General features: G+C 32.4%; 3 protein-coding genes across 3 annotated transcripts; 2 read left to right on the forward strand and 1 right to left on the reverse strand.

Moving 5' to 3' along the window:
* Window positions 1-24,178: 24,178 nt before the first annotated feature.
* LOC143078421 (putative G-protein coupled receptor 139) lies at window positions 24,179-41,258 on the forward strand. Its single transcript, XM_076253292.1, has 2 exons — window positions 24,179-24,258; window positions 39,947-41,258. The coding sequence occupies exons 1-2, from the start codon at window positions 24,200-24,202 to the stop codon at window positions 41,154-41,156; spliced, it is 1,269 nt and encodes a 422-aa protein (XP_076109407.1). The 5' UTR covers window positions 24,179-24,199; the 3' UTR covers window positions 41,157-41,258.
* An 18,832-nt stretch (window positions 41,259-60,090) lies between these two features.
* Window positions 60,091-71,418, forward strand: LOC143078422 (uncharacterized). Its single transcript, XM_076253293.1, has 8 exons — window positions 60,091-60,213; window positions 62,413-62,490; window positions 63,128-63,253; window positions 63,854-63,985; window positions 65,012-65,119; window positions 69,952-70,083; window positions 70,391-70,537; window positions 71,345-71,418. The coding sequence occupies exons 1-8, from the start codon at window positions 60,105-60,107 to the stop codon at window positions 71,374-71,376; spliced, it is 864 nt and encodes a 287-aa protein (XP_076109408.1). The 5' UTR covers window positions 60,091-60,104; the 3' UTR covers window positions 71,377-71,418.
* A 3,533-nt stretch (window positions 71,419-74,951) lies between these two features.
* Window positions 74,952-119,131, reverse strand: LOC143080743 (uncharacterized). Its single transcript, XM_076256744.1, has 24 exons — window positions 118,981-119,131; window positions 103,099-103,530; window positions 101,750-101,884; window positions 99,392-99,505; window positions 98,489-98,605; window positions 97,311-97,418; window positions 96,445-96,732; window positions 95,816-96,034; window positions 94,854-94,997; window positions 91,859-91,975; window positions 90,977-91,117; window positions 90,476-90,595; window positions 88,508-88,624; window positions 87,648-87,776; window positions 84,834-84,953; window positions 83,744-83,863; window positions 82,835-82,960; window positions 80,834-80,959; window positions 79,972-80,094; window positions 79,206-79,340; window positions 78,706-78,849; window positions 77,652-77,771; window positions 76,146-76,277; window positions 74,952-75,182 (listed from the first exon to the last, which is right to left on the reverse strand). The coding sequence occupies exons 2-24, from the start codon at window positions 103,499-103,501 to the stop codon at window positions 75,037-75,039; spliced, it is 3,444 nt and encodes a 1,147-aa protein (XP_076112859.1). The 5' UTR covers window positions 103,502-103,530; window positions 118,981-119,131; the 3' UTR covers window positions 74,952-75,036.
* Between the last annotated feature and the right edge of the window lie 25,048 nt (window positions 119,132-144,179).

The raw sequence follows: 144,179 nt of genomic DNA on the forward strand, positions 1-144,179 counted from the left end.
CGAAAGATGTAAACTTCCGGTGAAATCATATATTGGGTCGTTGTTTCTGAGGCAGAAGTTTTCGGCGTTTGTTATTACCAGCACTCTTTTTATTCTTTTCATTGATTTTAGTGGTGTTTACCTTTTTTTCCACATAATATGTATATCTTCTTTAAAACAGTTACTTCGTTATTGCCAGAAATCCGGGATTTGTATCCAGCATCTAGAATTTAGTTTCTAGTTTACCGGCTATTTTTATCTATCGATTTTTTGGTGAGTTTATTTCCTACGAACTGCGACTTTAAAGCGTAAATATCGCAAACCGTTTATATATTTATGACAAAACCTTTGAGGAAATTTTTTAAATACATACATGTATACTCAATGCTGGATGATATTTAGATTGTGAATAAAAGTATTTCGAACAAATTCGATTTTATGCCAATTTCGTTACATAGGTAATCTATAATTCAGCACTATCTATAATAATAAATGGTACACAAAAAAGAAAGGAAACTCGCGTTATGCGAATATTAATTCACATATTGACTGTTCGTCGTTTTCGGGGTGTTTTTGCCGCGATACTGTCAATTGATTTTGGCTGATGATTTTTAAATACCACTATTATATCTTAGGCCTTTGTTGTAGGTCACTAAATTTATAAAATGTATAGTGCTACGTCGACTTTTAACATAATATTGCTTGTGTGTTCCCTTAAATGAGTTACAATTATTTCAATGAAATGCAAGGTATTTTTTGCATATCAAATTATTCATTGAATTTAATTTACAAGATTGTGAAAACGAAAGACAAATTTTAAATATCTAATTACAGTTGTTGACCGCTTTAATAATTATATCTTAACAAAAAGGATTTTGTTTAATGATATAATAATAATAAGCAGCGTGATTTCACCAGAGTAAACGGATACATGTCTGCAGAACAGCATTCAACAAAATTTCTGTAGGGATAAGCAACATGAAACATTATCCAAAATATAAAAGATTTATTTCGATATTTCAGATAAATCATTTTATTGTTTTTCACAGTGTGGAAAAAATACATTGAGGAACAGATGGTATACCTACTTTTAGCTCACCTGTCCCAAAGGGCCAAGTGAGCTTTTCTCATCACTTGGCGTCCGTCGTCCGTCGTCGTCTGTTAACTTTTACAAAAATCTTCTCCTGTGAAACTACTGGGCCAAATTTAACCAAACTTGGCCAGAATCATCATTGGGGTATCTAGTTAAAAAATGTGTCCGGTGACCCGGCCAGCCAATCAAGATGGCCGCCATGGCTAAAATAGAACATATTGGGTAAAATATAGATTTTGGCTTATAACTCTGAAACCAAAGCATTTAGAGCAAATCTGACTGGATAAAATTGTTTATCAGGTCAAGATCTAGCTGCCCTGAAATTTTCAGATGAATCAGAGAAATTGTTGTCGGGTTGCTGCCCCTAAATTGGTAATGTTAAGGAAATTTTGCCGTTTTTTGGTTATTATCTTGAATATTATTATAGATATAAACTGTAAACAGCAATAATGTTCAGCAAAGTAAGATCGATAAATAAGTCAGCAAAACCAAAATGGTCAGTTGACCCCTGAAGGAGTTATTGCCCTTTATAGTCAATTTTTAACATTTTTTTTAAATGTTTGTAACCTTCTACAAAAATCTTCTTCTCTGAAGCTACTAGGACAAATTTAACCAAAATTGTCCACAATCATCATAAGGGTATTTTGTTTAAAAAAATGTGTCCAATGACCTGGCCCATGAACCAAGATGGCTGACATGGCTAAAACTAGTACATAGGATAAACTGCAGTTTTTGGCTCATATCTCTGAAACCAAAGCATTTAGAGAAAATCTGCTGTGCACAAAATTGTTCATAAGGTCGAGATCTATCTGCCCTGAAATTTTCAGACCAATCGGGCAATTTTTTATTGGGCTGTTGCCACTGAATTGGTAATTTTAAGAAATTTTTGCAGCTTTTGGTTATTATCTTGAATATTATAATAGATAGAGATAAACTATTAGGTGCAATAATATACTCAAAGTAAGAGCTACAAATAAGTCAACTTGACCAAAGTGGTCAATTGAAACCCTTAATGAGTTATTGTCCTTTATAGTTAATTTTTTACAATTTTCATAAATTTTGTAAATAAACTCATCATAGATACCAGGACTTAATTGTGTATATACGCCAGACGCGCGTTTCGTTTACAAAAGACTCATCAATGACGCTCGAATCCAAAAAAGTTAAAAAGTCTAAATGAAGTATTTTCAATTTTGCAAAATTTTTTCCAGTGTCACTTCTGGGCTGGTTTCATTATAGATACAGATAATTGTAAGCAGCAAGATTGTTCAATAAAGTAAGATCAACAAACACATCACCAACATCAAAACACAATTTTGTCATGAATCCATCTGTGTCCTTTGTTTTAATATGCACGTAGACCAAGGTGAGCTACACAGTCTCTTTAGAGCCTCTAGTTAATTTCTATTTCTGTAGTTTATAACAATATTAAACTATCGTAACAGTGAATGTGTGGCAATGCCAAATGTGTGTGTATTTTATTTTTTTTTTTTATTACATGTTGTTTTTTGAACGCTTTTATAAACAAAAGTCATATGAAACACTTATTATATTGTAGCACTTAACAATTCAAGTACATTTTTTTGGATGAACTGACATTAAAAAAAAATTATTAAAACACAGAACTTACCTTACTTCATTTGTTATGCTTAATTATGAAACTACAACACTTCGATACACATCAGGCTAATAAACAGTGTATCAAATCATTAAACTAACTAATTTTGTCTCGTAATGCGTTTGGTTTATCTTAAGAACTGACTTCACCTATTTACAATGTAGATTATATGTATGAGTCGAAATACATTCTTTTTACCTTAGTATACGTAAGAAAATTAGTATCACTTTCGTCAAAAGTACAAGATTTAATAGCATTAAGTACCAAAGACGCGAATGACCATTATGTCAACAGGGATTATCGAAAATTAAAATTTTCCTTGATATATAGACTAATTGTGTCTTGAAGTTTCATAACTTTCAATCAAAACATTTTGCATTTCCGTATATCGATCATTAATCCAACAGCACCTGCATATGGAGTATTTTTATCGATCTCTCGTTAACTGATGAATATGATTCTCGTTTTGATACCTTCTGACTAATTTTTGTTTCAAACTGTGATAAAGGCATAACAAACATACTGATATTGAAGATATAGAGATATAACAAGTGCACTTTTTTTGGTATGATCATAAGAAGGATTTTATTTTTTATCTTTGTCAATAAACTAAAAAGTTTCTGCCATTGGAAAAGATCACTTAAAAAGTGGTTGGTAACACCCTTTTGAATTGTGGATTTTTCGTTCTATATTTTGAGCTATATTTTATATTTATTTGAGTGTCACTGATGAGTCGTGTAAACACGAAATCTTTTTTCTAATTAAGGAATATTTAATGTGATATTTTTTTCTGTCTATGAAGAAATAACATAAAAAAATGTGGTGCACACTGAATAACCCACGTAGCAGGTTATTTTGAAGAGTGCACCACTTTTTATGTTATTTCGAATAGACAGAAAAAATATTACAGTTAGTTCTAATAACTTAATTCTAAATTCCATTCTAAACCCGAGTAATCCATAAAAAGACGTTGATTACGTCACGGTCACGTGTTTTAATTATGTTTATGAGCTGATAACATAACAACATTAGCCAATCGAAAGGCGCGTTACATCCAAAATGAAATTATTGGACATTATTTTATAATTTTAACGTTTTCTTTTTAAGAAATGTTTTAAGTTTATAAAACGACCCATTTTAAAACGCAATATTAAGAAAAGTACGGAACTCCAAGGCAAATTTTAAAGGATACCCGTAAACACTGACAAAATCAAACAACTCATTCAGTAAACGAAATAAGTTGGGGGAGGACTGTCATATCCCTGACTTGGTACATACATTAACCGAAGTAAATTGTTGATTAAACTTTGTTTAAAGCTAGCTCAACCACCCATTTATGTGTCACTTGTTTATAGTTCCGTTATATTAACAAAACTAGACAAGCAACCCGAACAGAAATTTTGAACGCAAAATCATAAAAAGATTTCTTTTACGTAAAGTCAATATTCAAAACATTCAAACCCGTCTATGTTAAGAATATATAGAATCTACCACTCATTGTCATGCGATTTTACAAGATCTTTCTTTCAAACGCGATGATTGCCGAGGGTTTTAACGCAGCTGTCGAAGGTGGAATAAAGTCTTTTTTTAGCTTTTATATCGTTATGATAACAGAATGTGTCTCCCTAATGCATATTTTGTTTTCCTTTCAAGATATGGTTACTATTTTGGTTCTTTTCAGATATATCGGTTTTCCAATGTGTAAGTTAGGTTAATAGTTTAGCCTTAAGCATTACTAAAGAGACATTACAAGTCGAAATGTGCATTTACTATAGTATAATTGGTTCGGTTATATGTTTTCAATAACAAATATTGTATTATGGAGACTCGAGATTACTCTCCGGGTAATATACACATGTTACAATCCACCTTGTAGAAATTTACGTAAGGTCTTGGTATCAACTACAGACAATCACTTTGACGGATAAGATAAAAGGCTCGTCTCAAACATGAGTTTTCGTGAAACTTATTTCGTAAGGTATTTTTTTTTTTTTATAAAATAAAACCATTTTCCATGAACGGAGCGAAATATTGCTTCATCTACATCTTTAACAACTATGGCTACAGGCGTGTTATGATAACTAATTCAGTTAGAATAGATACTGTTATGATGGTTTGAGGATTTAGAATACGTTACATCCTTTCACAAACCCCACTGACTTCAATTAATTTTAATGATGGGACATACATGAAATATGTTAGGAGTGTTATATCGTATTCCTCCTTTTAAGCTGCACAATTTAAGCCAATGGCTGTGGATGTCTTAGCTAGCTTCTTGTGGTAGCTGTCACGTATTGAGCCAACTCCTCAAATTAATCACCGTTTTATATTTTCTTATTCAAACTAGCAGTTATCCTGTTTGTAGCAATGGATGGACTTTTTAATGTGTGTTCATAGTTTACAATATATAGTCTACAAAGGCAAAGGGTTCAGTGTTTACGATGGTAAAACTGCTGTAAAGACAATCTTTAAACACCACATCACAGTCTAAAATTGATCACTAAAAATTCATTAAATCTTCGTATTAACTAAGCTTTTATGCTAAAGAAAGATACCCAATTTGTTGTTATTTGACTGAAACAAGGCATGTAAAGAAATCATTGATCAGTCTTATAAGATATCAAGCTATATAGGAGGAACAAATAGTTTTCAAAGGTACCAGGATTATAGTTTATTACGCCAGACGCGCGTTTCGTCTTCATAAGACTCATCAGTGACGCTCAGATCAAAATAGTTATAAAGATAAACAAATTCAAAATTGAAGAGCATTGAGGACCCAAAATTCGATAAAAGTTGTGCCAAATACTGACAGCTAAGGTAATCTATTCCTGGGATAAGAAAATCCTTAGTTTTTTTCGAAACAATCAATGGTTTTTAAACAGAAAATTTATAAAAATGATCATATAATTTATATTCTAATGCAATTTGTATGTTACAATTTTTTTCATTGGCCAAAAGTAGCCGTCAAATCCACAGTTGACCAGGCGTAACTAAAGAGGAACAACCATTTTGAAATGATTAAATCAACAAATGTTCGATTAATACTATATAATCGAAAATAAAACAACGCCTACCTCGAATTCGCCGTTTTAATGTTATTTAACTGAATTTGAAGCGTACAGGTAACGTAATAACTTCCAGTTTGTAAGTTTTCATTTGTATGACGTCGCGTTTACCCATGACGTCTTTGCGCCAAAATCATTCATGAAGTTTCGCGGAATTTTTTTTATTTGTCAAATTTAGACATTTTTCCAAGTTTTATCGTATTATTTCTTTTTGAAATGCATTAGAATCGGAATAACAGTACTGTAGTTGAAGAGTTGCCACCGTCAATTTTGATTTGACGGTCGCAAATCTCCGTTTTACTGTCTCCGCTACGCGTCGCCAGTAAAACTGCATTTGCGACCGTCAATTCTACAATTGACGGTGGCAACTTTCAACTACAGTACTGTTCCTTAATTCATGTCAACACCGAAATGCTGACTACTGGGCTGGTGATACCCTCGGAGACGAAACGTCCACCAAGGTACAAGGATTATAATTTGATATCATACAAAGACTGAGTATGGTTTTTAAAGATCGAACATATTTGAAACATCTGTGGCACTAGTACTTTTTAAAGATTTTTGTATCCGGTCTCATTCTGTTCTTATTCCATGGAATTTACTCAATGTCTTATGTAAAAATTGATTTAACATTGGTTTACTAATGTTGTTCCAACGAGTGACTAATTGAGAATTTATTGCGTCCGTAAATCTTCCTAATAGATTACTGCAATTTACTGTTACGAAATCCGAGTAAAATAGCTTTGATATAAGTATAATATTTCAGGAGCAGATACTCTGAAGAAATATCACATTAATAAGAAGATTATAATCTCTTAGCATATGATGATGGCAGGCTGCATCAATAGTTATCAAAGGTACCAGGATTATAATTTAGTACGCCAGACGCGCATTTCGTCTACATAACACTCATCAGTGACGCTCATATCAAAATATTTATAACGCCAAACAAAAACAAAGTTGAAGAGCATTGAGGGTCCAAAATTCCAAAACGTTGTGCCAAATACGGCTAAGGCTAAGGCATTTCTTTATAAGTTGCTAAATAAAGGATTAGTAAACAACTATACGATTCTTTTCTATCCATTGTTTATTAAGTATTTTCTGTGATCTGATGTTTTAAAAACATGGTGACATTGAAAACAATAATTTAGAGGTTAAAATAGATTTATATTAAACAAAATGGTTATATTTGAATCTCTGAATAAATCACCTTAAATAAGAAAAAGAAGCTAAAAACTTTCATCATCTCTTCCCTCTGAACTCTTTCTCGTCTGAAAGGTCGTCTCTGCTTATTCATTAAACAGTTTCAATAGAAATGATAAACACAAGCATCTGAATGTCATTGTAGGTTGTGCTTCCAATAGACAAATTCGAATAAAACAAATCAGCGTAGTGAAATAAATGAATATGTTTAAAAAAAAAAGGAATGAATATACTGGTCAACATATTATGTGTGTTGTATTTCATAAGGCTGTATGTATTAAAATTGTATTTATATAAACCTTATTGTGCATCTAAACGTTATTACAGAGTGGACGAACGGGTGTCTAAGCGCATATATAACAACTCATCAAAAAGGCATAGTGTCTTGGCCATCTATAACGTTTCCTAGTGTCAATATATTTTTCTACAAATTAGATCATCGCTTCTTTTTAAACTCCTTTATTTGTTTCATTCTTGAACGAACCATCCTGCTAATGTCATGATTAGTAAGCAACAGTTAACAATTAATTAATCAATCAGTTTTATAGGTTGGCTAGACAACGATGTAAGATATAATGTTTCTACTTGTCAAAGCTCTTATTACAAAAGAATTCCACTTCAGTCCTTTATTAATGACAATTTATTTTAGTTTAAGTCATAAATCATATTAATAGGCCTTTGTTTACTCTTCTTACGTAATACATTAAGAGATGTTAAAACCAAGTTTTCCCCTACGTTAAAGCAAATGTTAGCTTAACTTATAAAGAGACAAATGTCAATAATATTGGTAAAATATTTTTAGAAATATAAAATAATTCACTTGAGTACAACTTAACTAAACAACATTAAACAAAAACACTACCCACTGACACCTACATACAATCGAATATTTACGTAGCATCATAAAGTTGTATTAATAAGATGTCTTGCATCGCCTGAAACATATATCACCGACGTACAAATAATCAAACTTTATAGACAAATATCATACACATATCTTACAAAACTTATTCTTGAGCGAGATACTATTCTAGGTCAAAGCAATGATAGTGAGATTTTATAACAAAATATGAAATAACAAGTGAAGAACGAAAGGTGATACACATGTTGGTCTACAGAACGGTTTGTATATTCTGATCTGCATTCTACAAACGTTATGTAAATAAACAATTTGAACGTCATACACAATGAAGACATTGTTTAATATTATGCCCAATTTGCTGTTTATATGTTGAATTTTACTTATTCTATAAAATTGAGAACGAACTGTTGAATGTGTCAAAGAGACAACAACCCAACCAAAGAGCAGCAACCACCCGAAAGCCACAAATGGGACTTTAACACAGCGCCCCTGGAGTGGCTTTAGCTGACCCCTAAAAATAAATGTATACAAGTTCAGTAATAATGAACTTCATACTAAATTACGAATCATTCCAATGAGATACAATTTAAAATCATACAAGACTAATAAAGACCAGAGGTGCCTGACTAAGAACAGTTGCAAACATGCGGCGGGGTTATCTAAACCGTATTGCGAAAAAAAATGATTAGAGATTTCGGAATACTACTTCACTCGGCTTTTTCAATCCTCGAATGTTTACCTTTTTTATAACTTTGTTGGATGTATTCTAGATCTGTAGGCTCGAAGAAATAAAACTATATTCAAAAACATCCAGCAAATCTCGTTTCAGGTATATATCGATTGGTTTTCTTTTCTTACTATTTACGGGTGTGACTGAGTAAGCACCTCACGTAACCCCTCTACACTCACAGCTAACGATACCGCCTAGCAGTTATGATGTGCTATATCTTAAACCATATTTTTAAAATTGATTCTGAAGAAGAACGATAAACTATGTTTTATGACAGAGGCGATGACTTTTTGCCAGTATAAACAACCAGCCTGAGGCGATAACTAAATATTGGACCAATGCTATGGCGTTTATATATCTTTTAAATATTAGAAAAGACAGAGCTTGTTTTGGTTAAGTAAGCTACTGTACTTGATTTACTTGATGGACGGAAACTCAAAAATCTATTTCCCAAAAGTTATATAGATGAACTACTGAAAATGTCCTTTGTCAAGTTCTTCGACTTAGTTAATTGCCATGAATTTGTTTACTGTGATCGCGTTTCAGTTAAAAGTTCAGTAATGACATTCAAATCCCAACTTAGTTCCCATATGTCCAATAATATCAATCTACAATATTATTTGGTTTTTTTTTTCAGTTCCTTGCAAGTAAATTAATTACAATGTTTTGTAGCTGAAGTTTGAAATGAAAATGACACTCGAATGACAATCTTAATCATATTTGTTGAGATGGTTTGATTGTTATTTCAGCAGAAAGTTGGTGCTCCAATTGGTATTAAAAGTGCACTTATCCTTGCTATCTTGTGTTTGTACTTATTTGAAAAAAAAATTATGCAGAAACTTCTCAAAGAAAAAAATATTTGCAAAGTGCTTGCATGACAATTCTGTTTATATATCGTTGATGTTCTGTCACTGAATAACGCTCATTTCAGTGAGTTCTTACACCTCAGATATCAGATTGAGCTGCAAGTACAAGATACTACCGAAAGTTTGATTCGCATATTGGTCTTTTTCTCGATGTTTATACGGATGGCCGTCTTCACACTAAAATCGATGACCTACTTGAAGATTACAACTGTCAACTTCCCATGTTTGAGCGTAACAAAATCTCTTAACATCGTATGGTGTTTAGTTATTGCATAAAATACGTTTTCCATGTGCATGTTCATATTATATGAACTTCACCCGGTTTAGCTCCTTCTGAGTTTCTCTAATTTGTGTTTGTTACCTTGCTGTATCTGTTCTTGTTTGATTGTCGAGATATCAACATCTGTTCATTACTACGCTTGTCTTTATTTATATGTATACAATCAAAGTAATGTTTAATGAAATGAAAATTTGAATTGATTTAAATGTCATTATTCCAGGTACAAATTCCCATTTCCAGTTGTAGATCGGACCAAATAGATAATAGAGGGAAATATTTTTAGATTTAAAGGGCACTAGCTACGAGATATATAAAAAATCTAAAGTTTGATTTTTTTTTTTGTTCAATCAATAATGAAAGTGAAATAGTGAAATAACAATTCCCTTTTTTCAGCCAAAAAGGTTCAATTTTGTCAAATTACGCTAAGAAACATTGATAATTAGTTATTCACTTGCAAGTGAATAAGTCCATCTCTTTAAATCCGTATTCATGTGAACTTCAACTAACCCCTCGCTAGAGATTGACAACGCATGCATTGTACGTGTACTGGTTATTTAAAGAAAAAGAATGTCAACAATGAAAGCGAAACAACGGCCAAATCATTTGATTACTAATTTGATGCACATAAAATCATTCTTATACGATTAAAAGCAATGAGAAACATCTATCTTTAATCTATAAAATAAAATCAAACAGACCTGTAAAAATCCAATTGCACATGTTGGTTTAATCTATTCATATCTTTATTTATGTTTACATCGCTTATATGATCATTTGAGGTCAAATCGATAGTTAATCAGATGGCGTCTGGACTAAAATACACACGAAACGAACCTATATATTATCTACCCCATGCTCTGTAAACTGTTTATTTTAGACTTTTGATAGTTTGGATAAATGTTTTACATTGTTATAAATCAAATATGAGAATTTGAGTCAAATCGGTGACCATGAATTTGACAGCTAGTGCCCCTTTAAAATAAGATGATTATACCAAGTGCGTTGAAAGGAAAAAATAACAGTCTAGTTGAAGATAATATATATCTTTTTACTTTATAATTTAGTGTAAATCAAGCAATTAAATGAATTGTAAAATTGAGAATGGAAATGGGGAATGTGCCTAAGAGACAACAACCCGACCATAGAAAAAAAAAACAACAGCAGAAGGTCACCAACAGGTCTTCAATGTAGCGAGAAATTCCCGCACCCGGAGGCGTTATAAGAAAAGCATGGTCAGTTATTTGCCTTTATACATGCAGACATAAAAATAATTCATCAAAGATACAAGAATTTTAATTTTTACTCCAGACATACGTGTAGTCTAATGCAAGACTCATCACTGCAGCTCGAATGAATATAAACGAAAAACGTTGTACGTATTTGATAATATATTTTTTTGCAATTTTAACTTTTTTGGTCTCTAATGTCACTGATGAGTCTTTTGTAGACAAAACGTGCGTCTGGAGTAAATACAAAATTTCAATCCTGGTATCTTTAAGGACATAACTCTTTTAAACATATAAAAACGGTGGATCGTACACCATTTTAGAATTTATCTGAGATATTGCTGATATTAACCTATCGTATAAGTTTTATAAATAAAACATCTGGCAAGAATTCTACCCATGAGAGTGCCAAAAAGCCCCTTTCTGTTTGAGAACTCTTTTAAACAGAAGGCGACGGTCCATCATTTTCAATCTTGTCCAAGATATTGCTGATATTAATATATAATATAAGTTTCAATAAATATCTGCCAAGACGTGTGTACCTGTGATAGCGTTAAAGAAGCCATTTTCCATAACTTTCATATTTCAAAGGGACATAACTCTTTGAAAAAGTTAATCGCCCACCATTTTAATACTTGTCCGAAATATTGCTGATATGAACCTGAATTATCAGTCCCCCTTTTTTTTACTTTCGGACTTTTATATCTGGGCGTCACTGGTAAGTCTTGTTTGGACGAGGCACGTTTTTGACGTAATGAATTTTAAACCTGATGCCTTTTGTTATCTATTATTCATGTGTTTCTCTGCCTAATACGTTCTGCTATTTATTTGTATTGTAGTCCTGTATTATTATGTTGTCATTTTAATGTTATATTTAACAATGCCATCAAAGTGCGAGGTTTGGCATGCAACAACACCAGGTTCAACCCACCATTTTTTCTTTAAAAATGTCCTATACCAAGTCAGAAAAATTGCCATTGTTTTATCATAGTTCGTTTCTGTGTGTGTAACATTTTTACGTTGTGTTTCCGTTGTGTCGTTTGTTTTTCTCCTATTTTTGAGTGTGAATTCACTTTACTATAAGACGTGTCACGGTACTTTTCTATCCCAAATTCATGTATTTGGTTTTGATGTTATATTGGTTATTCTCATCGGATTTGGTCTAATGCTTAGTCCGTTGCTGTGTGTGTTACATTTTAATAGTGTGTCGTTGTTCTCCTCTAATAATTAATGTTTTTCCCTCAGTTTTAGTTTGTTACCCCGATTTTGTTTTTGTCCATAGATTTATGAGTTTTGAACAGCGGTATACTACTGTTGTCTTTATTCATAAAATCTGACAAGAGTTATGCCCATGAGAGCGCTTACAAGACAGCACGGACGGACGGACACACAAACGGCAGTCAGATATTTCAATTTCCCCCAGAACGCGTTACGCGGGGACAAAAAGTTAAAAAGGAAAATCAAGAGTGAAGTTGCCGATAATTTGCAGATCAATGAAAGTAACTCAAAAATACCATTTATTGCAGATTAATCTTAACCAGGAATCGATACAAATTATATATAAACTTGATTTGCGTCAACTTTGTCTCGATGGCCATGCCTTGAGCTCAGTGTTTTGCATCACTAATTGGCCTTTTTAATGAAGTCTTTTAAAGAAAAAAGGAACCAATGTATCATATTGTATATACATTAGATCACCTGCTACCAAGGTATTGCATAGCTAATACCATCTATCTATTTGTCTTTGTTTATTAAAATGTTTGCATTTCAATGAGTATAACTCATACAATAGTGTATGCATTTCAATGAGTATAACACAGACAATAGTGTATGCATTCTAATAAGTATAACTCATGCAATAGTGTATGCATTTTAATGAGTATAAATAAAATGTCACCATACTCAAAATCCTTCATTACTGTTTACTGTTTAGAGTAGTAATGCAACTATATTTCTACCTTTATTTTTTGGTTTCTACTGAGATCTGAAAAAAACTTACCTTTACCTGTGTTTCGCTTACCTTATTGTATATATATATTAAATTAATCATGATAGTATTACACAATTATGATCTTTGAAATTACTTCTGGTTTTCTGTTTGATATTTTTCATGATCATTGTCTTTTCAAAAGAATGATATTTCCTTGAATATTCCAGGAAATTATTTTCAATTCTTTATACATTTTTGTTTTTAATTTTTTTTACCAGTTTAGCCTAAATTCAAATAAAGTATTATTATTTCATAGCATTTGTAAACATTAAGTTTATTCTAATAACTATAAAATAGTTTAACTACCCAGGTAGTATTTACAGCAGAGGAAAAAATATCATAGCAAAATATTTTCCTCCGGATAAAAAAATATCAAGAACTACTGTGACATTCTTTCCACCGGTTCAAATTTCACCTGGATACATTTTTGCTTTACATATACATTCAAATTAGTATAACACAGACAATAGTGTATGCATTTTAATGAGTATAGCTCATACAATAGTGTATGCACTGTAATGATTATAACACATACATTAGTGTATGCATTTCAACAATCACTCAAACGAATTAGTTTTTATGCATTTGTCCATAAACATCCATTTAAAGTCAATGTAAATTCTTAAGTTTGATAATTCACTTTTTTTGCAGTTGAACGTGGGCTCTTTATGAAAACCACACACCAATTCAAATGTTATCATTTACTTCGTATTCACTGTCAGCGTTTTCTTTCTTAGACATCTATCTATTAACTTTTCTTAAAAGTTTCAATTGTTGTCGTTCTATTAGGAAGAACATTTTCTTTTATTGTTTTTTTACAGAGAATATATTTAACTGAAAACATAATAAGTGTAAGTATGTATATAAAAAAAAAGGAATAAAAAAGAAATATTTTTTTCGATTTTCATTTCCGTTTGTTGAACGAACTATAGTTGTCAATGGGATAAATTCAATTGAAATTATCAATTTTAACCTGAAACAATCATACCCACATTTATTAAAACTATTATATATGATTAGAATATTACAATTTTGATTATACATTAAGTAGAAAATCATTATGTCAGTGCTTGTCACTTAGCTACTAGAATAATCATTTAAATAACACATTTTAATTGAATTTTTCTGTGGTACATGAAAACCGTCCTTACCCGATTGGGACATTAATTACAGCATAACTATTTGAGAATAAGTACAATCAACGGGTTCTTATCAGTTTTGTCTTAATTGGCATACAATGCAACTGATATAACCTATAATATTGATAAATTCACAGGTTTTTTTTCTTTGTTATGCTGTATAATTTCTTTGCAGTGATAATTTTTCACACAGTGGTTTAAAAAGAATTCAATAAATTAACTTTTGTGTAATGAACAGGGATTGTAATTATAATCATGTATTCATGTTATTTAATTAAAGGATCTTATTTCCCATTAAAATGGAATGGATTATATGATGATGTTGATTTAGCGGACACATTTTTTTTATCATATTGAGTATTAATGAGGTATGATATGCATCGCTCTTTTTCTTTCAAAAGTGGCAATGACACCATGATAACTTTACGGGGGAAATATTTAGTCCATTTCTATATTCCATATGTGTATGCCCACGTATAATTATAATTTATTCAACTTATTAACAGAATCAAACAAATAACATACAAGAGATTGTATAATGATAAATATAGAATTATAGTTTGAAATCTTGATGTACCTGTATACTTAACATACTTTTAGAGTCAAAGTTATCACGAAATTTATGACGTCATATCCTTTAATATTACCCTGTGAAGTATTTTTGATGATGTTTAACGCCGATAAAAAGTGTTCCCCAAAATAGTTCTAACTTTATTTCCCTTGTTCTTATTTACTTATTTTTTTTATTTGTAAGGATGCAATACATTTTTCGACCACGGTAATACATGTTATTAATTTAGTATAAAGTAAAATCATAAAAATACTGAACTCAGAGGAAAATCAAATCGGAAAGTCCCTAACACATGGCAAAATCAAATGACAAAACATATCAAAACCGAATGGAAAACATATATATTTCTTACTTCGATATGGTTCTGAACGACGGTTGTAAATTCTGGGAAAAAAAATTAAAAGACACAACATTGGTTTATTAATTATAACAGCTGACAAAATGATAAATACTTTACCTTGACCTTATTGTGAAATGAATAGGAGTTAAACAAATGAACTACGTACAGAACAGTCTGTGTAACTATAATTTGACATCATGAATATGACGAAATTGACAGGTAAACTTAGTATTATTGCCAACATTAAGGGCGTTCTTTTCAAGTTATGAAAAAACAAGGAGTTTATAGCATTTTCAAATATGACTGTAAAACTATGTGTAGTTCAATTATTAAAAGAAGAGTAGTTATTACTGTGGAACATTTTCTCATGAAACTACATGGATAAAACCAGAGGATTCCAAAAATCTGGCATAACTTTAAAAAACAACAATAACAAAAAAGACGACGATCAAAACATCCCAAAATGTGAGTCACGCCTAAAACTTAGAGATATAAGTATCTTTATTAATTGCAAATTGTAGCAAAATGAATTATGTAGTAAAGCATCGGCTCATAACAAATATTCACGACAAGATCTTACGAGTGTATTGTTACCTTTTTTATGCTTTTAAACATCTCCAAAATTGTAAAGCAATATATTGAAATAGCGATACCGACATACGAATGTTCTGTTAGACATTTGAGTGGTATAATATATGATTGACATGTAACTTTGATTAAAGGTGACCGTATCTTATTAGCAATTTCGGTTTGTATTTAAAAAAATTCTTACTTGCAATATTGTGTAACAATGTACACTTTATTAATTTCGTGCTTCCAAAACCCTTTTCTGGATTGACATTTATCGTGTCTCGAATTTAAAAGTTAAATATTGTTTCAAGAAAGTTTATTTCAGCCCGATTTGTACGTTCTATCGTATATATATCAAATTTTGCATTGCTTAACCGATGCACTTTAGTCTGTAAATCATCATAAGGAACTTTTGTAAGTTAGACTTCCGTATATTTTTTTTTATGCAAACAATCATTACTTGGCTGCATATAAAAAGCACATGGAAATAACTAAAATTTTTGATTTCCCCTGTCTACACTTTATAAGTTCATTACAAACAGAATTTTTGAAAATCACAAACTCGCACTTTACCTCAGTAGATACTTACGGGGTAGTAGTGTTTACGTCATACATACTATACATATAAAAACACTAGACACAAAAACTTCACAAACATGAGTATAAAGAACGGTGTAATCAGACCTCATCCAGGTGGTCAACTTAACATCTTTCTAGAATTCCTAGTACAGTTCTGTTTCTAGAAGAAAAACCTTCAAAATATTGTAAACAGTCATAAACCAAATGTAGATTTTTTTCAAATTCTAAAGATTTACTTTAAAATCTGCAATCAGTACATTACAATGTCGGCTTTATATCTATTTTTATATTTTTCTTCTCTCTATTCTCTATTTATTAGCTAAATGAAAATATTAACTGTTTATAAAAACTTGGGAATATTAGTATAATAATATTATATTACATTATCGGGTGACTCTTATTTTGAAGACTCATTCAATCAACAGAATAATTCAAGCTACTGATATACCGTACACGATCATCAACGAGCTAGACATTGTTGATCGACTACATAGAGTTGGGTGGATTGATATTTCAAAAACCAAGTATGTCTTTCGATTGGTGTTAATTGTGCATCACTGCTGGCCGATTCGTTTAAATTTAAATGTAGCAGAAATATACAGATCTAACATTGTTGGGTTGATGTTTAGACGAGTTGTATATATATTATATATTACTACAAACTGATTGAACTAGTTTTTATTTCCACACATGATCTACATGTATTGTAGTCGTCGTTAACTGTTGTAAGTTTTCAAAGATTGACATATCTCTGTATTAGGAAAGTGTTTTGTATGTACAGTTACCATCGCAATAACTCTTTTGAATCATCCGTATATGTCCTACATGTGTCCTCATTTATCCATTTGTTAGTCATGTTTCCGAGTTGACCTACTCTGTAGAATATATTTAATTTTGTGTTTTCATTAGTTTGGTGTGTTTCAGCTTTTGATTTTGTCATTTGATAAGAAATTTTCAGTTTTGAAATTTTCTTTGGGTTTTTTGTTTGTTTGTTTTGTTATTTTTATGTTTTCGTCGTAAGAATGTCTATTTTAGAGGGGAAAAAACAATAAGTCAAACTAAATTTACCTTTCATTTTTTTCTGTACTGTGAAAATCTGGGATAAATGTGTCTTTAGCTTTGGTAAGCTCTCCGTTCCATACAGAATGAGATACACATCCGACATTTAATTTTGCGTTACATAAAATGTTGTTCACAGAATTTTGATATTGGTTAAATATACAGATATCATATAGCTGTGGATGTTAAGCAACATATTTCCTTTTTTGAAATTATTCGAAGGCTTGTCTGTTTTCTTTTATTACTCATCAATTGTTTCATCCAAGGAAGAAAAAAGTGATCATTACATTGTACTATTTATAAAATGAAATAATTGTCTACGGATAAAATAGACTTGATAAATTGATTTACATTTGTCATTTCGAGGTTTGTCTTATAGCTGACTATGCGGTATGGGCTTTGACATTGTTGAAGGCCATACGGTGACCAATAGTTGGTAATTTCTGAGTTATTTGGTCTAATGCGGAGAGTTATCTCATTGGCAATCATACCACATGTTCTTTAGGAATATTGTTAAATGATTTAAAATAACATCTTTATGTACATGTGTCGATTTTGCTAATTTACTATGGCCTATGAGGTTGTGTTAATTGTGAGTTTATTTCAATAACGATATTCTCGCGATTTTGTTCAAGATGAAACAAAAAGTGTTAATTAAACACATCCAGGGTGTTCAGTCTCTGAACTAATGGTGGTGTCCATAAAATAGTTCGTAATTTTCATCAATCTGCAACTCCTCGTCAACAAATGATATTATAAAGAAACATATGTAGTGGGCATTGGTACTTTTAGAACTTTTGCTAATTTACTATGGCCTATGAGGTTGTGTTAATTGTGAGTTTATTTCAATGACGATATTCTCGCGATTTTGTTCAAGATGAAACAAAGAGTGTTAATTAAACACATCCAGGGTGTTCAGTCTCTGAACTAATGGTGGTGTCCATACAATAGTTCGTAAGTTTCTTCAATCTGCAACTCCTCGTCAACAAAGGATATAATAAGAGAAACATTTGTAGTGGGCATTGGTACTGTTATAACTTTTGCTATTCTTTTAATCAGAATTATTTAGGCAAAACATTTCATCGACGATACCAGACTTTTAACATAGTATGACAGAGTGGCGTTTCGTCTACATAAGATTTTTTTAGTAGCCTTCGAAAAAATTGCACTAGTAAAATCAATCACAAAAAGTTGTAAAATAGCTCGGTTATAAGCCTAAGGTTACCAGAGGCGGATTTAGGGGGGGGCCAGGGGGCCCGGCCCCCCCTTTTTGGGAAAAAAATTGGTTGCTTATATAGGGAATCACTGAAGCGTGACTCGAGCGGGCCCCCTCTTAGGTCAGTCAGTGGGCCCCCACTTATGAAAATTTCTGGATCCGCCACTGGTTACAAACAGCCTGAAGAACTTATTTTATTTTTCATATTTTTAGAAGACAGATTTTAAAAAAAAGGTCGTATTATTAAAGGTTTACCCAGCACTGTAGTGTGACTAATTTGATATTTTAAATCATATAATTTTACATCCTTTCTTCTTTCATATGATTTTTTTTGGTTCAAGTTCATCAAAGATACAAGGCTTATAATTTAGTACAACAAACCAGCGTCTATTCTTTATAAGATCTATCTAAATATCTCAAGTAGATGAAAGATCAAATAAGATCAAAGTAAAAATCAGGGGGGGGGAGGACTGACAAACAAGGAGGTTCGCTATTCTGTTTAAAAATAACAAGCTTTTTAAAGACTGTTATAAATTGATAGTATATTAATAAAGAAACTAAAAAATCAGAAAAAAAATGAAGGGTCCGTGTGCTTGTTTTCGAGATATAAGCAATTGAAAATTTGGCGGGAAATAATTCTCTATAGATTTTTACATTTCTTACATCTAACATTGGCACCTTTTTTGTTTAAAACCTATGAAAAATAACAAGGAATTTATTAGATTTTGAAATATGGCTTTCTAAACTATATGTAATAAAAATATGAAAAGAAAAGTAGCGGTTAGTTGGCAATTTTTTTTAATGTCAATACATGGATAAAACCAGAGGATTCCGAAAATCTGGAAAAAAATCAAAAAATAGAGGAGCAAACATCCTTAAGTATAAAAATTTATCAAAATGTAATAATAATATGAAAATAAAACCATCAGTTGTATAGATCCGAATCGTTCTGGAATTACTTTCATCAATAATGCTCTATTGCGTCGTGATGTAGTGGTTAGTGCATCGGACTACTAAAACAAAGGTTACTAGTTTGATTCCCGTTCCGGGATAAAAATTTCAGGGACTGAATGTTCGGCCCTCCCTTGACACCATTTATGAGTATGGTCTTGAGGAAACGATGATAGTCCGTCGGAAGGGGGAGGTAAATGGCTGACCTTTGTTGAGAAAGAGCCAGATCGCTTGCACGTTAAAGACACCCTTGCAGTTTTCGAAAAAAAGAGCAGGATAATGCCGCTCTGTTCAAAAGTAATAAATCGATTGAAAGAAAACAAATCAGGGTGACGCACTAAAACCGACGGAAACACAGCAACACTAAGAGGAAAAAAACAAAACAACAGAATCACTAAAGTGCAACAAAAAAATAAATGACAATGGAACATACATAGAAACGAATTATTAGATAACAATAAAAAACAATCACGTTTTTTTATCTCTCAAAACTTTGTCTGCATTATTTAAAAATGTATGTGTGAAAATATTGAGTCCATGCAAGTTCCATAAAAATATTTACATGGAATTTATAGCTCAAAATGACAAAACTTTTACAAAAATAATGTGATGCGAAAGTCATTGTTTTTCGTTCATCTTTGTTTACATAAATGAGGCCGTTACTTTTCTCGTTTGAATTGTTTTACATTGTCTTATCGGGGCCTTTTATAGCTGACTATGCGGTATGGAATTTGCTCATTGTTGAAGACCGTACGGTGACCTATAGTTGTTAATGTCTGTGTCATTTTGGTCTTTTGTGGATAGTTGTCTCATTGGCAATCAAACCACATCTTCTTTTTTTATATATTGGTTCAAATTTCTGGAAGATGATGACAGCCGAATACAGTTTAACTTGATTAAACAATATTTTCACAATAAAACAAAACGGATTATAAAAGCCATATGCATTTTATGCCAATTAGAAACATACAATGAGAATGCCTTTCTGTATGATTTACTTTGGAGATTAATAACGTTGTTTGGTTTTTTTTTAAAATATGACCACACTACGATTTGTTGTTATGATGCATGTTGGAAAATAACAAGAACATGTGCCTAAAATAGAAAGCTTATTCGACGTGGTTTAATTGCTAAAGAGACAACTCATCACCACAGACAAAAAGACATAGATGTAAGCAACTATATGTCGACCCGAACGGTTTTTAACAATGAGAAAAAACAATACCTCATAGCGAGCTAAAAAAACAGCATCGAATTGAAATAATTAACCAATTTAAACGAAGAGTAATTTTGTAACTGCACAACACATCAACATACTATGAAAAAGTAGTTGAAAGGGCTCAACTTATCAGATTGGTGCAAAGTTCACAATCAACGACAAAAATGAAGACAAAAAGCACAGATATGAGGATAGTCGTAGCATATAAAAGTATGTATCCTAGACTAGACTATTTATCAGTGCAAAATCAACATCCAATGCATTTGAGTGAAATATGTCATTTACGACCAAAATGAATAATGTTCATATGTGTTTATCATTAAAGTAAACGGGGTTTTAGTTTAAAACGCAAACTATGGTTTACGTAATCGTTTTATAAGTCGGTTGATGGTTATCGTGTGTTGATTCCCGTGAGATTTCATAGAAAAAGGTGTTTAAATATATTTTTTTTAATAATTTTGCTTTTCCGCTAAACAAATCCCAGGAAAAAAAAAACAAACCAGAAACCCTTACTATTATTCCCCTTTCATAACACAGTTTATGCAATAAATCTATTACAAAGTGACTTGCATTTTTTATGCACCATAACAATTCATTTGTGTGATGCTTTGTGCAGTTACAGTAATATTTCTATTGTAACTCGACAATTATTTCTATATTTAATATCTAGATTTATTGGTGAGTTTTATTACGCATCATAATAAACTTATCATAGATACCAGGAATAAGTTTTATATATACGCCAGACGCGAGTTTCGTCTACAAAAGACTCATCAGTGACGCTTGAATCCAAAAAAGTTGAAAAAAGTCAAATAAAGTACGAAGTTGAAGCGCATAAAAGAGCCGTTTGATGTATTAAATACATAACACATCAGAAAAGATTATCCCGTCTTTTTGCGGTAGGTAAATACGACGTCAAATCTTTACAAAAATAATGATTGTTGCCGATATATATGTGTGATCATGCATATTGTAAGCTTAACGTTGTTCTAGTCGTTTAACCCACTGAGGGTGTCAGGATTGATGAAGTAAAAAACCGACCCCGCGGTGGTTTATACTTTAGGAGTCGGTTTCAAAAACCAACTTACGACTAACATTTCTTCTAAATAAACCGAATTGTTCATGACTTACGGCCAATCTAAATAGAAAATTACGGTGAAACCGACTCCTGGAAAACCATAAAATATGTAATATCTATAACATATTTGTATTTGTGTATGTTTGTTTATTGTCCGTTTAGTGACTGATAAGTATTTAGCCGCAGAGAATAACATATAAGCATGAATTTATATTAAATATCGTGCAGTTATACAACGTTCACTGTTTCATTCAATTCGCACGGTTAAACTTGATTTTGTGTAGAATAAGGATATGATCGTGAGATGAAGTGTTTGATACTTGCTTCAATCATTGACGTCTATTGTCACAGATATGACCTGATATTGCTTATTGTTAATTAACAGAACTACATTGTCAATAAACAATTTTGTTGTTATATTATTAATATTCGTATGGTAGATATTTTTACAATTGAATTTCTCTTAAAAGCCAGTATTATACAGAGGTACACACCTTATCAATAACATAATGTTATTTTCTAGCATTTAAAAAGTAAAATGCCGAACTCCAAGGAAAATAATAAAAAAGAAAATGGAAAGTTCATTTTTAAATGGAGAAATCAAAAGCTCAAAAACACCGAACGAATGGAAAGCAATTGTCATATTTATACTTGATACATGCATATCTTTTTAAAAAAAACGGTGAATTAAAGCCAATTTAATCGTTTTGTCGTGCTTGTTTTTCTTGAATCCTTTCGAGTCAATTATTTGTGTTATATCTATAAACTATTGTTCATTTTACTTTATCCTGGCCGTCACATGAATATTCTTGAAGCCGCGTAATATCAAAGTTGAATAATTATTAATGTAGATTTAAATTTTAATGAAATATAGAAACATTCGGAGAGCTATGCAATTTTATCATTTAAATGAAAACAAACAATATTTCATTTTATGATCAGTTAACCTCTCTAGATATTTTTAGTAATACAAAATATTTATCGTTTGAAGATAGTTTTCTAATTTCCCCTTGATACGTTATACTTTCAGAAAAACATACATAATTATACACTTCGGACGATTAAACCTTATACATTGTTGTATGTACACTATGTCTTACCTATAAATGTTGAATAATGTAGCTATCAAAAATACCCATGAAAGATGCCAGGCTTTTTATTTGGTACAGCAGATGCGCGTTTCTTATATATAACACTCGTTAATAGCGCTTAAATCGACACAATAACATAGCCAATTTAACTAGTAAAAATCATATATAATCGGAAATGCGCCCAACTAGATAGTTTCATATGATTTGTATCGCACATTTCATTCAATTCGCTTCAAAAAATGTTGAAATCTTAAAGTATAATTAGAGATTATTCAAGGCTATCACTGAAATTGTACTTGATGCTCATAAAAGTCAATTCATTTAAATGGACAGTTATCATTCTATTGTATGAATAAATAAAATAATCGGGTAGACAAAATTTCAGATTCTCATATTCAAATGAATCACTATTGATTTTAAAATACATAATTAGTGCACGAAAGGATGCTAGTTTCTTTTCAAATTCTATAACTTAGATCGTAAAACGCGGTTTTTCTATTTACAGTCACTGTATTTATTTTCATTTTAAGAATATGGATAGAACAAATGTAAAGATCAAGAAGATACAATTGATGTTGTATGTCTAGAAGGAGCTTTCTTGATTCAAAATTCAATATTGAATATGGAGGTTTTAAATTTTTAAATACTGAATATTTAAATTTAATTTCTCAGGTCAATCGCATGACAGTTCGATAAACAATATGAAATTATAAAGGCACAAAGTAAAAAGGTCAACTAGAGATTAACACATGGTTTTCTAGATGGAAAAATATCTGTACAATATTTCAAGTTATAAATTGCCGAGAGTCTCAATATACTGAAAGTGTACTTAAGATAAACAGTCGGAATTACATGTAATTTGGAACATGGTGTCCAAAGTTATATACAAATGATATACATATATAAATACTAAAACTAAAAATAAAATTATGATATTGAAATAGATGCCCTTTTTCGCCTAGATTCAGTAACCATAGATTTATCAATGACGTCAAATTAGCCATTCATGACATCTGACATAATTTTATTGACATATCGAATGTCATTAACACATGGACATAGGATGATTATGAAGAGAATGTTTAGGTATCGCTTCATGCTTTTAAACATGTAAGTACTATGCAATTTCTGAAGATAATTATTTTAAATACAGCAAAAATGTAAAATTTTACTTATATATCAATAGCAATGAAAAAATATATTTAATGATAATGATATTAATTATTACAATAATAAAGAAAAAACAAATATTTAAAAATAATATTAATAATGATAATTATGATGAAAAAGAAATTTAATTATAATATCAAAATCAATAATGGTAATAATAAATAATGATAAAACTTGTTTTATTGATGATAATTATAATATTCCATATAATAGGTTAACTTTATAATCGTTTCAGAAATCCGAAACAAACATGCAAAATGATTTGTTTTTAATTTAGGTAAAAATCCAATAACTATATTTAGATATGGCGGAATTATTTATGAAAGAGGAGGGAAGAGAGTTACAAAATAATGATTTCGACAGGTAAGACAAATTTACAACATTGAACTTACTTGCCGCAAACTAATGAGGGGTATAGTAAGCACATATTCAAAATCGTAAGTGCGTATTGCCCTTATATTTATAAAAATCAAAGGAATATTTTACCATTTGTTTTAAGATTGAATATACCCATGTCACCATCAACATGTGGATAACCAAATCTTTGGAAGTTTTATTTATATAAGTTGTAAATTGAATAGGTAACTGTTTATTTTTTTTTAGAAAGTAGCTTAATGAGAACAAAATGTAGCACACAGTGATAAGGTGCTTTAAAAAAATAATTGCATGAACTTCCTAATCGAAATTCATAATGAAAAAAAAATCGCAATTATTGTATTATTGTTCTCGAAACAAGTAATATTGGAACTTGATAAAAAACGATAAACTTACTACATCTCCGATAAATTTGAACAGAAAGATAATTGATAATGTTAACATTTAATTAGTTGTAAAGAACAGAAAAAACAACTGAATTGCTTCTATGCATGCAACGAAGAATAGTTTAATGGAAGAGATTCATTATTATTATTATTATTATTATTCAAGGATATGTTATTTGTATTATCTATTGAATTGTTAAATGATTTAAATAACAATTCATGATATACCTGGTTTTTATGTAGTACAACTTATAGTGAACTATTTTGAAAGTTATGAACACTTAACAAACTGGTTATCTGAACATATCAGTGACATTTGAGGCAATCCTTTTTAAATATAATTATGTTTTTGGCAAAACGTTTAGGAATTTTGGTCTTAAATGCTCTTCAACTTCGTGCTATATTTAGCCTTTTTATTTTTTTTGGATTCGAGCGTGACTGTGTACAACATAAGAACGAACTATAAAAATCAGTTGAAAAAGGCTTAACTCATCAGATGGACACAAATGCAAGTGGACGCGGCCCGGTACTTATACATCCCGACACAAAAAGACACAATAAACAGATCTGAGAGTACTCGCAATTATCTGACAGCTAGTTCAAAGCCACTAACAACTAATAAAAAATCATGCAACTAAGACTAAACTATCAATCCGTACACATCCAACATCCAATTGATTTAATGTAAAGACGTCATAAACAGCCAGAGAAAAACATGACCTTGTGCAATGCCAAGTTACAGGTATCGACAGATTGTAGATCCATGAATATGTATATACATATAACATACTAAGAATATTTAGTTAGCATTTAATTTACTGATAACAAAATCAATATTTATACAAAAAAAAACAATATTCAATGATCTTATTACAGTGTTGAATAGGTAACCTTTTAGAATAAGTTTATTCAAAGGAGCGATAAGTTTACATGGATCATTTCTAAATTTCCGGGCACGGTTAACAACATTTCCGTAAAAATGAGGATGTGCTATCCCGTTTGAAATAAGTTTTCTACAGGTACAACCAAACTTCAAAATCAAATCTTTATATCTATGGAAAAATTTAGAAAAGGTTTTAAGTAATTTATGGTAACGATATCCCTGGTTTAATAATTTACCTGTAATACATAGGTTGCGTTCGTTAAAATCAAAAACGTCACAACAGACACGGGCATAGCGAACAAGTTGTGAAATATAAACACCGTAAGATGGTGCGAACGGAACATCACCATCTAAAAATGGAAAATTAACAATAGGGAACAAAAAAATCGTCTCTTTTGTCGTAAATTTTAATGTGGAGTTTCCCGTTTAAAACCGAAATATCTAAATCCAGGAAAGGACAGTTATTACCAAATAAATTTGATTTATTTAAAGTAAGTTCCTTGGGGTAAATTTCCGCAGTATATTGAGAAAATTCTTGATTATTTAACGAAAAAATATCATCAAGATAACGGTAAGTGCTGTTGAATTTATCAATTAAATGCAATTTCGACGGGTCTTTACTGAGTTTAGTCATGAACTGTGATTCGTAACAGTACAAAAACAAGTCTGCTATTAAAGGGGCACAATTCGTGCCCATGGGGATACCTACAACCTGTCGATAAACTTTGTTGCCGAAACGCACATAAATATTATCAAGGAGAAAATTAATAGCTTCAATCATTTCATCACACCTCCAGTAAGTATATCTAGCATATTTACCTTTCTCATTAGAGAAGAAGGCTTAAAATGAGTTGCAGCAAATATATCTACATTCAGCTTTACCAAACGACCATTTAATTAAATAGGAAAACTTTTGTTTAATAAGATAGTGTTGAAGTGTAGTGTAAAGAGTAGAAAAATAAAAACTATTAACACAATCAAAAGGACCATCAAAAGCACGTAATTTATCTAAAACATCCAAAGAATTTTTTACACTCCAAAAATGGTTTATACCACTATGTTCATATATTTTATTACAATAGTTTATGATAAGCTCTTTAATAGTAGTTAATGAACTAGTTAAGAGCACTGAAATATTAGTTGTAGAACACTTACCAGAGGCCGAGATGAAACTATATTTAAATGTTTTTTGTGTAGTTTAGGTAGCCAATATATAGTAGGGACCTTCAAACGTTCAGAAGAAGCCTTAAGCTTTGATGTGGTTGTGATATGCTTGTTTACTATATGACTCTCTGTGGAGCGGATGGACTTGAATGTAGATGAATTTAAAATTTCATTCTTAAGAACGTCCGTGTAGTATTTACGGCATACCACCACCACATTGTTGGCTGCTTTGTTGGCCGTTACAAACACAAATCGCTTTGAAAGTATTTGAAGTTTATTTCTTATTCTGGAAAAAAGGTGTATTATGTACTCTATTATTTACTTCTAAGTTATTTTCAAAATGTGATATTCTCTTATCTAGTTATAAGCCAACATAAACTTTAAAAACTATAACCATATGCTGAGAGGAAAGGGAGTTGAGGTGTAAATCGCAAAACCCATCTGTTTTTTATAAACTTGGTCCTTTCAAGAGTTATATCACATACTTAATTAAATAAACTACATTTTAAGATAATATTTTTTGTTCACCCCAGTTATCCTCATTGCAGTAACTGAAAAATGATATTAAGGTTTATCACAAGCCAAAATTGCTTATACATGTATTTTAGTATTCATATGGCATGCACTACTCAGTTGAACCTTATGAGGTGAAACGACTGTAATATATATCAATATCTTTTTTGTGGAATCACATTCAATATTAATAAAGAATATTTTTCTAAGGAACGAAACCTATATTGTGTTTTTCATGCTGTAGGATAATTGATATTTCGTTTGTCAATGAAGAAACTTGTTAATCGGTCGAATATCATCATACCAAATATTATTGTCAAAACAGTTTTCGTTAAATGATATGATAGTACTTGAACAATGAAAAGAACGGTCACAACATAAATGGAAGCGTTCCAATTCCGCTATCTCAAGAATTATATGCGACTGTAATCCATGTCAGAGGTTTGGCTAGCTATAAAACCAGGTTTAAGCCGCTATTATCTACATAAAGCAAATGCATGTACGTTTTTTGTTCCTTCGTTTGATGTGTTTGAGCTTTTGCTTTACCATTTGATTACGGGCTTTCCGTTTTGAATTTTCCTCGTACTTCGATATTTTTGTTTTTAGCTTTTTAACAAATTTTCAAAATCTACATTCATCGATCCCAAAGACAGTGTAAAAGTTAAAAGACATTTGAACGAAGAATACGAGAGCTAGTGTGTGACATGAGAAATATGACGTCCCATTACTCTGGAATAAAACAAACGGATATTAAAAAGCAATAATAGCACATGTTTTTCAACTCTTCCAACGATTGTGTACAGTACAGTAAATATATCAATGCATTATGAAGTTCTTGTTCATGTAAATAGTACAGTTACAGTGTAATGTCTAGAAAAAAAGCTGAAATGACCTAGCAGAAAATATTCTAAATCAAAAGAAGTTTTCTTTAATCCATGTTAATTTTTTTTTTCAAGGTTGATGTTTTTTCTTGATTTGTGTATGTTAATTTGTGTTACTTCATTTTCTGATTGAATTAAGCCATTTCAATTGATATTTTATAGTGTGTCTTTCAATGTTGTGATTTTACACTAGTGTTTCAGATAAGGGCGAAGTTTTGATACCATTAAAACGTTTAAACCCGCTGCAATTGTATGCACTTGTCATAAGTCAGGAATGTGATGTTCAGTAGTGTGTCTTTCTATGTTGTGATTTTACACTAGTGTTTCAGATAAGGGTGAAGTTTTGATACCATTTAAACGTTTAAACCCGCTGCAATTTTATGCACTTGTCATAAGTCAGGAATCTGATGTTCAGTAGTTGTGGTGTGTTGATGTGGTTATAAGTATTTCTCGTTTCTCGGTTTTCATATAGATTAGACCGTTGGTTCTCCCGTTTGAATCGTTTTACACTAGTAACTCTTCGGGGCCCGTTATAGCTTGCTGTTCGGTGTGAACCAAGGCTCCGTGTTGAAGGCCGTTTCATTTAGATACATCAGCCGCAGAACATTGCTATTAAATCATTCCCATCTCTTTCAAATTATTATTAGGAAGGGGGCCCGGGATTAAAATTAAAGACACAGATACATACATAAAATCTGTACGTATAATCTAGATTCTCATATTAAATGAAAAGATATCTAAAATGATAAATGGACAAGAATTTCAACATTTTGCAGTACACTTGACAACGTCGGCACACTTTGCATAAACCTCACAAATGACAATGTATTATTGAAGAATAGGTTATCATTTCTGAATTATCTTGTTTTATCTAAACGTATATACAAACACAGATACATAAAGCAAACATATATGTTAAAACATTCAATACTAATGAATTGGAAAACAACACTAAAAAATGACGATCCAATAAAAACTAATGTTAGTGTAATTCATCATATATGCATTCTATGTTTATAGACCATAACCCCTTAACAGTACAAAAGAACACTTGAAATATTATCACTAAAAGACATTTCCGATAAGCTAAATGTTTTATATTGTGAAAAAGATGGTTTCTAGAAAAACAATAATTAGAAAAACAATTTGCAAGCATTGTATGAAAATAATAACATTAATCAATTAATAATACAAGTTGAATGCTGACTTCCTGAATATAGAAACTAAACTAATGAACATGATGCAACCCTTGACATTAATATATACTTTATAAGCCTAGAACAGTTACTAATGAGGAAAAAACTTGAGAAACATCATACATGGATAAATAATTATCTATTGACAATATGTATTACTCATCAAAGATACCAGTATACAAAAAAGAAGATGCGATATGATTCCAAAACTTGTGTTTAAGGGCATACGATACAGTTTTGATCCCGTATTTACATTGTGATAACAATTTCCATATAGAGTATTTTGTACCTGATTAAATCGAATATGTAATAAGAAATATACCTTCATGTGCTACTTTTTGAGTAAAATTAGGGCGAAATTTTGTTTATTTGCTCAAAATTCGTATTTGTGGCCGTATTTTCCCTTTCGAAAGAAAAACATAACTTTTTATGTTTTAAAAGATAAACATAAAATATTTTTGTTAAATAATTTGTAATTTCTGTACTTTTAAGTATCCTACAAATTTATAAATTTTTCAGTTGCAATTAACTAAACCCAAAATATAGGTATGAGGCACAACTACAACTACAACTAACGTAAAACCACAAAGCACCGAAATAAGAATGTTCGTAGTTTCAATAAGCTAATTCAAACCCAAAACAAAAGAAAACAAAATATAATTAAATGCTGTTCTTCAACTTTTAATTTGGTACTCCCGGCGTGCGTTTTGTCTACACGAGATACATCAGGGGAGCTTAAAAAAAAGGAGACAGAAAACAAGCTTGGCAAAATGAAAAAGACAGATATGTAAACAGCAGATTAGAAAGATAGACATTTCACATCACAAATTTCACAAAGTTGTGTGCTTCAGAAGATTCTAAGCTTCAAGTTTAAGGATGGTGGAATTTCAGTGAAGATTAATAATATAAATAAAATATCAAGATTTAAACACTTATTTGTTTTCAAAATGTAGTTATCAAGAGGCATAGGAATGGTGTAGTGTTGATTGTTTGTCATATTACTTGTAAACTTTAATTTACATATATTTTGAAATAAGAAGTTTTAGAATTACTAAGTTGCATGTTCATTTTATTGATCGGAAACTAAATATCAATGGGGATTTATATCATTAAATGTTGCTGTTAAAAAATCATTTTAAATAAAGGAATGTATCTCCCTCGTGTAAAGCTCTAATTCCTTGCCCGGCTTTGGCTATACTTTTGTACCTCTTTTAAATTATAGCTCGTCATTTTTAAATAAGCTTTTGATTTCAAATATTTTGGCCGCGAGCATTACTGAAGGGACATTGATTGTCGAAATGCGCATCTGGTGCAGAAAAAATGTGTACCTTAAACATTATTAAGAAACTGTTGAAAATTTTGATTAACGGAATGGTTTATCTGCTTTAAATCTGGACATAATTGTTACTGTAAACTTATATTAAATTTTCGTTTTTATGTCAACCGCAGAATAAAAAACGGTGAGAAAACTTACATTAAAACCTTGATAATTTGATACATGTTAAAACTATGCCTAGGTCACAATTAAACTAAATCACTATGTCCATACAAAAAAAGACAAATGGCAGCAAAAAAATACTACACATAAACTATAGACTGAGTAACACTAACCCATAAAACGGGAGATTCTTCTGAAGTGTAAACCTTTCTAGCTCACTTACTAAACCATAAAAACAACCAGTGCAAATATGCCTAATTAAAAGTGTAGATTTTCTTAACAACGCAATTCAAAGGTCGTGATGCTGATCGTTGTCTCGTACAGTTAACGTTTCGTTTTGAATAGGAGAGTTCCTGTCTTTGTTCTTGCCTATCATCAGAATTGTACCCGTATAGTGATGAACCTTGATAAACCATCCGTGGTTGAGGTTGTTGCATGTAATTCCAGCTATACTCAATCGAATCTTGAACATAAATGAAATTTTTCGGTTAAATTATTAGAAAAATGTACACAAGAATGGATTTATATCCTCATTAATTAGATGGTGTGGAAGAAAAATACAAGTTGTTTTAAAAATGAGATAAGACACCTGCATCCGAGACCGCTGCTTTTGCTTTTGATTTCAAATAATTAACTATGAATACAATCAGATAATGATGATGTAAAATAAAAGTAAGATAACAAAAATACCGAACTTCGAGGAAAATTCAAAACGGAAAGTTCATAATCAAATGGAAAAATCAAATGCATAAACACCATCAAACGATAGGAGAACAACTGTCATATGACTTGATACATGCATTACCTTATGAGTAAATGCATAGATTAGACCCGTTGGTTTTCCCGTTTGAATGGTTTTACACTTGTAGTTTTGGGGCCCTTTATAGCTTGTTGTTCGGTGTGTGAGCCAAGGCTCCGTGTTGAAGGTCGTACATTGACCTATAATGGTTTACTTTTATAAATTGTTATTTGGATAGAGAGTTGTCTCATTGGCACTCATACCATATCTTCCTATACCTTTATAAGAAAATGTTGGATTAAATCTAGTTGTATGAAAGTCTAATAAAATTCCGTTATATTGGTGACAATGTGTGAACAAAATCGTTATTGATAGTATGTAACTGTGTGTAGATTCTTGCACAAGTCTATTGTAAGCAATGTTGGATAGTCATGAATAGAAACGTGTATATATACAGCTACAATTTGAACTGTAATGACTTGCCAATTGTATTTATAATAACTTTAGAGTGTATATTAGTTTTTTTATAATTCTAATGCCAATCCCTGTTTCTGCAAAACGGAGGTTTAATGCAAATTTCACAAACCTATCACAAAATGATTTAAAGCTCGTAGTTTGCTTTATTATCTGTAGGCATTTAGTTTTTCTATAATATTTGGTTCCTTGATGCCTTTAAGTATTCTTATACTCGTTATAAACTTTTTAAGTACTAATTATAGATGTTTTAAATACAAATTTAAAGAATAATTTCCTGTGAAGAGAAACCCTTTGGCATGCAACTGATTAGAAGGTTTCGTATATTTTTCTTCAGAGTAACACAGAAGGTTCATTGACACCTCTTATATACTGATAATTATGTTGGTCTAATAAAACATCCCAAAACTTAAGTATTTCCTGAAGTTACTTTGAAAATCAACATATATTCTAAAAAAAAAACATGGCGAGGTTTGGCTAGCCACAAAATCAGGTTCAACCCACCATTTTTGTCTTATCTTAAAATGTCCTGTACCAAGTCAGTAAAACGGCAGTGGTTAACTTACAGTTCGTTTCTGTGTGTGTTGCATTGTCGTTTGTTTTGTTTTGCACTACAGTGTTTCTGTTGTTTCGTTGTTTTCCTCATATAGTTGATGTGTTTCCATCCGTTTTAGTTTGTAACAAGGATTTGTTTTCTCAAAAGACTCATCAGTTATGCTCGAATACAACAATATGAAGTACGAAGTTGAAAGGAAATTGTGACCTAAAATTTCTAAACAAAGGTTTTGTCATATACAACTAGGTGAGTCTATTTATAAAGTAAAATATTCGAAAATGTCAAAGTCTGTAATCGAGCAGTCACCCATTTTTATCAAATAAATCTCTTCTTAAATCTAACTTTTCATTAAACAAATATACAATTATACAAAGTATAAGCAGAGAGTTATAAATCAATACTAAAAAAGTATAAAATAATTAACACAGTAATTAAATTTTCTCATGAGTATCGGAACATATTTTGTACATGTACTTTTTTCGTGAGATGCAAGTTAAGTTAAGGATTTTAAATCCTTATGAATTGAAAGCATGAAGTATTCTTTTTACATTCACTACTGTTTAACATTTAGATATTATTTTAGCGTATGTGTACGCATCCCTGCTCATTGGTGCTCATATGGTGATATAAATGTAAATATATAGTGACTATAAATGAAATTGAATATTTTTACAAAAAAATCCTTTTGATTAATTACCTTTGTGCTTTCCTACCACTGTGTTTCAGATGAATGTTTATAACAGAAATATCGTTCTGTTAATTTTATTCATGCTTTTCGAAATTTTCTGAGACTTAGATTGAAACCCACAATATTACGTGATAAGCGTTTAGAAATAATCAGTTTATTCTGGGACGTTATATTCCCGGTTTATTGTCACAACGCACATTAGCACCCTGTATTAAATACAACACACACAATGAGTACATTCATGGACCTTCCCAAAGTATGGATTATATAACTGCGTTATCATTATACTTGATACATAAGCATCCACATTTTCGTAAACAATTGTTTTGTCAAAAGGCAAAAAGGTTCTAACATACTAATGATTTTTTTAATGCAACCTAGTGTTTATTTTTTTACTGAACGATCAACAAATGGAACAATATAATGTCACATGGTAGCCTATCCATAAACATAGAAACCTGTCTGTATAAATGATCGAATGTTTTCGAGAGAATCTTGTATCCGGAGATATCAAAGTGGCTCTAAGAAGCTACAATAGTTCTTATCTGTCAACCCTCTCAGGGGATTTACGTAAACATATATATATAATGCGGAGTGAAAGGGGAGGGGGGGGGGAATTTAAACCGAATATACATTTAATTTTCGTCCCAATTTTTTATGAGGTTCGTGTTGCTTAATCCTTAGTTTTCTTTATTTTGTTTGTGTACTATTGTTTGTCTTTGTTTTTTTAGCTATGGTGTTGTAAGTTTTTTTTCGACTTATGAGTATAAATATCCCTTTCGTATCTTTCGTATCTCTTTAATAAGTGTGATATTTTGGTACTTTATATAATATTTAGTTCAAACTCCCTACAGTCAGTTAATCTTGGAACGCTTTGCTTCTAATCATATTTCTAATTTAGGTGTTTCGAATATGTATTATATAAAAAAAAAACGTCGAGTACTGAAATTACGTTGTGTATTCGTCTTGGCTTATGATTTACATAACTAAAATAGTGTTGTGCTTTGCTGCCATGAAAAAATAGATTCAGGATGAAATTTCCTGACAATGTTATCTAATCTCTCTATTAGTGTACCTTGCTATGCGGTATGGTTATAATTATTGTCAAATAGCCGTACGTTGACCTATAGTTAATTATTTCTACGTCATTTTGTCTCTGTTGTTGAGTTGTCGCATTGGCAATCATACCAGATTGTCTTATTTCAATAAAGTTGATATTTATTAATAAATGTTAGATGTTAATTATATGTTGGCGTATTCCGACCTTTCCTTATGAATGAAATAACAATTATTTCTTAAAAGTACTTGTTTATTGTAAAATCTGAGGCGAAACATGTAACGATAGAATTAGCTTCATGCATTTTTTATAATGATGTTTCTAGTCGGGAAAATGCAGAATATAAGGTAATCCAAATATAGTTTGTATTATCTTTTTAATGTTGTTCGATATTTGTGTAGTTTTACCTTGTCCGTTTCCTTTTTAAGAGGACTTTTTCGGAGAGGTTGTTTCAATTAGATATTTCAATTGTTTTTATACTCAATGGCTTTGATCTTTTCAATATTTGGTGGATTCATTACAATAAGAACGTCTAATACTTGTTGATGATTAAGAGTATACTTAAAAAAAACGTACTTTTCAACTTTTATGTTAGAATTATAACATTTTTTTTCATAATTTTTATATAATTTTAAGGTTGTGTTTGTTGTCTTACCTAAGACACAAACAAAGCAAATGTTTTTCTCATTTTATATGTTATTTCATCTTATACTTTTTTTACATGTTATTTCATCTTATACTTTTTTTACATGTTATTTCATCTTATACTTTTTTCATATGTTATTTCATCTTCTACTTTTTTACATGTTATTTCATATTATACTTTTTTACCTACGACATGACACATCAGCGACAATTGTTTGATGAAGAACAAAACATGATGAACTTCAATTGTTATATGAATGGTTTTTACAATAAAACACAATACAAAGGAGAAAATATTTAAAACAAATTTAAATAATATAAACTCGTTAGTTGTGAAAATAAAAGCCGTTGTTGTGTTGCTTTGTGAATATATAACATGTTTAGATTGATTAACAGTGCCAAATGGTTATCTTAATGCAAAATCGTATGAAAATATTTGATTTTCTTTATAAATCGATAGTTCGATGACGTAAATTAAAATCATGCATATTAATGATTTAACTTAGTTTCTTGAAATGATATCGCAGATACTCTCTATCGGTATGTATTCACGAATTATTTATTGTTATGGAATCAAATATTGGGTAAGTAGCCTTTTTGTACCTACTGTTTATTCTAAGATATACCATTTGCGTGAACATTTATTTGTCAATGGTATTAAATACGCCATAATTCGGATTTCCTTTGCGCAAGTATGCATATATTGATATTTATTTACCGAAGACCTATTGTACATTATCAATTGACCGTTTATTACAATTCAATTTGTCTGAAACGGGTCATAGATACAGTAATAATATAGAAAAAAACAGGTACTATAATACATGATTTGAACTTCCGGTTTATTTGGTTGATATAGGTATCAGAGCTATTACGAGAAATGTTTAAATTTCAAAACGTTTGATGTTAAACCCTTCTTGTTAACATAAGTTTTTTTTTGTATACAATTATTACTCGTAGAACGGGTGAATATCAAGAGCAAGTATTATTTCTTAGAAGACGTATTCCTAAAATAAAACAAATTTTTGGGTTGGCAATTTTAGATGTACCGCATATAAGGACATAAATCGTGTTATAACACCAAGCTAACATTATCGAACCGATACATATTTCCGAGACCCAAATAAGACTAAATGAATATAGTATAGGATAACCATAAAACAACTGTTTAATAACACCAAAGTTTTCATCACATTATAAAGAAGAATTGTTATGTGGCTTCTGAAAAAACCGAAGAAACATTAAAATATTAAAATCAACCTTAGTTCCTATGTTTTATTTCAACACTTATGGTGAATAAGTTAGCTATATTGTCTCATTGTTAATAATACGATATCTCTCTATTTTTGAATATTTTTATTTAACAAATTGAAACTACGAAGCAGGATAAGGTAACCTTTCGGAAACACGCCATACCGATCCATTATTTAATCACAGCTGCTTAACCTAATTATATTTTATTGTCAACCTCCCGTAAATACTAACATGCCTGTATTGTTAGTTTGTCTGCTGCTATAGTGTTTGTTGACTATTTTAGAGATCCCTTCGCCATGTTTCGCTGTTGGAATTCTCAATATGTTTATTTTTCACTTTTACACAACTTTTCATGATGATTGTTTTCTAGATCCAATCTAGTTTTGACTGATATTGCTATTTTTACTTGTAAAGAAAACATAACATTGTATTGAGCATAAAGATACAATTGTTCATGGATTGTTTTTCAATTCTTCTCTATTTCTGTTTTAGCTCTGTTTTTACATATTTCACATATCGTTTGCGAATAAATTATTTTATTTTTGCTTTGCATCACGGTGCGGAGCTATTAGTTTCAGTTGACATACACGCCATTTTGAAGTGTTTACTGATCACGAATAGGGTGTAATGGTTGCTTTATGATTCGACTGAGACATGGCAACGGCTATTGGCTTAAATGAGATAAAGAATTACGGACCATTTCGTCCCTGGATAAGACATCAAATACGGAAAATTAACTATGTGTATAACAGTTCCGATCAACTGGCATTACTACACGTTCGTTTTACTATGTATAATTTTCACACTAAGATTCAATATTGAAATATCAATTATTAATACGTGTTTATTTGCGTTGTTAATCTGCAATATGCACCATTTGTTTTGCTATACAATGTTACTATACAAAAATGCATTATTTGTATTTTATAACCTCTGCCAATCAAGGCACACCTCCGGAGTAGTGTCTATTTTTAAATGTTTTACTTTTCAACAAGTAAAGCGAGCAATGTTTTTAAACCATGGATGTATAACACACTCTCTTAAAGTAAATCCAATTTATGTCAATCAATATCTAAAAATACCACATTTCCAATACTAAATCAACAACCACATGCACACATATTACCTAAATAAGGATAGAGCGAAGCAGACCTAAGCTTTTTAGAAAGCTCAAACTTCGTAGTTAATTTGATCTTTCAACACAAAAATGAGTGTTACGTAGAAAAATGAAATTGTTAGCCTGGTATCATTTATGAGCATTTACCGACACTGGGTTGATGCCCCTGACGGTGAACGTTTCGTTCTTGGGGGTACTAGCAGTCCAGTAGTCGATATTCCTGGATTTCAATGAAATAGCAATGATGCATTTTTTTTTAGTTTATTTATTATAAAATATTGAATTATCAGAAAAACATATGGGATTTTTGTTTTGTATACAATTATTACTCGTAGAAAAGGTGAATATCCAGAGCAAGTATTATTTCTTAGAAGGCGTATTCCGAAAATAAAACAAAATAATTTTGGGTTGGCAATTTTAGATGTATCGCATCAAGGGCCTAAATCGTGTTATAACACCAAACTAACAGTATCGAACCGATCTATATTTCCGAGACCCAAATAAGACTAAATGAATATAGTATAGGATAACCACAAAACAATTATTTAATAACAACAAAGTTTTGACCACATTATAAATAAGAATTGTTATGTGTCTTCTGAGTAAATCAATGAAACATACAAATAGTGAAATAAACCTTAGTTTTAAACACTTATGGTGGATAGCAATAGTTGTATCATTGTTAATAATAAGTACATATACGATATCTATTTATTTTTGTATATTCTTATATGACAATTGAAACTACTACGAATAGGATAAGGTAACCTTTCCGAAACACGCCATTACTTCATTTAAGTACAGCTGCTCAACCCCAGTATGTTTTATTGTCCGCCTCCCGTAAATACTAACATGCCTGTGTTGTCAGTTTGTGTGATGCTTTATTGTTTGTTGACTATTTTTGAGATCCCTTCCAATGTTTCGCTGTTGGAATTCTCAACATGTTTATTTTTCACTTTTAAACAACTGTTCATGATGATTATTTTCTAGATCTAATCTGGTTTTGACTGGTATTGCTATTTTAACTTGTGAAGAAACCATGATATTGTTTTGACCACATAGATACGATTGTTAATTGATTATTTTTCAATTCTTCTTTATTTCTATTTTGGCTCTGTTTTTACATATTTCACACGTCTTTTGCGAATTGCTCTTCAACTTCGTACTGTTTTGGCAATTTTAACATTTTTATTCAAGCGTCAGCTGTGAATATTTTGTTGACTTAACGCGCGTCTGGCGCATATACTAATTTCTATCCTTGTTTCTAATTAAAATATTTAAAAAAAAGCTCATTTCATTTATTTTCAAAAAGTGGTTTCAATAATAAATTGAACGTGTTATTAATCTATAAAAATATGAAACGATAATATATTATCATATAATATATATTAATATTAATAGTTATTGAAATCAAATAAAAGTATGAACTATTAATTAATTGTAATGAAAAGCTTTATCAATATGTCGAACAACTCACGTAAGGTGTAAATGCTTTCATATAATGTAAACAAAGTTTACTGAAGATTCCATTGAGTTATAAGTTTTACGTTCGCATTCCAAATATACATTTAAACAGATATCTAATTTTATAGATCTAAATATCATGAATTTAATGCTGGTGTTTGAAAAAAATATGAAACGGTAGATCTGATTTCAAAGAGCAAAAATAAATTTGTCAAAGGAGAGATGTTGAGAGGTAGTTGGTCAAATCAACTCTGGAATTGATAATAGGTGACGATTACATGTTAAGAAGCGCTTCCGCTTCCTCCATTCATGACAACTACAATTGTTACTTACCACGTTATTAGAATGCGTATAAACTTCTAAAACACCGTATTCAGTTCTACCATATATCTTGCTCGCTAAAATGTTTATACCATAATTTAGAATTAATAAAAGATATTAACATCGCAATAAATTATAAGTATTATCGTAGGTAAGTTTGTGTCAAAAAGTTGCTAAGATGGTTTCAATAATTTTGAAATACAAAAAAAAACTTTACGATGGTAAATAAAGGTTACATTTATTTAAATATATTCATGGTGGTAATTACCAATGCAGTGAATGTTGTAGAACTAGGGAAAAAAGCACAACCTTCAAATGGTTGACGTCATGTTAACAATTTGTGAAAAATAAGTCCAGATAAATGAAACAGATTAAGTTAGAAGGTACAGTGACTGTTATTTTGTGTATTATCATTTATTCAATTATGTCTAATTGGCATATTGTTCTTGCAGATTTCTTATGTTCATTTTTTTATATTTTTTTTAATTTTTAGGGGGAGGGGTTTATATTATACCAATCAACACTAACGACAGTTGTTATGACATTCTAGCTAAGATCTATATCATAAGATGGATTCGATGTACATGTTCATATGTATCATAACTCAAACTTAACTTTGTCCTTTTTTATTCCTTAGATATGGTATTCGATAGCTTACTATGCAGTATGTGTTTTGCTGACTGTTAAATGTTTAAGTTGATCTACAATTGCCTAAAACTATGTCATTTTGGTTCCTAGGTGGATACATTTGTAGTTATCTCAATTTTATTTTATACCTCATCTTATATCTATAGTGATAACAGAAACATTTATCACTCTAAATTAAAAACAAAAACAATAGAAAAACTGTGATGATTTATATAGAAATGGATTTTAATTGTTTTTATATTTATTTTTCAGACAAATGGATTCCACTTTCTATGATGACTACAATATTTCACAGATTTTATTGGAAATGCTTATGCAAAATCAAAACATATCAAATGAAGCCTTAATTGCGCATGCCCAGCTACTTTACAAACAGCTTACGTTTGAAAGGGACCTTTCATCTTACACAGAATTTAAACTTCACAAAGCAATGTTACTCTACGTGCCACCTATACTTTTGGTGTTAGGAGTGATTGGAAATGTTTTATCATTCTTTATTTTACGCCATAAAACAATGACAAGGCAGTCTACAACTTTATTTCTGGCAGTTCTTTCGATAGCAGATTCATTGGTTCTATTTATAGGACTTTTTCGGAAATGGATTGGGGAAATAACTGGCCTTGACATTCAGCATGAGTCGATGTTTTTATGCAAGACAATAACAGTATTGGGATACAGCATAAGTCACTATTCTGTTTGGTTGATTGTTGCAGTAACGATAGAACGATTTATCGTCGTGTGTAGACCTCTTCAAGCTTCTAGATATTGTAAACAAAAGAGAGCAAGAAAAGTGGTACTTGTCATGATTTTCATTTTTCTAGCTATTAATGCTCATTTGTTTTGGACTGTCGAACTAACAGAACAAAGTATGAACAGAAAAACAGTTCTCAGGTGTGATGCTGGACCAAAATTTGTTGAGTTCATTGACCGGATTTGGCCATGGATCGATTTAGTTTTATATTCATTGTTCCCTTTAGTTATATTGTTATTTTTTAACACACATATAATAAGACAGGTTGTAAGAGCGACAGCAGGAAGAGATATATTACAAAACGGCCCATTAATGAAAGTAGATGCGCGTAGGAATACAAAAGATGCAAATCTCAAACTGACAATTATGTTATTAACCATATCATTCACATTTCTTGCAACAACGGTACCAATGAATGTAGTTATGATCGCTTCAGTGGTCTGGAGAAATGAAATGGATAATCCAAAGCAATTTGCCAAATTAGTACTAATACGAACAATATCGGAATTACTGATGTATCTCAATCATTCAATCAATTTCTTTTTATATTGTGCAACAGGACAGAAGTTTAGAAACATTGTGTTAAGAATGATTTGTGGTCGATCAACATCAAATATTTCTAATTTTTCAGATCATAGTCAGCATCTATATTGTTCAAGAGCTAACAACAATTGTAATGGTCACAAGAGTGAGAATGAAACGGCTTTTTAACAAAAATATGTGATATTTCCGTGGTTCTGCGCAGGGTAACTTTAATATTTTTATTAATATTTCATTCCTTGTTATTATTGTTGTTTATTAAATTATTATTTATATTCATATTGATTTTGTTCTGTTAGTGGTCTAACAGTGTGTGGAAGCTATTATAATTATAAATTAATGTATCGGCTGCTCATCAGATAAAATATAGCACTTAAACATCAAATCATATATCAAAGCTAAACAAACAAATGGACAAAGCAAGAATATCAAATTATGGTCAATAAGACTGAATGAACAAGACCCGTCGCTTTTTTATTATCGTCTGAAGCGTGAACTAAGGAATAATGGAAGGAATGCATTAAGATGGCTATGAAGCATAACAACTACTTACATTGAATTCGCTGGTAAATTGTGATTAATAGCTGAACATGAATTACTTATAAAACAAGCCAAACTTAAATATCATACTTTGGGGTGCTTGCATTAACAAATATTTAAATTTAGCAATAAAAATTCATTACTTCTTGTGTAAAAGTCATCAAATAAAAATGATGAGTGTGGCCATCTACACAGGATGACTCAAAACTTAATGGCAAGAAAGATGTAGATCAATGACTTGGAGAGTGTCATTATGCAACAGTAGGTCAAAGTGGGCTCATAAGTCCCGCAAAAATAGACAAATAGTGAATTTAGTACGGTCTGCAACACAAAATGACAAACAATCCTACTACGTTAAAACATTTTTGATATAAAAAATTCATAAGGGGTTAATTAGCAACAATATGCAAAAGTAGAGAGTTGTCTCATTGGCACTCATACCACATCTTCCTATATCTATATATATATCAACTTGGTTAAGAGGCACTTGCAGTTTTTATTTCAATAATAATGTCATGTTTGCATTTGCATTGAAACTACAATGCAGCACATTTTTGTCAAGAAATATAGCCAAATAATTGATAAACCCAAACAAAACAAGATTCAAAATATATATCTATCATACGGTATACCAAATATAGAAGAAGTCAATATGCGAGTTTTGTACATTCAAATTGAAAAATATTACTAAGAGAAGAAACAGATGTGAATCCTTTAAAAAAAACAGATTTGGGCGACTCAAACTCAATGATTCATGTTTCTTTGAAAAATCCCTCTACAAGTCAGGAATATGTCAGTTGTTTTTTACTGTTTTGTTGTTGATAGCGATTGCTTTAGTCAGTTTTAATGGACCTATCTTTTTCTAATTTGCTTTGGAGTTCGACATTTTTGTTATTCTTTTTTAGATATAATATATACTGACAAACAGCGATGAGAACGGTACTTCATATTAGAGTTTTCGAAAATTAACAAACACACAAACACACAAACACACCTGTGATCATCAAAAGATATATAATAAAAGGACATTGTCCGACTACTATTACGTTTCCTTTCTAGTAGAACAATCTATAACAAAGATAATTTGAGAATAACCGTCACAAAATTGAAAACCAGAAACAGTCTGTACTGGTTGTTTTAAAACAGACAAAACGTTGTTACAGTAAAAGGGAAAATCAAACGGCAACAAAAACAAGTATTCTTTTGGTTTTTATTCTTTTTTAAAACTCGTATGTCTTTGCTGTTTTAAGTTTTTGCACGTACAGAAATACTTATAAAAAAGAACATGTGATGTGATTGCTAATGTAACAACTCTTCACAAGAGACCGACTGACACACAAACTAACACCTATAGGCCACCGTGCGGCCTTCATAAATGAGCAAAGCCCTCATCTCATAGTCAGATATAAAAGGCCTCGAAATGACAAAATTTATGTAAAACAATTCAAACGAGAAAACTAACGGCCTAATTTATGTACAAAAATTGAACGAAAAATAAATATTTAACACATCATCAAACAACAACCACTGAATTAGAGGTTCCTGACTTGGAACAGGCACATACATACAGAATGTTGCAGGGTTAAACATATTAGCGCCCCCCCTAACCTGGGACAGTGGTGTAACAAAACAACATAAGAACGAACTATAAAAATCAGTTGAAGGCTTTACTCATTAGATAGATACAAATATATCTAACAAAAACATAGAATGGACGTGGCTGGGTACTTATGTATCCTAACAACAAAAATAAACTAAGTACAGATCTGATAGTACTCTCAGTTACTGATAGTTAGCTCAAAGACACTAACAACTAAAAACAATCATGCATCTAAGACTAAATTACCAATCAGTACACATCCAACATCCAATGGATTTAGTGTAAACACGTCTTAAACAGTCAGCGAAAAATATGTTGACTAAAACATACAAAATTCAGTCGAATGAAGTTTACTATTACTAATGAAGATAAAAATTATCCTTTGTTGGATACGGATTGACAGGATTCATTTGACTGTGACCTAAGTTTCTGAGTCTTTTACCGTTCGAAAAATTATATTTTCAGATAATATTCAGTTTCATGTCCACAAATGATGTCACTACACAATGATAGTAAAGAAAGGTGAAGTATAAGATGACAGACACAGAAGCACAATTACATATACAAATCCATATGACTTTTTGATTAAAAAAGATCGAGATAGTATCCTAAAATTTGATATGTTTCAACATTTATTGACTATTGTGACAATTATATTGAAAGCTGCTGACAGATACAGCGTCGTTTATTAACCACACCGCTCCATAGGAAAAGTGATACTGTAACTGTACAATGGAAGGATGAAATAGCTGTATACAAATATATACAAATGATGCATTAAACATTTGTTTATACCTTTTCCATTCAAAGATAGCCTTTAAAGAAATAAGGCTGAAAGTTTTCATGTGAACCATTAGAATTAATGCCCAATAAATGTATGATGAAGTATCCTTAGAATATTTTGAAAATTGCTTCAATTCGGTATTATAGAAACCTTTTATTCGCTACATTTCTAAGTGAACCATTATAATTAATACCCAGTATCAAGTAAATCTTTATAGTTTAAATTTAATGAAGTCTTCGTGGAAGTATATGTTGTTTTCAGTTTATCTACAAAATGCTTCAATTAGGTATCATTAAAAAATTTTGTTTGTTTTTCTCCATTTGTGATTCATCTGTTATCACTTTTTTACAACACGATGACCTTGAGGTCATTCCGATGTTTTCTTGATTTTTATCAATAATTAAACATTGTTTTGTTCACCTTAATGTCTAGTTGATTGTTAACTTATTTATTCTGGTAGTTTATCTGTTAAAGATGTTAGCACCTTTAAGAACTTTTGCTATTTTTCTTAACTGAAAATAAATTAATTATGGTAAGACAACGACTGCGATTGTCACAAACCTGTAGATAGAGTGCATTTTGCTGTTCAGAAAATGTACTGAGATAGACTCAAACCTCTACCTAGTCAATAGTGGTGAAAAAAATATCTTTATACGTGCATACCAACCAGCAAATACCAGATACACACACATTTTGATCAAGAACATAGAACCTTTTTGTTTGATGGCAGCTTTACAAATTTAAACAATGTATAGTTTTTCGTCTACCCACAGTACACATGTTTTTAATGTAAATCAAGTCAGCTTTGATTGAGTAGGAAGATTAAGTGATCTTAGATGGAATACCATTGTCCTCCCTCCAGACTTCAAATAATCCATTTATTATCTCTATATGACTTATTTAACATTTGTTCACAACACTTGTAAAGTAATCTGGTTTTTTAATCATCAGAAAATTTAATCTCAAGCAACCTGGAGGAAACGATATAAATTCTGTATTAATGTATGTTCTGCTTGGCACTGTTTGAAAGTAACAATACACGAGGCAAAGCGGTTAAATCAACAAAATTTCGTTAACCTGTTACAAATGTCAGAAATTTCACCATTTATGTCTCGCCTACGAAGAAAGTTGTTTCGTTGCTGCAGGCATAAAACGGTGATAACTATCCAGTGCTGGAGACGTAAGAGATTTGAATACAGCTTTATATTTCAGAGTGTATGAGCATTATGAACATAAAGACGTATATGCACTAGTTGAACCAGCGTATTGTCGTTGAGGTTATTTTGCTCCACTTTAAATTTTCTGCATATTGCAATAAGGACTGTCGTGATTTAGTCATTTTTTCTGCCTAAAACAGCGATGTCTGTATTTTTGACTTACGATCGAGATTTTTCCCCCGATTAAATCTTCTGTGCTCCTTCTTTGTCGGTGACATATATCGGTCATTTATTTACGTAGTTACCTCATTTTCATATGTCACAGTAGTAGACCTTTCCTGAACCTGCTAATAAAGCAGGAATATAATTGTGTTGATGGCATATTTCGTGAACATATTCTAAAGGTAATTTTCCTTTTATGACAACTAATTGATGTGGCACGAATAAAGAACTAATTGTAAAACACTACTTATTATTAGTAGGATATGTAATTGCTATGGTCCATTAAGAAATATAGTAAAGCCAATTTAATTAAAAAAGCAAATGTCATATTTTATTAGAAAACATTTTTTATACCACCTTGAAAGTAGCCTTTGATCCTTTTGACGCTTGACATCAGGAGTCGAAAACTTACGACTAAGATTGATCGTAAGTATACTGATTTGTTCATGACTTAAGACCAATCTTAGTCGTAAGTTTTTTTTTGTGAAATCGATTCCAGAACCTTACTGACGCAAAGAAGAGGCTGGATAAGGATGCCGGGTGTCATAGCAGGATAGTCAGGACACTAGAAGTCAAGTTTTACACTTTAAAATAAATAAGCTCACGGTAAGTTGATTTTGATAATTAAACAATGAAATGTGATTTAAACGTTAAAAATAGAGATGTTCAGCTCGTTTAATTGAATATAAAAAAAGAAGATGTGGTATGATTGCCAATGAGACAAATATCCACAAGAGACCAAAATGACACAGAAATTAACATTTATAGATAACCGTACGGCCTTCAACAATGAGCAAAGCCCATATCGCATAGTCAGCTATAAAAGGCCCCGAAATGACATTGTAAAAAAAAATGGTTTCTTCTGTTGATATATATTTCAAATTGAACCATTTATATACACGTTGTTCTCAAATTATTCAATAAAATACTTCTTTTATGATGTCAAAATTGATCGATTTTTAGGGAAACGAAATTTACAATATGTTAAAATCTTATAAAGTCACTGACATATCTATGCCAGTTTCCCGAATGATAAACATTTCAAACATTATTGTTGTGAACATAATAACAGCGGGATATAACATGAATTTACAAATATGAATGACCGATATGTCATCCGCTAATAAGGGACACGGAATTAAAATTGCAGACCTGATATAAGAAAATATAATAGAAAGAGGCATTTAAATAACATTAGTCGAAGAGGGGCCTGATATATCGAGACCAAAAATAAAATATAGACATATCACCAATATAAAACCTATCATAAATATAATACGAAATGAACTTATCTGTTGAGATAATTGAAAATTTTCCTATTTAGCTAGCGCAAACTTGGTTGTTTCTTCTATCAAATTATGGGTAGTGGTTGCTCATTGTTGCCATGCAGTTACAGTTTTAAGTTCGGTGATGAGTTGCATCCTGTGACATCATAAACAATTAAAAGTATGACAGGAATTTAGCTTATTATTTCTTTGGTCAGATATGACTCTTATATGTGATCTCGAAACGGTATACCAAGTCTTTCTGGCGTCCATAAAACTGTCAGAAAATTGCTTAGTCTTAATTTTGTAATTTTTTTTTTCAATAATTTTGTTTGCCTATCGTTTGTTTGGCCACAGCGTTGTCAGTTCATTTCCAACCAAAGTGTATAAATATCCTTTTGCCATTCTTTTTCGAATGATAAGCTCTCCCCCTTTAAAGTAATAAAATATAACACGACTGTAATATTGAAAGCCTTAAATATGCTCTATGCTAGTGATCAAATAAATGTATGGTTAATTGTACTTTAAGCTTTGACGTTTGTCAATAACTTATCTATCAAAACCAGATATCATAATGTCATTTGTTTGCTAACCACTTGTTGCTTGTTTAGTTGGAAAACATTAAATCATTCTTAGATTCTGTATAGATGATATAGAAGATATTGATGAAATTGACACTGTGATGCCAAGTCTTCATAGAACAATGTTTGTTTTGCTTTATGCAGTATTCGATACATATTGAATGAAAACAGACACTTTTTATAGCCTGCACTTAATTTTACATAACGAATGATACGTATTTTTCATTAATTTGTGCTTTATTCGTTGAATTAAACACCGGTGAAGTAAATGGTCTTTATGGACAACGACATTTGAAAAACTCTATGAAATGCTTAATAGATTTACTGGCATTATCCTACTGTGTCTGTCAGACTGAACAATTATGTGACGACAAAGAAAAAGAGGTCAATGACCGAAATATGTCTAACATAGTCGTGACCGCCTTCGTAAATATGAAATACAAAAGAAATCGTGAACTACCATTACTAAAACTATTAACTGAGTTTAAAACAAATTACCAAAGAGTCGGTTAGAATTTCGGTTCATGGGCAAAACAATTTAACCCATAACGAATATCTTCGTCAAATATAATCTGATAGTGTCCAATAAGTTGAGAAAGATCTCCAAAAACATTGGAATCAATTGGTCTAAAGTAAATGACGCAGCAGATATGACAAGACTGCAATTTGGGTAATTTTTTCGCATCCAGATGTTTTCGTTTTTCCCATTGGTTCAACAATGTACATTGTCTCATTAGGCGAGAAAATACCCCATCAATAGGGGGAAAACTAAAGCTAAGGCACAATTAATATTTTGAAATTATGGCAAATTAAATTTTGAAAACAGTTTGGTTCACAGGCAATATCTTAAGATCCATATAATATATATATCTCTTTTGCGGATGATGCTTCTTTAGAAACAAGACGTTTATTGATTATTTTGTTCACTTCGCCAAATATCAAGAACATAGCTGACATTAATAGACTGAAATTTGAATACTATTTTTGCTTTCTAGCACATGACAATAATTTTGGGAAGGCATTTACATTTTTTTCATTGTACTCTATCTACTTTTACAAATCTATATTGATTGTACCTCAGCTTGTGTGACCATAGCACTTATATGATGTGTCCTCGGTTATGAACAGGTAATACTCTGTGCATACACTCTGAACACAGTTTATCTTCTCTTTAATACATGTATCATCTTCTTATTAACGTTTACAAGATCTGATTATTGTTAAGTCAAGGGCATATTCAAAGACAAACGAATTAAATGTTGTTGTTTTTTTTAATTCATAATAAATATTTTTATATCAAACAGTTTTTTATAGGAACTACTGTAAATATGCACTTCATCCTATTTTGTTTATTTCTATAGATATTTTTTTTTTATTGTAATGAAAATTTAAAAGCTACGACGAGGTATTTTTTTACGATCTTGACTACTAATGAGGGTCTTGCACGTTCGGTTTTGAAGCTAGTCAGAATTAATCACAAATGTTAATTTTCTTTGCAAATATTACACAATAATTGTAATTAAACAAAATTGAAACTGTTAAAAAGTTCAATAATATTCAAAGTTTAAAGACATAAATTACATTCAAATACAACTGTTACAATAATTACCATAAAATATCGAACCACAAGAACTGCTGCGGTTCTGGGGCTTTTACTGAGGAAAAGCTGTTATCGACAACTGCTTTCACAAAACGGATGTTTCAAAAGAGGAAATTCAAATATTTAAATTACGCTTTGAAGGCATCTGCGCTGAATAAATGTACATATCGCTTCATTCGTCAATCATATGCAAAATGCAAAAGACATTATACTTTATATAACGCACGCACGGAACTTACTTTTAATAAAATGAAAAGCAGACCATTCGATATGTCAATGCAAACTTCTGAAAATTTGAAAATTGATTTAGTTCTAGGTATCGTCTATCTGACCTTTGGTTCTCGTACCTAAACCATGACATAAAACTGGTAACTAGTGCATACATTTTTTACAATGATATTTTATTGGTAACAAAATCAATCCTCTTGCCCAAATACGAACTGTTTATTACTTTCATTCAACTTTGTATTGTCATTTATATTCACGTCAGTCGTTTTTTTTTAAATGCCACCAACTGTATATATATAAAAAAGATTATCTAAGAATAATCTACTTTATAAACTGTCATACAACAGGAAAAAGCTGTCTTTTAAATATCTTTCTAGTCTATATGTACTATTCCGGGCAGCTGTATCTTTCGATTATTCGTTGAAAACAACATGCTGTATAATTAAATAAGATATAATAAGATTTCTGGTGCAAATTAATATTGAACAAATTGCACTTATACAAAATATTTTCAATAACAAACTAATAAAAGTACCCTCCGGACTAAATGATCATATTATTAACAACAGTAGCTGTGCTAATTTGTCTCGTCTTTGTGAATGTAGAAATTATGTTCAAGGTTTAATAAGCACCTATTTAATAAAAAAAAAAAAAAAAAAAAAAAATCATAACGGTTTCTTCTTGCAAGTGGGAAGACATGTTTTTCATTTTATATAATTAAGTATACGTCAGTTTTATTACAATTTATAAACCAAGTATACAGCAATGAAACTGCAATACAACAACAAAAAAGAGCACTCATGAAGTTCTATTACTTTTGTTTTAAACTGAAAGACATTTACACAAATTTCCCGGTCGTTTTACAAAATGCATGTCAGTTATGGTTTGATATGACTTGAAGAGAATTTTTTTATCGTTCCTCACTCGTGTTATTTCTACGTCGTCTCGCTATTTTGAAGTAAAATGAGAAAAACAATGTTTTCTATAGCAAAGTCATGTGATAGTCACGTGTTCAATTAAATGTAAGTCATTGACCTGATAAAGGAAACTATCTTACTAGTTATCTAAACAGAGCCAGTTAAAATTTTAATTCATCATATGGTCTTTGTAAAAGAATTGTTGTTTCTTTTTTCAACGCCAATTACTTGCGTTGTAAGCCTCACTAAAGTCTTTTTACTGACAATTATGTGGTTTAATGTGACGTGAAACAATATAAATGATACGTCAATTATTTTTCGGCTTTTAGCCATCTCCTTGAATACTAAATAAAAGATTATCTAATGAAAAAGAGTTGTTTTGAAACTATTCATCTTGAAAGCAGAGAACCGTGGAACAATAATTACATAGATTGTCTGATTTTAGAATGTAAATAATATGTACAATGCAAGTATGATGATGAAGATAGGTTACTAGTCCTGTAATATTATAGTTCTAAAATATGATTTGAGATCATCACAGAATTAATGAATAAGATATATATTGATCATATAAGAATTCAAATAGAAAATGAACAGAAAAACATAATAACTTATTGTTCCGGTGGATGTATATCATTGCAAAATAAATGTTTGCAGTTACTACGATTAACGTCTGAAACGAGGTAATATGGTTGCTTGTTTGTTTGTTTACTTATATTGGAGTCTCTTGCATGCTTATCATACATCATGTATAATTCATAAAGGAGTTTCAGTTTTACGCTAATAAAAAAAACTCCATCATCTGCTCTTGGTTTTTGGACCATAATGTAATTTTATTTGTTCCCGGTTCTGATTAATTGATTTTTTATTCACGTTACGGGGTCACTATTTCGTGCATACCCCAGACCACACAAATCAATGAAATATCTAAAACGTTGTCCCTGCAAAATTGGTCGAACGGATTTCCTGATTGGCGAAAATTTCGACTGAAAAAGGATTGCGTGAATTTGCTTTGCGTGCGTGTACATATGCACCTTTCAAATAGTTGTTAAAAAGCACTTCACGTTCAAAGAGCGCGGCACTCTATCCACTGTAGGCTTTGAATTTAACATGTCTGTATCGGCAAAACTCGGTTAGGTATTAACAAATTAAACACAACAGACGCCCCTCTATAACAACCATACTATCATAAAATATATGAGAAGAAAATAACCCGTATCATGCCAACAGCTTGTTTTACAATAAATGTGCTTATTTCTGATGCAAAGACCCTATAAGTGAATCAATATTAATACCCAAATAGGCCATCTTTAATGACTTGGCAACATTATCGCAACTATACATCCTTTCTGTATAAGTCTGTTTAAATGCTTGGTTAGCTTATGAGGTCAACGCCTACATTTTTGTGCTTTGTAAAGAATATTACCATAAAAGATTGAATGTGAAATACCTGAACGTATAAGATGTCTACATGGTGATTTATATTTACGAATGATGTCCTTGTATCGATGATAAAATTTAGTAAATGTTTTTAATAGTTTGTGAAATCGAAAACCCTGGTGTATTAATGTTTCAGTATCACAGAAATTATTGTAACATATTTGGTATTAATACCGAATGGGAATTGTCTAGAGATGACTATTTCTGTGTTGTTCTTTCTAAAGAAAAGTTTCGACTGAATCTTATTTGTCTATGTCAAACTTTTAAACTAAGTTAGATAGGCAAGTATTAGATTTGATTTCATAAACGGTACCCAGTGCAATTTTAATAAACAATCTTATGACTTACATTGGTCTTAATTAAGTTATACTGAATATAATAACCTAAGAGTTTTTTTACTCATAACATGTTTTTGTGAAATAATTCGCTGATAGTTATGGTTAATGCATTTGAAGCTGTGTTGCGTAGATTAAGCCATTATTGAAATTTTGGTCGCTAATAGTTTTCCATATAATATAAATATCGAAGATCGAGTGGTTGGAGCTCAAACCTGATAGTCAGAGTAAAGGAACATGTTAAGGTGAAGATTTCAATATTTTCAGTGTTTATTTGAAGTATGAAGATTAAAAAAAAAATAGCTATCCTTGTTCTGAATGCTTTGTAATGTAACTATACTTGACATACTTATGTGATTCTACATTAATGGTATATAATTAGGGTCATGAGATATACCTTTATAAATAAATATCTGGAGTTTAAATAACGTGTGAATTAAAATTATTGAATTGTGAAAGAAATCGGCGGAAAATTTTATTAGTGAAAACTGTTATAGTGTAAAAGGACAGCTTTATGAAAAACTGTGAAAGCACAGATTTGTATCTAAAATATAATTACTTAAAATAGAGATATAGTTTTTCCGAGTCGTTATTCCTATTTCACACAAATTCATCCTTTGGTATTTACACTATGACACAACCATTTTTTTACTTTTGACTCGCTGTTGATTTAATGTTTTAATTCATTTACCATTGAAGTTTATCCATGCCATTTATAGATTTACACACCACTTTTATATCGCACAATCCTGATAGAAATAAGGCGTAATCGAGCAAGACATCAAATCATAAAGTCACTCAAAATAAATGATGAACATGGTAAACATGTTGAACATTTGTAAATATAACAAAGTTGTGTAATGCATTGTGTCTTGGTAACCCGCTGACAAGATAAAAAGGCAAATTTATCCCCAATCATTAACACGTTACATATGTTGCCATTAACAAATTATAAATTTAATCAAACGAAAGAAAAATATAATGAAGCAACTGTATTAATTGATAAAAATCGTATTACATTCACCAAAAAGCGTGCGTCAGTTCAGGTATCTAAACCTACAAGGCATTTATTGTAGAATAAACTCAGAAAAAAGGTAGAGTAAATTACTTTTATAGTTAGTGAAAGGTTTGGGTATGATTTCTTTTACAAAGACGTATGTCTGCAAGAAAATATCCTTAATTATTAAGATTTTATCAAATATTTCTACTATAACCAGATAACAGTTCTGTTTATAACTCCATAAATTACCAATGCGTTTTTGCATAGTAGGCAACAAAAGAACATACTACATTTTAAAAGTATGTTGTTTCAATAAAAACATTTTGGATTTTTGTGAGCAGCGTATGTTTTGTGATTCATGTGGCATTTTTCAACAATTTGATATTCAAACTTTACAAGTTAGAGCAACTTTGTTACAAATGTAAAACAATAAAAGTCGTAATTTGTTTCTGCAAAATGATCAAACGATTAAAGCATAAATGGACTTGACACCTTAAATATTTATCCCTAATACCTTTATTAACTATGTATATGCATTCAGGTATCGCATCTCAAATTGATTCGTTCATAGTGTGTTAATTTACGTTTTTTTATTGAGTTAAGCCTTCCAATTGATATTTTATCGTGTGTTTTTCTATGTTGTGATGTTATACTGTTGTCTTAGTAAAAGGGAGAAGGTTTGGTACCATTAAAACGTTTAATCCCGCTGCAAATGTTTGCACCTGTCTTAATTCGGGAATCTGATGTACAGTAGTTGTTGTTTGTTTATGTTATTTATAAATGTTTCTCGTTTCTCGTTTTTTGTATAGATTATACCGTTGGCCCTTTATAGCTTGTTGTTCGATGTGAGCCAAGGCTCCTTGTTGAAATCCGTACCTTGACCTATAATGGTTTACTTTTATAAATTGTTATCTGGATGGAGCGTTGTCTCATTTGCACTCATACCACATCTTCCTATACCTATTGGCAATTCAAATTTAATGGTGACTCACAAAACATTAACAAACACAGCATCAAAGACGTGCTCTAACTATACTTAAGCTTCAGAGTAAGTTTCAAATCACAAATTAATAGTATACAAATCACTAACTCTAGTGCTCTAACTATACTTAAGTTTAAAAACACAAATTAATAGTATGCAAATCACTAACTCTTGTGCTCTAACTATTACTTAAGTTTCAAAACATTTTGACAAATTTATAGTAAAATTAATACATTTCCTCTTCGATTTCTTCAAATTTACAAGGAATGGGTCAAACACATAACTTCGGAATTAAGGATTAAAAAATCATAACCTTTGATACCTAAAAAAAATGGCAAAGAAACAAAAATTGAGCAGGGGTGGATATTAAAGGATTGTGTAGTATTTTAATACATTACAAAACAAGGATTGTAAGTATGATTGCAATGCGACAACTATCTACGGAAGTACAAATAAAGTGGTTGTAAGCAATTATAGGCAACCGAACGGCATGTAATGCTATTAAGAATATCCCATACCAAGAAGTCGGATATAAAAGGCCGCGATATGAAAAAAAGGTGAAACAATTCAAACGAGAAACCTAACAACCTAATTTATAACAAAGCAATTTACGAAAAACAGATAATTATGGCTGGATTAACCATGAACAAGTTCATATTTGATAAAGCATGTCTTTTTTCGAACGTTGAACGGGTTTACTCGAAAATGCAAACAAAGCTAAAAAAAAGTGTCTATTAAGGAAAGGGAACATTGTCCCTTTGCCCAACATATTTTGTCACTTATATATATACGTTTCAAAGTGTGTTCAAATATATTTTTTCTTACACTTTTGGTGCGTTTATTTTCGAATCATTTATGAAGAAGGTATCATTGCCATAATTATATTAAATTCTATGTAATGTTGAATCATTATAAAAATACGAATTTCTATTACATTTTTTTCTTTTGTGATATACTACTGACTGGCCTACCGTGGTTACGGATGTGTGTCGCTACTTCAAGGGGGTCTATTAGGTGTCCGTGCGACTGCACTTCGAGGTACATTTTCATAAATAGGTGTATAATATTACTAAGTCTCCCTTTAAAAATGATGTACCATGATTCATAGAAAAGCAAACCGAATATATCAATATATCAAATGTAGAACTAGGGAGTCGTCTATTATAGAAACAAGCTTGATCTGTAACGACGAGACTCATCTATTTGGGTATTTTTATTCTAATCTGAGGTCAATTTTGTTTTGAAAGTTAAAGACATACTTAATCGAAATCGAAATGAAATACATATTGTTACAAACAGGACATAAAACGTAGAGTTGCTTCAAACAAACCTACTGGTAAAACAGTTACCAGCTTATTCCTTTATGATATTTTCAGAATTTATCTATTTTTTTAATAACTTGTCTTTGCAATATTTGGAATATTTTTTAATTATATATTTTATCTCAGTGGAAATAGATCTTCTTTATTAACATAAATAAATCCATTTATCTGTAATGCCGATAGTTTACAAAGGATATTAATATAGCTTCATTAACCGCGCTGAAGTACGTCCATTATTCATAGTTCATTATTCATTATTCAATAATGAATAATGAAATAGTTATTAGCTAAAATAATTTTTTTAGAAATCATCTTTTTCAGACATGTTGAACAACTTAGTGTTTGCCTTAACGATATGTCATTGTACTTCTAATTTACACTTTGAAGACCCGCAACAATTCGGTCCTCCCCTTTTAAGTCCTTTGGAAGGTAAGTTTACTTACAAATTTCATTTCATTCTCTCATTTTTAATTTTCTTTCATCAACACTCTGAAAAGAATCAGAGGGTCCGAGACCACAGTTATTTCGTAGTGCATTATTTTAAGACAGTAAATGAAAATTAAAAAAAAATTCCTGTGCTTTCTTAAAATTATTATTACAGTGTGTTTTACTACTTTTGGGACAAATTATATCAAATTTATAGAAAACTTCATCGGCTCTAACTCAAAATATGGACAATTTTATGTTAAGGGGGTCTTGAAATCTTTCGACAGCTTTCGAAATCCTAATTTTGCACGTATGTTAGCTGGACCACATCACTACTTGAAATTTATAATTCATGACCCAATTTTTTTTACAGTGAAATTTTTCTCCCCCCCACTTGCTATTTGAAGCTAAAACATGCAAAAATAAATATGGAAGAGCTATAAACAAAACTTGCAAGTAACATACTGTCCACACTAGGGACGATAACTGTGTACTTTGACCAGACGGACATTCATTAACTGACAACGTTCATTTAAAAGACATTTTCCCTTTAGGTGCATTGTATAGTGATGGAACAGGTACCCTACTTATTTTTCTATTATTTAAGTATAATTGGTTCTTTTAATCCTACTTTAAAGCTGAAAAAAATAAGAAGATATGGTATGATTGCCATTGAGACAACTATCCAACAAAGTGCAAATGAAGTCGATGTATCTTACTCACATAGGCGTTACGAGTTGTTCTCCAACTTAAATATGATTCGTTTGACTCCGCTGGACCATATGATTGCGCAATCGGGTCAACATTCAATAATAATTGTGCATGAACTTTCGATATCCTATTTATTAATAAATATATTAAAAAAAACAATATGGAAAAATTGTGCAGCAATCATAGATTTTACATCTACATATTAAAATGCTTTTGATATCTCCACATATAGTTTTAGAGATATTTGTAGGACATCAAACAAAATTAAATAAATTCCTTTGATAATTTTTTGTAGTGGGGTCTTTAATTTTGTTCAAATTGCAGATAAATAAATTAACCCATAAATGTAACTGATAAAGTATTTGCAACATTTAATATTTGGTTCCTATCGTTACATTCTCGATTTCTACAAACAGATGCTAAAGTTATGTGTTTTTACGACGACACCTTTTATGACTTGGAGGCTGAACATGATATTACACCTGATGACTGTAGCACAATTGGAAGATGCATGTTAAACGAGTTGGAATTTGGAGCCGAATGGAAACAGGTCAAAGTGGGTTGGTATTCTGATTTGCGTACATTGTTCATTTTGACGTTACGCACGATATTGCGTCTCAAATGGTAACGTCAATTTTTTACGTTTTACGGCGATTAATGACTATTGGGGTTATATTTTTATTTCGCTTGTAATTTTTGTTTTGCACATCAATATGAATACTTCTTAATGGTTGGTTGTACTGAATAGCATTAACTATTTTCCACTGAAAGTAACGTAAGCAACAAACAACAAAATATATCGTATTTTGTTAATGCATAAGTCAATAGAAATGAGAAGATAAATGCGGTATGATGAGTGCCAATGAGACAACTCTCTACAAGAGACCAATTATTGACATAAAACGTAATAAAATGCAATGTTATCCCATTTGGTCAGAAAAAGAAGAAGATATACATTTTGCTTTAATTAAAAAAAGTTTGTCGGGAATTACGTCAAGTTAAACGGGTCTTGCTTATAAAATTCACTTTACTTTCTTATAACGGAACAATTAGATTTGGAAATGAAACGATTGTCAGAAAAAAATGTTACAGCAGATTCCAACGAGTATGAAGCTACAGGTAGATTCTTTGGTTAGCTTCCTTGTTAGCTCAACCATGAAATGATTTTTACCTCAAAATTGGGAGGAGCATAGCACCAATCCATCATCTAATGAAAACACTCATATCAATGGCCTATTTATAATATGTATGTTTCATACAAACAGGTTTCCCTAAACAACTTTGCAAATTAAATTTCATTTTTTATAGTTTTTGATTGAACTAAAAAATTCCATGTATTACAATTAATTAGAAGCGGAGTTACGGTTTATGTTTTGTTCAAGGATGATGTACCCTTGTGTTGATTCAATGCTAAACAAATGGAAATTTTATAGAAAATCCACAGCATTTCCCCTTGCACTTTCATAGTTGGCAATTTAGTACTTGATATATGGAGGATTTTTTGCAAGCAGTGCTAGCAATGATTTCATTTAAACAAGTTTAGAAATTTAAATATTGGTTTAAACAAATATATATATGGACCAATTCAAGTACACCTTCTAGGGTGCGCTTGAATTTCGTGACTTCGGACGAATTTTTTTAATTTACATTAACGGTTGTCTAGGACTTTTTGTAAACAATAAACGCTAGCACATCATAGAAAATCAAGTGAGTAATCTATGCTTAAAATTTTATAACAAAAATATCTGTGGATTTTCTACAAAAATCTTGGTTTATTTGCCACAAAATCCCGTTTAACTTTTAAATGCAATAAAACTACAAATAATAATGCTTGATCGAAGTTTCCTCACTGTAAATGTACAACATGACCCATCTCTATTATTCATTATCTTTGCTGTTTTTATATTATTGCAGTTTGAAACATTCGTAATTCAAAGGCTACAGAAGGGGTCATTAACCTTATACATACACATAACTGGATTTATAAATGAACTGAGTAATTGATTGAAATAAAATTGGCAAATCAAACACACCTACAACATGCTTTTGAATTAGCTTATACTTATCAATAAATTTAAAATTTAGATTGAAAACTTATTTTTAAACTGACTTGTAAAACAAGTTTTACAATGTTTATATTCTGTCACTAGTTCTGATTGGTTCTCTGCTTAACTATTGACTCCACCCAAAGGCTTGTGTTCCTTATCTAATAATGATTTCATGGTTGAGCTAGCAAGGAAGCTAACCAAAGAATCTACATTTAGCTTCATACTCGTTGGAATCTGCTGTAATTATATTCATCTCATATGTTTACAAGCTTTGTATGATATGGAGAAGTATATAGCTACGCTTCATGCCCAATTTCACTTTTAAGATCTATAGATATGAATCTTATTGCAGAGAAATTTTAAAAAATCGCAGTTTTTCGCTTCTCAAATTTGAAAATTTGAAAAAAGATGATTTTTTATACTCTCGTAATAAACAACTTTTTCACAACTTACGAACCTAATCTAAACGAACAACCCCAGTCATCGATTTTTTTTATACTGTGTGGACTTGTTGATAGTATCTGACTATCAAAAAAATTCTATCTGAGGAAATATATACAGATGATCCACCATAAATAGCGTCCCGAATCGACAACGTTGAAAACGTATGAAAATGACAAACTTGCAAGACATTTCATTTCTATGAAAACAAAGTCGTGTTGACTACGCTAATTATCAAAAACTATGAAGCTGTTTTGTTTTGTAGAGATAAAGTACAATTACGATAAAGCACTATTTAGCATGCAACAAATCTAAATTTTCAATAAACAACGTCGCAAATGACAGTTTATTTGTAAAAAGTGGCGAAATCCGACATTGGACATCTTGCAAGACATTTCCCAGTAGCTGTTGCATTTTTATATGTGGTATGAGTGCTGCAAAAAATCGATTTTGACATGGTCTATCTATGTACTTTTGTGAACATAATTTACACAAACGAAATTTCATATAATCTTATATTTTAAAACCTATGAAATTTGATAACTTAACATTTTCCTAAATCTGACCTTAATGAACACCATTTGTTTTTGCCAAAACATAGCGTTAGTCGTTACAGGAACGCATATTCAGTAATATTGTAATACATTATATATAAAGCATGTCATTCATTCTAATTTTCGCGGATGTAACACTGTTTTGAAGAACACAAACACCCCTGCTAAAGTTATTATGCGTAAAGTCTGTTACGTCTGACACACATATTTTTGACGTTTTGTCAACCTGTTGTCCTTATTTTTACTATTGTAAAATATGATAAAACAATTTGTAGTATTTTTCGGAATCGTATTTACCTGTCTTGTCTATGGATATAAATTTTAAATAGCTTAACAGTTACGATTTTATAGAAAAGCTGTTTATTCGTGTGGACTGGTTGATTACACGGTATTGACGCAATAAAGTGCGTAACGTCTATACATTTATTTACCGTGGCTGAGTGAGATATGAAGATTTGTTCACCAAAGAAGATTCATATTTCACGAGGGCTATGCCGCGCGTAACGTCATACTACGAGGTCCCGATCTACAGAGGGGAATATGATGCTCAGAGTGGAATATGATACTCAGAGTGGAATATGAAGTTTTGTTCGACGTCACGTGTGATAGTTTCAACCAATCAAATGTTGATTTTACTATCAAAATCAACATGCAGTGGAATAAAAAATATTGTTTACCATTAGAGTTATATTCATTAATTATATACATTTTAGAACATTATATATATAACGTTTTGTCGCAATAGTCGGCAAGCTTACTTACTTAAATTGTTCTGTGCCAGGGAACATTATGAACAAAAATCAGGTATTTTGTGCGTATAAAGCTTACTTTTGAGCAATATCAAATAGCGTTAGAATAAAAAAAAAACAAGGTACAATATTGTCAATTATTATAAATATTCTTTAATACCGTTTTACATAATCATATAATAACATAATGTTCGTTTTAACAGCTTGCAAAGAACCGATGCACCCTGGGAAATGTTACAACGATAAAGATGAGTGGTTGGCTGGTTGTTCATTAAAACGTTGCATCAAACATCCAGATGGAACTTTTGAAGAAAAAACAATCGAACGTAAATAATTGGCTTATATAATTGAACTTTTTTTCACAAGTTTGTGTTCACGGTTTGTTCAATTCCAACATATTTATATTGGAAGTGTTAAATTTACACAGTTTGAAATTATAATTTACAAGTGATAACTCTCATTTGCATTCATCTCTTAAGGATAAATTTTATACGGAATCCTTGCAAATGAAAAAGATCTAAAGAAGTCTTTGATCATCATGGTATAAGTACAAGCAAAAAAAAACCTAAATAATATAATTGACATATAGGAGCAGATGACACCAAAATGGACACTATAAATTCATTTGTTTAAATTAACTCTACAATAATATAGTAGAGAACGAATTATGAAATAATATAAAATGACAACAGTTTACAAAACACATCATAAAAACAACTAAGCAACAAGAACATTATAAAACACTGGAGATGTCAATTAATCGTAATGTCTTGTTAAAAATATACCCGTTGCTGATAAAACAACAATAAAACAAACAAGTCGAGTTTGACATAAAACGTCACCTCAGTACCAGAATCAATGACATTAGACGATTGTAATTTTGAAAATATTAATTTCCCCTACCTTGGTAGCAATATACCAACTACACTTGCATATGGGATATACATTTTCAAACTCATTCAGTATTCAAGAGTTTTCATCTGCAGCTCAGACTGTGTAAAACGTCACCAGTGTCTGAGCACAAAGTTGATGTACTAGCGGTATGTTAAAATAAGTTTCGTCCTTTTTCTTAAAAGGTTCATCGGAAGATACCAAGACCTTGTTGATAAATATTCCGTATCAACTTCCCAAATAATACAAGACAACTTCACAAATAATACAAGACAACTTCACAAATAATACAAGACAACTTCACAAATAATACAAGATGGTCTCGAAGTATAGATTCTAGGTATTGACGTTATTTATCATCTAGGTAACGTGTTAAAGTATTCATTGTTGCCAGTTTTGTTTGTCTTTGTTGACATGTTTGCTTGTTTTTATAGTGATTGGAATTATAACACAATGTTGACTGCTGTATCCCAATTTTTGACATTTTTTCATATTGTGTTTGTTGTTCACATATCGTTGTCAATATAAAGGAATTGTATGCGACTGTCATACAAGTGAAAAATTTAGCTGGCTATAAAACCAGGTTTTTTTTACATTTTTTTTAAATAGAAAGTGCATGTACCAAGTCAAGAATATAACAGTTGATATCGAATCATTTTATGTGTTTGGGATTTTGGTTTTGCATTTTGCTAGGGGGATTTTCTGTATGAAGTTTTTTCTCGGAGTTCGGTATTTTTCTTATTTAACTTTTTGGATGTAAAGTAATTGAAAATTTAGTCTGACTTATTTACAGTGGTATTGTTTGGGTTTGAAATAGCTTTCATTAAAATGTCATCGCGAGTATTGTTAGGTTGGCACGTTTTTATTAAAACTATTTGTATAGTGATTTTCTAAACTGTTCGATGCATCTCATCTCATAAAATTTGAAGATCTACTCAGATTGCTTTCATTCTCATTGTTTTCTGTCTTTTACCATAACTCAAGATACATTTATTGAACCTCTGTATCCTTTTTTACATGGATCAGTTTGCTAATTGTTCTTGCTCATTTTTATAACGCTGATGATCGACTGTTATTCACCAAAGGTATCAACATCTCAGTAACCCGTGCTTTGTCACTGACATGATATCTATTAAAATTATTGATTTTCTTGAAATTCTTCGTTGATACATTTTGAAATTATTCAGAAATTAAAGGTCCAACCTTTTTAGTCAAAGTTAACATTATGGGCATGTTTGGTTTTTTTTAATTATATATGACACATTTTATGTCGTGACGACACTCTTGTATTCAATCTTGTGTTTTAAGTGTTTATTTTAGGTTACGAATGAAGGTTGATCCAGACTACCATTTAATCATGCTTTTCCGTCCAACATAACTTTTTATCATTACGAATATATCATAAGGATGCAGCTAACTGAATCCATTCAAGATACATTTACATTACTATCTGCTCTTTGACGGGTTCATGTCTCTTTGTCATATTCCCCGTTTCCATTCTGCTAATTGTTCTTTGTTTTAAGTGTCAAAAGTTGGTAAAATGCTGTATAATAAAACAAGTAAATACGTATTAATGTGATAAAGTAATATATGCATGAGGTATTATTATCTTTAGCAGATTTTTTCTTTTACAGAAATTCCAGAAGGTGATCCTGTTGTTAAAGTATTAAATGATGGGTGTCAATTTTCCAGCTGCCAGTCAATTGTACCAGGTACTAAGACGTGCATAATTTACAAAACTAGGATTTTTTTGAAAAACTAAGGATTTTTCAAGGCAAAGCTTACCATAGCCGTATTAAGCACAACTTTTTGGAATTTTGGGTCCTCATTGTTCTTCAACTTTGTACTTGTTTGGCTTTATAAATATTTTGATCTGAGCGTCACAGATGAGTCTTATGTAGACGAAATGCGCGTCTGGCGTTTAAAATTATTATACTGGTACCTTTAATTATCCTTTTTTTTTAGCCCGTTTGTCGCGTCTGTTCATTCACGGCTATGGTTTAGATTTAAATGTTTAAAAGTAAAGAAGCCAAGCATTAATTTCCTCTGCTTTTACACTTTCAACTATTTTCATTTTGTATCGATTACACGAAAAGACATCCTTTTATCTTTAAGATAGTCGCACGTTATTTTTTCGGATAACAATCTTCCCTTTTTTTTTGTTGTTTAATCTTCATAATTGTTTGTATTTATTGTTTATACATTAAAATCCACATAACCCACCCTCTTGATTTCTCTATCTAGCAAATTAACAAGATTAATTATGAATCGTTATTATCAAACTTTTGCTTTTGCTTTTCTACGTCGTTAATATTAAGTCAAACTTATAGAAATGCTATTTTGTATTAGGTTGTTATTACAAACGAGAAAAGAAATGCTACCCTGTAGGAACGAACAAACGTGTTGGATGTAGCAGAATTGAATGCAGGCTTGATGCAACAGGAAAGAAAGCCTCGTTCGTAGGAACTACGACACGTAAGTTTGTATTTAAAATCATTTTCTCCTCATATTTTTTTCGAATGCGTACAATTTTTCTTTTATTATTTATAAAACAGCCGAGTGTGCTTGCATGTATTACGTATAATGTAAAGTGTCAATGAAATCCGACGTTTGAATTTCTTATATTTTTGCTCTGATTTATACATCCATACGTTTTGGTAAAAATAAACGGAACAAGAATGTATTCCTTGTCATGCTACTCATTTACTCCAATCGTACTTCAAAATATCAGAAACCAGAAAAAAGGGGATAACAGTGGTCAAATATAAAGCAATTTTGAAAGGCAGTTTATCAGAAAGTGTATCCAAAATGTGTGATGAACCAATGGATGGATGGGCAAGGTGATTGCAATTTGGTATTGCTTCTGGAGTATGGGTTCAATTTAAAAACATAATGGGTAGACGTTCATAAAACAATATCACGAATACATGCATACAATAGAAACGCCAAGCACACCGTAAAGAGAAGAGAAAGTACACCAAAATAATGTCTTCATTATCTTTATTCTCATAAAGTTAATGCATTTCATCGGTACAGAAATGCCTGTTGCTTAATAATATATTTACAATTCTATAGAATGTCGGTCTTTTGGAAAGTGTGTTGATGTCGGAGCAATATGGTTCAATAAAAAAAGATGTATCGATCAGAAATGTACGAAAACTGTTGACGAGTTTGGAACGGAATTACACCGTGTAGAAAGAACACGAGGTAACTTAACTAGGTTTATAAAATTATAGAAATAACTAAATACACTCAATGTTCTTCATCTATGTCATGTCGTCTTCCTTCAAGAAGGTCCATTATACATATCTGCCGTCAGAACACAAGATTATATCGTTTTATTTTAGATTTGCTTTTGTTTTCCGTGGTTTGTAAATCATTCATCAAAAAAAATATAACAGATCTATATCACACCGCAAAACATTCATATTATGTAACAATTACTAAAGATTTCTTTACCTTAGGAATAGATTACCTTAGCTAAGATCTCTTTACAATTTTGTCCTAACATAAAGTTTCTACTTGATTGGTAGAGAATAAAACAACAAGAGTTCTTATAGCGTTTAAATTCAAAATAGGAACTGTCATCTAATTTAAACTTGACATGCTCAACCCGATGAAGACAGGAACAACTTACCTTTTCGAAACATCTGACTTTGAACCCCAAACTTTGTCTGGATTGGTGATGCTAAATCTATCAGAAGTTAACTGCCCTAGGCCTGAAGACGGTTGTTTGTCTTTTGTGGTTACCCGTTTGGCATGCTGTTATTTGTTTTTATCTGATGATGTTTATTATTGCTCTAGATAAGCTTTTTCTTTTTTTTTTTAAATGAATTTTGAATTTTTTACAAAATTGAAGAATCATGTATGTTCTGTTTACATTATTATCACCGACCTTTCGAGACCCTCATGTTTAGTCAAGGTCGTTGAACACCCGATATTGGTACATTATTATTGATTCAACTGAAAGAACAGAAATAAATTTGGATTTACAGAAAGTTGTTTTTTTTTCATATTTCACATGCATTTAAGATGTACAATTGGCATTTGGTTTGATGACCTTTTTTCTACAAACATTTAACTTTGATTCACTTTGACGAAATCGTGTTTAACGATAATATTTCAAAAAATTATTCTACTCAAGATGAGCAATTGATAATGTGGCACAACATCAGTTCTCGCTCATGATTACTATAAAATTTTAGCCACTAATTATCATATATTTATCACAAGGTTGTAGATTGTACGGCAAATGTAACGCAGCAGGGCATACAATCCAGGTTAACCCTTGTTCAGAAGTTGTCTGTGCCAGAAATGGTCGTTGGGTTTATAGTAAAAGAGGTAAGTAGTATAAGAGGCGAGACAGACACAGGTTAAAAAAAAATTGAAAAAGTATTTTTAATACATTATTTATTTTACTGACAAAAAGAGGGAAAGGAAATATCTTTTCATATTTAAAATAAATTTAAATCAATAATTATCAAACGTTGCTTTAAGATATTTTTGTCGTAGATCTGCGAGGTTGTTTTGGTTTTTGGTTTTTTGCAACAGCTGAAACCAAAATGGTATTTTGCCCCAGTCATTAACTTTTTTTTGTATTACAAGGATACTAAAATAGCACTGTTTAGTAGTGATAAATGCAATAGGTTTAAACACGTATACTTTTGCTGTGATGTATGTAGGATGTTAATTGGTAGAAGGTTAAATTTAAATTTATGTAAAAAATGGTGGATTGAAACTGGTTTTATAGCTAGCTAAAACTCTCACTTGCATGACAGTCGCATTAAATTCCATTATATTGACAACGATGTGTGAACAAAAACATCCAGAAATAATAGGAAAAATGTGAAAAATATACTTCAGTCAACATTGTGTTATAATCTAAAACACTAAAAAAAAATTAAAAAATATGTAACAAAGAAGCACAAAATGGCGTATAGCCCAAGCAAATTAGCAAAAATTAAAGACAAAAATACACAAATTTACAAAAGTACAATAACACAATGACGGGATTTATAAGTATAGAGCCAAGTCATAAATGTAACAAAGAAAAATAATAAGACAAAAAGACAAAGCACATAGCAAAAATGAAAAACAAGCAACAAACAAGTTGTACAATAGCAGATAGATCATTGAACTTCTTGATGGTCCACTCAAACGCCGAAAATATTGTCTTATCATATCATCTCTGAAAAAAGTACAAACAACATGCAGTAATCAAATTTTGCAATGATTTCAAGATGTACAAAATATATAGAATATGTAAGCCCTGTATGATCCTGTATGACTGTTTCCTCTGCTGTCAAACGGAGAAAATATATCGAAGGACAGCAGTATGTATTAATAGCTTGTAACCAGATTTGGTTTGTCCATAATTTAGGTGTTGATCTACTTAATTTTACTCAAAATATTCAAATGTCAATTTGCACACGGAAGATAGAAACCGAAATCAAATTAATATAGTTTTAACACTTGATGATAATTAAGTCACGCCTCTCTTTTGTAAGGGAAATTACCTTGACCATCTGCTGACACCCTAGTATTGATCAGCAAGGAGAGTTTAGTTATTTGTTCATATCTTTTAAACATAAATTATTTGATGTTACGTACATGTATATAAAAGGAAAAGACAAAAGTAATCACAGCTTAGATAGTCGTCTTCAAAAAATGTAAATTAGTTATAATGTATAAATAAATATAAAGACAACAACATTAAAAATTTAAGATTCATTATTTCAAAAGTTTCAAAATAGTTACAGAAAAGACACAATTTTGCAAGCAAATTACATCCCTACGTTAACATTCATTGCTTAACAAATTTACGTATGTAGACAAAACGCGCGTATGGCGTTTCATATTAAATGAAAAGAGATATATAAAAGATCAACAAATTTTTTTTCAAATAACACAAAAGAATCCTTAATTAGGAATGTATTTTAATTCAAATTAAAATTTATCTGTCCCTTTATGTTAGTAACAAATTCAAATAGGTGTCGAAGGTACCAAGATTATAATTTGAAACGCCAGCAGAGATGGGTCCGATTACTTTCAATGTAATTGATTAAATTACAATTACTTTGTCATTTGTACGATTAAATTAAATTAATGATTACATCATTTCTGAAAGTGTCTGATTGAATTAATGATTACATTAGCAAAGTAGTCATGATTACATCTGAATACAATGAATTTAAAAAAAACACATTTTGAATGATATGAATGAATTAACATTTGATACAACTAAAGCACTTTTTAGAAAGGATTTTGTTTTATATATTAGAAAATGATAACTTCAAACTTCATCTATTTAATAAACCACAAAAGTTCACAACATACATACATGAACATTGTGTCACTGGTTATGACCCATTACACTTTATCAGCATTGATCTCTGAATTATTTTGACTTCAATTGAATATGGCATTATAAAGAGTTTGCTGTTTGTCTTCTGACCTCTTTGAGACTTTATATGTATTTCAAGGTGCAGTTTATGAAAGTTAAAATATGGATGAAATAAAGTTACCAGTTAAACACTATGTAAAATTTTAATAGAATTGTTTAATCAAATTGTAAACAAAATACAAGTCCTATAAATCATTGCATTTTACATGTCCAGTTTAAGAAAATACAAAAATTTGTTGAAATCTTGAACAAGATATTTTTCCAACTTTTAATTTAGTTTGTGCTAATTAGATAAATTTTCACATGTCTGGTTAATCTTTTATCATATACATTGTCCTACAGCTATATTCAATTGGAAATTGTAATAAAAACAAACCTTAATTGGTTTCCTACCTGTCAATTAAAAGTTGACAAAAATCACAGTATTAACAAAAGATCATAATTCAAGATTAAAGAAAAGTATAATATTATTTGAATATAACAGTTATTATCAAATATATATATATGTACACTTTTAAATTGTGAATATATGTACAATATCTTTTATTAAGGCTAGTACAGTATATTTTACTAATTGTATTATGTGTCTTCTTAGGCTATAAATGATGGCTTTTCAATACTGTAACAGTTTATTGTACCCCCGCTTTAAAAAAGGGGGGTATACTGTTTTACCTCTGTCTGTCAGTCCGTCCGTCCATCAGTCCGTCCGTCAGTCAGTCAGTCAGTCCGTCCCATGAAACTTTCGTCACATTTTTCTCAGGAACTACACATCCACCCTTTCTGTAATTTGGTATCAACATTTATATATGTCAGCCATACCGTGTGATGCGTTTTCAGATTCATCACTTGACAACTTCCTGTTTACCGAACACTTGTCTGATTTTACACATGATAGCCAAGTTGAAAATTTTCGTCACATTTTTCTCAGGAACTACAATACAAGGATTTCTGAAATTTGGTTTCAGGATTTATATAAGTCAGCTATACCGTGTGATGCATTTTCAGATTCATCACTCAACAACTTCCTGTTTACCGAACACTTGCATATTTTTACACTATTAATATTATCCACTTGCGGCGGGGGTATCATCAGTGAGCAGTAGCTCGCAGTTTCACTTGTTTTTTACTGAAGTATACGAATCAATTAACATGCTTTATAAAGTAAACCAAACTATCTTAACATGTAAATATTTATTATTTAAGAATAACAAAATTGTTCATTTATTGACCATAAACAAAGTTTAAGATTTTTTTTTTCATTGTAATCAGAATGTAATCAAAAAGTAATCAGGATTACAGGGTATTTTGAAAAGTAATTGATTAAATTAAATTACATGAAATCAGATTTTTGGCTGATTAATGATTACAATGATTACTTGAAAAATTGTAATCAATTACAGCTGATTAACGATTACAATTACAATTAACCCAAGTCTGAACGCCAGACGCGCGTTTCTTCTACACAAGACCATTGAGGACCAAAAAATTCAAAACGTTGTGCCAAATACGGCTTAGGTAAATTATTCCTGGGATAAGAAAATCCTAGTTAGTTTTTAAAAACTCACAGTTTTGTACACAGGAAATTTATAGAAATGATCATACATTTGATTTTCATGTCAACACAATTATTCTGATGTTTGTATAAATAAGGTATCCAAAGACACAATGAAAGTTATCTTAAGTAGGAAAGTTGAACTTTCACCGTTGATAATTTATAAAATTGAATGTATCGCGATCTTCATTTAACGTTGAACATTTTATTTGAATACTTAAATAATGCAGTATAAGTCGTTAATGGACGGTTTTGCATTGACATGAAATTCTTAAATTTAAAAACTGAATATTTCTACTTGATTCCTCGGTTCATCCAATAGCTTTATTATTTTCTGAAAGTATATGTTTGGACTATCTCACATACAAAATGGTATAAAATCGAAGATTATATCCAGAAACGTTTGACTCGGGAGATTTAATAGTCTTTGCAGATATTAAGCAGATTATCCATGATAAGAATTGTATTAAAAAACTGAAGTTTTCTCAAATATCTAACAAATGCTTCCAGTCCGTTTAAACATAAAATTTAAAAATTGATGAATTAAAACAATGACTTACCAAAGATACAAAATAGAAATAGAATATCAAAATATGCTTATTGCTTATGTTCTTTAATGTTTTTTAAGCTTACTGGATTCTTATGTGTCTTTGAACTGATAATTTAAATGTAATTGTGACTGTTGGACATTCAAAAACCCTGTCGAACATGTCCAACAAACGCACAAATAACTTCATCTTAAATCAGACTTTGACGGAAAGACAACGATTGATATCAAGCGTATTTAGCATACTCTCACTTAAAAGTGTCGATAGAAAGTTATCTTTCTTGTGTCGTGGGCTTAAATATGAATGGAAAGTTTTGACGTAAAATAAACAATCAATATAATCACCTTTTGAATAGAAAACCTCTAAGTTAGTCGATATGCTTGAGTTTTCAAGGTGACGTCACGAGCCAAATTTGTTTATTTGAAGCGAGCAGCTTGATATATAAATATAGCACAACAAATATCAAAGGAAACCTACACATACGATAACGTAATGTAAGACGTCGCTGTAAATTAATTCGCATTCTTTGGCTCCAAACATATTGAAAATTATTAGAAACATTTCTATTCATGACGACTTTCAGTTGACCTCTAGTTTTTCTCAATTATTTGCTGTCATTTGACGTTTACGCCACATCTTTTTATATTCATTCTCCTTACTGAAATTCTAGGTTGTTATATTGATGGTCAGTGCAAAGAGCATCTTGTAGAATGGAAAAATTCTGTATGTGACACCGAAAAGTGCTTTGTGACAATAAGTAAAAGAAATGGACCAAAAGTGCAGATAAGACACGTAAAGGCAGGTAGGGCAAATATTCGATCTTCCTTATAATGCTTAATACAAATATTATTTATCCAGAAATGAAGGCTATGCCTTTAATTTTAAAGCTTCATTGGTCCTTTCTGGTATGTATGTACCAGATTTATTCCACCATCTTTTACATGCGAAGTCAGGAAGTCAGAAATATGACAGTTATTATCCATTTGTTTGATAGGTGAGCTTTTGATTTTATCAAATTTCCGGTTTGAACTTTCCTATGTGTTCGGTATTTTTGTGGTTTTACTTTTGATAATTGTTGCCTGTTAAGAAATGACATTCTTTGAATTTAGGATGTAAGGATTCCAAAGGAGCCTGTCGTGACGTGAAAGAGACATGGGATGAACCATCAATGGATATCGATGGCACTTGTCCTAGTTCATTTAAGGCTGTGGCAAAATGCTGGTGGTATAAGATGGTAGTTACTTATGAAAGTAAATGTAAGTCTCTTTTATTTATTTTGAATAATACCATACGTTACGTTACACAGTCTCTATGAAAGGTCCAAGCTTTTATTTCAAAATCGAACAAAGGAATCCAAGATTTATAGGAGTTTAAAAGTCTTTCAATAACTATTTGAAGAAAATGGTCAATAAGTGTTCAGTTTCAATGCCATTGTCAAGTAAATCATGGACGCTTATATGGTATAGTATAGTTGTAATATTTCTCGCTGCTCTTTGGTTAACTAATGTCGCCTTAATATCCGACAACTAGTTTTTCAATCGAATGTCAAAGCTGTGAGTGCGATCCTTACAAAGAGATATAAGTTATATACAGTGAAAGATTTTTTTAACCAAGCTTCAGTAAATTTTACGATTTCCGGAAGAGTAAAAAAAATCGAAAATAAAACAGTATCCATAACGTATCATTTAAAATGTTTAATTAGCAGAAAGGAAGTCGTACTATTTTGGCACTAACCTAAAATTAAGGTTTGGTCGAGCGCAACACTGGTTCAAACTTGCACATACCAAGGGTAATATGGATAATGCCTTTAAAACATCAATGATAAACATGATAATAGTTTAACCATATATAGGAATCCATCATGGCAATATAGTGTTGCTTTGGAAGATTAATGTTGATGGCACCAAATTATGATCTTTATTCATTTTATAGTGTAAAGGTAATGATAACTTGTTGTTTTTCAAAACAATACATATAGAGCTATCTATTCAATTAGTTTCAGTGTATACTGTTATTCCACAATATATCTATAAACATATAAACATAAAACACTTTTGTTGCAGGTTCATATGATGAGGGGAGTAACAGAAAATAATAACGACGAGTCAAAACATAAATGTAATAAATTTATATGCCATATATACGTGTATTACCATTATTCATGAACTGAACTTCCCATTTCTAATTCGGAATTTGATTATGTTGTATGATTAAAAATGTGACGTAGTTAAAAGTGAGAACGGATATAGGGAGACATCAATCCGACGTAGAAAAAGCCGAAGTCCACCAATGGGTCTTCAAAACAGCGATAAAAGCCTGCGCCCGAAAGGCGGGCTCAAGCTGACCTCTAAACAAACATTTATACTAGCTTAGTGACAATGGACGTCAAGCGCAAAAATACAGCGGGATTTAATGTTTAATGAGATCTCAATCATTCCCCTAACATCTAGCCAATGTAGATAAAACAAACACACATCAATATGCACAGTAAAATTCAGTTTAAAAGAAGTTCGAATCTGATGTGGAAAACAAAAATATGTACAAATGAACGATACTTATTTATAACATGTAAGTGTTAGTATACCAATATTAAATAGATGAATGCATTGGTTTCATCCCTGGAAAAGTTCATAATTTGAATCAAATTTTTTTTTAATGTTTTTTAAACGAAAATACACTGACACATAATATTTTAAGCTATAGGAAATTTGTATAATCACTCGATAAAACAGAGACACTCGAAAAAAAAAATCAAAATGTCGTTTTCAAGGAACCAACAATAATTTTCGTAAAGTGTCTGGATACAAGGATATATAGATTACGAGTACGCATTTCCATCTCAATTTGCATTGGTATGTAAATAAAAAATGGCTTTCTTCTGTATTTTGGAATAAAGAATTTCAAGGCTAATTCATATTGCAACTATTCCAGTCATAATTACGTTCGATAACTCTGCATGTTACTGGTTTAATTAGGATTATGTAAAATTTACTGGTTACTCGATGAATGATTTAAAGAAAATTAAACAATATATTTATTTCACCTTGGTTATTTAATATCCATTCGAGATTTTTTTTATAAATATAAAATAATATCGTAATAAATTGCATCGAGAACACCAATTAATCTACATTAGTATTATTATTATTTATTATTTAGGTATTGTCAAAACTTACATCGTGATTAGGTGCCATGTTTATTTTCGATCTTTGATCACGTTGATGTTATGACTTAATTAGTATCTCCTTTATCTAGCTATGCCCTTGGCTATCATTATAGTGACTATAACATGTCATATGTAATTGCAATGTAAACAGTGAAATTAAATTAGATTTATGTGCATGTACAAAATAAGTGTCGAACATCGTCCACGTTTGAAAATTATTTGGTTGCCCTTTTTTTTTTAAATTTTATAAAATAAACAGCATGTAACAGCTTTATCAAAAGGAACCAATGTTTGATTCTATGCTGCTTTAAGGTAAGACAATGACTGAAAACGCGAGCATCCAATGGTTATTTGATTTTCAATGTAACAATCTTACAAAATATGTTTTTACCAAGTCGTTCCACGCTGTCATTGAGGTCGCCATCTTGAAAAATAATACCAGATTTTCTGTAAGTGACTGATTTTCAAATCTATTTGGAAGGGACATAGTAAAAAAATTAAACTATTGCATATACGATATTTCAAAGATTTATGAATATAGTAATAAGCACATATTCCCACAATTATTCCATCTGTTTTGTTTGAATCGCAATTTTAGGTTAAAAACGACAGAAAATCCAATATTTATCGGAGTTGGATGATTAACAGTGTGAACTTATCGAGGCAACAAGACAAATTTTCAAAAGCATTTGGAAGGGAGAAGACCAAAATTTAAACTTTTTCAAAAGGCATAAATATATTTCTTAATATATGAGGAATTACTATATATTCCCACACTTTTTGTATCATGAACTTAAAGTACTTTATTTTATCGATTCTTGAAAGCTCCTGTGCATTTCTATACATTTTACTTGGGCTTAATACGGGTGATGTGTGACGTCGTCAAAGTCACGTGATGACTGCTATAGTTGGATATGTTCACTTTTTAACGAAAAATAATGTCGGATTGATAATAATGTTTAATTCAAATACTCACATACCTTGTATATTATTATTAAACTCAACCTTCTGTATCACATCATGTCAGAAAGGAAGTCTCTTGGTTCACATTTTTGGTCATATTTACTTGAAAAAAAGTGCAAATCACTCGAAAAAAAGTACAAATCACTCGAAAAAAGCGCAAATCAATCTAAAAAAACAGGGTCCATTTTTTAACATGTACGTGATTGAATACACTTGTATACTAACTAAGTCTAGTCGACAAGAAAGAGACTACAAACCATGTTTTGTCCAAACTTTTCTACCTAAAAAAATGTCTGTACCAAGCCAGAAATTAGACTGTTGTTTTTTCATTCGTTTAATATGTTTGAGTTTTTGATTTTGCCATTTGGTTGGTGTTGTACTGACCAGGATTTTGGTGATTTTATATTTCATATATGATAGTAATACTTACAATAGCCCACATCATACGTGAATGAGTTGCCTGACTTTTTACATTTCATCTTTAAACATGTTGTTTTTCCTTTTGGAATTTTACTCAAAAACAGTATTTTTGTTATTTTACTTTTTAAGTTCGCGAACATTGCTCTCGATAAATTTGTGCCTAAGTTTGGCTAAAAATGACTCCGAAAGTTCGTTTTTTCTAAAAAGGTTGCATATTTCAACGTTTCATTAACAAAAGCCTTACATAAATGTTCAATTGAACTTTATTAATTATGTTTTCGTCAACTCCAGACACTTTAGGTCTTCAAATAACGAACTTGAAATAGTGACAGAAATAAGGTCGTTGTAGAACTTTTTGTCTTTCAGGTAATCAATTGAGAATTTTTGCATGTCCCTGTTGGCAAATAGTTCAAATGTGGCTAACGGGAAGCAATTCAATAATATAACTCCTTCAGTTTGAAATTGCAGAAACAGAAGTGAATATCTATAGTAACATTATCTCAACTTGTTTTGTTGAGATAATGTAATACGATTTTTTTTACATGTTTGTGAAATTTTTCTATATAAATCATTTCTTTATACAGTTTACATTAACAGCTTTATTTATTCAGCACTCTTTAGTCACAAGTAAGTAAAAAAAATCTCAGACAACAAGGGTGATTTGAGTGTTCTCAAAAGGCTCTAATTATCATTGTTAGTCAATTTAAAATAAAAGTCAAGGGTGTGGCGGTAATTTTTCGATTGATATAGATCTGAAAAGGTAATAAAGGTGATAGTTTCTCTGTCTCTTAAATATATGATTTCTCCTCAATTAGCGATCCTTTTGCAATGCAGGATGTATAAATTATCAGCAGCGTAATCAATACATAGAAAACAAACAAACTTTGGGAGAGAGTTTGTATATAACTGATAGTACTTGGAACATAAATGGATGTGTAATTGCCCCTTAGAAACATATAACTAAAATGAATAAGAAATTAAATGTATCCCTATTTGTTACAAATGAAATAAACTATTAAAGACAATATATAACTCACAAGGAAAAATAAAAATAAACTAAATGAAAAAATGCAGAAAAAAGGACAATTAATTATCTATGATGAGTTTATTATATAGAATATAATGTCAGATAGAATTAACAAAAACTCAAAGATTTTTTTACCCTCCTTTATTTAACTCTCATATGAATATTGCTTTATACTCATATTAATAATTATGACTTGCTGTACAAACGGTTGAAACATGAGATCCCCTTTGTTTACAGTAACAATTTTTACGCCTCTGTCCATTATATCCTAAAGCCTCAAAGTTTTGTCCAGGGTTTACACAATATCCATCAGCGTCTTGGCACACTGTAAGAGAAACATTATTAAACGACAAGCTCCGAGGTGATTGCTATTCAGAGGTTCTTGCTGCTGCATCATATAGTTTGATTTACAATTAGTACCCAATATGTTCTACCAGTAACGCCCGTAAAGCAAAATGAAAAACTTGAATCAACACAACAATTGCCTTTACAGAGTTACAGATACCACAAACCATTAATACTAGATATACACATCACTTTTGTTTGTAAATTTTGTGTTTCTCGTGAAAAAAAAATTACACGGTATTTGTTTTACTATTCTATTGTGATGTTAATGAAACTAAAACAGTTGAAAACAAATATATTGATATTCGGGAGATTTCTCACATCTTTCAAGATCAACAGCTACTGACGTGAAAGATAGTTTGGGGTGTTCAGTTCTTATTGGCACTTCGCAATTATTAATTTTTCATTTTAGGATTGAACCTGTTAGCTGTTTACTTATATTTCATTTAGTCTGCTATCACTTGATCTTAAGAAACAAACAATCAATCAATCATTTGATCTCTGGTTAAGAGTGTCTTATGGACAATCATACTAAATCGTCTTATCTCCTCCCTTTCTTAAGTGATCGAATCTTCAAGCAGTTACAACTGCCTAAACTTCTTTAAGACAAAAACACACTTTTTCCTATTTTCACCAAAACATATGCCATACATTTTATCCATGTACAAGTTTTGTGCATAAACCCATTGGTAACTCCACTATGCTTTTGTAATGTGTGTTTCAGTTTTATAGCACATGATGCAAAATGGGTAGGTTGTACGCTTGCAAAATAGGGTGAACCTCACTTAATGTTGTATCTGTACCAAGTTAGAATAGCTATACCATGTATTACTCGTCCGTTTTTTAGGAGTGAAGGGTTTTTTGGTTTTTGGTAGATAAATGACCTGTTGTACTGACCAGGATTTTGGTGATTATATATTTCATATATGATAGTAATACTTACAATAGCCCACATCATACGTGAATGAGTTGCCTGACTTTTTACATTTCATCTTTAAACATGTTGTTTTTCCATAAGTTTCAGTCCATTCTGCACCAACGTCGTGACAGTTTGAAGTTGTGTATTCTTTACAACCTTAAATGAAAAAATATATCCACCGTGTGTCTAACACTTATTTCATAATATTAGTATAATAATCCGGTTTTGCATCTAAAATTAAATTTTACAATTTTGACATCAACTCAAATTTTTACCATGATCATCACCAGGAAATATAAACAACTCCTTGTATAAACATTGAACGACAAAAATATATGACGTATACATTTTCTAACGTCAGACACGCGAAATTGTTACTTTTAAAATTGTAACACGATGATGACTTCTGTACCCATATTTTGACTATTCTATTTATTATTTCTTTTTAGTTCACGCATCATTGTAAATATAACGGAATTTGATGAGACTGTCGTACAAAGTGAGAGGTTTAGCGCTATAAAACCAGGTTTAATCCATCATTTTCTACATTTGAAAATGCCTGTACCAAATCAGGAATATGACAGTTGTTGTCCATTCGTTTTTTATGTGTTTTGTCATTTGGTTTTGTCATGTGATAAGGGTCTTTCCGATTTGATTTTCCTCTGAGTTCAGTATTGTTGTGATTTTACTTTTTAAATATATATATATAAGAAAATCAACTTATAAAACAGTGTATTGTTAACAAAAACGCGTGAAATTGCGAATACTAACAGAATTATATAGTTTTACTGAAAGGGGTATATTAATGAGTAGAAAAACTGGATATTATATTGATTAAATCCAATTTGTTTTAATTTCATACGTCAACTTAGATAATATAAAATAAGATATTATTAAACCGGTAAAATTAGAAAACTGGAAAACAATACCTTTATCCCCCTTGATTTAGACTAATCAACTCGTTTGTACTGACATGATAAACACGACAGATGTCACATGTGGAGTGAGATTTGTTACCCTTCCGGAGCACCTAAGATCCTTCCTAGTGTTTGGTAGTAATCGTGTTGCTCATTCTTTCGTTTTAATTTTGTGAACTGTTAATTGTCTGGTTGGTTTGGGTTTTTTTTTTTTTTTATTTTGCAGTTCCGTTATCAGCATATTTTTGACTTGTGAGTTTGAATTTCCCTTTGTACTGTTTACAAAAGTATGAATTAAGGATTTTCTTATCCCAGGCAATATTACCTTAGTCGTTTTTTGCACAACTTTTTGGAATTTTTGGTCCTCAATGCTCTTCAACTTTATACTCATTTTTGGCTTTATAACTATTTTTTATCTGAGCGTCCCTAATGATGCTTATGTAGACGAAACGCGCGTCTGGCGTATCAAATTATAAGCCTTCGATAACTATTTGGTATCCTTCGCCTCTTTTTGTTATGATTCATTCAAAATACCATCAATAACTTTAACTGATCCATTTAATATCGGTTAAAAAAAGTGAATTGGAAATAAAAATAATAAAACAGTCTATACCTCCTTTTGCGTATCTGTAAGTTGCCATGCGTCTCAATTCATCCCACTGACATTTATATTGAATGCATCCCACATAGTTTGTGTATCCATATTCACGGCATATTCCGTTTACGACACATCCTTAGAGAAAGAGATTGATAATAAATATATTCTAATTTAATAATTGTTGCAATCAAAGCCAGTACCTAAATATCTGAGTTTTAAAGAAAACTTTTAATTTCGTTTTACACCATTTTCCCTTTATTAAGTTCATCAAAAATAGTGTGTAGAAATACCTTGTATGTGTATATATATAATTATCATTAAGGATTATGTACCGTTGTGTTGATTTAATGCTAAACATATGAAATATTTTGTAGAAAATCCACAGCCGTTCCCCTTTTACTCTAATATTTGAGAATTCGGTGCTTGAAAGATATATTATTAGTGCATGCAGTGCTAGCCTTCAAACAAGTTTATTAGTTAAGATATGGTAATAACAAATATAAATATGGACCAATTCAAGTACATATTCTAGGATGCGCTCGACTTTAGTGTCTCAGTGAAAGGTTTTGGGAATGCAAATGTCTATTATGAACTTTTTTGTAAAAATATAAACGCTATCACATCATAAACAAACAAGTGAGTAATTTATTTAAAATTTTAAAACGAAAATCTCTATTCAAGTCAGTGAATTTTCTACAAAAATATTGGTTTTAGTTTTTTAGATACGGAGTATATTAAATTTATGTTTACCTATAATCTATGAAAATAATGCTTAAATCGTTATATGACGCTAAACGAGTCTAAATTGCTTGTACCACTATTTATTTGCGTCATATTAACATAAATTTAAGGTTTCTGGGAATTTTTAAGCTTGCAAGCCGAGAAAATATAAATTGTCGTAAATCATTAGAATTTTTTTCTGTACAGTTCGTTGAGAAAATATGTGTAACAAAATAACAATTCGAATAAAAATTAAAATTTTACAAAACTAAGTACTATTTTTACAGATATAATTAAAATTTACTACATACATTGACATGATATAAAACAATGAATATTGAACACTTGCCACTTGGTGATGTACTCAGTAATCGTTTAAAACCATATGAGCTGCCGGGCGTTTTGGTTACTGTACATTCTACCTGGAAACATGGTCTGCTGGCTAATGGCCACTTCTCACCATTGTAACGACATATACCATCATGGCGGCAACCTTTTTAGAACGAAAAGTCATGAATTATAAGAAATCATTAAAATTGTGAATAATAAATTCAGGTTCGATTTTGTTATCGATTAATAAACACTAAAACACCAGTGCAATTGTATCAATAGCATCATATTAGTTAAATACTGACGAAATGAAATTTAGAATCCAACTTGGATCCAGAAGTTTTTTAATAGCTTTGTATTTACATGAATTTCAATGGACAAAAAAAAGAAAACATTTATGTTTATATAGCCTCATTTTTATATTATGCCATGTAACGTGTATTTCAAAACAAATTTTGATATTAATGATCGTTCAAACATTCGCTTCGAAACTCATGTCAATCACATAAATATACTGACCAACTTTCACAGGTCTTTGTACCATGTATATTGTGTTTCCACTTCGCTTCTCTCGTTCGCACTTATAATCAACGCAAGAACTTTCATCAGTCCAGACGGAGTTCTCATCTTTACAAACACCATTGACTTTACATCCTGCATAAGAAGTAAGAAATGTTTTACTGAATCTATTATAGCAAAACAGTATTAATTCTGTCAATAACCACAACTCATTTCAGGTAAGCTGAAATAGAAGCGTTTTATTCAATTCTTCTTTCCAGATTGTAAATGAGAATTTCGGGAAATCAGTTACAAATCGTAAAAATGTTGTCCCAAATAATCATTTTTTTTATAAAATATTAAAGAAAAATACTTATTTGTTTAAAAGAACGATCTAAATTGAATTATTCTAACGATTAAGGAGGGAGATAATCAAAAAACAGACAAAAGAAGCAATTGTTTGAAATAGAACAATTGTCGGGGTATTCCTTTCGTCCTACTTTACTTTGTGAGAAAGAGTTGATTCCCAGGAAAAGATCCAGTTTTGTTCGATTTTCTGATCTTTTCTTCATAACAGGAAATATATTCTATAGTTCTGAAGTCCTTGAATGTACTACTGATATATGCCAATATATAAGAAAAGAGTATCATCAATTTGCACAAAACTTTTGGATATCTTGTCATTTTTAAACTTATATAACAATGTTTCATATATTTTAAACAAATGTAAACAATAATATTCTTTTGAAATATATTAAATACAGGTATTAAAAACTTATGTTACGACCTCCACCAACTCTTTCAAGCTGTGGGAATTTGCTGTTTGCCTGGCTTTTACATCTGTAGAGCGAACAATCCTCTTCTATTTCCTCATTGGTGGCAAGGCAATTACCATTTTTATCTTTACAGGCTATAAAAAAGTGTAACATAGAATTAACCATATAACGGTGGGCTTACCCTTCCAGATCACCTGAAATTTTGTTTTTTTTTCTATGTAGTATTTTCAATATGACAGTTTTTATCCATTGGTTTGATGTGTTTGATTTTTTGATTTGCCATTTGCATAAGGTCAAGTTACAGTAAATTATTATGACACTGATTTTGGTAAAATTTGGCATACATTTTTGGCTCTTTCAACTATAACTAAAATCGAAAAGTAATGCATTTTAATATAATTTATGCTGAAGTTTAACCGACTGAAGTCTTTCAAAATATGTGAATATTTGTATACACAGCACTTAAAATAAGCTAAAACCGTTTCCTAAAATTGGCCTAATATCATTTAACCTTAAATTTATACCATAGATTTTCTTAGAAAAAGTATATGTTGTTGGTAGATGATTTTCTATTTAAATGATGTAAAATAATCATTGGGTCACCGACTTCGTTTTCACGTTATATATCATTCAAACTTTTGTTAGTTACACCACAAAATATCAAAATCAGCTTAACGTCATAACGGTAGTAAGTACCATAAAAACGAAGTCGGTGACCCATCATTGTATTTTAAAAGTGTCAACTAAAACCAGTTACTCCTTCTCTATTGTAAATGTTAAAATGGGATGTGGTATTATTGGCCTTGAGCAACAGAGACCAATTACATAGAGGTTAACAACTATATGTCATATCATTCTATTTGATAGTCATACCATAAGAAACTGGATTCATTGAAGCGTACTGTGCTTTGTCGGTCGTTTTAATACTACATTCATAATCAACACAACCATGTTTTCTCCGAGCACCTTCCTCAACACACTCGTTTTTAAAACTACATTCTTAAATATAAAATTATAATCAGTTAAAACTTGTCATGGCCTTGGTAATTAAATTAATTAAATTGATTGTCGAGATTCAGTATTTTTATAGTAAAAATGAAACATTGATAATCATATTTGATAAACACTTAAAGTCTTAGCAAACTTACACTAGAGGAAAGGGTCACATATCAACATGAAAAGCCATGTTTTGGGGTTTTGTATTCTGGAATATCAACGTAAACCAATTATGAAACTGAATCACTTTGAGTCATTTTTGAATGGCCTATGGATTAATTATCTCCCGATTTATTTCGCCATTCCTTTTGTGTTTGAGTTTGCATGCCTTTTATACTTGTATCCAAAACAAGAGGTTGCTAGAGATGTCATTATCAGTAAACTCATTCTTGTTATAATATTCCGTATGAAGAAAATGGTTATATAGCTAGCTAAAGCTATCACTTGCATGACAGTCATTTGAAATTCCATAATATTTACAAACAAGAATGTGTCTATAATTAACGGATGTCCCTCTCGCACTATCATTTTCGGTGTTCAGTGGACCGTGAAATTTGGGTACTAAGTTTCATGTTGATTGGTCTTCAAGATCATCAAACACTACCTTGACCAAAAACCTAAAGCAGGACAGACGGACGGACGGAAAACAGACAAGAAAACATAATACGCGTAAATGGGGTATAACAATGTATGAAAAAAACAAAGACATAATTTAGCTACAGTCGTCACAATTTGTGTATGATATTACCCACTATAAAACAATTAAATATACCAACAAAGAGAACAAAATGACATAAAGACAAGGCACAGAAGCAACTGAAAAACAAGAAAACAAAGCACGACCTTAACACAATTACACAATGGCGAGATGTATAAGTACCGATAATCTCATCATAGATACCAAGATTGGAATTTTGTATTTGCGCAAGATGCGCGTTTCGTCCACAAAATACTCATTAGTGACGCTGAAACAAAAATAAATTTAATAGATAACAAGAAAACAAAGTAGAGGAGAAATAAGAACCCAAAATACCTAAAATGTTTATATCTAAGGTAATCTATTGCTGAGGTAAACAAAAGTCTTAGAATTTTAAAAATGTAAAGTTTTGTTTATAAACATTTAATTTATAACAATGACCATATCAATGAATATGATAATTCATGTCAGCACAAAAGGATATGACAAAAAATGAACTTAACAGTAAGACAATAACAATCAAAACCAAGGAGTAAACAAAGACTCAAAAAACCAAAGGACATTTACATCAACATAAATAAGAAATAAGAAACAACACGAACTCCACTAAAAACCGTGAGTAAAATCAGGTGCTCCGAAGGGTAAGCATTTCCTATAATATAAATAGCTACCAGGTTCATAATAATTTTATATATTTGTTTCTACAAGTTACCTTTTGTTAAGCATGTGGTATGCCAAATGTTGCGTTCTTTGTCGATGTACAGCATTGCAGAACTCTTGAATGTTTACCTTATGTTTGGCAGTATCCATTTGACGTGCCTATGAACTTGTATATCCCGTCGTTGTTTTGTGATATGATAAATATTTGTATTCTTGTCTTTCGTTTCTGCTTATGTGTTTTGTTCATATACCAAATAAGGAATATGACAGCTGTTATCCATTCCTTTGATGAGTTTGAGCTTTTTGATTTTTCCATTTGCTTATTACTTTCCATTTAAAATTTTCTTCAGGGTTCGATATTTATGTTAATTTACTTTTTTCTATTGAACTATTCGTTAAAATCCGTAGAAAATGTACTGAATATGCATGGAATACTTTTGTCTGGCTTTTAAATTACCAACAATCAGTCTATCATTATACTGGTAATTTGACAAAAATCTTTTTTACTAAATAAAACATACTTTGTTGTTTTACTTCCTGCTTGAAAACATGTCTGAGACCATTTGTGTACCAGCGACAAGTGTATTCTGTACATCCACTGTTCCATGTCATGTTAACACCAATGCATCTGCCATTAAACTTGCAACCTAGATTTAATCAATGTGATATAACAATCGACAAATGTATGTCCAGCTTTTTGTATATATGGTTGAAAGGTTTCTGACCAACGTTTTTATTGTTCTTATTGATATTTTTTTCTAAAAATGTTTACATTCAAATTGTACATTTAAAAACTATGTCAGCAATAACGTCGTATCCATAATGAAATCCAATTATGTTTTCATCCGGAAAAGTTATCTTAAAATTGAGATCATAACTAATTATATCTATATTCTAATAGAATCATTTAAACTAATCACCCGCATGCTTTTATATGAATAACAGTCGCAACCACTTAAACACAGACATAATTATGAAACATCAAGGAAAAAGATGAGAGACAAGGTACGTGTCTCCTGCTATGAAACAATCAACTGCAATGTTAATCCATACTTAATAAAAATATCATAACCAAAAATAGAAAAAAACACTGAAAGCATTTTGTTTTCTTTTTTTGTGGTGACCGAATCGATGGCATAATCCTGGTAACCGTCAAGATAAATTATGTCTAACATTATGCATTTTTCTATTGTGTTCTTTTAGTTGATACATTATAAGATGTTTATATATGAAACAAAACTAAAACAAATATTGATAAACAGAGACTAATACATCAGAGATACAAAATGTGCAACAGTGTTGGTCATAGATTGTGTTTGCAATGAAATATTATGAATTAATATTTTTTTAAACTTTATCATTCAATAAAACTGGAAAAACAATGAATATAATACCGTAAACTGTGCAACACACTTTATATATTAAGATACCTCCATCTACGATATTCATGTACGTAGCCCTCTTCTCTTTATCATAGAAACACTGTTTTGTGTAACATCCTTCTGTAACTTTGTCACCAGCCTTATAACATTTGCCATTGTATACACATGCTATCAATAAAAACAATTGTGTTTTGAGAACGGTTTATCCCCGAATAACAGTCGCCATTTCCGATATAAGATTTGGTTTTTGTATTTTGATGGTGACAGCTCATAAACTCATTTTTCCCAAAATTGTTTCTTTTCTTTTAATATTTTGCGAATAACAATTGTCTTGTATCGTTAAATTATAGCGTCTTTTGACTTTTGAATCTACTAAATTTCGTAACCGTTAATCTTTACTATCAGCAGGTGCTACATATGAAGCGGGTTATGCTTACCCTTCCGGAGCACCTGACATCACTAAAGTTTTTGATGGGGTTCTTGTTGTTGTTGTACCCCTACTATGTCTGTTTTGTTCAAGCAATATTATCGTACAAGTGAGAGGTTTAGCGCTATAAAACCAGGTTCAATTAACCATTTTCTACATTTAAAAATGCCTGAACCAAGTCAGGAATATGACAGTTGTTGTCCATTCGTTTGATGTGTTTTATCATTTGATTTTGCCATTTGATTAGGGTCTTTCCCTTACGAATTTTCCTCGGAGTTTAGTATTTTTGTAATTTAATTTTTATATTTCATATTTTTAATTACCCAAATATTGCAAAACACTTGTCCTTCCTTCATGACAAATAAGTTGTTGCCCCTGCTGATAAACCCCTCGCAAAATCGTTTTAGTGTGTTAATTGATGAAGCTGATACGCTATAAAAAAAAAAAAAACAAAAAACAACCGTCCCACGAAAAACAATTGAACAGATACATGTAAACTTACTTTTAAAAGATTTCATTTAAATTCCTAGCAACACTAAGACTAATGTTCATATAGATTACAGGCGTTCTGTGAATCAAATCAGCTGATGTTGACGTCAATCACGTGTAACCCATGTCTTATTTGAATTAGAACATGACTTTGCTTCTCTGTGAAATTATTAATTGTATTCATTTAGAAAAAAAATCAACTCTACAAAATGTTTTAGGTACCTCCAGCTACGGTGCTCATATAAGCGACCTTCTTTTCTTTGTCAATAACACATTGTTTCGAAGAGCATCCCTCTTTCACTTTATCACCAGCTTTATAGCATTTGCCTTTGTAATTGCATTCTGTCAATAGATTACAGTAAAAAATAGTTATTATCTTGTCAAATACTTTATATTAGTTTCGTATTTCAGTTTTATTACAAAAAAAAATTGTTCGCAAATAATGTTGGTACATAAAATTGTTGTGATTGTCGCTAAAAAGACATAATTGTGAGTTTCGACCGTTAAAATGTTTCTTAATCTACGTACATTGCATATCATCATTGGCAACCGTCCACAAGGGTGACTGTGTAATAGAAAGTGGGTCATCACATGTCTTCTTCAGACCCGCAGTAAAACCATTTCCCCAGTGGGCGTCCGTTTGACTGTGTGGGATGTTTCCATATGGGAACGTTACATCCGATGCCTAGTGTATAGAGAGTGCTACGCTATCTGAACGTTTAGATTCCTTGCCAGATCTCTTTGAGGAGTCCGTAGGTAGCCTGTGTCTAGGCCAAATTTCAGTCCCTATCAAATAAGCTCTCATTTTCTAGTGGGAGTCGAAATTTCCACGACCTTCATCCCATTTGTATGTATTGTCCTTAATATGCATGAAATATTTGCCACTGGACTTTAAGTAACGATTAATAAAGCATTGGCACACATAGTAATGGACGGTTTATGATAATAATAATACATCAAATATAGAAACTAATGCATTCAAATAAAAATGGCTTTCATATTTTACGCATGAAGAATGTTTGGTATATATATAATCTATTAAGATACAATAAGTAAACATTTATAAAGTGTTATAAAGCATGAAAGCAAACGAAATTTTCTGAACTAACCTTCGGTATTTTCACTCATCTTATCCATTTTTCGTGTTGTTCACTCTTATTGAACAATGCACATTTTCATCTAGAGATGGGATCTAAGTGTAAGGGGGGGGGGGGGATACGGTAACTGATATTTCGATGTAGGGCGTCCTATTACTTTGCGGGATGTATAATCAGTCAGCCACGTCCAGTCAGGAAGGGAACGTTAAATATGATGCCTCGTATTGAAAGAGTTCCCCAACTCAGCACGTTAACAACCATTGAAACAACTCTTTGAAAGTCCGTAAATAACCTGTTGCAAAGCTGAAATTCTGTTACTTTTATGTATACCCTCAATTTTCAGTGGTCGTTAATGTTGCCCGAACTTATCCTGGACGTCCCTTACTAAAGGCCCTATTTATTATAAACAGTTGATTTGATCACGTGTAGAACAATCATGAATAACTTGCCACTGGACGTTGAGTAACTAATAATCAAACAATATACGGTTATAAATTCAAATTAGAATATGTTTGGTTTGAATTGGAAAATATTTCAAAAATCAAAATATTCAAAGTTAACTAATGCGAAATTGGATTAAGATGAAATGTTGCAAAGGCAGATTAAGGGGGTCCCAGGCCCCTCTGTTATGGGACAATTTGGTTTATTATATTTGGGAATCACTGAAGCATGGCTGGATCGGACCCCCTCTTAGGCACACAATGAGATATGCCACTGTGTTGTAGTATAATAATTGTAAATAGAAACGATCAGCGGCAATATTTAAAGACTACTATTATCTAGTAAACAGTCGTTAAGAAATCAACACTTTTAGGACTGGGGTTGAATATTCTCAATCACTCTCAAGATTGGTACAAACTGCATCAAATTCAATAAAATGCCTCTACAATAATGTATATCAATTGGCACAGAGTATCAATTATTGCTTATTCGGTTTGTTCTTGGTGGTAACTCTTATTAAATCATTGCATTTGTTGGTATGAGTCTTGACATGCTGATGTAAATATGGTACACTATTTAGGAATGAATTTTAATTAGATGAATGCTATTGAGATAGCCTCTTTAGATTGAAGTTCTAAATAAATGTGTTTAATTGTGAAAATGTAAAATAAAACTACAGAACATTTTAAACTTGTAATAAAAATGAAACGTTGTTAAACATTATTGACGTACCGATGAATATTCATTGTTTTAAGATTTCAGGTAAACTATTGTTTGTTTGCTTTAAAGTTTTAGCTCGGAGTTTTTGATTGATTAACTGTTGGTTACTTCACGTTCAGTGGCAAATATTTCATACATTTTCTACTATTTTTTACTTGATCTAAATGTAGCTTCTGTAATAGATGACATCAGCTATGAGGGTCGGGTAAATTTGAACTGCCACGGAAAAAAATAAGGACAGGAACTTAACCTTGCAAACATGCCACCTATAGTCTCCTTAAAGAGTTGTTATAAGGGTTATCAACGATCAAAGAGCGTAGTACTCTCTTAATATGTGGCATCAGATTCAACTTCACCATTCTGACCGAACGTGACTGCGTACTTGATCATTCCACACATTCAAACGGACGCCTCACTCTGGTGAGGGTTTTACTTCCGGTCGGAGGAAGACCAATGGAGAATTGGTATTGAAATAGACTTTGACATTTTGACAATTTTATTACCTGTTTTATATGAATTAACTGTATAATTACCCAGTATTACCATTTGAAATTATTTGTACCACAAAATTTACTACCTTACCCCATAAGTTGGTCGTTTTACGTTACTTATTAATAAATATCTTGAACCCTATGTCCATATGATTTTTAGAAAAGTATAAATGAACTTGTAAATCCGTTTTCTGATTTACAGTTCATACATCATTGTTTTTATTCATTTCAAGCTGAATGTTCCTTATCTATATTGTTGTTACAACGATAATATGTGTTTGCATTACCTTGCTCAACTGAATCAATGTTGAATGATATAGAATTCGCTTTCCTTGTCATGGTACATTTTAACCAATGGCAGGCGGCATGGTGCCACACTGCATTGACTGCATGACATTCACCGTCATACTTGCATGCTACAAATAAAATTAAGTTATACGACTGAAACATTGAATAATATGCATGTATAGCTGTTCAATGAAAATGTTAAAAACATCACTGTATTCGATGCTTAAAATTCTTGAAAGTTCTATAAAATTAGCAGTATAGCCATAAAAAGAACCCATACTATCGATGCTGTATTCTGTAGCGCTATACAGGTAAATAAACTGTATCATTTATTTTGGCCAATAAATTAAAATTAAAGTGTTGATTGCATTAACAGTTACAGTATGATGTTCTTCGAAAACAAACAGTTGGTCTGACGGCATTGATATCAATTAGATCATACATTCAAAAATAGAGATTTCTTGTATGACTATTTTAGGTGAAGCCGGCAACACAAGCTTGCTGTAAAAAAAAATTAACACCAAAACAGGAAATAGTGTTAACTGGAAAGCCATTTAAGATACATAAAAAGAAATGACAGCACATTTGTAATTTACTAAAATCAATTTACAATAGGCATATAACATAACAATAGCATCACTAAAGAGAAGCACATTGACGAAATGTGAATAGGGTGCAAAATTAGTAACATAAATATTATAGAGTAGATATAAGAAGATGTGGTATGAGTGCCAATGAGACAACTCTCCATCCAAGTCACAATTTACAAAAGTAAACCATTATAGGTTAAAGTATATGAATAATGCATCATTTATAAAACTAACATCTGTAGAAAAAAACAAGTAGAGAGGAAACTTACCACCTCGAAGGAATTTCATTCCGCATTTCGTAGTTGCTGCTGAACATTTGTATGTCATGCAATTTTTGGTAAACTCAGAGCCGATAGGAATACATTTCCCTTTACCATCACTACAGCCTGAAAAACAAATAATATGATGTCGTTTGCAATTGATTGGAAGAAAGACAACTGTCTTATGAAGACCGATGACAAATGTTTTAATTATCATAGATCATTGAACGACAATAAGGAATACTGCATACCGTTAATAAATATAACAAACCCTTGATTTCATTGTGTGAAAGTCCAAAAAAAAAAACACAGAGGTTTATTTATAACACAACAAAATATGTTAGCGAGTGCACAACCCTTCCTCTAACTTTGGACAGTTGTGTAAAAGCACAGTATAATAATAAACAGTAAAAATCACTAGACTCTCGTATTAATGCTTATCAACTAAACAAATTGTTAACAGACAGTAATATCTATCTAACGTATGTCAATATGCATATGTCACTAGTGGGAACTTGACGAATCCAGTAAAATTTCAGATAAAATGTCAACCTTTGAAAACGATGAATATTAATAAAAAAAAACACGTCACCAGTACGTCGAGTAACTGTTTGTTAAAATCAACCAATGCATAATAAAGAACATAAATATAGTGGATGTTTGAGTGTACTGGTCAATATTTTAGTTTAAAATGCATGATTTTCTATTAGTTGTTTTTGGCTGTAAACTAGCTGTCAATAACTGCGAGTACTCTGTGTACTTGGTATCGTTTTTTCATTGGGATGTATAAGTACCCTGCCACGTCCACTGTATGTTTGTGTTAGATGTATGTCTTTGGTTGTCCATCTGATGAGGTATTTTATAGTCTTTTTCAACTGATATGTATAGTTTGTTCTTATGGTGTACTGCTACATCATCGTTCAAGGGTAGGAGAGGGTTTGCGCCTTCGAACTAGTTTCACCCCACCGTGTTGTACGTACCTGTTCAAAGTAATTGAGCCGTTCTCGTTATTTGATGTTTTTTATATTTAATTTTCGTTTCTTGTTTTGAATAGTTTGTTCTTATATTGAGCTATCAATGGGAAGGGTTTGGCAAAAGAAGTATAACCCCGCAACAGTCTAAATGAGCCTTCCCAAGTCTGGAGCCTGTAGTTTCGTTGTTGTCGTCTGTTGCTGTGTAACATATTCAGTTTTATTATTTTGTTCATAATTAAGACCGTTTGTTTTCTCTTTGGATTGTTCTACATTTGTCATTTCGAAGGATTTTGTACTGGTAGCTGAAAATGCTATATGAAATTTGTTCATTGTTGAAAGCAGAACGATAACCTGTAGTTCTTAATTGCTGTGTCATTTGTCTCTTAGTGTAGAATTCACATTGGCAATTATGCATCTTGTTATTTTTATGTATACCAGTTTTGAAGCGACTTGTTTTGTAGTTTTTGCTCATCCGTTGAAAAAAAAACACTATTTAAGTTTGATGAGTCCGAAGTGATTTTTATTACACCTTTTGCCCAATCACAAAAATTTTAAAAATTTAAACCCCAAAAATGTTTCTCGATCCTGGTAAAAGATCTTACTGGCAAGCCGCAATAGACATAGTAAGTACCATTGATATTAAATGTAATCTTTTAATAAACAGAAGGTAAAAATTATAAAAACATTTCACTACATATACATGTTTTAAAACTACATTCAGTCAAAATAAAAATGAAATCTGATTTTAAATGTCCTGTACCAAGTCAGGAAAATGGCCATTGTTATATTATAGTTCGTTTCTGTGTGTGTTGCATTTTAGTGTTTCTTTTGTGTCGTTGTTCTCCACTTATATTTGATGTGGGTCCCTTAGTTTTAGTTTATTAACCGAATTTGGTTTTTGTCAATCGATTTATGAATTTCGAACAGCGGTATGCTACTGCTGCCTTTATTTTTGTTATCCACGCAGTATCTACGTTATTTGACAATGTTATTAGTACGTTACCTGCTTTAACCATTCGGAAACGACAGTCTTGTGAACCTGGACTGGCAGTACATACTGAATTGTAGCATCCCCTTTGAATATGATAATTGAGTGGTCGACACATATCTTCGTCTTTGCAACCTTAACACAAAAAAAAAAACATATATGTAAGTATTTTTTTTTTTAAATAAAGTTGAATCTACAAACACACGATTTATTCTTTGAACCTTAATACAGCTTGACTCCAAGAATATACCTTGTACACGAATTTCTCATAAGACTTGTAGACTAATATTAAATAAATTGTTTTAACTATTTATGGTTCTAAATAGTACTAACAGAATTAAAGAAATAACAATTGAACTAAAATCGATATGAGGTCTATTTTTCTATTCATTTTGGCTAAACAATCATAAATGAGGCGAGCTTGAAATGACAGTCAAATGTCAGTCAGACAGTTGACTAAATGGCTCTTATAAGTATTTCAAATACATTTAATTTATAGAATGATTTATAATATACCTCTGTAGTCTGTTTTTATTTGAAATTCTACTTTAACCCCGTTGTCGATTTTATAACATCTCTTTGAATAACATGTTTCACCATATGAAGCCATCCATACTTCACTCTCATTTCTACAGTTGCCTTTGTCATCCTTACAACCTGAAAACATAGTACCGTTAAAATACAATATGGGTAATGGAATATTTCAAAGGGATCACAATAAGATGATAAATATTCACTACATATGCTAAGGTAACGAGCCATATCGAAGCAATTGTTGCATATTAACCATAAAACACTTTACAGAAAAAAGCTAACATTACTAAATTTGATAACTTAATTAAATCTAAAGCCTGATTCATATAGAAATCAAGTCTCTGTCCAGGTTTTATTGGAATATACCGTAAAAATGAAATGTACATGTACTGTTTATCTTTTATTTTAATAATATTCCACATATACAATTTAATCCTTTTTTTCGAGATAAAAAGAAAGGTGTAATCAATTTTTAAACCACTTGCTTCCATTCACATTAAAAAAAACATTTATCTATATTCATAAAAGGGTCAATGGCATACAAATTGTTACACACATAAACACATACGTCATCATGCCATTTACAAAACAAAGGAACATACAAAATAACAAATGACTCTAAATGCTCCTGTCCTAACAGTTCCATATACTGTTTGATAAAGCAGCCTTACGTGTTTACTTGCTTGATAGTAATATATGATAAACATATTATGATTAGGGACTTTCCGTTTTGAATTTTTCTCGGAGTTGAGTATTTTTGTGATTTGATATTTTTTTATTTGTGTCTTTCAATTTTTCTGGTTTGAGTTTAATTATATGTAATTTTTACATAAACAGATATTTTATATTATAGAATAATCTTACCACCAGAAATCACTGTTAATACTCGTAATCCCTGTTCCTCTTTGCATGTAAACCAAGAACAGCCTTTCTTTATTTTGTCACCAACGAGAACAGTGTTGCCATCCCCGTCGTCGCATCCTAGGGTCAGACAAGTAATTTGTATAACATCATATATTTCAATTGATAACAACTGCTGGGAACAGTTGCCTAATTCAAGGATGGTTTATTTCCTTAAATAAGGAGGAATTATTTTCTTTTTTATCAATTTAAAGTTTTCGTTCTTATGTAGCCACATTTTCCGTAGTACTTGCATATATAGTATATGTATTTAGCCGCTGGCAGGGATGTTCATATCTTTTGTATACTACCATGACAAATTTTATACAAAGTTACTTCTTAGAAAATACATAACAAAATCCAAATAAAGTCAACAGTTGTATACCGCTGTTTGAAATTCATAAATCGATTGAGAAAAAATATCCGGGTAACAAACTAAAACTGAGGAAAACACATCAAAAAAAAAAAGAGGAGAACAACGAAACAACAGAAACACTAAATGAAACACACATAGAAAAAAGTAAAATCACAAAAATCCTGAACTAAGAGGAAAATCAATTCGGAAAGTCCATAATCACATGGCAAAATCAAATAACAAAACGCATCAAAAACGAATGGACAAGAACTGTCATATTCCTGACTTGGTACAGGCATTTTCAAATGTAAAAAATGGTGGATTAAAGAAACGAACTCAAAGATAATAATAGCAATTTTCCTGACTTGGTTCAGGACATTTTAAGAAAAATGGTGGGTTGAACCTGGTTTTGTGGATAGCCAAACCTCCCGCTTTAATGGCAATGTTAAATACAAAAGTAAAATGACATCGTTACATTACAGGATAAATATATGTTTAACTCTTCGCTTTTTTAACGATATCAAAAATACTTCAGTAATCAATATAGGTTACCAGGTATGCATTATGAAAGGTACCAAATGACTTGATCGAAAAAAAAAACTTTCCTATGAACATGTTAGAAGATACCAAGCTGCTGTGTAAATTATTAAATCAAAAGTCAGAAAAAAATAACATAATTTTTCAGGTTTTTTTTTCACTGGTATCTTTGATGAGTTGTTTTTATTAATGCGAAATTCATTACGATTCAGATTAAGTTTTTTTCTGGTAAGGTTGCCTGTGTATGGGTTAGTCCATTTTTGTACTATCCAACCATTATTTAGATATTTATATCAAAAAGCAAGATTAGGTTAACACAAATACAGTTTGAAAGCTTTAGCGAAGGTTGCATAATTTAAAATTTCATCTAGTCTGCGACAGACTTTCAATCCGAGCAATACTGACTCTTATGAAGAGGAAACGCTCGAGTGTACTAAATTATCATCCTGATATCTTCGTTTATCTTTTGAATAACTGAATAAATAGTATATTTAAAGATAACAGACAAAGAATTTAAACCTGTAATTGATATAAACTCATCATAGATACCAGGGTCAAATTTATGCATACGTAACGTCTACAAGAGGCGCTCGAATAAAACTAGAGGCTCTTCAGAGCCTGTGTCTCTCACCTTGGTTTATGTGCATATATTACAAAGGACACAGATGGATTCATGACAAAATTGTGTTTTGGTGATGGTGATGTGTTTGTAGTTCTTACTTTACAGAACATTCTTGCTACTTATTTACAATTTTCTCTATCTGTAATGAACTTGGCCTTTTAGTAAGAGAGGAAAATATTTTTGTAAAATTTACAAAAAAAATTACAAATTATTAAAAATTGTTTTTAAAAAAAAGGACTATAAAGGGCAATAACTCCTTAAGGGGTCAACTGACAATTTTGGTCTTGTTGACTTATTTGTAGATCTTACTTTGCTGAACATTATGCCGTTTACAGTTTATCTCCATCTATAATAGTATTCAAGATAATAACCAAAAAAGGCCAAATTTCTATAAAATTACCTATCGGGGGCCAGTAACTCAACGACCAGTTGTTCAATTCATCTGAAATTTCAGGGCAGATAGATATTGACTAGATAAACAATTTAATCCTTGGTCAGATTTGCTCCAAATGCTTTTGTTTCAAATTTATAAGCCAAAATCTACATTTTACCCCTATGTTCTATCCTAGCCATGGTGGCCATCTTGGTTGGTTGGCTGGGTCACTGTACACAATTTTTTAACTAGATCCCTAATAATGATTGTAAAATTTGGCCCAGTAGTTTCAGAGGAGAACATTTTTGTAAATGATTGCAAAAATTGACTAAAATTGGTAAAAAATGACTATAAAGGGCAATAACTCCTTAAAGGGTCAACTGACCATTTTGGTCATGTTGACTTATTAGTAGATCTTACTTTGTTAAACATTATTGCTGTTTACAGTTTATCTCTATCTATAATAATATTCACGATAATAACCAAAAACAGCAAAATTTTCTTAAAATTACCAATTCAAGGGCAGCAACCCAACAATGGGTTGTCCGATTCATCTGAAAATTTCAGAGCAGATAGATCTTGACTTGATAAACAATTTTATCCCTGTCAGATTTGCTCTAAATGCTTTGGTTTCAGAGTTATAAGCCATAATCTACATTTTACCCCTTTGTTTGTATTTTTAGCCATGGTGGTCATCTTAGTTGGTTGACCGAGTCGCCGGACACATTTTTTAAACTAGATACCCCAATGATGATTGTGGTCAAGTTTGGTTAAATTTGGCCCAGTAGTTTCTGAGGGGAAGATTTTTTGTAAAAGTTAACGACCACGGACGACCACGGACGACGGACGCCAAGTGATGAGAAAAGCTCACTTGGCCCTTTGGGCCCGGTGCGCTAAAAAGCGTTAGTTTTACACACCACAATTTCATCGGTGTATTGCAACACAAGTAGATATCTATACTAATATGACCGTCGTTTGTCGTTGGAATGCATTCATCATAGGCATATGATTCACGTCATCCAATCAAAACCATTGATACAAAGTGATTGTATTAGAATAAAGTTTAACCTACCACAATCCATTGGTTTATAGTGACAAAAGTATATTTCTGTGCTATTATCACCGTCCTTTGTCATTGGAATAGACCCATTCATTACAGGCATAGGATTGTTGTCATCGTCATCAAACGCAAAATATTCAAGGGTGTGTGTCATACCTACAAAATTAAGTAAACAATATCAGTACTACATGTTCCTTTATTTTATAAACGCTGATTCTGTAAACAATGTCAGTACTACATGTTCCTTTATTTTATAAACGCTGATTCTGTAAACAATATCAGTACTACATGTTCCTTTATTTTATAAACGCTGATTCTGTAAACAATATCAGTACTGCATGTTCCTTTATTTTATAAACGCTGATTCTGTAAACAATATCAGTACTGCATGTTCCTTTATTTTATAAACGCTGATTCTGTAAACAATATCAGTACTACATGTTCCTTTATTTTATAAAGGCTGATTCTGTAAACAACATCAGTACTACATGTTCCTTTATTTTATAAACGCTGATTCTGTAAACAATATCAGTACTACATGTTCCTTTATTTTATAAACGCTGATTCTGTAAACAATATCAGTACTGCATGTTCCTTTATTTTATAAACGCTGATTCTGTAAACAATATCAGTACTGCATGTTCCTTTATTTTATAAACGCTGATTCTGTAAACAATATCAGTACTACATGTTCCTTTATTTTATAAACGCTGATTCTGTGTTCAGGCAAATGATAATGTTTGAGTAAATGTACATGTTATCAATATAAGCCTTATATGAACAGTTGATTAAACTCTGAAAGGGTTTTAAAATATAGTTTTATTTTTCAATATATTAACATTATCGTGTTAATTTCAATCAATAGCGAACAATAAAAATAACATGTAAATACAAAACCAAATTGTTCTCCAAAATTTAAATGACACAAGTTCATTATAAATGAGAGACCATAGTAAATTTATTGCATCATATACCTCTAACTTGTTGACAATCGTCCGCCTTACTTCCCATAAACAATATAAAGGGTCTGTCCTTTGGCAATACCAGCGGAACTTCAATATCTCCATCATTTCGGCAACAAAAATAAAATGTAGTGTCTTTTTTGTAACTTCCATCAGGCAGTGATCCTTTCATGGTACTAAGATTTTCAAATTTGTCTACATCATCCATGGTAATGTATCCCTCTTGAAAACCTGAAAGTGCAAGTAAGAACAAAATTAAAATATATTCGTAAGTAATAATGCCCCAAAGTATATGTCTATGGAATTTCGAAAATGAGAGCTTATTCCCTTGCTTTTTGATACTCGTCTTTCAGAAAACGAATGTAATGCTGAACAAATCGCAAATTTTCATTGAAACAAATAAACAAAATACAAATCAAAATGTGTGTATTTGGGCACTTTAGGGCTAGTAATATAGCATGGCTTTGGTTTTTTAAGACTTTATGTTGTCATCTATATGTTGGGATATTTTCAGCGTTGATTCGCGTGTCATTAACGTGTAGCTTTGTTTTTGAGCACATATACATGTATATTATAACATTATTTTTTCATGTCAGTTATTTGTAGCCCTTCAAATAAAACATTCTGTTAATTATGAGCACCTTTAGGACAAGTTCCATTTTTTCTCATGATGCAATATTTTCCTGTTTCCCAGTATGTCTGGTATCGAGGACGGATGGAAGAATCATTTACTGCTCGCTTCATACAGAAATAATGTATAAAAACAAAACTACTGTACATTCCAAAGGCATCAAAATCAAATGAAACATAATTCTTCAAACTTCCAACATGTCCTCTATGTCCTTCTGACCATTCTTCAGCAACATCAAATGGACAACCAGTCTTTGATTTTAGTAGTCCATAATCACCCTCAGGCCAGTACATAATCTCTAAAGAAAAGAAGAGAAGATTTCGTTTAAAGTCAAGTGGTGATGATAACAACACACATAAAAAAGAAGATGTGGTATGATTGCTAATGAGACAACTCTCCACAAGAGACCAAATGACTCAAAAATTAACATGTGTAGGTCACCGCACGGCCTTAAGTAATCAGCAATGCCCATACCGAATAGTCAGCTATACAAGGCCCCGAAATGACAATGTAAAACAATTCAAACGAGATATCCAGAAGTCTCGTTTATTTTAAGTGAATTGAGAGCTTGTGATACGTGCTGACTTTGATATAGATTATATTTAAGATCTAGAACCGTCGGATTAATGGTTACCTTCAAAGGCATGTTTGTTTTTATGAAGAAAATATATACTTTGTTCCTCGTGACTCTCTGCATAACAGCTTGGCCACATACTTTCATTTTTCAATATCCTATTATCTTAAATTTGTTTGTAAGACATTGTCGTTTAGCGTCACTGATAAGTCTTTTGAAGACGAAACGCGCATCTAGCGCATTTACAAAATTGCAATCATTGTATCTATGATGAGTTTATTTAGATAAATTGTTCCACTCACCGTTATGTACCTCTTCTGCCTTTCCACTGTGATCCATACACTGATAAATAGCACATCCATCATGCCAAAATTTATTGACTTCTTTACATTCACCATCAAACGCACAGCCTGCACATTAAAATAAATGGCACCATAATAATTGTGTTGCACATTATTGTTTTTCATAATAATCCATTCATGCACATTAAAATAAATGGCACCATAATAATTGTGTTGCACATTATTGTTTTTTTTTTATAATAATCCAATCATTTTAGAAAGTTTGAACCGTTAGTGATCGACTGGTCGTTATATGTTGATGATCTTGGTAAGTGTTTTAAAAATGCATTTTAGTCTCTAGATTATTTCAAAGGTGGGGTTTTTATATTTTTGTTGTTGATGTACATATCTCCAACCACCCCACTTTTATTCGTTCTAGTTTGAAAACAAAATTGTCATTACAGATTAAAACAGAAATATTACCAGGGTAAATATTGAAGATATGATTGTTCAAGCAATTTAATTGAGTTGTAATGCAAATCCAATGTGAATCAATCCTCAACGATCACACCAAAGGGAACTCGTTCTTCTTATACAAGTCATATAAAACCAAATCCCAGACTTGAATACAAAGACTAGCGGTTGTTTAAAGGTAAAGGTAATTCAACAGGTGCATAAGTACTTTCATTTTATGAATATCTCAAAAGCTGGAAACTATAATTTCATTTGGTATTTACCTCAAAATTTATGATATTTTTTTGTAACCTGAAACTACAAAGACAAATTCTACCAAACATGACCATAATAATCATTAAGGTATTCAGCTGCAAAACATGACCAACATGGCTTGATATAACAAATAGGGGCAAGCTACAGTTTTTGGCTTTTATCTCTGAAACTAAAGCTTCTAGAGCAAATACGATAGTGGTTAAAATGTTCATCTGGTTTAGATCTATCTAAATTCTAGTTTATCCTACAGTTGCGCTGAAGCTAAATAACGTAAGGTAGATACTGGTTCAAACTATGAAAAGCGGGAAACTTGATTCTTACCTTTAGTTATAAGTGATATGGTATAACATGTCTCACTATCTGACATTCGTTAACGCGGGAAACTTAATTCTTACCTTTAGATATAAGTGATATGGCATAACATGTCCCTACTATCTTACATTCGTTAACACGGGAAACTTAATTCTTACCTTTAGAGATAAGTGATATAGTATAACATGTCCCTACTATCTGACATTCGTATGTGTTACAGTTTTTCTTGAACTGATCGCCAACTCTCCAGCAGTTACCTTCCTCGTCTTTACAACCTTCATTGAATAATATATCATACATTATAACAATAATACAACTGTGAATTAAAAGTTTTTCATTTTTCCTATTTTTGGGTCAAGATTCGAACGGAACGGTCGCACGTTTCGGCATCCACAGATAGACAAAAGTAAAATCACAAAATAACTGAAATCCGATGTTATGCATTGGGATAACTAAGGCTGTGAGATGCCTTTTCTCTATCTTTCTGACATCATTTTTCCCATCTGAATGTCAAAGCCAAATTTTCAACAAGGCTCAATATTGACAAACAGAAATCTATGTTTTGTATATAAACTCATCATAGATAACAGGACTAAATTTAGTATATACGCCAGACGCGCGTTTCGTCTACAAAAGACTCATCAGTGACGTTCGAATTCAAAAAAGTTAAAAAGGCCAAATAAAGTACGAAGTTGAAGAGCATTGAGGACCAAAATTCCTAAAAGTTTTGCCAAATACAGCTAAGGTAATCTATGCCTGAAGTAGAAAAGCCTTAGTATTTCAAAAAATTCAAAAAGTTGTATAATACAGTTATTTTAATCATCCATTTATATTCTGTATTCGTTAATTAGATAATATTGATATAACATTAGATCTTTCATCGTTGATACTTGGGCTTATAATATAGAACGCAAATGACTACACAAGACTCATCAGTGGCCCTCGAATCAAAACAGTCTGAAAATCAAATCAAATTCTAACTGACGCGTATTAAAACAATAGATCATATTGTAAATTTATTTTGTTTTTATGAATAATTGTTTTCACTCTATCAAACATACCTCCTTCTTTCAGTCTATACATTGGAGTGTTTCCTATGAGTCTTACTTGATAAGTGAAACATCCCTCTGTCCATATAGTTCCGACATTTTTACACTGTCCCTTAAACATAACACCTGGAAAGATATAATTATGCATTTTTCATTACTCATTCGCCTACCTGCTTTTTGTATTACAGTTTTTTTAGATAACTGAACTAAACTAAACTATAGGTGAAGTGTTTCACTGTATCAAAGCTAATATCGCCTTCTTTTATACTATAGAATCACTCCAGTACGTAGGTAAAAAAACAGTGGACCGTGAAAATTGAATCAACACTGTAGTTTGGCATTGAAATTCAAAAGATCATATCATAAGGAACATGTATACTAAGTTTCAAGTTGATAGGACTTCAACTTAATCAAAAGCTACCTTGACCAAACACTTTAATCTGAAGTGGGACAGACGGACGGAGGAACGAACGAACGGACCCACAGACCAGAAAACATAATGCCCATAAATGGGGTATAAAAAAAGCTCACAACGCCATGGCAAAGTTCGTCTTGTCATCATAGTTAAAAGTATAACAATGATTAAGGATGAGAATCTGAACAGTTGTTTTTTAATATTAAACGATTAATGGCTTGAAAGAGTCAAACATGTCCCCAAGGAAAAATGTCTATTCAAAGTCATCGAGAGTGTATATGGTTTAGATGTTGTGATCTAAACCATTTTAATAGAATGTAACAATTTGACATATGCAGGATAAGTGCAATAATCCCTCCCAAGAGTCAAACCCTTTGAAGTATAAGAATGGTTTCACAATGTTTAACAAGAAATGGATTATTTGACATTGTGTTTATTTCATTTGTCGCCTTTTATTATACTGAGCATATCGGCTTGGACGACGCATCCACGTGTCAAAAATTATAACCCTGTAACAAAGAATAAATCGAAACATGTTTTTGAAACACAAAAATGCCCCAAAAGACTTTTTTTTGTGTTGAGGTCGAAAATCAAGGTCACCCGAAAGTTATTAGGAGACAAAGCATACCGTCTTATAGAAATAAGCATTTATATCAAATATGATAATCAAATGGTAAAAGATAAAACAGTTATAAAACAAAAAAGGGAAAAAGAGATCACGAGTCACAAGCAGAACGAAAAATAAAAGCAGTAGTATACAGCTGTTCGAAATTCATAAATCGATTGAGAAAAAAACAAATCCGGGTTACAAACAAAAACTAAGGGAAACGCATCAAATATAAGAGGAGAACTACGATACAACAGATACACAACATTAAAATGTAACACACACAAGAAAGAACTATAATATAACAATGGCCAATTTCCTGACTCAACTTAAACATAGCACTCACGAGAGAGATCTGAATATAGAAGTAAGTTTGTATTAAGGTTTCTTTAAGGAATATGTTTAAAGTAAAATATTTTACATTGTTTCTTTCAAATGAGTTCTGATTTCCCTAACTGTACTTAAATTTAAATTAAATTTACGGTACTTTACTTTTGTTAACTGTGTTCACCATTTTATGCCACGAATAACAATATCCCATTCTTTCATTTCTGTTTCAAATTAGTATTGTTATTTGACAACGAAATCAATATTACCTTCAATATAAAAAGGAGGTATTGCATTATTGGAAAGAATGTAACTATCCATCAAAGACAAAATAACAAGGTGTAAATTTGTGTACCGTAAAAGTAAAAACACAGAAATACTGAACTCCGAGGAAAATTCAAAAAGGAAAGTCCCAAATCAAATGGCAAATTTAAAAGTTCAAACACATCAAACGAATGGATAAAACTGTCATATTCCTGACTTGGTACAGGCATTTTCTTATGTAAAAAATGGTGGATTGAATCTGGTCTAATAGCTAGCTAAACCTCTGATGACAGTCGCATGAATTCCATTACATTATCAACGATGCGTGAACAAAACAAACAGACACAATAGGTAAAAATGTCAAAAATAGGGGTACAGCAGTCAACATTGTAAAAGTACATTGTCATTGAAAAAAAAACGTTTGGAATTGACAATTTCAAATATATTCACCTTTTCTACGGACCATAATTGTATATAATCAACCAATTTAATTATGGAACAGAGATATGGCAAAGGATTATTAAAACAAAAACGGTTATATAGAATGGTTAATAAAGAATTCTTGATAATTCAAATAGAACAGAAAAATCAAGTTTTATATATTGAATACATGCTCACGTAGTATATCTTAAAACACTACAAAATAAATTACAAAACGACGCTTATTTTATCCATGCACCATACAATTATTATTAAAAAAGAAAAAGTACTATGGTAATGCCATTGTATTATGGACATAATATTCATTTTCTCATACCTCGTACAATAGCTTCGTAGAAACCATTTCCACACCTGTAAGTTGTACAAGGATCCTCTTTTGACTGCCAACGGTCACCATGATCATAGCTTATTCCATTCATATAACATGGACAAATAGGCTTACAATGGCCAGCTAAGAAATAAGTTAAAATAAAGTCAAATTTATGATATTCAAGTAGTTGTTAATAATGTAAAAACTTTAGTCTTATTCATTGTTATTTCTCACACAAATTCTTATTCACGTTGGTTATTTTTCTAAATAACTAATGAGTTATATTATTACGTTGTACTTGTAACAGTATAGTACTTTATATTTGTATCTAACGAATTTTACATCACTGTAAAATTAAAGGACAATCAAGTTAATCATAAATTTTAAAGCAACTTTACCTGACCATATTGGGAAATAGGTATTTAGTCGGATCTTAACACGTACTTGTGATTTGGTTAAAACCGGTTTTAATAAAAATATACGAAGAAATGTCGAAATGTTCTATCCGTATTTCGGTAGGATGGTGCAAGCATACGATTTTTATTGCGTCTTACACTTTGAGAAGCGAATAATCTTTAACTACTTTATTCAAACATTGTGTAAAAACGTTAATTTTGAGCTATGAAAGTCAAGTGGCTCGAGCATTTTTCTGAGAAAGTTTTAAAAAATTGCAAAGAAATATTTTTACAGTGGGTTAGCTTTCATTAGTCTTAACTATCTATAGATTAACAACTTTTGGTTATGTTTATAATTTAGAATCATCATTGAAGGTGGAGGACGATTGCACAGTTGATTGATTATATTGATGTGCCATTTGTATGCAAGAGTGACATTCCGTTGTATTATGTGCCAATTCGAAAAAGTTATGCGAGTATTCTCTCCCCTTAACAGGTTCATTATTTTATAATTAAGTTTAGGTTTTGGATATAATTTTGAATAATTACAAAATGTATCAATTCAATATATTTCAGTTTTTGTTATTGGTATATCAAAAACATTGATGTACGAATATAATTTCATAAAATTGAAACGTTTAAAATGATTACATACCAATATAAAGAACCGTTCTTCATTTTTGAAAAAGACTATGAACGAAAATCGAATTCTTTATCTTCCCTTGATCATAGATTCATTGGGAAATAAACCAGCGTTAACTAATGGTAATCACAGAGAGGGACCAGCACGCAACTTTTTATTGTAGCTTATTCAACGTTAAAACAATTTTCCACTTTACACGAATGTTACTTTATACAAAAATAAGGACTTTGTTAGCTAAATCTACAAATTTTATTAGATATTATGATTTTTTATTGCAATAGATTAATATGCTACATAAATGATATAACTCTACTTACGTGCGGATGAAAAGTAAAGTTCTTTCAAGGCCTTATCAGAACTTGGTTTGGACAGACCTTTGGCGAAGTTGGACAAGGTATCCTTTGAATTGTAACCAGATCTTGAGTTATACTTATATCCTCCATAATTGACTGATTTCCAGTTATATCTTCCTTTTAAATTATAAGCAGATTTGTCTTTTGAGTTGTAAACAGATTTTTCTTTCGACTTATAGGCAGATTTTACTTTCGAACTTAAAAACTTATGATAATCATTATTTGATTTGTAGCCAGAATTCCACTTTGGTCTTACATTTGAACCATAGCCTGATTTTGAGTAACTAGATTTATAACTGCCTCTGTAAGAAGAATGCGAGTCAGCAGCTGTTATGGATAACAATAGTAGTACAACAATAACCGTCATCGTACACAGAACACGGCCACTGGGTCATTCTGTAACGTAAAAAAGAGGAACATTTAATCATCGTACACAGAACATGGCCACCCGGTTAGTCTGAAACGTAAAAAAAGAGGAACATTAAATCATCGTACACAGAAAACGGCTACTGTGTCATTCTGTAATGGAACAAAAAGGAACATTAAATTATAAAAAAGGAACAATAAAACATTATTTACAGAATGACACTATTATTTCATATGTGGGTTGAACTTGGTTTTATGGCTAGTCAAGCCTCCCATTTATATGCCAATGTTAAATTGTACCCCTAAAAGGACGACATTACGTGACATAAATTGAGCACAAACACACAGAAGAACACTCATCATAGTCGCCTTCACATGCCAACTGCAGAATAACAACAAACATAGTCAACCAACAACAGACAGCACAGGACTTTACTAACATGTAAATACATTTTAAATAATAATGTAGATAAATACAAAATTGATGGTTTTTGCATAAATTCCAAACGGATCATGAGCGATTGAGTCGTCAAAATGAGCATATATTCCTATGCATGCCTTTACTTAAGTTTTAAACAAGTCAAATAATCTTTCAATCAACAAAAGTGTTTCCTCATTTGTCACTATACACTGCTTCATCAACGACAATTTACAATGATATACAACAGTTTATATATTTCAAAATACAATATTTGATATAGCTAACATCTACATAGTGACTCGAACAAATGTCACTTGAATTATGTCAGCTAAAGCGAAAGATCCTAGTCTTGAAGGAAAAGAAACAAAATACAGGAAATAAATTGTCTAGTCTAGTAACATGTAAAAAATAGTATGCCATCCAAAAGAATTTTCCGGTCCGTCCTTACCCTAAATATTAAATGTAGTTCCCTTGCCATGACTAGGCACGACCATTAGAAGACCTGAAGGAAAGTGATGTGTCTGCCTTGAATAATGTCAGCAAAAGCGAAGGATCCTAATCTTGTAGGCAAAGAAACAAAATGCAGGAAATATATTGGCTAGTTTAGCAACAGGTAAAAGTTAGTATTTCATCCAAAAGAAATTTTTAAACCCTTCTTCGCCCTAAATATTTAATGTTGTTTCCTTACCGTGACTAGACAGAACCATTGAAAGACCAGGGCAATGGTGTCTGAATTCCTATTAATTGATTTTATCATTGTGAATGGCAATAAGAGGCTGCATATTTTATTGCCTTTGATGGTTAATCAGACAATCAAAATGAAAAACATTTCAAAAACAAGACAGCTGTCGTTGTACATAGCCTATGTTTTTCTGCTGTTGCATTATTGTTCCTCAGTTAGTTTACTGGCCTATGACAACATCCTTGATGTTCTTCACGTAATCTTATATTGTACAAACAAATTAATAAATATCTTTACCTTACAAAAAGAACGTTGAACAAGAATTCAAGTACTTCAAATCATACAATAATAATATATTACATAACACATTGGGTGTTCCATAGTCAGTAGTTTAAATGAAATTCTAGGGATGCTCTAATCAGTTACGTAACTATTTGATTAACTGACTCAATTAATGAAATATTCTAGTCTGTAAGATATCACGTCCTTACTATTTAAATAATTTCATGTAGCGAGACTTCTTCGATCTTTAACCAAAGTAATCTCCAGTTTCAGACAACAGGTGACGTCATATTTTAGTCTGCAACAAAAACAAAATTTAGGAATTTGAACGTCAACACGTCAAACTATTAACGATAAAAGACTTGTTGGGATTTTCAGAACAGTATTGTACCTTTTGCGATAAGTATTTCACAAATAAAGTCATTATTTGTCAGTTTTCCCCGTTCATCAGTATATAAAATCAGTCCTTTAATCAAAGTTATCTCCAGTTTCAAACAACAGGTGACGTCATATGTTCGTCTGCAACAAAATTTAAGGTGAACTTCAACATGTCAAACTATTGACGATAAAGACTGCTTGGGATTTTCAGAACAGAATTGTACTTTTTTCGGTTAGTATTTCACAAATTAAGTAAGTTGTCCCCGTTCATCAGTATATAAAATCAGTCCTTTTGCCCAAAGTTATCTCTAAAAATTTCTTATATCGCCATCTTAACGCACCTCCAAACAACAAGGACTTTGACATTATTAAAGATGCTGCATGGGCCGAGCTGAAACAATCTTTAAAGGGGAATGTGACCACTATCTAATCATCCAGAATATGACAGGGAGAAACTGTACATGTCGAATTTACTTTTAAACACTAACCCCTACTGGACTTTTTGAAACGTGATGTAGGATAAAAGACTTTATTTTTGTCAACGATGAGGAGAAAACATGCATACAATGATCAAGTGAATCTTTGCTTAGGAAACAGACTCAAATACTGGAATGTGAAACATTGAATGGAATAACCAAAAACCATGGAGAAAATTATAAAGAAACCACAAGTGGAGTCATGCCAAAAGAAATATAAGTTAATATATTTGATAAACATCAAACTCAGTTATTAATATTATTAATAACAACCATCCCCTCCCAAGAAAAGGGGTGATGTAAAGTTAGAATGTCCCTCCCCAAAACAAACACAAAATTAAAATGTAATCTGATTATGCACAGAAAATCTCAGATCTTATTTGTAGTTCAGAAGCATGCAATGTTTGGTATTTTTACTTTTCAATGACTGCAAAACCACAAAACACATGACAAAACACAAGTAAATAAAAACACAGCTGTAAAAAAAGAACAAACAAAAGTATGTTAGATATGGTATGTATTATGATTGTTCTAAAAGTCAAGTTTGTTTTGATCATAAGAAAGTCGCATCATGTATTTAGAGGATTTATTTAAGGTAAAGCAATACGGCAGATTAGAAACAGAAGTGACCATAACAAATTAATAAACAGACCTATTTCGAAGGATTCGATTTACACGCTATATTAGGGGACTTTGATTATAGTGAAACATCAATAAATATTAGCAACACAAGACAGGATGCCTGTGCACAATTATATATTTATTTCGCAACAATGAAGTGAAAATCATTCAAAATTTAACATTAAACAAGTGAAATTCGTTCCAAATTTTATTTTTTAAAAAGGCGATACTCTAAATCTGTGTTCAAAGTTGTATTTATTAATTCCTACTGTTATTGTTATCTTTTGATATTTTATACAAAACCTGGCAGAAAACGCTCTCTGTGAGTGAAATTCGATATAGTTTGCCCTTGCTACTGGCCCCCCTACGGATCCATACAAAGTTAGTAAAATCCATAAAAGACTTGACCTACGGCCTCACGGTCCAGTCCCCTATGAATTTTACTTATCCTCTATGGATCCGTAAGGGGTCAGTATCAAACCATATCACTTATGATAGCAGTCAAATATTGGTTTGGAAAATAAGTTTGTTTTTTAAATTATAAATCCGTCTGACTCACTGTTATTGGCACCTGTTTGATTAGTGTTGTGCAAATAAGCAGACTACCCGCTTTGTTTTTTAAACCATAGTTTTCTAGAGTATGTAAAAAAAACGAGTATACCACCTCCTGCACTTAAAGCGATAACATTTTCACTAAAGTACAGAAGTAACCAATAAAAATGTCCATCTATTCAATCATAATCTTACGATGACTTTCGTCTCTTTTTCGTTTTTTTTTTTTATTTATGAAAAGGCAATGACAGAATACAAAATGAATGTCACTATATATTGTTATTTTCAGAAATTGTCACTGTAATACACTTATATGCAAAAAAATAACAACTAGGCACACATGGACAGTATATTATGCCCAATATGGATGTGTAAAAAAAACATTCATTTATTTTACAACTGCAAACAGCTTTCGTAAAACGTCAAGTAGAATCGACTAAAATCAAGAAAACTGATTAACACCTACCTATGTAATCTCGGTTATAATATTTTGTGCAAACAAAAACCTGTATTTTTTTCACTCCATATCAATTAGTAGTACAATAATCGTTCAGCTTGAAAAAGTTAATAGTAAATATAGACAGAAAAGCAAACAGGTCTCTTTTATGACAACAGATGGTACCCATAATAGTCATTTAAAGTACAATATATAACTACGTACATTGTTTGTCATTTCAGGCAAAATCGCTTTAATTTTAGAAATTGAATACTCTCCAATGGAAGGGTAAAAACAAATAAAAACAAGAATGTGTCCAAAGTACACGGATGCCTCACTCACACTATCCTTTTCCATGTTCCATGGACCGTGAAATTGGGTAATTATCTAATTTGGCATTAAAATTAGAAAGATTATAGCATAAGCAACAAGTGTACTAAGTTTCAAGTTGATTGGACTTCAGCTTCATCAAAAACTACCTTGACCAAAAACTTTAACCTGAAACTCCCACTTTCATTTTATATGTTCAGTAGACCGTGAAATTGGGGTCAAAAGTCTAATTTGGCTTAAAAATTAGAAAGATCATCTCATAAGCAACAAGTGTACTAAGTTTCAAGTTGATTGGACTTCAGCTTCATCAAAAACTACCTTGACCAAAAACTTTAACCTGGACGGACGAACGGAACCACAGACGGACGGACGAACGGAGCCACAGACCAGAAAACATAACGCCCCTTTACTATCGTAGGTGGGGCATAAAAAAACACCCCCAATTACACGAAATACAAATTGATTGAGCATTCTACAAAATTTAATAGTTATTATAATATAAATATTGATACGTGATATGAATACCAATAAGACAACTAAATATCGAAGGTCAACAGTATTTTTAAAAGTAATGACTATTTTGGTTGATGACCTACAGATGTATTATAAAAGGACATCTCAATATTCTCTTCAACTTGTGTAGAACCCAATATGTACAAAAGTACCACCATAAGATCAGACTTGCCACAAACTTTAACATACCTTAATTATCTAAATGGCATAATGATTGAAAGAGGAATAGAAATATATGATCATTAAATTAAGAAAAAGACCATAACTTTAATCAAATAGTTGAATTATAGTACTAAGTTTAATTATGCTGTCATAGTAAAACTGTTTGCCGAACAAGAAAATACTTCACCACTCCTATACTTATCCACTTTCTGTTAGGCGCCAGTGTCTATTTTATTTATTGAATACGTGTTCACAGTAATAATAGGTAAGTTATTGTAGATTCATATCCTAATATTCTTATATTCATCAACTCAAAACATCCTGACTCTTTATAGCCTTGGGTTGCCTTAATAAACTATATTAGTTTTGTTAACTTATAGATATTATAATTTATAAATGTGAACTCTGCATAGAGACCTTCAATTGTATACAAATTTTATCAACAATTTCTGAGGCAATTAGAACGAGTTGTGTCAACAAAGTGCATTATGAATAATTTTAGATGAGACATAAAAGTGAGACAAAAGATAACAAAACAACATTAAAACACATAAGTGGAAAATAAACTGACAACGCCATGGCTAAAAAATAAAGAGACCAACAACAGTACACAAAACACTCTATGAAAAGCTAAATACTGAGCAACACGAACCCCAACAAAAACTAATGGGTGATCTCAGATTGCTCCGGAAGGGTAAGCAGGTGCTGCTCCAAATGTGTCACCCGTCGTGTTGCTCAAGATAGTACAAACCCGGTAATAAATCTAATTTGGTAGGTCACATTCGGATAAAAGTATACGAGATCATAGTGAAACGGATATTCCATAAAGGTCAACTATTTCGTGATTACGTCCGTAAAATTTACAAAGGGATGAGAGGGATGGTTTTCAACTTCATTACTTGGTTTAATAGCTTCATTGATTCTCAAGGAAATACTCAATGCAGAAAATACCATTTATGGTACAGCATGTGACACATCACGATATTTAATTTGAAAAAGTTTGGTGTTGAATGGACAGAGGACAAACACCGAGTTCTAACTAGAAGACAACTTTATTCATATAAATCTCTAAACACTATGTTGATATGAGCGTCACTGATGAGTCTTATGTAGACGAAACGTGCGTCTGGCATACTAAATTATAACCCTGGTACCTTTAATAACTATTTGCGTCAGAATAAAACTACATTCAACAACTTAACAGTTGCAGTTACTCACTACTAAATCATTAGCCAACATATAACTCCGTCTTCATTGATAGTTGTAGGGAGAAGTCTGTATATAGAAATACATTGACTATTAATTGTGTTGTCATAACATGTAAAGGTGCTTAATGATTTAGAATTAGTTTAAACAAGTGGGATATTCTTAATGCAACATCGAGTGCAATTGTATTGGATTTTATTATACATAAGTAACATTCTGTTAAGTTAGATAAATACATTATGGTAATGAGTTGTTATTCTTCGAAAGAAAAAAGAAAAAAATGTTGAGTTTTTTTGAATGATGAAAAAAAAATAATGACAAATCATCAGTTAATAGACAAGGTCCCTTTCATTAAATTGAATGCATTTTAGGATTACATAAATACCAACACACACTAAAAAAATGATACAATATAACAGCTGTATGTTAAACCTAAAAGTATCGATATAATTCAATATAATTTACAAAATGCATGACTGTATTGACAATATCAATGTGAAATATTTTTTTTAAAAAGTCAGACGAAATTAATTGCAGACATTGAACCACGAGATTTTTGTATACAAGAATCGATTACATTACTTGCAAATCGTGCATATGATGGTGCACCTAATCACACCCCTTAATGATTCATAATATTGGCTTGTTATATATGTAGGACTCTAAAGTGCGATTGTCTACACGCTAAAGAACGATGGTGTCTCACGCTAAAGTGCGATGGTTGTTTTTTGCTAATGCACGATGGTTTATCATGCAATGGACCATAGGTTAGGGGGATTAAAGTGTAAGGGTTTTAAAAAAAAGTCTTTTTTTTGGCAGAAGCTAGTATATACATATGCTAAGGTATAAAATATGTGAAAGGCTTGGTTATAATTTACCGACAGTCTTAGTGACTGTTTCTAAATATAAAAGACCAACCACGTTATAATTACAAAAAAAAGTCACAAAATACTGTATGTCCTGTTAAATGAATTTTTCAACAATTCGGGTGCATTGATATTGTGATAATTTGTGTAGCTTGCCGTACACACAGTCTATCACTACTATGAACACCCCCCTTTCCGTCGTCACTTAAGTTACAAATACCTCTATTTTACCGACGTTAATTTTCAATACAATTGACATTATTTTGATGGAACCCTAAGTAGACTGCAACGTAAACAATGATTTTCAGTATCTGTTCTTTTCGAATAGAAGAAGGATACAGGAAACAGGATACCTCTACGTATACTATTTTGTATCTATATAGAAATGTTGTCAAATGACTATGCTGCGCAAGACACAAGTCCTTCTTCCAGCACCCGAAAATATACACATTTGTTTTATCCGACTAAGCCCGGTTAGGTTTGAAATTAAGTCAAGCACATTCCGGTTTAAAAGTTGTTAATCAAATATTCTTGATGTATCTTCCGGCATGTACATAATTTTTTGGTTTGTATAAACGACTGTTAACGTTATAATCAAACTACGTTTTTGCATCTATACTTTCGCAGACCATCGGACTTTAGCGTATGTAAGCATCGCACTATACTCCTTTCAACTGAATGTTCATGTCGCGGCTCATTTGAGTTCTTGGCTTGTTTTATAAGAGATTTCAAATAAATTAACATAAACGACGTAACTTGACCTAATGCATTAACGCATAATAAAACAAGAATGTGTCCATTATACATAGTCAGAACTCTAATTTAGCATTAAAGTCAGAAAGATCAAATAATAGGGAACATGTGTACTAAATTTCAAGTTGATTAATTGGACTTCAACTTCATCAAAAGACACCTTGTCCAAAATGTTAACCTGATTCGGGACAGACGGGCGGACGGACAGACGGACGAACGGACAGACGAACGAACGATAGAACGCACAGACCGAAAAACATAATAGATATAGGAAGATGTGGTGTGAGTGCCAATCAGACAACTCTCCATCCAAATAACAATTTAAAAAAAGTAAACCATTATAGGTCATGTACAGCCTTCAACACGGAGCCTTGGCTCACACCGAACAACAAGCTATAAAGGGCCCCAAAATTACTAGTGTAAAACCATTCAAACGGGAAAACAAACGGTCTTATCTATATAAAATAAAAAACGAGAAACGAGAAACACGTATAAATTACATAAACAAACGACAACTACTGTACATCAGATTCCTGGCTTAGGACAGGTGCAAACATTTGCAGCGGGATTAAACGTTTTAATGTAATAATGTCCATAAATGGGGCATAAAAAGAATTACATAAATCATAAGTTCGAATGTATCTTTTGCCTCTCTTCTATCATTTTTCCTAAACAGAAATCTACAAGATTTTGAAGACAGTTTAAAAGTATTGTTTTAAGACTCTCAACACACTTCTGAAAAATTGAGGAATGTGTTAAACATGATAAAATCCCATAAATACTGAACTCAGAGGAACATTCAAAACGGGAAGTCCCTAATCACATTCAAAGGGTGGCAATAACCTGGTTTCTTTGGATTCGTTCGTTAAGTCAAATGCGAACGAAATTGTATAATCATATCAAATCAAAATAAGAATACGTATTATACACGAAGAAAGCGAAAGATATGATTACAATAAGTATTTATATTATTTTATGCAACAAATTGCAAAATATGATTTATTTATTGATTAGAGAATCCATGAATTTTACAGGGAAGATACATATTTAAGCGGAATTGTACAATTAACATCATCTTGCTTTGTGGAAACAGCTTAAAAAAACAAGGGTAAATAAAACATTCGTTTTCTGTCCTTGTTTATTTTTATAACATGGGATATTTATCTATATAATCTCCCCATAAACATTATCGATGTTTATAATAAAATAATTCTTGAATGAGACAAATCCATACTGAAGTGTCGGCTATTAAAAACCACGACATGAAAAATATATAAAACTAAACTAACGCCCTCATTCATAAAAAAAAAATAATTTACGAAAAACAAATATGACAGATATCAACCACAGCGACAACCGCTGAACAACTGGACAGACGCATAAAGAATGGCGCCAACCCACTCGTACCATGTAAGTAGTGTAACAGTACATCACAAGTACAATTATAAAATTTCGAAAAGGCCTTATCTTATAATAACGATATACAACTGAAAAATCATCTATCAAAAACACCGACCATGATATGTATACACCCCTAACAAAAAAGGAACACACAGTACTGATCGAAGAGTAGCCGCAGTGTACTGGCAGCTAAAGCAACGCCAATAACAACTAATTAAGAAAATCATGTATCTAAATATATTAATATTCGTAACAGGGACAATCAACAACAGACTGAACGCTTGAATCTGATAGTCAGGTTGTATCTTTTCATACTTGGATGAAACTATAAAAGACTTTGAAAAAATCCTTGAAGCGTAATGTTTAAAACCAAAGGTAAATCAATTAGTTGTTGCATCATTTGCATGCAGTTCCGGTTCCTTGTTTTGACTGTCCCTCTGGTATCTTTTGCCCTCTTTTCTGTTTCGGTTGTGAAGCGTATGAACATAAGAAAAATGGAAAGAACAATGACTAGATGTTGTACTTCTGAACCATCACAAACATACATGTTTTACAATATTTTAACAGATCCATTATAGCCTTTGGAATATACTTAACAGTGACCACCAACTATCCTGACTAACCTTACAAAACTATCCTTTGTATTAGTCAGACAGCTAGAAGAATCTACGTTTACTAGGTTTCAACTATGAACCATGGGCCGGTATGTTTGAAATTATAAACAGTGAAATCAATGTTCGAAACTATTAGAATGCAACAAATTATTACACGTCTTTATTTGCTTTTTGGGTGTTTTAGTCCTATTGACTTGGTTGACCTCCTGATCATAGAACATAATTTCGACCCTGGTATGCATCATTCCTTTATCCAACATTTGGTCTACTGATCTCAATCTACACTATGACGGCCTTATGTCAAGGATGTTCTGTTGAATAGAAACACCTTGGTAACATATTATATTTACTTTTCTTAACCTATTTAATAGCAACACAATGCTCTATGCATTGCAAATGACGACCAACTGTTTCTTATGTATCATTCACTAAAATTATAGTTTTTTGTAAAGTAATATTAGAACGTATAAATGCATTGATCCTTATGTCAGAAGAATGAATTATAAAGACTCTAATCTCAGAGAGAGAGAAGAACAATTTTAAGAAACTGTTAAACGTTTCGGCAATAAAATGTGTCGAACGCTGAAAGCGCCCCTTTAATATTAGGCGTGTTCTTGTATTGTTATGAATCACAAATCTCGCTAATGATCTGTCTTAATTCCATTTGGTTGGTAAATATAATAACACGTATAAACGTTTTCTTTAAGGAATGTTTTTCATTTTAAAATGAGAAAGAATTCTCTAAATATTCAAATATAAACGGTAATAATCGCCCTTTTCTATATTCATATATTTCAGTATCTGTGAGTATTGTCAGATCTGTTGTTTATGTATTCAGTGTTTTTGTCAGTTGTTTTTGTCGTTTCGATTAGTTTAAAACATGTTAACTAATTTTCAGAGTTTAGTTTTATGTGGTGGTTTTACACCACTGTCATATATAAGGGAAGGGTTGGTCGCCCGAAAACACGTTCAACCCGCCACATGCTATGTATGTCTGTTCCAAGTTTGGAACCTGTAAATGAATGGTTGTCGTTTGTTGCTGTTTATCATGTTTGTTAACGTTTGTTGTTTGGATAACGTGTGTTCGTGTATTGTGTGTTCCTTGTTAGAGTGAGGATTTTGTGCCCTCTTACATGTTTAACCCCACCACATGATGTATGTGCTTGTTTAAAGTCGGAATCCTGTAAATCGTTGGTTGGCATTTGATGACGTATCATAGTATAAATGTGGTTTTCGGTTTTTGTCTGGTACATTTATCAGACCGTTAGTTTTCTCGTTTTAATGTTTTTTACAATTGTTATATCGGGGCCTTTTATAGTTTGGTATGTTGTATGTGTTTTGCTCAATGTTTACGCCCATGCGATAACATACAGTTGCTACCTTCTAGGTCAGTTTGGTTTCTGAAGGAGAGTTTTATCACTGGCAATCATACCACATCTTCTTATGTTTATAACCCTTATTCAACCATACGTAAAATTTGACAAAAAAAATATTGATTTGAAACCTTCTTTTCCGGTAATTAAATATAAAAAGAAGTGGTATGAGTTCCAATGAATTTGATTCCCATTTCCGTTTTTTTTTAATTGACGACAGTGCATATATTCAGCCTTTAGGATGTTAATATTTTATTTGCCTAATAATTTTTTTGTAAAGGATTGTAAATTGCAGATAAACACCATCCTGTGTGGATATCGACAAAACGTGTCAATATATCGATCTTTCCGATGGCCTTTGATACTATCTCATCAGATAGACTACAAGTACTTGATGGTATCGTCATAAATCAAAAATTAATTCAATAAAATATTTACATTTCAAATAACCAAAAATATACAAAGTAAGTCTTTATAAATGCAACACAAATGTGTCTATCAATTATTATTGTTTTAATCGATATTGCAGTGCAGTTTATTTAGCATATGAAGTTACTTTACTAATATCAAATTTTGCCTTTTATCTTTATTTGATACAATTTAATTGTGGGTTGTTTGTTCCAAAGCTTTATATTAATGGAAGGAACAATGATGAGATGTGTGCCTATTTTCAGGAAACCTTCATTTATCTTTGAAATATCTTTCGTTTCAGTGATTTGAATATTTCCCCTGGTTCTCTTGTTTTTCAACAATGACTTCAGTATTTTAAAATATATTTTTTAATGTTTACTGATTTGCTTTTTAACTCCAGTGGGAAATATATCATGCACGGATGTTGCTCTATTCCTTAAATGCTATATAGTGTCACATATACTATGAAATCACAAAAAAATGTTCTATACGTCATGAAATATAGTTTGATTGTGGAGAAGAAAACAAAACTATTAAATTGAATGGTTTGTCTAGTTAAAAGGGGTTCTCAGAATTGTTTTACTCAACTGAAGGCTCCTTGATGTGTAAAATGTTAAAACGTTTTATTTTCTACGTATTTTTTATTTGAACGCTCCTTTCGAATACACATCTGTTCAGAAAACATTTCAATGAACATATAAAATCAGAGAAGTCTATGTTCTCCAAAGTTTAAATGATTTCCGAGAACATGATGGTCATCTAATTATCAATTTTCTTTTTAATTAACTTTTCAATGTCTGTATGAATCATATCATTTCAGTATGTGCGTACAAAAGATGAATGTACATATATTTATTACAAATGTGCATTATTTTCAAAATTAACTTTAGTCATTATCCATCCTTGAAAATGCCATCCCATTAGGTGTAATATCCTGTAACTTTATATCAGTCAGCTTTTATAACCTTTATAGGACATACATATGTTGCGACTACTGATTCCTTTGTGTCTGTTTTATGTATTTCTTTCATTACACATTCTAAATAGAGTCATTTGCTTGGCTGTTTGAAAGAACACCTACGTAAAAGCAAAAAATAACTGGTCTTATTTTATGTCAATTGTGTTCAATCAAATATCGAATGCAATTTATTTTTTTCAAACGAAACTATTTTGCTTAACTGCCCGTATGAAAGGCGAATTTCTTTGAAATGAAATGCATTGAAACATATTATGGAGATATACACTTTATGACATCACAATGCTTTAATGTAGACACAATATGCCCGCTGTTTATTTGTACTGCACGTGCCATAAATGTCAGAATGAATTTATATACTTCTTCGTCTTCGAGTTTATTGTATATCTGTTCTTTACGTACAAGTTACGTTAAGTCGTCATTTTTTTGATGCCAAAAAAAATGGTTGGACTGTTTATCTCTGACATTTCTTATAAGATATACATGTTATCTGAACATTATTGTGATTTCTCTTTTTACGTTTAATTTCTGACCGGACAAACTTTAGAAATGACTAAAACAATACTTTTCAGGCCGAGGTCAATGGTTTTAAGTATAATGTTTTTTTTACAAATAACACATTGGTAATGTAATATTCAATTTCTTTAAGTAAATTGTATTTCGATTTGCAATATGTACTATATATATATATATATAAACTAAATACTTAAGCCTGATTTTTATGACTTGTATAGTAGACCTGAAAACTGCTTGTCAATATTTGTTTTTTTAGCTTACTATAATCATGTTTACCAGTCAATGTGATTCATCCGCTAAAGTTTTACAATCAAAACGTGAAAATAATATATCACAATGCATACATACACATTCAAAGATTTCCTAGTCAATCGTTTAATTTCAGCATAATTAAGAACAAAATTGAAAATTAAATATCTTCTCTATCTATCAACCTCAAAAGTAGTAGAGGAATTTGGGTCCATTTGAACTGGGGACAGGGGACTCTTCATTTATTTATAAATATAAATATAAGATTGGTTTGCTTTTTTAATTTTACATTTATTATAGGATATGTTTTTCCTATAGGTTTGTTATTGTCTGTTTGTTTATGTTTGCATCTATAGAATGCATATATGTTATCTTTTTGTATGCTAATGGAACAATGGAGGTAAGTTTGGCATACCACAAAACCAGGTTCAACCCACCATTGTTTCCTTTAAAAATGTCCTGTACCAAGTCAGGAATATGGCCATTGTTATATTATAGTTCGTTTCTGTGTGTGTTACATTTCAACGTTGTGTCGTTTGTTTTCTCTTATCTTTGAGTGTGAATTCACATTACTATAACACGTGTCACGGTACTTATCTATCCCAAATTTATGTATTTGGTTTTGATGTTAAATTTTTTATTCTCATAGGCTTTTGTCTAATGCTTAGTCCGTTTCTGTGTCTGTGTGTGTGTGTGTGTGTGTGTGTTACATTTTAATGTTGTGTCGTTGTTCTCTTATATTTAATGCGTTTCCCTTAGTTTCAGTTTGTTACCATGATTTTGTTTTTTTGTCCATGGATTTATGAGTTTTGAACAGCGGTATACTACTGTTGCATTCATTTAACAACATTAACGGTACCAATTTTACTGCACCAGATGCACATTTCGACAAAACATGTCTCTTCAGTGATGCTCATGGCAAAAACATTTGAAGTCCAAAGCTTATATAAAAGATGAAGAGCTATAATCCACAAGGTCCAAAATGTGAAGCCAAATCCGTGAAAGAAATCAGAGCTTTGCATGAGGGAGATACATTCCTTAATTTATAATAATTTATAACAATTTGTAACAGCAAATTTCAATAACACAAAAAATCCGTATTTTCATCCAATACGTGTCAAAATTAACTGAAAATACGTTTACATTCATGTTATTCTACGTTTATGCGTATCTACTTTATATGTCACAATATTTCTTTTATCTGATAATTTACGTTAAATGCGATTATTTCTGCATTGCACAGTTATTGAAAGTAATCGTTCTGAAGAACCCGAAACAGTGATTTGTGTATACTTTGAATATGCACGACCTGCCACACATATAAACATGTAATTGAGCTCAGTCTATAATAAAGGCATACTAATTAAAAAAAAAAACTCATGGAGGGTAGAGGTACTTATAATCTCGTATATAAATCATTTTATTAATTCAAAGGATTCGAATACACGAAACGGAAACAAATTTAAAAAAATACGCAAAAAGTAAAATAACAAAAAAAAACTAACTCTGATGAATATGTATCCATAAAACACCCTATCTTTGTAGGCAAATTCTTGAAAGACTTCTTTTAAAGTGCATTACTCAAATTTATTTGTCAACTTAGTGAACTATAAACAGTAACTTAAAAGGGATGCACATTCTCTGTAAAGATTGTGTTTGTTCTTTTCTAATCAGTTAAACACTTGTTTTAGTTGTTGAATATATAAGCATTTATTCTCAAGTGTAACAACTGAAAATTTGCCTATCCCAGAAGAGGTTCCATAAATCTTCTAATCTTATGATTTTTTTTTTTAACTAAGGTAGCATTAGTTTTCAATCTTTTGCATGAACACCATGCATTCCACTGAATTAACATGCTGTATACCACTTACTACAAATTAAATGTGATTTATATCGATATACCTTAAAGAATACAAATTTGCTAAGTATACTGGACTATAAGCCTTATCGTATGAAAAAGCCTTACCTTCCGGTTCTTTTGTTTTTTGTCTTTTTTTTTATTTTATGTGTTGTATTTTTGGAATTCATATAAGTTCATTCAAATGATCAAAATTTCAATCATTCAATATTATTGATTGAAATCAACACACAAACCTGCTCTAGATTTTTATCATGCACCTATAGTCAATTGATTATAAGAAATTAAATCTCTTTAACTTCCCTGCACGTCACCACATCAATTGTTACTTGAAATATTGTGAAATGTCCAAATATCCATGTTAATCCCTGATGGTTAAGAAAATAAAGATAATTAAAACTTACTGCAAAAAATCAGCTAATGCTACTATGACATCCTGATTAGGTCGTAAGAATCCTCCAAGGATACAAGTTTTCGATGTATTAAATTTAATATACAAAATATATCATTTGTTTGGTTTATTGATAAATTTCATCAACAAAATTGTATATTAGGGTGACAGATGTCTTTCCGTCAGTGGACTAATAGTTTTCGCTAGATTAGGCATTGTAATTGGTCTAGGATATGTAAAAATGAATAGCACATTCAACAAATGACGAAAGAAGATTATGAAAATGATATGTATTGATTTTATTTTAAAATATGTTAATATGGGCGGAAAAGTCCATTACAGAAAAAAGACAGTTCACTACACAATTTCGTACGTTTTTTTCAACCATTAATATTTTTTAAAGATTTCCTGAAAAATAATTTGTAAACGAACATGCAATTTTAATGTTTACTATAAACATGTTCCATGTCAGGTTGTCACAGAAATAACTAATACCATTGACTCCATGTCAGGTTGTCACAGAAATAACTAATACCATTGACTCCATGTCAGGTTGTCACAGAAATAACTAATACCACTGACTCCATTTCAGGTTGTCACAGAAATAACTAATACCACTGACTCCATTTCAGGTTGTCACAGAAATAACTAATACCACTGACTCCATTTCAGGTTGTCACAGAAATAACTAATACCATTGACTCCATTTCAGGTGGAAAAGGAGCGAAGGATGAAGAGCCAAATTGATTTTAAAATTTTTTAAATAATTTTAATTTTTCTGCATTTTACTTAACTTCAAAATATTGTTATACTTTCCAATGGATTTTGTTTGTTTTGTTTTGTTTTTAGGGGGAAGAGGGTGTTTGGAATGTACGTGTTTCATGATGTACTATCATTTTTGTAATTTTGTTAAATCATCAAATTAAACATACGGTATAATTATTACTGCAAGTTGAAACGTTACCATACCTGTCCTTTTACTTTCCGAATTTTACTTAAGGAAAAGGGTGTGTAAAAAAATATACGTTCACATCAAACGAGTAAACATGGTTACAACAAATGACGAAATTTGTAGATTTGGAAAATTTCTTGGTTATATGTTTATGTTTTTGTTTATCTTTCTTCCCTGCGTATGATGTTTCCTAATAGTAAATACGGGTGAAGAACTGCACACAAGAATGCGAATATTATAACGTAAGTGTGACGCAATAACATACAAATCATATGTAATTAATTTATATTTCTAGATCGTAAGCATTTCCGAACAGAACTTGCAAAATTGAAATAGTCTCATAAACCTTATTACATTGGCTTGAATGTCCCTTTTGCAAAGGTTCGAATTCTGTAAAAGCTTTGACATTTTTGTAAAAAAAAATCTAAAGCTGGCTTTATTATTAAACAATGAACTAGACAAATTGGCAATAGCTATCAAAGGTACCAGTGGTGCGTTTCGTCTACATGAGACTCATCAGTGACGCTCAGATTAAAATAGTAATAAAGCCAAACAGTATAAAGTTTAAGAGCATTTAGGACCGAAAATTCCAAATAAATTGTGTCAAATACGGCTAAGGTAATATATGCCTGTAGTAAGAAAAATCCTTAGCATTTCGAATATTTTATACTTTTCCAAACAGTTAAATTATAAAAATGACCATATAATTGATATTCATGTCAACACCGAAGTGCTGACTACTGGGCTGGTGGTCAAACGCTCTGACCAAAGAACCTGCTATTGAAAGATAATATAACACGTCGGCATTATTGTTTCATTTTCCAAATTTGAATGAATTTCCTTTTTATGAAACCTTGTAGAAATGTCAATATATATTAAAATTGCCTTCCTGTATTAAGTCTTCTCACACTGTTCTTATATTTTCTTTTAATAGTAGTTATTTATAAGTTGGCATTCATTGTGCATATGAAGTTTGATTTTAAAATGTATACATATAAGGTGATACCTTGTTTACTTTGGAGAGCTGAACTCTAAATTTTTTTCAAAATTGATAATTACCTTTAGACTTATATAAAAACAATACTAAATTTGAAATCCATCAGTCGTGCATTATGTCTGCACCACTGTCCCAGATTTAAGGGCAGGGGTTGGCGCAAAAAAAAACCAGTTTAACCTTGCAACATTCTGTATCCCCCAAGTTATTGTCATATTTGTAATATTTTGATCTGTAATTAAAAGAATTAATTAATGGTTTAAATCGTTTGATAGCTAGATAAAGCTCAAAATTAAATGATAGTTGTGTCTAGCTCCGTTATATTGACACAATAAAGTGAGTTACCAAATGAAACATAATCTGTCAATGTGACAATAATGGGATACAGTCGCCAAAACTACGTACACATACATCACAGACATGCAACACAACTGTCTACATAAAAATAAATCAAGCAAAAACACAGACGGCAACAAAAACAGTATTGCAATAGTTGAAACAGTAAATAAAAACATAACGCCGTAGTAGTATAAAATCTCTGGATAAAGTACACATTTAAAAGTAACATATTAATACAGGGTTTGTATTTTCCGATGATTTCTTCTTAAACATGATGTGTTTCCCTCGGTTTTTGATTTGTGACCCGGATTTGTTTCAGTTAAATCTATTTATGACTATTGAACAGCAATATACATAATACTGTTGCCTTAATTTATAGTAGAGTTTCGGGCGGATGGGCGGAACTGAAAAGTATGAAGTGTTATCAAGTCCTTCTTCTGTTTTAATCCAAATCCCTGAAATTTCAAAGGAAGATTTTGCATATGACAGTGTGAACTTTCTTTTTTTTTTAGTTTAATTTATTTAGTTTGTAAATCGGATTTTTTTTTTTTTTTCGCTCAATCGATTTATGACTTTCGAACAGCAGTATATACTACTGTTGCCTTTATTTTATAGAAGTAATTGAGGGTTTTTTCCACAGTTTTTCTTAGAATTTACTTACTAATTTATAAGCTATGAGGGAGGATACATGTTCTGTGTAATCAACTCTTCCTACGGTTTTCATCCTAAATCCCTGAAACTTCACAGGACGATTACACACATTTTGTAGTGCACTTTTTTTTATTTCTGTTTGAGATATTTATTCTCATATTTTCAGAATTGGGGCCTTTTATAGCATGCATATGGCGTATGTGTTTTGTTCAGTGTTGAAGGCCGTATGGCGACGTATATTTGAGTACATATATGCCTTCTCACTGGCAATCATAACACGTCTCCTTATTTTATATTGGGGTTTATCGATTAAATACTGTAGAACAACAATTTTTGTTTTTGGTAACTTTATTTTGCTGCTAAAAAGATAAACCAAGTATAATTATACCTTTGGAAATTCATATTTATAAAATCCAGGTATAGTACTTAAACATATCGAATGCTAGTACCATTTTTCAATAAAAAGAAATCACCCATATTATGACGATCAAACCAAATCATGTTTTGCAGTAACAAAAGGGGACAAGAGAGATCCATTAACATATATATGATTTTGGATTGTGGACAAAAAAAAAAACAGATAACATAAAAAAAATGATAACAGACAGCAGCTATTTAAATGAGATACCAAAATACAGTGAAAAAAAATAGTTAACAACTGATTTATTTACTAGTGTGGATCTAGCCGGCGTTAATATTCATGAGGCTAGCCGTCAATAATATTCATGAGATCAAAACCGCGTTCGATGAAATGTTTTGGGTAGTTATTAGATTGTGACAATAAAATAACTTTTGCTGTTAATATCCAATATGGTTATGCTATTTATAGCAATATAAAGTAATTAGGAAATAGTAAGCCAATAGGTGTCTTCTGCAAGGTCCGCGTCATTTAAAATGAAAGTAAATGAAAAGTTTAATTGCATTGCCTCACACAACACAAAACAATTATGAACATTAAAATGTTGTTATTATTGAATCAATGTAAACTATAGTAATTAAAACAAGATGATTAAATATAGGGTAATTAAATGGAATTAATTGTCATATGGGCATTCCATAATCTGTATCACACAATTAAAAAGATCAGAAAAACAAGAAACATAGTTTGTTGAAGGAATATAATAAACAGAAAAATAGAAACTGTCAATTACTATTTCAATGACATAATTCTTCAAAATTACGGAGATCAATAAGAGTCTTTAATCTCAACATTACCAGTCCATTTAATTGCCTCTAAAATGTCCCATAGCACTTATGCCCTAGACCCGTACGAGTTAGTCAGAAAAGGATAAGGGGGTACCCTGGTATATCACAAATTCGAAAATTAACTATTGCCGGCTGGCCAAACGAAGAGATTCTCCACGTGGGCAATGATACCAGAGGAAGAGGTACTTATTGCCTTTAAAATGGCGCATAGCACTTATAGCCTAGACCCGTACGAGTTTGTCAGTAGAGGGTTCAAAGGGGGGATATGGTATCCCGGATACAACGAATTCGAACTGAACTATTGCCGGCTGTCCAAACTAAGAGATTCTCCACATCGGCCATTATACCAGAGGTAGAGGTTGGTATTGCCTCTAAAATGGCCCATAGCACTTATGCCCTAGACCCGTACGAGTTAGTCAGAAAAGGATAAGGGGGTACCCTGGTATATCACAAATTCGAAAATGAACTATTGCCGGCTGGCCAGACGAAGAGATTCTCCACGTGGGCAATGATACCAGAGGAAGAGGTACTTATTGCCTTTAAAATGGCCCATAGCACTTATACCCTAGACCCGTACGAGTTTGTCAGTAGAGGGTTCAAAGGGGGGATATGGTATCCCGGATACAACGAATTCGAACTGAACTATTGCCGGCTGGCCAAACTAAGAGATTCTCCACATCGGCCATTATACCAGAGGTAGAGGTTGGTATTGCCTCTAAAATGTCCCATAGCACTTATGCCCTAGACCCGTACGAGTTAGTCAGAAAAGGATAAGGGGGTACCCTGGTATATCACAAATTCGAAAATTAACTATTGCCGGCTGGCCAAACGAAGAGATTCTCCACGTGGGCAATGATACCAGAGGAAGAGGTACTTATTGCCTTTAAAATGGCGCATAGCACTTATAGCCTAGACCCGTACGAGTTTGTCAGTAGAGGGTTCAAAGGGGGGATATGGTATCCCGGATACAACGAATTCGAACTGAACTATTGCCGGCTGTCCAAACTAAGAGATTCTCCACATCGGCCATTATACCAGAGGTAGAGGTTGGTATTGCCTCTAAAATGGCCCATAGCACTTATGCCCTAGACCCGTACGAGTTAGTCAGAAAAGGATAAGGGGGTACCCTGGTATATCACAAATTCGAAAATGAACTATTGCCGGCTGGCCAGACGAAGAGATTCTCCACGTGGGCAATGATACCAGAGGAAGAGGTACTTATTGCCTTTAAAATGGCCCATAGCACTTATACCCTAGACCCGTACGAGTTTGTCAGTAGAGGGTTCAAAGGGGGGATATGGTATCCCGGATACAACGAATTCGAACTGAACTATTGCCGGCTGGCCAAACTAAGAGATTCTCCACATCGGCCATTATACCAGAGGTAGAGGTTGGTATTGCCTCTAAAATGTCCCATAGCACTTATGCCCTAGACCCGTACGAGTTAGTCAGAAAAGGATAAGGGGGTACCCTGGTATATCACAAATTCGAAAATTAACTATTGCCGGCTGGCCAAACGAAGAGATTCTCCACGTGGGCAATGATACCAGAGGAAGAGGTACTTATTGCCTTTAAAATGGCGCATAGCACTTATAGCCTAGACCCGTACGAGTTTGTCAGTAGAGGGTTCAAAGGGGGGATATGGTATCCCGGATACAACGAATTCGAACTGAACTATTGCCGGCTGTCCAAACTAAGAGATTCTCCACATCGGCCATTATACCAGAGGTAGAGGTTGGTATTGCCTCTAAAATGGCCCATAGCACTTATGCCCTAGACCCGTACGAGTTAGTCAGAAAAGGATAAGGGGGTACCCTGGTATATCACAAATTCGAAAATGAACTATTGCCGGCTGGCCAGACGAAGAGATTCTCCACGTGGGCAATGATACCAGAGGAAGAGGTACTTATTGCCTTTAAAATGGCCCATAGCACTTATACCCTAGACCCGTACGAGTTTGTCAGTAGAGGGTTCAAAGGGGGGATATGGTATCCCGGATACAACGAATTCGAACTGAACTATTGCCGGCTGGCCAAACTAAGAGATTCTCCACATCGGCCATTATACCAGAGGTAGAGGTTGGTATTGCATCTAAAATGTCCCATAGCACTTATGCCCTAGACCCGTACGAGTTAGTCAGAAAAGGATAAGGGGGTACCCTGGTATATCACAAATTCGAAAATTAACTATTGCCGGCTGGCCAAACGAAGAGATTCTCCACGTGGGCAATGATACCAGAGGAAGAGGTACTTATTGCCTTTAAAATGGCGCATAGCACTTATAGCCTAGACCCGTACGAGTTTGTCAGTAGAGGGTTCAAAGGGGGGATATGGTATCCCGGATACAACGAATTCGAACTGAACTATTGCCGGCTGTCCAAACTAAGAGATTCTCCACATCGGCCATTATACCAGAGGTAGAGGTTGGTATTGCCTCTAAAATGGCCCATAGCACTTATGCCCTAGACCCGTACGAGTTAGTCAGAAAAGGATAAGGGGGTACCCTGGTATATCACAAATTCGAAAATGAACTATTGCCGGCTGGCCAGACGAAGAGATTCTCCACGTGGGCAATGATACCAGAGGAAGAGGTACTTATTGCCTTTAAAATGGCCCATAGCACTTATACCCTAGACCCGTACGAGTTTGTCAGTAGAGGGTTCAAAGGGGGGATATGGTATCCCGGATACAACGAATTCGAACTGAACTATTGCCGGCTGGCCAAACTAAGAGATTCTCCACATCGGCCATTATACCAGAGGTAGAGGTTGGTATTGCCTCTAAAATGTCCCATAGCACTTATGCCCTAGACCCGTACGAGTTAGTCAGAAAAGGATAAGGGGGTACCCTGGTATATCACAAATTCGAAAATGAACTATTGCCGGCTGGCCAGACGAAGAGATTCTCCACGTGGGCAATGATACCAGAGGAAGAGGTACTTATTGCCTTTAAAATGGCCCATAGCACTTATACCCTAGACCCGTACGAGTTTGTCAGTAGAGGGTTCAAAGGGGGGATATGGTATCCCGGATACAACGAATTCGAACTGAACTATTGCCGGCTGGCCAAACTAAGAGATTCTCCACATCGGCCATTATACCAGAGGTAGAGGTTGGTATTGCCTCTAAAATGGCCCATAGCACTTATGCCCTAGACCCGTAAGAGTTAGTCAGAAAAGGATAAGGGGGTACCCTGGTATATCACAAATTCGAAAATGAACTATTGCCGGCTGGCCAGACGAAGAGATTCTCCACGTGGGCAATGATACCAGAGGAAGAGGTACTTATTGCCTTTAAAATGGCCCATAGCACTTATACCCTAGACCCGTACGAGTTTGTCAGTAGAGGGTTCAAAGGGGGGATATGGTATCCCGGATACAACGAATTCGAACTGAACTATTGCCGTCTGGCCAAACTAAGAGATTCTCCACATCGGCCATTATACCAGAGATAGAGGTTGGTATTGCCTCTAAAATGGCCCATAGCACTTATGCCATAGACCCGTACGAGTTAGTCAGAAAAGGATAAGGGGGGTACCCTGGTATATCACAAATTCGAAAATTAACTATTGCCGGCTGGCCAAACAAAGAGATTCTCCACGTGGGCAATGATACCAGAGGAAGAGGTACTTATTGCCTTTAAAATGGCCCATAGCACTTATACCCTAGACCCGTACGAGTTTGTCAGTAAAGGGTTCAAAGGGAGGATATGGTATCCCGGATACAACGAATTCGAACTTAACTATTGCCGGCTGGCCAAACTAAGAGATTCTCTACATCGGCCATTATACCAGAGGTAGAGGTTGGTATTGCCTCTAAAATGGCACGTAGCACTTATGCCCTAGACCCGTACGAGTAAGTCAGAAAAGGATAAGGGGGCTACCCTGGTATATCACAAATTCGAAAATGAACTATTGTCGGCTGGCCAAACGAAGAGATTCTCCACGTGGGCAATGATACCAGAGGAAGACGTTCTTATCGCCTTTAAAATGGCCCATAGCATTTATACCCTAGACCCGTACGAGTTTGTCAGTAGAGGGTTCAAAGGGGGGGGGGAAATGGTATCCCGGATACAACGAATTCGAACTGAACTATTGCCGGCTGGCCAAACTAAGAGATTCTCCACATCGGCCATTATACCAGAGGTAGAGGTTGGTATTGCCGATAAAATGGCTCATAGCACTTATGCCCTAGACCCGTACGAGTTAGTCTTGAAAGGATAAGGGGGGTACCCTGGTATATCACAAATTCGAAAATGAACTATTGCCGGCTGACCAAACGAAGAGATTCTCCACGTGGGCAATGATACCACAGGAAGAGGTACTTATTGCCTTTAAAATGGCTCTGAGCACTTGTACCCTAGACCCGTACGAGTTTGTCAGTAGAGGGTTAAAAGGGGGGATATGGTATTTCGGTTTACAACGAATTCGAACTGAACTATTGCCGGCTGGTCAAACTAAGAGATTCTCCACATCGGCCATTATACCAGAGGTAGAGGTTGATATTGCCTCTAAAATGGCCCATAGCACTTATGCCCTAGACCCGTACGAGTTAGTCAGAAAAGGATAAGGGGGTACCCTGGTATATCACAAATTCGAAAATGAACTATTGCCAGCTGGCCAAACGAAGAGATTCTCCACGTGGGCAATGATACCAGAGGAAGAGGTACTTATTGCCTTTAAAATGGCCAAGAGCACTTATACCCTAGACCCGTACGAGTTTGTCAGTAGAGGGTTCAAAGGGGGGATATGGTATCCCGGATACAACGAATTCGAACTGAACTATTGCCGGCAGGCCAAACTAAGAGATTCTCCACATCGGCCATTATACCAGAGGTAGAGGTTGGTATTGCCTCTAAAATGGCCCATAGCACTTATTTCCTAGACCCGTACGAGTTAGTCAGAAAAGGATAAGGGGGTACCCTGGTATATCACAAATTCGAAAATGAACTATTGCCGGCTGGCCAAACGAAGAGATTCTCCACGTGGGCAATGATACCAAAGGAAGAGGTACTTATTGCCTTTAAAATGGCCCATAGCACTTATAGCCTAGACCCGTACGAGTTTGTCAGTAGAGGGTTAAAAGGGGGGATATGGTATCCCGGATACAACGAATTCGAACTGAACTATTGCCGGCTGGCCAAACTAAGAGATTCTCCACATCGGCCATTATACCAGAGGTAGAGGTTGGTATTGCCTCTAAAATGGCCCATAGCACTTATGCCCTAGACCCGTACGAGTTAGTCAGAAAAGGATAAGGGGGGTACCCTGGTATATCACAAATTCGAAAATGAACTATTGCCGGCTGGCCAAAGGAAGAGATTCTCCACGTGGGCAATGATATCAGAGGAAGAGGTACTTATTGCCTTTAAAATGGACTATAGCACTTATACCCTAGACCCGTACGAGTTTGTCAGTAGAGGGTTCAAAGGGGGGATATTGTATCCCGGATACAACGAATTCTAACTGAACTATTGCCGGGTGGCCAAACTAAGAGATTCTCCACATCGACCATTATACCAGAGGTAGAGGTTGGTATTGCCTCTAAAATGGCCCATAGCACTTATGCCCTAGACCCGTACGAGTTAGTCAGAAAAGGATAAGGGGGCTACCCTGGTATATCACAAATTCGAAAATGAACTATTGTCGGCTGGCCAAACGAAGAGATTCTCCACGTGGGCAATGATACCAGAGGAAGACGTTCTTATCGCCTTTAAAATGGCCCATAGCACTTATACCCTAGACCCGTACGAGTTTGTCAGTAGAGGGTTCAAAGGGGGGGAAATGGTATCCTGGATACAACGAATTCGAACTGAACTATTGCCGGCTGGCCAAACTAAGAGATTCTCCACATCGGCCATTATACCAGAGGTAGAGGTTGGTATTGCCGATAAAATGGCTCATAGCACTTATGCCCTAGACCCGTACGAGTTAGTCTTGAAAGGATAAGGGGGGTACCCTGGTATATCACAAATTCGAAAATGAACTATTGCCGGCTGACCAAACGAAGAGATTCTCCACGTGGGCAATGATACCACAGGAAGAGGTACTTATTGCCTTTAAAATGGCTCTGAGCACTTGTACCCTAGACCCGTACGAGTTTGTCAGTAGAGGGTTAAAAGGGGGGATATGGTATTCCGGTTTACAACGAATTCGAACTGAACTATTGCCGGCTGGCCAAACTAAGAGATTCTCCACATCAACCATCATACCAGAGGTAGAGGTTGGTATTGCCTATAAAATGGCCCATAGCACGTATGCCCTAGACCCGTACGAGTTAGTCAGGAAAGGATAAGGGGGTACCCTGGTTTATCACAAACTCGAAAATGAATTATTGCCGGCTGGCCAAACGAAGAGATTCTCCACGTGGGGAATGATACCAGAGGAAGAGGTACTTATTGCCTTTAAAATGGCCCATAAAAATTATACCCTAGATCCGTACGAATTTGTCAGTAGAGGGTTCAAATGGGGGGATATGGTATCCCGGATACAACGAATTCGAACTGAACTATTGCCGGCTGGCCAAACTAAGAGATTCTCCACGTGGGCCATTATACCAGTGTTAGAGGTAGGCATTTCCTCTAAAATGGCCCATAACAATCATGCCCTAGACCTGTGCAAATTTGTCAGCAGACGGTTTAAAGGGGGATATAGTATCCTGGTGTACAACGAAGTCAAAATGAAATATTGCCAGCTGACCGACTAAGATAATCTTAACGTGGACCATATTAGCAGAGGTAGAGGTAGCGATTGCCTTTAAGATGGGCCATAGCACTAACCCTGATTGCGTTGTCAAACATATCAGATGTATGGAATAATGTTGCCTCGAAAATTACCCATGGTTCTTATGTCCTAGACCCGTACCTGTTGAACAGCAAAGGGAAGTACTCTTGTATATCACAAAGACCAAACTAAGAGATTCTCCTTGTGGGCTAACAAAAAGATTAGCGTAGGTGTTTTTTCTAAAAAGGCCCATGTATCGTATATCATAGCTCCGTACGTATTGGTAGGAAAAGGGTAAGGGAAGTACTCTTGTATATCAAAATATTCAAACATACTTTTACTTGCTGGTCATTTTAAAGGTAATTAGTACCTTAACCTCTGTATCATGGTCCACGAGGAGAATCTTTTAGTTTGACAAGTCGTCAATAGTTCAATCCGACTTTGAGATATATAAAGGTGCCCATCTTTCTCTTTGCTGACTAGGTCGTACGGTCTAGGGTATAGAAGTATGGGTCATTTTAGAGGCAATTCCTATTTCTTCCTCTGATATAATGACCCACATGGAGAATTTCTTAATTTGGCCATCCGGCAATAGTTTTTTTCGACTTCGTGATGAATCGGAGTACCACAACCCTTGTTATCCCCTCCTGACTAACTTGTACGGGTCTAGGACATAAGTACTATGGGCCATTATACAACTACTACATATACCTCTTGTGTCATGACCCATGTGGAAAATGTCTTGGTTTGGCCAGCTGGCAATAGTTCATTTCGACTTTGTGATATATAAAGGTACCAACCTTATCCTTTCCTGGCTAAGTCGTACGAGTCTAGGGCATTAAAGATTTTTGTCATTTTTGAGGCAATGGATACCTCTCCCTCTGATATAATGACTCGTGTGAATAATTCTTTCTATTCAAGCTCTAATGTCAACATGTCACACATGTTACAATGAATATGGGCAGCGAGAACGTTGCGTTTGTGACTTTGCTCTTAACATACTTGGGCCGCACATGAATTGCTTTAAAATAAATGAAAGTGATCACAACATTAATTATTAATAAAATAAATTACTAGTAAAATTTTAAATTTATATGTAAAATATTTAACAGCCCACGGTTTAAATTCATTTTAATGTCCATATGCTAATCACACGTTATCATTTAACTTTTCACGATTTATATTTAACACATGTTAGTCTATGTTTTTATTTTCGTCTTTTCCTCACTCTGAGCTGCTATATTTTCAAGTTCCAAAGAATTCAAGTTTGATGATTGGTCTAGATATCAAACCAGTTTTTGTTCGAATTATGGCTGATCGTGTAAGTCCATCTTTGCCGTAAAAAAAATTGTCACTGATCGCCAAAGTCCAATTTACTCTAGATACATAGTCCTGAATCTGAACTACATATTTCCGACGTTAATGTTCTATGTGTTTCGATCTGTGTATCGGTAATATTTCCTAAGCAAATTTATGTATTCCTGCTTCCATCTTTTTATGTAGTTTTTAAGAATTAATGAAAGAAACTTCGATTGTCTAGCCAGTTACTGGTTCATGCGTAGTGTCTTTGGTTCCTGGTTGTAAACTACAGTCTTTAAGGCCGTTATACGGTAGCGTCTTGTTCCGTTTTCAATATAATAAATGTGACGGAGTAAGGGGTTCGTCGTTCGCGTTTGATCCGATGAAACGTATGTTAGTGGGCGATCACTGAGTAAACGTTCTACTTCAGTCATTATCGTGTTGAGTGTTTTATTGTCCATATGTGCTCGTTTAATTCAGTTTTTCGTTATTCCTCTCAATCTCTCCCACCATCCACCGAACAAAATTGTTCCATAAGGATTAAGCTTCTCGGTTACATGATGATTTTGATAAATGTTCAATTCCTTATGCTCTCGAATCATACAAATCATTTACAAATACTAAACGTGATGCATGGAAGAAGTCTAACAAAGCTCTTTGTTAATTAAAGCTCGATATAATATTGTCAACATAAAGGTATTTCTTTAACATTGCTGTCCAGTCTGTTGAATTGCAGTCAAATGTTTACGTATAACAGCATTTAGGATAAACGGAGAGAAAGTTGCTCCAAATTATACTGACTTGAATCTGTTTGCGGTTAGTTGACTATTTGGGTCATCCGTGTTACTAAGCATAAGAGAATCTGGTAACATCACGATCCTCTTCATCCAGCCCATAATAAGTAAGGCTTTTTCTATACCTGTCGAGACGGCGTATTTGTGCATTCTAAATCGGAGAAAAATTCCGGTTAAATCATTAAAGTTTGGCCAAAGATCCATCAAACAATCATTTAAGCTTAGATTAATAGGTGAAGGTTTGCAGCTACAGTCAAATACAATTCTGATTGGCGTGGTTGACGACTTTTTACGGAAATGATGGTGCGGTATGGAATGAACAATTGTTTTGGCTGATCGTTCATCAACTCTCTCGATAAATCTACGTTTTTCTTGTTCATTAATAATTTTTCCGTTTTTCTGTAAAAGTGTAAGTTTACGATTAAGACGCTTAATGACATTTTTTGTTCTCCGTTATTCAATACTTCTGTTGTCTAGTAAGGTGTGGTGTTCCTCCTTACAAGGTAACTTATCAACATATCTTTATGTTTTCATATGGTAACCTCTACCATTTGATTTATATACATCTTGGAATTGTCTGTTTTCAGATTTGTTGTCACTATTACTTATACTAGCAGCTTCAACTTCCATAAATTTCTCCATTATAAAAGTTCTACTCTTCAACTCTGTGACCTACTAATATGTTCATCATTGACGTAAGTGTGTGATCTGGATTTGCAGGTATTCAATTGATTGTGCCGGACAGAAGGTTACGGATTTCCGACTTGACGGTAGTAGGTCCTGTTCCCCATACTATTCTATCATCGACAATTGACCAGTAATAATCGAATTAGATATAATTCAATAGAGAATCTTCAACCATTGAGTCATGTGAGACCGGATGGTCTAATTTCAAGCCAAACAAATACTTTAAATGTGTTATATTACGTACATAAGTCTTCATTGGTACAGCTATTTCTGGTACAATCAAAACGTTGATAGGTAATTTGCCGTTGTCTGTGCCATCACTTGTGTCACAAAATCCTGACAAGTTTATGGTCTTCTGTCTGGTAATTGTCAAATCAAGCTCTGTAGCTTATTTTTCTGTGATGAGGGCATCTGTGCGCCCTTGTCAAATAATGTGTTTGTGTAAGTACATTGAATGCCCGAACTTACTTGCGCTACGACAGTTTTTAGTCTGTGTCTGTGAGTGAAGAACTGTACCCGTTTTCTTCGCGTTGTGTTGTGTTTACTGAATTGTGTTACTAGTAATATATTCATTAGTGTTACTCTGTTTTTCATCCTTTTAACCTCGTCTTTGCATAAACTAGTATGCTGCTTTATTTTACATTTCCTGCAACTTTTGTGTGATTTGCAATCAGCTATATTGGGGGTCAAAGACAGTTAAAACATAAACGATGCTGTTTAACAACAGACATATTTGCTGTTTGATCAATTATCTTAGTGCAATTAACAGGAAAATGTGATTCGTTACAAAAGTACACATGATTTTACGTTTATTTGTGTTGATTTATTTTGTACGCACCTTTGCATTGGTGTGACATGCTGCTGTAGTGGTTTAAGTTTCCGTATGATCAGAGGAATTGCCTCTCTCCATAATGTTGAGTTCTTGAGATAGTATATGTAGTAGTTCATTTAATTGCAAACTATTTGATTCATGTTGTCTTGTAAGATTTATGCGTACGTCCCCGGTAACTTTTTCAATATGATAGGGACCAATAATGAGTCATATGTATTCTCTGTCTGACCAAGGGATTCTAAACCACGTACATATGTTTCAATTTTGTCGTTAAAAATAACGTAAGCTCTTGTATGAAGGTATGTAAAATTATGCATTCATGTACGTTTGCGTGATGTTGCGAACTTGTGGCATTTGTGTTTAGCGTTGAAGTTTGTACTTAGATAAATTTTGCTATTGGCTGTATTTTTTTTCTAAATTAAATAAATAATCATCAGAGTTAACGATTTCTGTTTCGAAGGTTATTGGAATCAACAAGTTTTGTGCCGCTCTCCCCATTTTTCGTCGAATTTCTGGAATATTCCGGAGACGGCACCACTATGTCCTGCTAGTATCGATTTCAGCTGTAAATTCATCCTGGTCACTTGACACCAATATCGTTAAGAGGTTCACTTGACACCAATATCGTTAAGAGGTTACATCGGACAACTATATAGCTAACAATAACAAAAGTGAATAGAATGTATGTATATCTATTTTGACTCTATTGTCAACACGTGACACTTACGTAACATTACAATGATTAACAACTTGATCAATTACTCCTTAACATATTGTCTAAGTATCGGTACCCAATACGATTGTAATACGTAAGTAAGCATAGCATTGAGTCCGAATTAAGTGAACGCTCGTGTGCGTCTGTCACTATCAGTTTGGTAAGTAAATGATTCGCAGGTAATAAATACGGAAATTTGGTATTCTCTAAAATGATTTCGCTGTGAATCCTTCCATTGCATCTCAAAAAGCTACCGTCATCTATGAAGAGTCACAATTGTCTAGTGCTAGGATATTGCCTTGTGTTTTTATCTCAGATGTTTGGTATATCGGTATATTGGTAGTTAAATATGAACCGCTGAACGTAAGCAGTTACTCAAATCACTTTCCTGAAAATTTCAATATTTCCAATTGTCTATAACGTTACTGATATCATAGTGATCAGTATGAACTTCATTGTTTAGAAATTCCTCGTCTTCGTTTTTTTCTGTAATTGTCAATACCGTTAACTAATTCTTTTTTTTAAAGGACACTATCGATGTATTGATCGACGTCAATTCCTCGTGTTAAGAGATTGGTTGGGTTGCATTCTTTTGGGCAATATCTCCATTAATGCTGATTTTGTAGATTTTGTTATTCCTCGCGCTCGATTCACAATAAATCGTTTAAACAGTTTCGATGATTTAACCAGTGCAATACTATACAGCTATCCGACCAGAAAGCCACGTTTTTACATTAGAAGGTCGATTTTACATGAAAAGCTAGTCTAGTTCCAATAACTGCGGCCATAAGTTCTAGTTGCGGTTATGTAAGGGTTTTCACTTGCGCTAATCTGCTTTTCGCAATCACTAACGTAATTTCGGTTCCGTTGTTCAGATAGTCAGTCGCAAAATACGTGTAGTTCAAGGTATAACTAAGATTAGATGAAACAAAGGAGAATACAAAATTCGATCAAGTAGAAGTCATTACAACACTAGGAAAACTTGTACAAACACAAACATTGTTTTAGGACTTGAATGAACAAATTCTAAAGTTAACGGAACCGGAAGATGTGGTAAATTAGATTATTTCATTCAAAAGTACTAGAACGCACACTTTAAATCCAAAAACTATACCGTTTGTTTCAACGCAAAACATAGCAAACCTACACAACGCACTGTCGTTTGAAAACCAGTTTGCCCAAGCCATTCTCACTATCAACACGCAATAAAGTACATTTCCTGCAACTTTTAATCAGAGTAACGTACCAAAACTTACGCTTCCAACTTTCGAAGGCACGATTTCAGAATGGCAAACCTTCTGGGACTCATGTGAGTCGTCCGTACATCTTAACTAGTTACTTACAAATATACAAAAGTGTAACTGCTTGAAAGCTCATGAAGTAGAACACGAAGCACTAGATTTAGAAATTCCTTCGCCTATAAATCAGTAAACAAGCTTACGAAGTTTTTTACGATCAAATAGGAGGTAGCGTCAAGGTCTAGAAACTTTGGGTAAGACACATGAAACATACGGCACACTACTTCTTCCCATTATTGTCAACAAATTACCCGTTGAAGTCAGAAAATATCTCGCGCGAGGACATAGAACAAAAACGTTGGTATAACGGACCTCCCTGAAAGCATATTAGACGATATCGTTATACCGAACACAGGATAAAAGAGTCGACATCCGAAATTGGTGAAATCTAAATCTTACAAGAATATTAAGACTAGACCTAGCGTTTACTGTCACGAAATACATCCACCAACTCATTGCAGTAAAACAGCCGACACATAATGCCGTATGAACAAATTTGCTATCTTTAACTACCTTGGTATACACAGACTAAACGAATGTAAATCTAAACGCACATTGTAATGAGAAACCCCACACAAACTAATGTAATGCACGTTAAACCCACTATCTTCGAATTCGCCCAACGTTCAACTCGTGAATGACATTGATGATACGGAACATAATACTACTATTTTGTATTCTCAACGGACAGAATTGCAATCGAATGTACTTTTGAAAACTGCCGTGGGACAAGTAGGCTCAAATCAGTTCTTTATCGATACGGATAATTCTTTTTGACGAAGGAGGGCAAACATCTTTTGAAACGCAAAACTTAACTAAATTTACAGATAGCGGGAACATAAATAATATATTAATCGGCATTTGGAGGTGCAGAGAAAAACGTGAGACACATAGAAAAGTCAACAATCTATCTCAAAACCGATGTAGGACACGTATTGTCAATCAAAGCACTGATAGTACAGATGATCGGCATGCCTATACAGAATCACATACGTAATATTGATACACAGAACGGTTATTTGCGTGGTTTAAAGATAGCGCACACGGTGACAAAGCACGATTCATTCGAGATATCGTTGCTGGTAGGCGCATATCACTCGGGGACATTGTTTACGATTATATAGTCCGTGTAAACGATCCGACCGCCGTGAAATCCAATATCGGATAAATGCTATCGGTACTTACATACGGTAAGAAAACAAACACGTCGAAGACTAGTATGTGTTATGTTGATAAAAGGGATGATTTTTCATTTCCTATCGTTAATTATCCGTTTTTAGATGGTGACGTTCCCTTGTCACCATCTTACGGTGTTTATATATCTCAACTTGTACGATTCGCTCGTGTATGTAACAATGTTTTAGATTTTAACGAGAGAAATTTATGTATTACTGAAAAATTATTACACCAAGGTTTTCGATATCACAAACTAGTCAAAACATTTACTAAATTTTATCATCGGTATAAAGACATCATTCGTAAATATAGCTCAACATGCAGACTTCTAATACGTTCAGGTATTTCACATCCAATTTTTTATGGAAATATTCTTTATAAAGCACAAAGGTGTCAGTATTCACCTCAGAAACTTACAAAACCTTTGAATAGACTAATTAAGAAGGGATATAATTACGATACTGTTGTCAAGTCATTACAAATTGCATATTTTGGCGTTAATATTGAGTCACTGATAAGGTCCTTGCATCGGAACTAAACACATTTATTCTAAAAACAGTTGTTGGCATGACACGGGTTATGTTCTTCTCATATATGTTATGATGGTATGATACTAAACCCCTAACGGGAAGGATTGTGCCTGATGTTCATATGATGAAATCATAATCTTTCAGTCAGTTTAATTGAAGTCTGGAGCTGGCATGTCAGTTAACTGCTAGTAGTCTGTTGTTATTTATGTATTATTGTCATTTTGTTTATTTTCTTTGGTTACATCTTCTGACATCAGACTCGGACTTCTCTTGAACTGAATTTTAATGTGCGTATTGTTATGCGTTTACTTTTCTACATTGGTTAGAGGTATAGGGGGAGGGTTGAGATCTCACAAACATGTTTAACCCCGCCGCATTTTTGCGCCTGTCCCAAGTCAGGAGCCTCTGGCCTTTGTTAGTTTTGTATTATTTTAATTTTAGTTTCTTGTGTACAATTTGGAAATTAGTATGGCGTTCATTATCACTGGACTAGTATATATTTGTTTAGGGGCCAGCTGAAGGACGCCTCCGGGTGCGGGAATTTCTCGCTACATTGAAGACCTGTTGGTGACCCTCTGCTGTTGTTTTTTATTTGGTCGGTTTGTTGTATCTTTGACACATTCCCCATTTCCATTCTCAATTTTATCTAGTATCACACAAAGTTAAAGAATTCAATCTGGAGAGATTTTGGAATTTAGATTCAATAGGAATAAATAGTAGGGAGGTAGACGAAGACGACAATGCATATATTTAAGTCTATCAGGACAGATAAATTGAGTTCTGAGAAAACAAATATTCCGCTATGTTACCTTGAAAACGTGATGAATTGCCTATAAATTAAGCAGTCACGAACAGAAGGACAGAAAACGTCCTTCAAAGACTTACTCAAAACTCAGATATGTTAAAGAAGTACGGGAACATTATACAAGAACAGGAACGAAGAGGATTCATAGAGAAGGTAGATGAAACAGATGAACTTAAGAAAAGTATCACTACATTCCTTATTATCCTGTACAGAAGGAATCAAGCACTATGCCTATCAAAATTGTTTACAACTGCATTTGTCGACATCGCATAATTCGCAAAGTTTGAATGACTGATTTGTATGTGGACAACATTCTGTTAAGTTTACAGAACGAGGGTGGGCTGACTATAAGGAAGGGAGATCAATGATGGAGGAAACTGGATTCTATCTACGATCCTGGACGTCAAACCGTGTGGATATACGTAAGCTAGCTAAAACGGAAAAAGTACTACTATATGCGGACAAAACACAAAAGTACTTGGTATGTTATGGAATAGCTGATTCGATGATCTGATGTACCAGAAATTAATACGGCCGCTTTGTGAAAAATTGTGCAAATCATGCTACAGGAATAAAATTTGGCATAGACTCAGCTCAGCTGTTACTCTTTTATTCAAGATAAGGAGGCATTTGAAAAAAATGTCTCACATCCGGTAAAAATCTTAAATGGCCGACATCATACTTAAATCATTCAAATATCAGAGGCTAGTGTAAGTGTGTGAAAAGCGGTTTTTATCATGCTGATATAATAATATTTGGAACAAACCTTTGTTATGTACTACTTTTGGATATTTTATATAGATTAGATGTCTTTTAAAACCCTACTTTCGGTAAAATCCGACATGGCGGACATTGTACTAAAATAAGCTTATTTTTAAAGGAGGGTATTGCTACTATCATTAAATTGTTCAGGAACCTTTCTTTGATGCTGCTAATGGATACAATACATAAGACATATGTCTTTAAAAGCATTACTTCCGGTTATAGTCAAACTGGCGGACATGAAACATCATTATTTTACTTTAATATTCAACTTAATTTCAAAATGTAAAGAAACTGGTTTTTTTTTGTGCTGGTCAGTTACCATTTGGCTTTAAGTTATCTTCTAAACCACCTATTGTATTCTATAGATAATGATTAAATACAAAGCTAACACTTCCGGTATATAAAACCAATTTGGAGTAAATTTCAAAGATGAGTCCTCAGTCCATATCTTCGAAATAGAGCTTTTATTTGGATAGATTGATGAAAATAAGATAAAATCACTGTAGTACTAAAACATCTTTAAAAGTACAGATCATTTATGGCCGCAAATATTCACAATCGGAAAGCTGATTTTCCTCATTTACTAAGACAGCGGCGGTATTGGTTTTTACATCAATAATGTACAAGCTCCTGATAAGGTGAAGAGGCCTCACAAAGAGTTGTCCAAAGGGGTTCCAATGTTTCATATTTTCCCCGCCATTATAAGCGTCTGGAATAGTAAGCATAGAAACCAAATCTCAAGCTTGTTACTCATCCACACCCGCCATGGTATATTGCACATTTTACATGATGAAAAACATTAGACCGAGTCGTTCAAATATCATCAATAAGTCTTTCCACTTTCAAAAACATGTTTTCTTGCTTCGTAAACCCTATCTGATAAGTTTGTTCGATCTTACTACAAAACCACGTATCGTTTTATCAATGGCATTATCAAATCCATATCTGGTGATGTTGGCTGATCAATCATCATTCTAAATCATTAAGTCACATCTTCAAACGCCATCCATGTCAACAACGAAGTTTCCTTTCAAGTAAACGTGCACTTGAAAGGTCACGGATAGATTATATCTAAGGCTTTTTCCACTTCCAAATACAAGCCAAAGTTCATCTGCCCCCATGTCACGGAATAATGACACAGCAATGACAGCAGTATCAGTATCGACTGTTCAAGTCATGAGTCAGTTAAGTCTATGAATCACTGCATCAGACACATGTTTTTTTTTGTATATTGATTCTATAGTAATAGTAATAAGCCTATTCATTTTAACATGGGGCTAAACTTGAAACACCATCATGTGGTGAATAACACAAAACATCCTCAGCATTTGTTGCTACAACTAACTCTTCCTCAAAATCTATTGAGCAAGCGCCTGTGAATAAAAACTAAAAAGTTCTTTCTTAATGTCGTCATCTCTCAGAAAACTTTACCAATTTTGAGATTTGTTTCGACTCTGGATTCGTCTTTGTATTCTCTTACCCCGAAGTGTATTTCTTTTTTCTTGTGGCAGCATTCAAACTACCGGTATTGTCTATATATGCATTCATCCACTGTTACAGTTTCAAGTTGTTTCATAACGAGTATGCTGATAGGGTATTATGCCCTTATCTTAAAAAGCATGAAACTATTATGATAAAGTCTTGGATGCATATGACAGTTGTAGCAACACATGTTCAGGATATTCTATCTTTACCGACGTGATGCGTTTCAAGTTAAACACCATATTAATACATATGTATTAAAAGGCTGACACTAGAATCATGCGGTGCATGTGTCTGATGCAGTGAAACACAAAATTAAACAAGTCATTATTCGAACAGTTGTTACTGATGATGCTGTCATTACTGTTTCGCTATTCCGTGACATAGGGGTAGACGAACTATGGATTGTGTTTAAGAGGAGGAAAAGCTTTGGATAAATATATATAAATGACCTTCCAAATGCTCTCGCGATTAGGGATCACACACAAATATTGTGATCCATTTTCCGGTTGTGATACGGTTCTCTGTTTTCTTGAAAAGGGGGGAAAAGACTGTTTGGGAGACATTGATAGTATTTGAAGATGTGACTTTAACTTAAAGAATGATAATTGATCCGCCTAAATCACCGGTGTTTACTGTAAGATAGCAAAAAATAATCATATGGGGTTAGCATGGTTAACAAAGCAAGAAATATCTATTTACGCAAAAGGGTAGGTTAATTGAGGTTATCAACTTAGTCTAGTCTTTTCCAGCATGCAAAATGTACAATATACTAAGACACGTGTTAAGGGGACGAGTCTGAAATTGGCTCGTATGCTACCAAGTCCAGGCGCTAATGGATGACGACGGGACAAAGAGGATCACTTTTAAAAAACTCTTTCTGAGGGCTCATCATGTTGTCAGAAGCTTGCACATTGTGGATGTAAGAAAGGTTGTCACGGTTGTTTTTATGAGGAAAATCAAGTCTTCCGTGCCCTGCGTCTTGTGCATGTGGTGGTAACTGGGAATTTACAAGTTTTTTTTGCCAAATAGTAGTATTTTTTAAAAGGTTTAGTACTTAAGTGATTTTATTTTGATTAAATCAATCTATCCAAAGCTCTACATCGAACATATGGAGTGAGGACTCATCTTTGACATTTACGCCATATTGGTTTTTTTTTACCGGAAGTGTTAACTTTGTATTTAAATATTAATTACAGAATATGATAAGTGGTTTAGAGGATAAATTAAAGCCTAAAGTTGATGACCACCACAAAAAAAACCCACTTTCTTCACATTTTGAAAAAAAAATAAATATCAAAATAAAAAAATGACATATTTATGTCCTCCATTTTGAGTATTACCGGAAGAAAGGATTTTTAAGACATATATCTTATACATTGTATCCCTTGGAAGCATCAAAGAAATGTTACTGTACAATTTAATGATAGTAACAATACGTTAAAACACATTTCAATCCCTCTCCCTAAAAAATAAGCTTATTTTAGTCAATGTCCGCCATATTGGATTCTACCGAAAGTAGGGTTTTTAGAGACATTTTATCTATATAATATATCCAAAAGTATTACATAACAAAGGTTTGTACCAAATATTATTATAGCAGCATGCTGATAGATCCTTTTCACATACTGTGGATTCATTATTATTCGTGGGATACCAATTTCTCGTGGATTTCGTTGGTACAGGCAAACCACGAAATTTGATGCTCAACGAATGACAAATTTTACAAAGGCTTGTACTAGTATGCAGACTTCGGTAAAACCACGAAATCAAATATCCACGAATATGTAAGTTTCCCTGAATCCACGAAAATTGGTACCCACGAAAATAAATGAATCCACAGTACTAGCCTTCTATATTGGGCCGATTAAAGTATGATGTCCGCCATTTTTTATTTAACCGGCAGTGAGACATTTTTTTTCAAATGCCTTCTTATCTGAAATAAAGAGTAATATTTCAGGAAGGTCTATGCCAATGTTCATGCTTATATCAGGATGTGCACAACTCGTCTGAAATATACTTGTGGCCGCCGGACTAAATGTGATATTCCAATACTAGACATTGTAACAAAAAGTGAGATTTTGAAAATTCTTCGAAAAAATACGATCCCCTTAGAATACTTAGCCCGGTCACAATACGAACAAAGAAGCTCATACAGGATCTATGGAAAAGTGGATTGAATTGGGATAAACACGTTTCGGAAAACTCTAAGGATTACTGTAGCAAGCGACTTTGAGAAAGCGACACACAACGTATTTCCGAGATATTATTTCTCCGGTAATTCTATTTCGGAATAGTCTGGTAACAGCGCTTCTGTCTTCTGTTCTCCGATCTGACTGATTTCATTTTTTCGAGATCCGGGTCACGGTATCATAAATAAAGATGATAGTTAAGGCAATATGTACTACAACAACTGTTCAGCCAGTACATTAAATATACATATTCGTATTCCAAGGCGAAGTCACTGACAGTACGACGTCGACAATGGACAAGTACAATAAATCGGACGTTATGCTCCCGCGATAGGTTAACCAATAATGGCTAACGTGGAGAATCTCTTAGTATGGCCAGTCAACAATAGTTAATTTTCATTTTTAACCCTCTTCTGAAAAATCTTACGGGTCTAAGGCATCAGTGCTTTTATCCATTTTAAAGGTAATAACTACCTTTGTCCCTGTTATCGTGGCCCTAGTGGAGAATCTTTTAGTTTTGCTAGTCGGCAACAGTTCAATAAACCCCTTTCCCTTTGCTGACTGACTCGTACGTGTCTAGGGCATAAGTGTTAAGGGTCATTTTAGAGTCAATATCAACTTCTACCTCTGGTATAATTGTCGATGTGGAGAATCTCTTAGCTTGGCCAGCCGGCAATAGTTCAGTTCGAATTTGTTGTAAACCGGTATCCCATTTCCCCACTTTTAACCCTCTACTTACTTACTCATACGGGTCTAGGGTATAAGTGCTATGGGTCATTTTAAAGTCAATAAGTACCTCTTCCTCTGGTATCATTGCCTACGGGGACAATATCTTCGTTTGGCCAGCCGGCAATAATTCATTTCGAATTTGTGATATACTTGGGTACCCCCTCCTTATCCTTTCCTGACTAACTCGTATGGGTCTAGGGCATAAGTGCTATCGACCATTTTAGAGGCAGTACCAACCTCTACGTCTGGTATAATGGTCGATGTTGAGAATCTTTTAGTTTGGCCAGCCGGCAATAGTTCAGTTCGAATTCGTTGTAAACCGGAATACCATATCCCCCCTTTTAACCCTCTACTGACAAACTCGTACGGGTCTAGGTTACAAGTGCTTGAAGACATTTTTAAGGCAATAAGTACCTCTTACTCTGGTATCATTGCCCACGTGGAGAATTTCTTCATTTGGCCAGCCGGCAATAGTTCATTTTCGAATTTGTGATATACCAGGGTATCCCCCTTATCCTTTCAAGACTAACTCGTACGGGTCTAGGGCATAAGTGCTATGGGCCATTTCATAGGCCATCCCAACCTCTACCTCTGGTATGATGGTCGATGTGGTGAATCTCTTATTTTGGCCAGCCGACAATAGTTCAGTTCGAATTCGTTGTAAACCGGAATACCATATCCCCCCTTTTAACCCTCTACTGAAAAACTCGTATGGGTCTAGGGTACCATTGCTATGGGCCATTTTAAAGGCAATAAGTACCTCTTCCTCTGGTATCATTGCCCACGTGGAGAATCTCTTTGTTTGGCCAGCCGGCAATAGTTCATTTTCGAATTTGTGATAAACCAGGGTACCCCCTTCTCCTTTCCTGACTAACTCGTACGGGTCTAGGGCATACGTGCTATGAGCCACTTTATAGGCCATACCAACCTCTACCTCTGGTATGATGGTCGATGTAGAGAATCTCTTAGTTTGGCCAGCCGGCAATAGTTCAGTTCGAATTCGTTGTAAACCGGAATACCATATCCCCCCTTTTAACCTTCCACTGA

The sequence above is a fragment of the Mytilus galloprovincialis genome, chromosome 6 (assembly GCF_965363235.1).
Source record: "Mytilus galloprovincialis chromosome 6, xbMytGall1.hap1.1, whole genome shotgun sequence".
Classification (NCBI taxonomy): Eukaryota; Metazoa; Mollusca; class Bivalvia; order Mytilida; family Mytilidae; genus Mytilus; species Mytilus galloprovincialis.

Bases quoted from the DNA above. Each gene is read 5' to 3' on its own strand.
- LOC143078421 (XM_076253292.1), top strand. From the start codon at position 24,200: ATGGCGGAATTATTTATGAAAGAGGAGGGAAGAGAGTTACAAAATAAT. The intron at 24,259-39,946 runs GTAAGACAAATT...TTTATTTTTCAG, and splicing joins CAAAATAATGATTTCGACAG to ACAAATGGATTCCACTTTCT.
- LOC143078422 (XM_076253293.1), top strand. From the start codon at position 60,105: ATGCACCCTGGGAAATGTTACAACGATAAAGATGAGTGGTTGGCTGGT. The intron at 63,986-65,011 runs GTAACTTAACTA...ATTTATCACAAG, and splicing joins CCGTGTAGAAAGAACACGAG to GTTGTAGATTGTACGGCAAA. The intron at 65,120-69,951 runs GTAAGTAGTATA...CTGAAATTCTAG, and splicing joins TTGGGTTTATAGTAAAAGAG to GTTGTTATATTGATGGTCAG.
- LOC143080743 (XM_076256744.1), bottom strand. From the start codon at position 103,501: ATGACGGTTATTGTTGTACTACTATTGTTATCCATAACAGCTGCTGAC. The intron at 99,506-101,749 runs GTATGAGAAAAT...ATATCTTTCCAG, and splicing joins CTACGAAGCTATTGTACGAG to GTGTTATGTTTAAGGGACAG. The intron at 88,625-90,475 runs GTAACGTACTAA...TTTGTTTTTCAG, and splicing joins TTTCCGAATGGTTAAAGCAG to GCTGTAGTGATGGTAAAGGG.